Below are 128,029 nucleotides of genomic sequence, written 5' to 3'. Positions count from 1 at the left end.
GTTTCCAAATACGTTTCATAGTATCCTTGTCCTTTATGTTATCTATTAGATTTGACGTGTTTTACATCATTTTGTTATCGTGTTAAATGTTAAGTTTATTTACCCATGGCTTTGTTGTATGAATAATATGAGAACTGTTTGATAGCAAAGCCATAGGGTGTGCCTACTACAAGTTTATCTCCTGGTTATAAACAATTTTCAGGTCTTATATGTTGATGCATTTTGATTTTCCTTTTTTTTGGGGGGGGGGGGGGGCATTTTACTTTCTTCCATATTTTGCAGTATTTAGTTATCTGATATACATGATTGGGAATTTCATTTTAATTGGACAGATACTTGAGACCTGTCATAACCAGATTAAACCTGATATCATTTGCCTTAAGATTAACTTTAATTTAACTATAAAAGGAATATCTGTATAAATGATTACTAGCAGTTGCTGACATGCCAGCTCAAGACCTAAATTAAACTGTTTGAAAGATTATGTCTTCTCCATATGACAATCAAGCGCAGTCCCTTCCGTTTGAAGTTGAGCATTATACCATCATAAACTATATTAGAATTTCATAACCTGTGTTACATGTATTATGCCATCAACTGGTTTTTTTTAGAATAAATGTGTTTATTTTCAATGCAAAAACTCTATGACAATGATGAGTGATTCAATTCTAAACTCAAAAAATGTCATCGTTTATGTTTATGACCTCATAACAGTATCGTAACTAATTTAAATTCCTTTTTAATAAGCCTGTTTTAAGGTTTGAATAGCTTTTGTTGTGAAGGTGGCCATTTTTGTGCTTTGTTCACAATATTACCATAGAAGATTAGATATGAAATACTTAAACATATAAGATGTCTTCCTGTTGATTTATATCTACGAATGATGTCCTTGTACCGCTGATAAAACTTTTTCTGTAACGAAAAAGGGAAGTATGCTAGATACACTTACTGGAAATGTGACGATATGATTGAAACTTTAAATTTTCTTTTATATAACATATATGTACGTTTCGACGATAAAGTGTATCGTTAGGTAGTATGTAATCCTCTGGGGCCTAATTGCGCCCCTTTAATAGAAGATTTATTCCTGGATTGCTATGAATCTTTTTTCTCAGAACTCAGTAAAGACACATCATTGTTACATTTGGTTGATACATCTCATATTACCTACCGTAAGCTGGATGATATTTTTTTCGTGAAATGATAAAAAGTTTTCTTAACATACTTCCGAAATATCTTCCAAAAAATACTTTTACTAAATCTAACATAGACAGCAGCAGTTTTAGATATTTCAATTTCTAAAGGGAAACTCCATACTAAATGTTACAACAAAAGACACAATTTTTTGTATTCTAAATTGTAAGGTTTCCTTTTTTAGACGGCGATGTGACTTTGGCGCCATTATATCGTGTTTATATATCCCACTTCGTTCGGTTTGCCTGTGTGTGTAGTAATTTCATAGATTAATCACTGCACTGTCCACTGGTAAATTATTAAGTCAGACATTTCGTTACCATAAATTACTTAAAACGTTTACTACTTTCTTTCATAGATTTAATTAGTAAATGTGACTGAAAAGTCATTAAAAAGGGTATTTCACATCCTAAATTTTACGGTAATATTGTACTTAAAGTTTTATCTTGCACTAACTGTATATTTTTATTGTTGATATTCACCCCATATGTACCAAGTGTTAGATTAGTCTTATTGATATTAAAGAAATTTCTTGGTATTGCTAAACGGAAGATTTTATACATGTTCCAGACAATATGAGTATTTGGACGATACGCATACGGTCTGGACTGTATGCGTATACTTGGTCCGACCATACGCGTACAGTCGGACCATATGAGTATAATCCTACAGTCCGGTACGAGTTGGTTCATCAATGTGTTTGGATCAGTATGGGTTAATTTTAGGCGAAAAAAATCTTTTATTGACGTTTACAAATTAATATTATTATAATTAGATGAAAAAATTGAACATTTAAATTTATCAATTGAAATTAAGTATTTATTTAATTGCAAAATGAATCTCGACACTTGCTGACACAAGGAATGTCAGATGCTTTATATGCAAAACTTGCATGACAGTTTAAAAAAAAAACATGCATCTTAAACCAATAAAATCATCAACCTTACACAACAATCGGGGAAGATCGTAACAATAACTGGTATTATAAGAGTAACAAAGAACGCTATTTCTTTAAATCATGCATTTGTTTTCTACAAGATTTTATTATTCTTTTTACTTATCTTATTTTCATACTTTTTTTCTGTCCAGTATTTTTGTCGGTTTTTTGTAGCAAAGTTCCTAAATATTCTTCAAAAAAAATCTTCCAACATAATGACTACTTCCAATATCTTCAATTTCAATGAGTGAAAGTTAATTCCATGTAATTTGCTAAATACAGGATATTAACAGACATATCTTTTTAAATAATTAAAATATTATTTTTTGTTTACTCTACAATTTATCTTTTTACGTTGATTCGAGCTTTCAGTTATCTTGATCTGTAATATATATTCGAGTCTAATCAGTAAACTTGACCAACTTCTTAAAATAAGTATGACGTACGGTCTTACTAATTTTAAGTTTTAAAAAAGAACGCATAAGGTCTATATACTCATAAGGTCTTGAACATACACACAGAAGAAGAAGTATACTTAACAACAACATATTGTTTTCATTTAACTGAGTATGACGAAAGTTTTTTTTAAACGTACTGATTTTCTAAAAATTGTTTAACATTTCACAGTAGTATTATACTTTAACTGTGTTTAAACCTATTTAGATTGAGTTAAACCTTGCAATTGATATTTTACAATGTGTCTAACTATGTTGTGATGCTATACTATTGTTTCAGAAAAGGGAGACGGTTTGGTGACATTAAAACGTTGAATCCCGCTGCAAATGTTTGCACCTGTCCTAAGTCAGAAATCTTATGTACAATAGTTGTCGTATGTTTATGTAGTTCATACGTGTTTCTCGTTGTCCGTTTTGATATAGATTAGACCGTTGTTTTTCTCGTTTGAATGGTTTTACACTTATTACTAGTAATTCTTGTAGCCTTTTATAGCTTGCTGTTCGGTGTGAGCAAAGACTCAATGTTGAAGGCCGTTCCTTGACCTATAATGGTTTACTTTTATAAATTGTTACTTGGATGGAGAGTTGGCTCATTGGCACTCATACAACATCTTCCTATATCTATATATGGGTAACTTTTAAACCTGACTTGTTTAATTTGAGTGGTAAAAAAATTGTTAGGCAATTTTATCACTTATTGTTTTGAAATATTGAAGCCTGCAAGACGTCCGGTTTTTATTAAGTATGACTTATCAGAAAAAAAACATTAAAATTAAAATATTGAAATAACATTACAAAGAGAAAAAAAAATTAACGATCAAAACTAGTCTAAAACCATTCGGAATAATGGGACTTCATTAGTTTTAACGTTGTACTTTATTACGCCTTTGTAATTTTTTAGCTTTGGACGGCATTGATGAGTCTGTAGTAAATGAAACGGGCATCTGGCTTAAATAATTGTCATCCGGTATCTATGGAGAGATTATTATACATATAGATTCTATATGACTGTCCTTATCCGTCACTTTTGTTTTGTATAAACCAAATACTTAATAGTGATGTTAACTAAACCATACATGTATTTTGCAAATTCAGTCGCATTTTTTGTTTAAACGAGAACTGGTTTTTTTTTTTTTTAATTCTAAGACCCCTCTTCCTGAAATGAACTTCGGAATACAACTACTAGGTGTTGTACCAACCCACAACATGTACTTGTTTTGTCAAATGAGAAATAAAATGCAAACATATAAATTGACTAGATGTTTTTCAAAGTCCTGCCAATTTCCTGACAATTAATTTTTGCTGATTAAATTAACATTTCATCGGTATGTGGTGTGGTCATTCATGTTTCAAGATCAAGTATAAACTTATATAACAACCCTCTTCTGAAGAAGTGTGACAAATAAGGAGATACAGTTCTATCTGTGACATTATCTTATTGATGGTGGCCATAAAAACTATGTTCACCATGATGGCTCTATTAGTCAAGGGTAAAGGAAAATTATGATTGCCTTTAAGTGATAAAATTAAATAGCTTACAGGTAAAATATCTCTGGTAAAATAAATGTGTTAGTCTAATTCAATTGCTGTGATAATGACAAAAATATATCAAAAAATGAAATAATTAACTAATTGAAAACATGGCTACATAAAATTCTAAAGACCGTGCAAGGGCTGTATAGCCAGTCAAGGTAGTTAAAAACTTCCATTTTATGTACATAATATTTTCAAAAAATGTCTCATACCTCAGTTTATATATATCAAAGCTTATTACTTTAACTGTTTGGTTTGTTTTCTGTGATATCCATTTGACGTAGCTCGGTAGTTATACATCCCGTCCATCGCCGCGATATAGCCTTTTTGTGCTAATGCGGTGTAAAGCAACCAACAATCAATCAATACATCCCGTCCATGTGTTTGTTTTATCTTTCATTTCTGCAGGAGTGTTTTGTATATGCCACTTTTGGTGTTTCTTTGGTTCTTATAAAGTGACTCTGTACTTTAAAAGATTCCGTCATTATCTTATTGTTCTATTATATGTCATTATGGTATTGTTCTTTTATAAATTTGAAAATATTTTGAACGACAAACAACAAAATTAATTTACTCGCGTAGTGGTATTACCATATATGGATTCTTAAAAGTTTTCAAGAACTTCTGAACAATTTTAAATCTCGGTCTGTTTACATAACTTTTGATTTTTTAACCCTGTATACCACCATTCCCTATGTGAAATTATAATTTTTTTTAAATAAATATTGACCGACAAAATGTCTTCCTATTTGACTTTTAGATTTTTTGACGTCCGATACGCGAAGCAATGAATGGGTTTTTTTTATTTGATAGATTATTTTGTGCTTTTTTGTGAATGATTGTTTGTTCTGGAGATTATCACACATTGGTGACTGCTGTACCCATATTTTGACTATTTTACCTAGTATTATGTTTGTTTTGTTCACGCATCGTTGTAAATATAGCGGAATTAGATATGACTGTCATTCAAGTGAGATGTTTAGCGCTATAAAACAAGGTTCAATTCGACATTTTCTACATTTGAAAATTCCTATACCAAATTGTGAATATGACGGTTGTTGTCCATTCGTTTGATGTGTTTTGTCATTTAATGTTGCCATTTGATTAGAGACTTACCTATTGAATTTTCCTCGGTTAACAGTATTTTTGTCATTTTAATTTTTCCAGGAATTTCATGAAATCATTTATATTTCTAAATTATGGTCACAAATTCTTAACTTACTGAAGCATTTGAGTTTTTTCTTTTTTTTCTGTAAATTCCGTTTTAATCTAGAGCTTGATTTTACTTCATGTTGAAAAAACATTTACTTTATTTTTCCATAATAAATGGACTTTAATTTTTATATTTCTAAATTATGGTCACAAATTCTTAACTTACTGAAGCATTTGAGTTTTTTTCATTTTTTTCTGTAAATTCCGTTTTAATCTAGAGCTTGATTTTACTTCATGTTGAAAAAACATTTACTTTATTTTTCCATAATAAATGGACTTTAATTTTTCTGGAGAAAATGTTGGCATTTAAATGTAGCAAATTAGCAAACTTACTATACATATCCTTGATTTACAACTTATTCAAAATACTAGACAATATATACAAATAATTTCTTTTCATAAGATTTACTTTTAATGTTTAGAGATTATGTAATTTTTAATTGAGCATTTTAAGTAAAGGTTTTATGAAATGCTGATGCTGTACTATTTTTTATTTGAAAGAAAATGACCAAAAAAATGTGTTTTTCAAGCAATCATAATTGTACATTTTATACAACTTTGTTATCAAACTTTTAAACAAGAACATTAGAATCACATGTAAAAAGATTAAAAAAATTAATGCATGTAGTTGATTTCCAACCTTTTAAAATGAAGAAATAAAAAGAATCCATTTCAATCTTTAAACAAAACTTGTTACATGTAGACAATTTCAATGGGACAATAAACAATTTACCTGTGCAGGTAAAATACTGATGCAGGATATCATTTACACACTTTTTTAATAAATAGATACAAATAAACGAATCTCCCCAGGTAGCCTAATTAGCTTGACCACCAGTCCATGATTTATGACCGCAATAAATGTCCAACATCCCAGGTTTTATTACCCCCAACAAATGGTCATCATTGGATGTTGACCATAGTAGATGTTGTTCAAAGTTAACCTATCAATATTATGAGTAAGATATAATCAGCTTTTCATTTTCTTATAATTTTTGTTTTGTTTTAGTGTATCCATGTGTCGAACCAAGGACATAACGTTCGTAGACTCCAACTCTGGTGATTCTACATATCTCTTTGGGCTATATACCACTATAACGATATTCTGTTCATTGCTGCACAAGTTCAATAAACCTCTCATTAATAATAGAATTATCCCAGCCTTCATACATGAATAAAATTATCATGTTTATATAATCTCTTCCTTCTGTGATAGCTCTGTGAAATAACAGCTATGTACATCGTTAAAATGTGTCGGCACTAATGCTGATATATAAGAAAAATCCTAGAGACACAAAAAACAGAATTAGATAAAAAACAAAAAACAAAAAAAAACTTATAGTTAGATGATGGTAATCAATTAATTGAGATCTTAGTTGTTTTCTTACTTTTGAATCTTAGCAGAAAATGATGTAGTTTGATTGTCAACGAGAGAAAAAATACGTGGATGTCAACACTGCGGAACGATATATATCAGAGGCAGCAACGCATACCCACTACATCATATATAAGGATTTTAGGGTAACAACTCATCATCAAATTCTTTTGTTTTATGTTTTTTTTGTAGATCTTGAAAAGAAAAGACGACAGATATAAAACGATGTAAGTATTGTAAAAAAGAATAAATGACATGTCATATTTGGTGAAATTAAGTATGATATTATACTTTCATTATATCAGTTGGGAGATGAAGAACCAGCAAGTTTCTCCATTTCATAACTGGTAAGATTTTAGCATCATTCATGTAACATTTTGGGTCAACTGGTAGAGTTAAAATATCAATTGTTCAGCCTCCTGCTTCCCAGACAGTTGGTTTAAATGTAAACGGGAATCCACAGTTTGCATCCTGGGTAACTGAGAAATTTGTAAACAGGAAATATTTGGAATAAACAAGTATCAGTTAAAGAAAATATATATCAAGTGTCCTGGCTTTTTTTTTTGGGGGGGGGGGGGGCATTAACTACTCTTTATTTCTTTTCTTATATTGTTATGAAAGTTGTTTTTATCGTTTGTTGTATGGCAACAGTTTTGTCTTTTTCCTTCGAATAAGCGCATATTATCTTCACTTGTTCGTTCACTACTTTGTACTTGTTCTCATGTTTTTGATCTGATCGTCACTGATGAGTCTTATGAAGACGAAACGCGCGTCTGGCGTATTGAATTATCCGCCTGGTACCTTTGATACCTATTTGCACACAAGCTTACAAAAACATTTTCAATATTGATTGTATTTAATGATTCTCAACCATAATAATAACGTCAGCATAAGATGCATTCATTTATATATAATACCACCGTATACGTTTTTGCATTCAATTGACGATGTAAGTAAGTAAACCATTAAAAAGTCCAAATCAATAGATGTTCAGCAAATACTAACAGGATTTATTTAGATTAGAATAAGTTGTATAAGTGGCAACAAGTCACAATGTTTAAAGTAAATTAAATAATCATATGTCAATGTTCAGCCTTCGGTAGATTTGTTTTAACATGTTCGTGGGCGTTAAATATACATTGACCTAGGACAGTAGTGTAACAGAACATAAACAGAGACTGTAAAAACGTTGTAATTAGCTTATCTAAGACGATCGGTATGAGTACAAATACTCATACTACTGTGAAAACAATAATATGAATAGCAATAACGAACATAAAAGTAATGAATTCATTGTACTACTTGAGCGCATACATTTTTTGTGAGAGAAAAAATGAGGACAAAAGTTTTCTAGTCTTATCAAATGGTCCAATGAAAATTTGATTACAGCTATAATTGTTAGAACCCAAATTAAGCATTATTCAGAAGTTTAATTTCATTAATACTATGTGACTGTGTTTCATATATAAATTATTTTATACAGCTTAAGTATACCTCAAGATAACTGACTTTAAAGGAAATTGATAAAACAACATTACTTGTAATATTTATACTAAAACTATACACAAAGTCAACCAAAACAGAATCCATTTCCGATCCCTTGTGTGACATTTTTTCGGTTTTGGACGGTGATACCTCTTGGTGGTTGTATTGTTCTTGATTTTTATCAACTTAAATACAATCCATTCAATTTGTGATTTCGTTATCAATAATTACCTGAATTGTGTATTTTGAATTACTCGAAAGACACTAAAATAACTGTAACTGTAAACTTATTAGTAATTGGATATCATATTATCATTGTTATTTTGTTTGAAATAGAAATAGTAAATAAAGACACAATCAATATCTAAATATTGGTATTCCAAAATGTAGAATCACAAAAATACTGAACTGAATTGCAAAAATAAAAGCTCAAACACATCATACAAATGAACAACAACTGTCATATTCCTGACTCGGTACAGGCATTTTCTTATGTAGAAATGATGGTTTGAATCTTGTTTTATAGATGGCTTAACCTCTCACCTGTATGTCAGTCGCATTAAAGTTCATTATATTGAAACGATGCGTGAACAAAACAAACAGACCCTGAAGTATGTTGAAGGCCGTACGGTAATCCTATAGTTGTTAATTGCTGTGGGTTTTTTTGTCTCTTGTGGAGAGTTGTCTCATTGGCAATCATACCATATCTTCTTCTTTTATATAATAGGTAAAAATGTCAAAAATAGGGGTACAGTAGTCAACAATGTGTCCTAATCTTAATCACAATAAAAACAAACAAATATTCAACAAAGAAGCACAAAAATTCATACAGCATAGTAAACAACCTCATTCAGTGCTTACCTTTTTCGTATTTTATTCACCTTTGTTAAATGTTTACATTATTTCTGGCGTAGAATCGCGTGTTTGACGTCAGAATGTAAACGTCACACAGATAGAAATATAAAATAATTTTGTATCAAAGTATGAAAAAATATAATAGAACAATAACACAATGGCGGGAAATTTACGTACAGATCTAGAGCCACATCATATGTATCAAAGAAATATAAAAAGTCACCCGGCCAAAGCACATTAGCAAAACGATGTGTATTGCTCAGTCTTTACGTTTCTTTGTACATGTATTCTATTGCTCACTGTTTATTTTTTATTCTCAATGTTCCAGTCTTTTCTAATTTTTGATGTTCTGCTAGCATCTTTGGTGTTAAAAATCTAAATTAACGTTTTTCGTAAAAACAAATTTTTAACAAGATATCTGAAAGTTACTGCTTTCAGTCACTAGAGTGATTTATTGTCCATACTACATAAAACAATGTCCACATCACATTTTTGGAAAGCTAAGGAAAATGTAAATATTCATTTGACGACATATATGTTTCGAAGACGTAACCACAAGCACATCTTCCATTTCCTAATGTGAACTACCAGATAAGTCACGTTTTTTACTTACACGAGCAACACGACTGCACATATGGAGCAGTATCTACCCACCCTTTAAAGGCGCATAAGGTTAACTCAACCAATGTAAAAACAGTTACATGAACTGTACTTGTTATGGTGTATAATAACCTCAAATAGTTGTGGTTTTTTATGTCACCTGAAATAAATTTGTAAGCCTTAGATTAGATAAGTACAAGGATATTCAATCAAATGCAATTGGAAACTTCCAATGTTTTATTTAAAGTAAGGATACATTGTTTGAAGAAACTTGTAAAGTTCCGAATTATAGGCAGTGTTGTGTGGTTGTATAAATATTCGCTTACATTTCAGAACAATGACGTCGATTAGGATTTAATCAAGAAAGGTTGAAAATATAATGATGCAAGAAAACATAATTGGTAAGACTAATCACACATTCAAAGATTATCCAAAGTTATTATAGGGTGAAACCATTGTCTGAAGACACCGATCGTTAGATGAAAAGTCTTTTAACTGATAAAATTCACATTTTTAGGGATTTCAAAAATAAAGAAAACAAAATACAAGTCATGTTTTCCTGGTCATTCGTTTTTAAGCTTTAAAACATTCTGAGTTCAGAACATGTTACACTTATAAATGGATGAAAGTATTTTATTCTTCCCGTGCATATCTTTATTCATGTTTAGTAAAAAGTCAAAGTTGTAAACTTTTGTAAACTTTAAACTTTTTTGTTGATCAAGTGTAAGGAAAGACTTAGAGATCAATAACGATATAATGCACTTGTATAATACAATTTTCAACGTAAATCAATAATAAACATTTCATTTGAACCTTAGCAGGTAATGAGGCTGTTATGATGTGCGGTAGGCAAGATATAGACGATGCAAGGCAAGACATTTATGTTTACCAAAGTATGATTATTTTCAATTGGAGATTGTTGAAAGAAAATATCGAGCCAAAAGAAATCATAGATGTCTTAATTTCGAATGAATTTGTGGAAAATGATTTATGGGATTGGATTAAAAATGATTCACGGCGGTCTCAAATGAATTCAATTCTGACCGAAATTGTTAGAAATATTCAGACATCGGAAAAATTCGAAAATTTAAAGCCATTGTGGTTAGAGTTAACAACCGCATCGAGTTGAAGACACCAAGTTTTGACAGTAGTCCAGTCGATAGTAAGAATTTTCATTCTTTTTCATTAGTTAATAGATTTGTCTTGTAAATTCCTTCAATATGAATATAAGAAAATCCTATTCTTTACTATCCAGGAGTTGAGCATTAGGTTTAAAACTAAACAATTATTATGTTAATCAGATCGAAGGATACATCGAGAAATGTAATGTCAACAAGTAATGTTATTGGAAATGTATTAAAACATTGTTTGTCTATGTAATACATTCGGTTGTGTTGCCGCAATGTATAATTGATTGGTTTTTCATTTTAAAATAAACGACAAGTAAATTTCCACTGGAAGGAAAAACAAGATATATGAATGCAATCCATACCAAACAAACTAATTGTCTATTTAAATTTTCCTTCTAAAGTAAACGATGTTATTATGTAAGGAATGTTTTTTTTTATTTCATTTGGAAACGAGCATATACTGTATAGCTGAGTATCTTGATAATAATCAAAACATCATATCAGGCATCTTTTTTAAGATAATGCGAACTATATTACTATTTTGTTTTATTTTTGCATAACTGGAATAAGTTTTCTCTTTATTGTATTCTATATAAGACACAATCAAATATAGAAAAATTGAAATAAAATAAAAACACAAAAATAATATAATTTTCTAATCCATCTTTTTCAAGGAAATGTTTAAGCATTTAAAGAGGCACACGCTTTTGTTTTGTTCAATCATTAACGAAGGTGATAAAGTGAAATTATAACAATTGCAGCCAGTATGGTTCAGTTTTTGTCAAAATTACCTAAGAAAAATCGATGATGAATTATTCAATTCGTGTGAATAATTCGACCTCATTGAATCCGTATTCATGTGAATTTTAATTTAGCCTCTAATTAGGTAGGGATTTATTACGCATAATTTATGCGTGTTCAGTTATTAAAAGAAAAGACTGTCGACATTGAAAGTGAAACAAAGGTGTATCATTTAATTGATTCAGTCAGCTAAATATCATTCAGAAACAGGTAAAATAAGTAATTAGCTGTTTGTTTTAACCTATAACATGAAATCAAACATACATAGTAAATCACATTGCACGAGATTACTATCAATTTATATTTAAGTTTATTTTTATGTCAAGTTATGTGACCGTCGGTAGTTTTGGGAGGTCATGTTGAAAGTTAATAAGATGGCCTCTACACTTAAATATACACGAACTTCCGATATATGTTATGTAGTATATGCATTGTTTATCGTATATTTAGGACTAAATTTAATTTGATATGTGTTTAAGTATTTCATATATGGAATGTGAGAATTTGAGTCAAATCGGTGAAATGATCTTGACATCTAGTGCCCCACTAAGGTTGTCTGGCGTCTATCTAATTAGTGTAGCACATCCTATTGTAATGAAGGCAAATCACGAAGATTTTTCGGACACAACTATTTCATTTTGGTGCTATTTTCTTTTCTTACTTTTGTACAATACCGCTGCTGATCCACTTTAGTCTCCGAGAATATCGCCAGCGCATTATTCAGTTCTGCAGTACTGGCATGTTTCAAAATAAACCTTTCTTAAATTCTATATATATATTTATAAATTTATAAGAAAACTAGATTACAAAATACAAAAAACAATAACGATCCAAAGCAAGATACGCTTTGTTGCCTCCATACCTGAATTGTCACCTATTTTATCCAACTATGTGAAAATAGAAAAATGACAAAACACTACTGTATTGTTTTTCATACAAACCCACTCCGCCCCCCCCCCCCACCCCCCCTCCCCCCCCCCCATTGAACAAAACAAAATGTGCTCAGTAGGAGGTTTGCAGGAGGTTTGTCATTTAATGTCAATTCTTCGAACACTTATGAGGCGAAATGAATCCAGAAACAGAACAATCAAGTAGATGGACTCTTAATTATTTAGAGTGTATGAGTAATCCACGAATTTAAATGTTCAACGAAGTACACATCCCATAACATATGTCAACGTAAATCAAAGTATTTTCATTTCAACACATATTGGTATTCACGAAAATAATTTAATCCACATGAACCTCTCAGTCGAAACGAAATATGATCAAATGCAGTTGATAAAAAGTAGGAATTTTTTTTTTATATCATAATATATTTTTTGGAATTTTTGCGATCAGTTTGATATCTTTTTTTGTTATTTGTTTTGTTTCTTTATTGACTAAAATAGATTGCCTTTGCCTCTTTTAATTCATTAAGATTAATTTCTTAATTATTTGTCTGCTTGCTCAATTTACAGGAAGAATAGTGCATTATTTGAAAGTAAACAAAAAAAGAGTAGCAAAAGAGATGTATCCTAAAGATTATATTGACACGTTTTTGGAATTGTTCATCCTTTCGCTGGATGATCATGAAGGGCTCCGAAAAATTGAAAATGTCAGGCACAAAATGGCAGAAACCTTTTGGGAAAGAATAATGGAGCCAAGTAATGTAGATAAAGGATCAACGGCAAGATTGATTGATATTTTGCGAACAGATGAAAACCACATATTGAAGTATTTGTCTCAACCAATGGAGAGTGTTTTACAAAATGGAACTTTCAACCTTATTGGTATTTATATATATAAAGAAAAAATAAAATCGAAGATGCAATTCAAATGTTTCAAACAACTTATAACACAAAAAATCTTACAATATCAGTTCTACAAGTTATAACTTTATATCAATCAATAACATTGATGAACAGATGAACATAGTTAATAAGATCTTAGTCTTAGGAATTTGAAAGTTTCTCGGCAGCATTAAATTTTCCCGAATATAACTGTTCAAACGAAGTACAGAGACTCGATATTATATTGTTAATGTCATAAGCAGCATTTTACACATTAATCATTTCGGATACTGCAAAACAGAATTCGCAAGTCCTTGAAAAAGTTAGTATTAATACCAATTCATAACCAACTTACAAATTAGTATTTCAGATTGATATACTGATTTTTTTTTTTTTCATTTCTTAATTTATTTATATAGGTGATATAGATTTACAAGGGCTTATTGATATGAGAGATGGTTTTCGAAATTCTATTACCTGCCATTGGACATATTTGAAGGATAACTTCAATCCTTTTTACATAATGGATGATTTACTCAATAATGGATTGATAGATGACGATAGAGAAGAAATTATCAGAGAGAAGCCAAGACGAGAACAAGTTGATTCAACACTTCGAAATATAGTGAGAAGAATTGACCGACGGGAGATGTTTTTGAAACTGATATCAGTTTTAAAGAAAGAGGACAGTTTCATAGCAGACAAATTGCAGGAGAAAACAACAGATGAACCGCTTCGCATATGGTCAAAGGATATCCCCTGTGATATATTTTTTTAAGAATATACAAATTCATAATTTATAAATTTATTCAGGAATTGCTGATCAAAAGTGTGTTGTTCTAATTAACTTTCGAGTTTCGTTGTCGACTTAAACCAATCTTCACCTAAAAAAAACACATCATTACACACTTTAAAAATGAACTAGCTGTTGGATCGTTTTTTGTTTGTTTGTTTGACATTTTCATTTGTTAATTTAATTTTGTCTTTACAGCTGTGTAAAGATTTGGTGTATTGTGTTTTTCTTTCAAAATCAATCTCTCATCCAGGGTTGTTCTTTACAATTGCGTTGTTAAGTTGTCCAAGTTCTAATGAAAACATAAATCGGCGAATGTGAGTACGAGACGACGATCATTTAATAGTAGTATACTTTCGAGGAAATTTGATGAAAAAAGGACTGTATTATATAAAAAAAAATCTATTATAAATATAATAAGATGTGGTATAAGTGCCAATGAGACAACTCTCAATCCATGTAACAATTTGTAAAAGTAAACATCGCGGGTATTTCTCGCTGTATTGTAGAACTATTGATGGTCTTCGAATGCTGAATGGTCTTTGGTTGGGTTATTTATTCTTTGACACATTCCCCATTTCTATTCTCAATTTCATTATAGGTCAAAGTACGACCTTCAACTTGTTTTAAAATAACACTTGATAATTTTGAAAATTCTGTTATATTCTAAAATTAGATCGTGACTTTCGGAAAACTATTAATATTTTTTTTACAGTACAGTATATAAGTCATATAATGCATATTTTAAAATTTTTATTGTCCCACGGTCGGTCCATCATTTGATCAACTCTTACACCAATTCGATCTATTATATGACTAGAAAACCTTAAAATATGCATTATCTATAACAGAAAACGATTTTTAATTGTAGATGCAAAGGCTCAATTGGAGTTCTTTAAATCTGACATTATGGAAGAATTTTATCCGAAAGATATTGATACGTTTCTTGAACGTCACATTATCGATGTTGATGACCACGAAAGTATTTGTGAAGCTGGAAATGGTCCAAAAAAAATGGCGGAGTTTTTTTATGATACAATTTCAGAAATTAAATTCATCGAAAAGGGATCTTTTGATTGTTTAATACACTGTTTGGAAACCAATGAATCACACAAGAAAATAAGACAAAAGCTGGCAAAAGCATTGATGTCATCGCATAAACCAGAACAAGGTAAGAATTCCCCAAATTTATTTCTATGTATTAATCAACATTAAGAGCTTTCAGTCCGCATTTTGAACTAAACTATTTCAAAGTGTTCTTATCCCGGGCATAAAAACAATGCCGTATTTGGCAAAACCTTTTCAACTTTTGATCTTCAATGCTGTACAACTTTGTACTTTTTTCAATTTCGATCTTTTATATCTGGGCGTTATGTATTCGGGTTTAGTTTTCTGTAATTAGTTAATACTTTAGTTTCATTATGTATATCTCTTTCATATTCATTTGATAAAATTTACTGTTTGCAATAGCATGAATTGTTCTATATAATAAGAATGTTCTTATCCCGGGCATACAAACAATGCCGTATTTGGCAAAACCTTTTCAACTTTTGATCTTCAGTGCTGTACAACTTTGTACTTTTTTCACTTTCGATCTTTTATATCTGGGCGTCACTATTGAGTCTTGTGTGGACTAGACGCGTTTTTTTGGCGTATTGAATTTTAAACCTGATGCTTTTTGTTATCTATTAATCATGCTTTTCTTTGTCTAATATGGTCTCCTTTTTATTTGTATTGTAGTCCTGTAATATTATGTTGTCATTTCAATGTTATATTTAACTTTGCCATTAAAGTGCGAGGTTTGGCATGCCATAAAACCAGGTTCAACCCACCACTTTTATTCCCCTTTAAAAGTGTCCTGTACCAAGTCAGGAAGATGGCCATTGTTATTATATTGTTCGTTTCTGTGTGTGTTGCATTTTAACGTTGAGTCGTTTGTGTTTTCTCTTATTTTTTAGATAAGACGTGGCACGGTACTTGTCTATCCCAAATTCATGTATTTGGTTTTGATGTTATATTTGTTATTCTCGTGGTGTTTTGTCTGTTGCTTGGTCCGTTTCTGTGTGTGTTGCGTTTCGGAGTTGTGTCGTTGTTCTCTTATATTTAATGCGTTTCCCTCGGTTTTAGTTTGTTACCCCGATTTTGTTTTTTGTCCATGGATTTATGAGTTTTGAACAGCGGTATACTACTGTTGCCTTTATTCATTGAATGCGGTTCGTTAACATTTATGTTAAGAAAAACTAAGAAATAGAAAATCGCGAAAACGAAAATCTAAAATTTTAAACCCAATGTATTTACCATGTTTACCGGGAAAAACGATGTTTAGACTATTACAGACGGTAAAATATGAAATAATGAGTACACTGGTATACGATGTACATAGCATACATGGCAAAGAACATCTGTGAATATGTGATTTCTTCATTTCTGCAATATATACAGACAATAAAACATTTCACCTGACAATCCTCTTTTTGTCACATGTTATGTGATGTAATGTGCATGTAAGGTTGTCATTTTGGCGATATATTTAACATTGTCGAAAGTGCGAGGTTGAACTAGTCACAAAACCAGTTTAAACCAATCAATGTCCTGTACCAAGTTAAGAAAATGGCAGTTGTTGTAATCTTATAGTTTGTTTCTATGCATTGTCGTTTGTTTTTGTTGCACTTCAGTGTTCTGTTATTACGTTGTTTTTTCTCTTATAGTTGATTGGTTTCCCCGGATTAACACGAATTTATGAAAAAAGAATATGTGGTACGATTGTCAATGAGACAACTGTCTACAAGAGACCAAAATGACACAGACATTAACGACTATAGGTCACCGTACTACAACCTTCAACAATGACCAAAGCCCATACCGCATAGTCAGCTATAAAAGGCCCCGAAATGACAATGTAAAACAATTCAAACGAGTAAATTAACGACCTTATTTATGAATAAAAAACAAACGAAAAACAAATATGTAACACATTAACAAACGACAACCACTGAATTACAGGCTCCTGACTTGGGACAGGCACGTACAAACATTATGTGGTGGGGTTTAACATGTTAGCGAAATCTCAACCCTCCCCTAACCTGGGATAGTGGTATAACAGTACAACATAAACAATAAAAATCAGTTGAAAAAGGCTAATCTCATCAGATGGACAAAAATACAAGTGGACGTGGCCGGGTACTTGTACATTCCAACAACAAAAGGACACTTGGAACGATCTGAGAGTATTGTGTTCCTCAATCGATTTATGACTTTTGAACAGCGATTTACTTATGTTGCCTTTATTTATTACATTCTGAAGCGTACAAAACATCTTTGAATGACTTTATCGCAACTTACACATACGGTAAGTTCCACTAAGTGAACACTTAGACATATGTGCCAATACAATTTTTCCCGTTCTACAAATGTCGTCGCGATAATGAGGAATATAGAGAAGTTATGGAGAAGCGCTTTATTAAGACATTCAAAGCAAACCTAAATTACAAAAGAGGGACAAAAGATACCATAAACACGAACCACTAAAGAATAAACAACACGAACCACAAAAGAATAAACAACACGAACAAATGCGTAAAGAAAGACCGCAATTCACAACAATAACGTAACGTCACACTACCCGTTGGTAACGTTACTAGGTTCAATAGCTTGAAGTCCCGTGAACGATAAAACGTTAGAACAATGATACTAATATTTCATTTGCTACTTACCTGATTTTTCGTTTTTATGAATATACGAATATGTACACGACTTATATAAAAAAAATATTGATACATTTGTAAATATATTACAATAGATAATTCAGCTGATCTGTAAGAATTCCGTCTGCATGCATTATATATATTGTACTGTGTTACGACACTAGATTGAAACTGACGAGAAAGGTAACATCCGGCCATCGAAAGTCTAATCCTTTTAGAACCTAGGTGGTCGAGTGGTCTAGCGCGTCGGGCATAGTTAAGGCAATTTTGTGCATCGATCTCTCAGTAGTATCATTAGTTGAATCCCGGCGAGGGAAAAAAATATTTGCGAAAGTAAATTTACATATTTATCATTGTTTGGCTGATGTTTAAACGAATTATATATATATTGTGTCTTTTGTATATTAGTATACAATAGTTCATGATTTGGGTTTTTCACATATGTTAAATAATCATCAACATGGAATCTTTTTAATTTGTAGCATTCAACAGAACAACAATTACAGCAACTGCTACCGATGGGGATATTTACACAGACAATACACGTGCGTTATTTAAAAAAAAAGTATTCATAGTTTCACGATTTTAAACATGTCAACGGATGATATCTCAGTTGTAATGTTAATTCGTCATTTGACATATCATCCAATTTTATTCATTTCATGACAATATATAAATATGGCTTTAAGTTTAAAACTGGAATGGGATCCCAGTTACAGGAAATCAGTCCAGTAACCCTTGATGAAGTCCTTAAATAAATCTACCATCTTTAAAATGGGATATTTTTAACCGAGATGAAAACTGTGTTAAGAAACTTAAAAGTGTAGTATATCTAAAGGGTATTCATTAAACTTTCAACTTATGAATTTTTTTTTTTTTTTTTTTTTTTTTAAATAATAACTTTATTGCACTTTTCTTTGCTGTTGTTACAAATTACTCGACCTACAGCAGTTGGCAGATTATCCCTGTAAATTAGTCACTGGATAACCAGGGAATTTATGCAGTGAATTCATATTTATAGATATTTTGTTAGTTTTACAGTTCATGGTTATTACAAACATTTTACAAACTGTATTGTTTCATGATTACGGAAAGTGTATAGTTTTGTCCGGTTTTGTTTCTAAAGATTAAAACTTTATGATCATTGACCTTTAACCTTATTGATGAAAACCGTTGAAGCTGGTTGATCAATTGTGCGGATTAATTTATACGTTTTATTGATACTCACGAACAACTTAAACTTAAGTTAAAAATTATATGTGGTAAGTTTCGACATTGTAAATGGAAATTCATTTGATTAAGTGATAAAGTGTGTAATAAATGCGTTTTGAGACAAAATTCTGTACATTTTCACGAAGCATGCTGTTTCGGTTTATTACCACGTGTTCAGATATATTGTCAACTTTTGCTTCACAAATTTTATACATGAAAATATATTAAATCTAGCTATTCATGATCATATGTATCTTTTTACATCATTTAAAAATTTGCTGTTTTTAGCATTAATATATTTGTTAATTTCGTATGTGTTTAAAAATTCATTTCTAAAAACTGTATAAGCGTCTATGCCTTTTTGTTTATAATTTGATATATGAGTACTTTTATGAACTGAATATATTAAGACAGTTAGGAAGAGATTTATATCATTATACATAGGATCATGTATTTTATAGCCCAGTACTAAAGTTTTAAAATTAAAAATATGTGACCCAATTTTGATTTTGCTTACAAGTACATATATTTTCTTCCAAAATTCATGAAAGAATTGACATTTGAGAAAAAAGTGTTCGTAATCTTCAGTCAAGTTACACAAGTCACACATACTTGTTTCTTGTATGTGCCATTGTAGTAATAATTGTTTACATGGGAGGATGTAATGAAGTAATTTCCATCTTAACATTTTATATTTGTTATTTATTAAATAGGTAAAAGTAAATTGAAGCACATTATTTATTGGAGTGATTGATTCTAGATTGAAGATGTTTTTTTTCCATTTGGAAAATCCTAGTGGTCTCTCATCATTTTTGTTATTTAAATGGTTGTATATATCTTTGGATGACATATTTTCAATTAATTTTGATTTTTTGTTAACAGTCAAGGACAAGTTTAATTTTGTTTTTATAGAAGTTTTCAAAGATTTGTCAGATGTTAATGTACTAACCCATTCTTTTGGAATACAATTTTTCAATTTTAAAAGTTCGGAGATCCAATTAGTTTTTGAGGTTAGTTTCTCCAATATAACTTTTTGTGATATGTGACCTTTTTGATCAATTATATCGTTAATGAAAATAATACCATCTTTTATCCAATTTAGATAAACTAAACATTTTCCTTTAAATTTTATGTTTTTATTACCCCACAACATTTGTTGCCTAATATTTCTAAAATTTATGATAGGTGTATTACTTGATAGTGTATTATTTGCTTCGTACCAGCTCTTTAACATGTTCAAGTAAAATGAGGGTAGTATATTACTTAAATTAGGTAATGATTTTATGTTGTCAGGCATCATATGAAATATAAGGTTGTTTTTACCAAATTTATTGAAATAATATGTTGGAATGACTTTCCAATTAGCAAATTCTTTTGCGGTTAATCGTTTAACCCATGAAATTTGTAATGCATTCAAAAAGTAATCAATGTCTGTCATTTTTAGACCTCCATTTGTGTAATCTTTGGTAAGTGTTGAACGTTTTACCTTTTCTTGTTTATTATTCCATATAAAATTGTATATGAGTTTTTTAAAATCTCTTATGTATATTTGGGGTATTGAAACCACCGAAGCTAAAAAAGTAAGATTAGGTAAAATAAGCGACTTAACAACTGTTATTCGACCTATCATTGTTAAATTTCTTTTTTTCCAATCAAGTATTAATTTTTTTGACTGTTTCATTGTTTTTTTCAATATTTAATTTGTCACATTCACCTTTATTTAATCCAAAGTAAACACCTAGACTTTTAATTGGTTCCTTGCTCCAGTGTATATTTTCATTTTTTTCTTTACAATGTTTAAGTCTACCCAACCATATACCTTCTGTTTTAGATTTATTCAGTTTTAAACCAGAAAGCGTTCCAAATATTTCTATTAGGTTCAATGCTTGGTGAATTTAATTTTTAGAATTGAGAAAGAGAGTTGTATCATCCGCTAATTGGGAAATTTTTAGACTATGTGTTTTTTCATCAAGTGAAAAATTTAAAGTGTTTCTGAAATGTATATGGTGGATGATTTTCTGATTAAATTATATAAATCTTATTTTTGATTTTAAGCAGAAAATTAATAAAATGACCCTAGTAACACTCAAAACGTTGTTGATCTCTAAAGCCTCGGATAGCACGAACGGACGACTAACGGATAACTTTTTTTCAATCCGTTCATGTCCGTTAGACGTCCGTTCCTATCCGTTAGACGTCCGTACATGGCCGTTAAGCGTACGTTTTATCCGTCGACGTCCGTTACGTCCGGTGGAAAATTTTGAGCATGTTCAAAACTTTGAACGGACGTCCAACGGATAAAATGTCCGTTTGTCGTCCGTTTTGTACGATACTCGTCCGTTTCGTTTCCGTTTTGTATCTGTTACGTGTCCGTTATACATCCGTTGGAGGTCTGAAAGATAAATTCACCAACGGACTTCTACCGGACATTTAACGAATAAAACGGATGAGAAACGGACTTCTACCGGACGTATAACGGATAAAACGAATGATTAACGGATCGCGTCAGAAATGCCAAGTATTGGTAATTCAGATTTCTTAAGGTTCATGAATTCTTATTATTCATAATCGATCTAAGAGTAAGGACACGTCTTCACAATCAAGCAGTTCTTATTCAGGCCAGACACTGCCCTTTGGTGGAATTTTGAAGATCAAACCAAAACCAGTTACACAGAAACATTTTGAATATTTATGCGATTTACATGTATTTTTATTGACGTCTTTGATTTTTTCCGTATATCTTGTTCATCCGTTTTATCCGGTACTCTTCCGTTAGGTATCCGTTTTATGCGTTTCTTTTCCGTTGGATGTACGTTCGACATCCGTTCTGTCCGGTACGTGTCCGTTTCTCGTACGTTGCATATCCGGTGTGTGTCCGTTATGCATCCGTTACACGTCCGTTTTATTCGGTCAGTACATGAACGGACTCCCAACGGATAACAATTTTGTCAACGGACAACTTTTATTTTCATCCGTTAGGCGTCCGTTCGTGCTATCCGGTAAGGTGTGACCGAGGCTTTAAATGGAAGTCATAAACCTCTCGGAATTTTTCAAGAAAACATGAAGGGGTCTACTAGTAGAATAAAGAAACTGAAATTTTGCAGTATAATATGTGATTATAAAGCATTTTTACTATTTTTTAAATTGCATGCGTCCAATGCGCTTTTCCTTCATTTATCTTTCCCAAGATCGCTCCAAGCTAAATATTTCAAAGACAAGGATATATCAAAACGCAATCAATGTAAGAACTATATTATTCAAAATGATTTTTTTAATGAAAGCGAAGTTAATCATTTGGTTAACGATAGCTAAAGAAAATGAAACCTAAATTTCTAAATCATTTCTAAATTAATAAACGAACAAATTAAGAGAGGTTTGTTATAAATACTGTTAATACAGAAGTTTTGACTACTGAACTGATGATATCCTTGAGGACTGAAAGTCCACCAGCAGCGAGTTCAATCCAGCTTTGAAAAGCACGAAAATTGCACTTAACTAATTTTGTTCCTCTAAATCGAGTTTCTGGATATACTTCCATCAGTAACGCTCAAATCAAAAAACTTGTAATTTTTATGTTAGCGGTTGATATATGTTTGGTAACTAGAAAATTCAGACTTTACAAATAATAACGAATACTATGTTTTTGAATTGAAATTTTTTTATTACGGTTATCAATATTATATAACTCAAATATGATTTTTTTTAAAGATAACACGTTGGTATTTTTTAACCTATGAATCTTTTCTGGCTTTTCAGATTTCCTTTTTTGTGAAATTCGGTTAATGCCTAGTATTGATTTAGCTAACCATGGTTTATTTTTTCCTTAGCTTATTTTTTTTTTTTCATTTATTGTCTAAAAGAAATGCACCACGACATAACTGTGTACTAGGGTGTAAAGTACCCTTTTTGGTGCTTCAATCGGTTTTTTTTAGAAGCCTTTTAATCTATTTTGCGTGATGCAGGTGTTAATTGGACGTACACGTTTTATTCTATGTCAAACGGCTTTGTTTAGATCATAAAATCACATCACTTTTCTGATCAAAGCGTTATTTTATGTTCTGTGTTCTCTCAGCTATTTGATCAATCCTTCTTCAAGTTTATTGACATGACGACGTAAACAACAATGCAATTCGCAGGTGACAGTTTTTCAATTGAAATAAAAAATCCACAAAAGCGCACAAACTACAACATGATTTTAACTCAGGATCTCGAACCCGACACTTCAGAACCTGGATAGGACCAGCCTATTAAAATATTTTGAGGTACTTTTTTAATGCCGCATGACATCGGACCAGAAAAAATCTGAGTGGAGCAGCAGACCCACATGAGGTAATCTATTTGAGTGTATATGAATTAGGTTAAGAAACTTAGGAGTATGACAACGAATAATTCAAGTGTATCATGTTAACGGTCCATTACACGGTAATCAATAATCATGAAAAGAAAAAAACAAGAAGAAAAACGTAGTTTGCTGATAGTTTACCTCTACTGGAATCTTGTTAATATATCAAATTTTCCAATACACTTCAAACGGATTTATTATTATTGAATAACGATATATCTGCATTTTGACAGACGACAAAGTGTTAACCCGTGCAGTTGCATTTTTGTGTATCACTAGTTTATGTTGTTTATAATTTATCGTTGTCGGTAAACTCATCCGGCATGGAAAGAAATATGAACCGTTAACGTTTACACTCTGACTGAACTTTGTTGATTCTTGTACTATAATGGTACGTTTTCTCGTGCAAATCGGGAGCGGCCGTAAAGGTTAAAAATTTAAAGCATATCTAGATCATGTACTCTGGTTAAAATTTACTGTAAAATGTTGCCTTTAATTGCATATGGAAGATTTTTTTCCAAATTTTAACTACTTGTTGCATAATTGTTTGCTTAATTAGTTAGTTTTGTATCTACAGATTTGTATGTTAAGCGAAGTCGTAAGAAAATATTGAATTAGAAATTTTTTGTTTATTCCTTGAACGGTTGTTAATTCTAGTAAAATGACTGAAAGAAAAATTTCTGCGGTAATTGGTAAAATCATCCGCATTAGATAATATTTGTAGAACAGTTAACTTTTTATACTTATGATTTTAATTAAACAAATATAATACAAATGCTTTTTTCTGCATAACGATTCGTCCAAATTTAAGTAAGGCATACGGAAATTGATCCGGAAATGAACGTCCAGTATTGCGCATGCTGATTAATCCATATTAGGGCTAATTTGATCGTGTCATTTAATAACATTTTGAATAATACGTACGTTGAGATACGTTTTCCCAATATCAAGACAGAAAAGGCAGAAAAGTTATATATCCAGTTACAATATTTCAACTTTCCTCAAACGTTATTGCAATTTGGTATACATTTGAGAAAAAAAACTTGTTTCTAACATTCAATAAGAGATACGTTGGTATTCAGTTTAGTATATTAGCTTTTATCGTATACAAGATTCAGAGAAATCCCTCTCGAAGCTTTATTTGAAAAAGATTCAGACCAGAAGCAGATTTACAGCTTCTCCGCAGTAGTGGTGCCATACAATCCGTAAATACAAACTAATTTCTGAAAAGCTTAACCAAGGAATTGGTCGTCGGCAATCCGAAATTAAGTGATAAATATGGTATTGATATGCATTGTTTTGACTTGTTGTGACTGGATGGTGTTAACTTACATTTCACAGATAGTTAGGTTGTGTATCATTATGCTATCTATCGACGAAATGACACGCTCTGTGTGATTGAACCAGCGAAAAGAACATCAACAAATCTTTCTACAAGGCCAAAGATGTTCCGTTTAGGGTATCAATTTTTAAGGGGAAATATAAATCATTGGACGGTTTTCTTTCAACGAGTTTCCTGTTAATTTTTTTTTCATTTCTGTAAGGGTCTGTTTGACTTTACGTAGACGAAATATTTCGATTTGAACTTTCACATGTTGACAACACGGTTTATGGAATTACACAAAAGCAATAGATGCTCATCTTTACAGCCTAATTTACAGTGTGTTGATATTTTTTCTGTTTATTCTTACAATTATAGTTTTATTACAATGTTTTGCAATTATATTTTGTAGACTGGGCTGGCTTAAGAATGTGAAGAGATGTAATAAGGAATATTCTGGCATAACACAGGCGTTTCTTTTCACATGTTGCAGTACTTATGTTTATGTTGTGTTATTATACGACAAAATATTATGAACCTACATTTCACTCGTTTTAGTGTAAAACCCGTACATAGTGTGACGTAACGCTCTTACTTATTAAACTGACAGGAATGATAAATGAAGTACTTATTGTAATAAAAGATCCATTGTTGACGAATTTAATTTTTATTCAAACGTGATATATATGTTCACAGTGGGCAACATAGATCGATAATATCATTCGAGTCATCCCTCGTGTTATAAATTGATATACTTGCTATCTGTACAAAATATTATAGACCTAAAAAATTAATCTCAGAAACTATGGGAATAAAACGTTGCTTCTATTTGTAACAATTATATGTATGCCATGATCTACGTTATGCTTTTATTGCACTAAGTATATATATATGAGTGATTACATATTTAAAAAATAAGGTAAAATGTAGTTAAATTTCGTTATGTGTATGTTTATGTTATATGAGACTGTATTTGCTTATAACGAATGCGTCTCTACTTAACATAAGGTGTTATGCACAGAACCTTAACAGGTTATATGTATTTTTCAAAGCAATATCTGCACTGCAATAATCAAATTGAACAGTTGTTTTTCTAGTTTTCTCTATGAACTAAAATGAGTTTGTGTTAAAATTAATGTTTTGCAGGGATTTTAACTGAGGGGGAATTGGTTTTAAAGTTTGATGACGAGGAAACAGAAACCAAAGAAATATTGGAAATTGAGACCTTGAGAGTAGGAAAATCATCTGAATACCAATATAGAGAGATTGATGGTCTTAAATTGACTGTCACAGATGCAAAGAAATCGTCCGTTCTTGTGGATTTGAAATCTACCGGTGGGAATGTTAAATATATCGTAGAAAAGGGCATTGCTAACGGAGATTTGACTAGCTTTATCAGAAAACTTTTGGATAATGAAAACATTAAGATGCATATGTCACCAAAAACAAAATATAAAGTCTCAGTCATCATACGCTCAAAGAACGAACAATTGAAAGAATCATCAGGTATAAATTTATTTTAGTTGTTTCCGTTTATCAACGCTATGTTGGTTTATTTCCTTGTACATTTCACAAGTTACATGTTACTTGTTGATTAAACATCCAGACATAGAGATACATAGGATTATACGTAGCTAGTAATTTTGTACCTTGACCATTTTGCATTTACACCATTGTACACCGAATATTTGCATTGCATACAGTATCGGTCAACTTCATTAACCAGGTCATACCTCAAGACTAAAATATGTTTACACTGGTATCATATATTTGTAAATCGTTGACATTTTGTCCGACAGACGATAATTGAAAATTTGAAATAAAATGTTTTATACAGAAAAGAAAAGATCCTTCAAACAGTTCTAATTTAAGTTTAAAATGTTTTGTTGGTACTAATGTAAGCAAAATACAACAAACTCAGGTACAAAATTGCATACATATAAATATTCCATGGTGTATGAAATTGTGAGTGCTAAAAGGTTAACTTGTAGCATTTTAATCTATTGTAATAAAAATTCAATATATCTAATAAAGTTTGTAGATTTAGCTAACAAAGTCTCTTTATTTGTATAAAGTAACATTCGTTTATAGTGGAAAATTGTTTTAACGTTAAATAAGCTACAATTAAAAATTGCTTGCTAGTCCCTCTCTGTGATTTATATTAGATAACTGAGGTAAATTACCCTATCAATCTTTCTTAAAGGGGAGATAAATGATTCATCTTTAATTTAAAGTCTTTATTCAAAAATGATGAACGGTTCTTTATATTGGTATGTTATCATTTTAAACGTTTCAAATTTATGAAATTATATTCGTACATCAATGTTTTGATACACCAATAACAAAAACTGAAATTTATTGAATTGATACATCTAGTAAGTATTCAAAATTATATCAGAAACCTATTCTTAATTATAAAATAATGCACCTGTTAAAGAAAGACTATACTCGAATACATTTTTTCAAATCGGCACATAATACAAAGGAATGTCACTCTTGCATACAAATGGCACATCAATATAATTAATTAACTGTGCATTCGTGCTCAACCTTCGATTCTGAATTCTAAATTATAAATATAACCAAACGTTGTTAATCTATAGGATAGAAAAGACGAATGAAAGCTAACCCACTGTTAAAAATATGTCGTTGAAATTTTTTAAAACTTCCTAAGAACAATGCTCCAGCCACTTGACTTTCAGAGCTCTTAATAAACGTGTTTACACAATATTTTAATAAAGTATTAAAGATTATTTCCTTTTTCAAAGTGTAAGACGCAATAAAAATCGTATGCTTGCATCATCTTACCTAAATACAGATTTAATTATGTCCTGAACATTTCGACATTTGTTTGTTTATTTTTGAAAATATCGGTTTGTAATAAATCACAAGTACATATTAAGATCCGACTAAATACCGATATCCCGATATCGTCAGCTAAATATGCTAGGTTAGGATATAAGAACTATTAGTTTTCTATATACTTAAGTACCTTTGTATCTAAGAAAAATAACACAACTACAAACTTAAGTTTGTTTACTAGCTCGCTGATTATATATAGATGTTGCACTCATGATTTTCTTGTCGTCATTCGAATCATCGGCCAGTGGGTTTTAATTGTATTCTTGTCCTACTCTCCAACCATGTTCAATCGAATCAGCCAATTTAACTTTTTTTTGACGATAAGCTAAACGTTCTATACCTTCACTAGTTCTCTGCTTAGCATGAGCGGACTTGTCATCTTAAGGATCCAAACAGGTTTCTGCTTCTTTGAATGTCGCGTTCATCTTCTTGTTGAACTTGGACTGGTTTTCACAGTTCTTTTTCTGGAATGTGTAGGTATCTGCCGTTAGAATTTCACTTTGAAGTTTACCCATCTACACCTCTGAACGCTCTTTTTTTGTGGTTGCCGAATGCCGGCATAATTGATGTGAAAATCTCAATTAGCTTACTTAAAAAATCATTTTGAAACTTTTCAATTACCTCTCCAACTATCTTTTCAATGTTAGTTTTATTGTCCATAGGATCCATTTTGAAGAACTTGCACTCAGAAAAAAATTGAGATACACAGTACGAAAACAAGGCTAGAAGTAATACTCATATAACTACCTATTTACAATTACAATTTAAAGAATCATACGCCTCGGAAATACCATACCTCGAAGACAATAAATTCTCGTTTTACAGGCGTGACGTGGGAATTATCTATTTAAAATTATTAAGTACGTTTCTGTTTTATTCGAAATTTGTAATTTTCATATTTTTAAATTGTCCAATTTGATATAAATACAGATTGTGCATCCATGCTTGCATTACAGTGATCTTACACGTTTTGTTCTACCTCTGTTTTAAGGAGTTTTTTTGGAATCGGGTGTTTTTTTCCTAATGATACACTTTCTGGTCTTCACTTTAAACTTTTTCAACCTCAGGCCAGACAATTTTAGGAAAACTGAATAATTTACCAAATTTGTAATAACATAAGCAACACGACGGGTGTCACATGTGGAGCAGGATCTGCTTAGCTTTCCGGAGCACCTGAGATCACCCCCAGTTTTTGGTTGGGCTCGGGTAAGTCTTGAGTTTTCTATGTGGTGTCTTCTGTACTATTATTTGTCTGTTTGTCTTTTTTATTTTTGGCCTTGGCGTTATCAGTTTATTTCCGATCTATGAGTTTGACTGTCCTTCTGGTATCTTTCATTCCTCTGTTATTCCAATACATGTCAGGTGTTCTTAATCAGTATTAAAAAGGTACTTAAAACTAATTAAAAAGAAGATTCATAACATTATTTTTTAAGTTACCACACTTATTAGATTCTGATTCTTTTCGTAACTTTAAAAGAATAAGTCACATCCTAAAATAATGTATATTTTTGCAGGCACTGTTGCAATGAAGAAAACTCGAGATATCCCTAAAATGCGTATCATACAAGCAAATAGAGTACTTTTAGAGGAAGAATATGATCCACTACCGTTGGTTAACGCTTTCTGCGACAGAAATGTCAGACAATACAAGAGCGTTGGTAGCCTCTCTGCTGAGAAAGCGGCATACGTTAAGCAACAATTTATGGGAATCAAAGCAATAGAAGACAGACGGAAACGTGTTCAGCAATTCCTTAATATTGCAGAAGACAACATTGAAGCAGATCAACTTTGGAATTTTATCAAAGATACAGCAAATGCTTTTGTAGTGAAGAAAATGGAAGAGGCTCGGCTGAGTAGAAGCTTAGGTAAAGTACATTAGGTTGAATGGTCTTTAAGTTAAAGGAATCCATCGTTGATGGAAACCGTTAGTTAAATATATCTCAGCAAAACATTTCTAAAGGTCATACTTTATTACCAAAAGAATGGTTGCATAAATAGCAAAATATATAACTACAATCCCAAGGTGCTGAGTTCACCTTTTCATGTATAATACATAATCTATATAAGATATATCAATTGTGGTATATATAAATAAGAAAATGTGGTAGGAGTGCTAATGAGATAACTCTCCATTAAAGTCACAATGAAACATCAATAAACAATTATGTCATAGAGCCTTGGTTATCAGCCTATATATATAGCTAAAACTTTGAACGAATAAGTTTAGTCTTTGATAAAATATAAATACAATATTAATAAAACAAAATGTTGTAGCAACAGTGTCAAATAGCTACTCTAACCTGGGACAAAATGGTACACAAGTAAATTTAAAGATAATAATTCTGTTGTTAGGAGTACGGAAACATTTTTTACAAAACTTATTTCATTTGATGTTCACAGACCGAGAGCAGAAGTGAAAACTTATCGTCATATTGAATACTTATCAGAGGTAATCTCAAAGTATAAATACCTAAACTTGTTTTCCTCCAAACACATTTTTTTAAGCAACTGATTATTCGAAAATGAAAGCATTGTAATGAATAAGTTAGTAATAAACTAATATAACTCTTCCTTTTATAACTTAAATGTAATTACCTATTAAGCACAATTACTACTATGTGTGTGTTTCAGGGGGAGTGTGTTTGTGTGTGTGTTTGTGTGTTCACTTGAACGATTGTGACATTTTTCATAAATATACAATGTTGATTTCCATTCCGTCTCTACCTTAAAGATGTACTTAAGTGAGGTTTTGGAATAAGTGTCAATTGTTCGGACTCCTTGGTGTTCCTCCATACGATACAAAATAAAATATTTTGCCCCCTTACACCTATTTTATCTTTTTAGAATAAAATTTATAGCTCAGAAAAGGTCATTTGACAAATTTTGATTTTAGAACTAAATAATACCAATACAAATACATGTATAAGGTAAAAGTCCAAATCAGCCTTTTCCCGCCATATTTTATTAATCAAATATCTGTAAAAGGAGCTCCATGACCTATCAATATTTTTAGCTTATTTTGATCCTTAACTAATACTCTTCCGGATTAAAGTATCAATTCTTGATTTATTTAATTTTACTTTAGATCACCTAATTACATCCTTAAGTCAAGAATTGCTGTCTTCTTTTCCTTGCTATATAGCTAATATTATAAACGGTTAAAACGAAAACTGTTTAATAAAAGAGTTATTATCATTTAACGATAACATACTGGTGTTGAGTACATAAGGGTAATATGTTAAAGTTTAGTTTGGGAGCGACATCGGACATAGACCCCTGGAGATTATTCAGTATCAGACCGTAAAAGTCATCAAAGTTTTAAAACGTCAAGGACAAACGAACTATTTACCACTCTGTGTACAGCTGGCCAATGACGACAAACTTACACCAGTGACATTCATCATAGAGTCAAGATGTATACCATGAAGTCTAAAATTTGAAGAAAAAAAAACATTGATAAATCACGCAATTTATCTTTTTTTTTATGTTTATACATGCGTTCGATGACATTACTAAACGAAACTTCTACGGCATATTTTGTAATGAACTTATCTTGAAATAGGAATAAAATGGCAATTAATCTCAAAAATCGATTTTGGACTTTTACAATTTTTGGCATTTCCTATCTTATAGGATAATATATTTTGTGTTTTTTTTTTTCATGATTTCATTTGCAACCCATTTGAATTTAATTTCTTAAAGCAATGACACACATATTAGTTTTGATTGATTATTATTACCTGCATTGAATATCCGATGCACTTGAAACATCTAAACTTCTATATCCTGCACTTTTAGTTAATTGCAATCTGACAATATTACAAGTTTGGCAATACTTGAGACTAAGACAATTACTGGTTTATTTGACTGTGACTACGACATGAATGCATAACTTGAAATATCATCCACATCGGCACAAGATATCTCTCTTTTATCAGGAGTCATGCAGTTGCGATATTTTTCATTAAAAAACTGTCTTGTTTTTATATCTGGACCATATTACATTACCACCCTCATCATCAACATCGCATTACAAACTTGGCCATTTATCTATCATTTAAAGTACATATTCTTATAATGTTCTTTAGCTTTTTGTGTATTTTGCTTATAGAGATTGATTTAAATGAAACTTTTTATCTACACCGTTCAGAATGATTTGACTTTTCAGAAGCACATGGAGTAAGATTATCAGCCAGATGTCCAGGAAATGGCCTCGTTTTTAAAGGAACATATGAATTTTGGATTACTGAAAAAGGTATGAATTATCTTTCTTAGTTCTGAATACTGTTTTTCATTTCACACCTTCATAGTTCTTATATAATTTTCATATCTATAAAATTTGAATATGATAGGTTCGAAACTATGTAACCTATGCAAACAATAGTTCAATGTTACTGTGTAATATTCATGTGCGACACTGATAAATGAATCCCTTGTTCAAAGAAAAGCAATATTGGTAGAACAAATTACATTGTTTGGTCAGAGAGTTTAGGATAAAACACATTTTATCTCTGAAATAAACTCACTAATCTATATATAAACTTCAGATAGCAACACTCAGTTAAGTACAAAAAATATGTATTTAGACAAAAAAAAAATGAATCAATTGCTTCGGTATATGAATATACAAGTTATAAAGTTTGTTTTTCTTCTTATTTTACCAAGCAAACAATTTTCTTAAAACAATTTAGAATCATCACGGATTATTATATAGTTTTATCGCGCATATTTTGCATAAACCCTTTGTTTTGATACTTGTATTTCAATCTCATAAAAGGAGTACAGGGTTGTTCGGTATATAAATATGGAAGCATCGCCGTACGATAGATAAGGTTTTACCTGTATTGTTCAGCCATAATTTATCTATTGTGACGGATTATGTTATAAATTTCGCGTTCTTTATATGCTCCAGCCAAATAGATAGCTAACAAAATACAATACACAAGAAACTAGGTATATGCATTTCAGTCGTAATCGATTAAGATAATTATAAAATGTATTCCATACTATTAGTTTACATACTGCATTGAATTGTAGTTGTTGAAGTGCATTGTTATGATATTAGCATGCGTAGCAAAACCAGCTATATGTAACTGTTTTAGTAATAACACATTAAATATTTTATGCGTCCTAAGCATATCTGGTTTCATATTTAAAACTAGATTTGCTAGTGTGGTTCTTATTTCAACTTTTTAAACATGTTGAATTATTGATGATTGAACTCAATAATAGTTGATAGTACTTTATGGGTAAAATCTGTTGTTTTTTCCTTTTTATTAGTTCTCGAATGTATCCACATTTCACTATTACAATAACATCTTTATGGTTTGTTTGTGTTTTTTTTTTATTACAGACGTAAAATCTCCACTTCAATCATTGATTGTAGAGGAAAGGAAGAAAAAAGGTAAATCGTACTTTTATTCATTCTATGATTATCGTAATTTGTGAAAATGAGTCCTTGAAAAATTACTATTTGAAATTGCATATTTATGTCTAATTAAAAGAGCACATTACTTTTTCGTTATGTAATTGCTAAACTTAAAATTCATCAGATTTGTGTATGATGGTGTAATAATGGCCAAATGCATACACAATACCAATGGTTTTCATCTCATGGTCGCTGATAAATCCTATGGACACAAAAATCTTATATGCGTTAAACTCAATTAAAAACACAAATGCGACTTTTGTAGAAGCATTTTTGTTTTTCAAAGTATGCAAACTATTTACATATCGTTTGTCCTTTGGTCATGGTATTCGGTGAATGTTTAAAATTTACAAATCCCCTTTGTTATTATCCTTTTTCAAAACCATGCCAGTATAAAAAAAATATTCATATTAAAGATCTGATTAGTAGTGTTAAAAAGTTACTTTTATACCTTGAAATAAAAACTAAAACTGAACTCGGAGGAAAATTTCAAAAATGAAAAGCCCTAATCAAATAGCTCAATCAAAAGCTCAAACAGATCAAACGAATTGAAAACAAATGTCATATTCCTGACTTCGTACAGTAATTTTTTTAAAGAAGCAATAAACAGTTAGGAAAAAGAAAAAAACATTACCATGATAAATTTTATCATTCCCTTTCTCTTGCTTTCCTACAAATTAAGCCTACTATTTGTGTCATATATGCACATATGTTTGTAATCAGTATCTTCCAATTTGTTGATTTCTTATAGTTAAAGTGGTTAAAAAAAATGTTTGGTGTATCCATGATAACAATCTACATTTAATTGCTACAAAATTTGCAAAAAGGGGGTAAAGATGTGATATATTTTCCAAAAAAATGTCGAAAACTAGAATTTCAATCCCTTGGAGACATACATTTTCTGAAACTTTTTACATATATCTGTCCAGAGACCAAATCAAAATCATGCCTTTCGTCTCACTCTTTGTGTTTATTGATTAAATTATTACAGTTTTACAAGTTAGTTTCACCAGATTTTATACTTTATTGCAGATCAAGAAAACAGATATTCAGAAGGTATAAGTAAAATTAAGACGACAACACAGTATCATATAACACAGTTTTATATAAATAAACAAGCAGAGAAACATTGGTTTTTCATCTATTTTTTCTTTGATGCGATAAAAATATAAACAGATTCTTGTTACAAAATATTATGCTAAATTAATCAATACATTAATAAGTCAGTATGGAGATTTCATCATTATTGAGCAACCTGAAGCTGAATTTGGCATGTTCTATAACCTGTATATATAGAAATCCAGTGTGGAGTTGCCCGTGTAAAACCGAAATATATAAATCAAGGAACGGACAGTTATTAAATTTTCTAAATTTTATTTATTTAAAATAAGTTCGTTTGGTTAAATTTTGGCAGTATATTTCGAAAATTCTTGATTATATCTAGAGAAAAAATATTATCAAAATAATGGGTCTTTACTGCGTTTGGGCATAAACTGTGATACATAACAGTACAAAAATAAATCTTCTATTTTAATAGCGCATCTAGTGCCAATTAGATAACCTACAATTTGTCGATAAATTTGTTGCCGAAACGTTCATAAATATTATCAGGGTAAAAATTAACAGCTTCAATCACCTCATCACACCTCCAATAAGTATATCTAGCATGTTTACCTTTCTCATTAGAGAAGAAGGCTTTAAATGAGTTGCAGCAAATATATTCGCATTCAGATTTACCAAACGACCATCTAATTACATAGGATTTATTTTGTGTGAAAGTGTAGTGTAAAGAGTCGAAAAGTTAAAACTGTTTTATTACAATAATTTATGAAAAATTCTTTGGTAGTGGTTAATGAACTTGTTAAAAACTCTGAACGATTAGTTGTAGAATACTTACTAGAGGCCGAGATGAAACGATAATCACCAGCCTAGTAGTCAACACTTCGGTGTTGACATGAATATCAATAATTTGGTCATTTTTAATTTCCCGTTTACAAAACTTTCAATTTTTTGAAAAACTAAGGATTTTCGTACTACCAGACATAGATTACCTTAGCCGTATTTGGCACAACCTTTTGGAATTTTGGATCCTCAATGCTCTTCAACTTTGTACTTGTTTGGCTTTATAAATATTTTGATATGAGCGTCACTGATGAGTCTTATGTAGACGAAATGCGCGTCTGGCGTACAAAATTATAATCCTGGTACCTTTGATAACTATTTACACCACTGGGTCGATGCCACTGCTGGTGGACGTTTCGTCCCCGAGGGTATCAAAAGCCCAGTAGTCAACACTTCGGTGTTGAAATGAATATCAATAATGTGGTCATTTTTATAAATTTCCCGTTTACAAAACTTTCAATTTTTTGAAAAACTAAGGATTTTCTTACTACCAGACATAGATTACCTTAGCCGTATTTGGCACAACCTTTTGGAATTTTGGATCCTCAATGCTCTTCAACTTTGTACTTGTTTGGCTTTATAAATATTTTAATATGAGCGTCACTGATGATTCTTATGTAGACGAAACGCGCGTCTGGCGTACTAAATTATAATCCTGGTACCTTTGATAACTATTTTCAGTTTTTTTGTGTAGTTTATGTAACCAATGCATAGAAGAGACCTTCACATTTTCAGAAGAAGCCTAAAGCTGCGATGTGGTTATGATATGTTTGTTTACTATATGACTCTCTGTAAAGCGCACGGACTTGAATATAGATGAATTGAACATGTCATTCTTACACATTTGTGGCTACTTTATCGGCCGGTACAAACACGCTTTGAAAGTTCTTCAAGTTAATTTCTTATTCTGGAAATAGGCTTTCATTTATTTCTGAATTATTTTCAAAATATAATATTTTATTACCTACAAATTATCCTTATCTAGTTTGTAAGCCGTCATGATGTAAAAACGACTAATCAAATAACTCAACTTTATATATAACTAAAATAGGACAATTGTGTTGATAAAAAATTTACACCATTCCATTTGTTTTCAACATAATAAATATCATCAATAACTAACACGTTCCGGGTCGGATCCGATACTGATATCAATAGTATATGTCTTCTTCTCTCAGGAAATTCCATCGTTGTCGAAGCAGTCAATCGGATATTAAAACACATTTCTTAATTTTAATCATATTTAAAGTTAAAATAAAACATAAAAAACTGAAATACTAAAAAAAAAAAGGGTATCTGCGTTCATTCATAAAATATTATTTGCAATAAAATTTCCAAAATGCAAACCCCGCAATTGAATACTATTTACATCTAGTGCAAGGGAATATAAATCCAGATATAAATAAGGCAAAAGTCACGGAGCCACGTGTTCTAGTAACATTGAATCCTATTTTTTGTGACTATCAGTAACGTTGAATTAACCAGAAGTCATTACTGATCTCAGTTATTTCATAAAAGATACGACAGAATATACATATTTTTCGGAATCGGTACAAGAAAACGATTTTCTGACGTCGAGAGAGACTTTTTCATCATGAAATGATATTACTATCTTGCACAGATGTTTCCTGATCGATTTACAAAAATTCATTGATGGAAAGACGACCTACAAATGGTTTATTATTGCATTATTTTTCTTATTTCTCTTAAGGAGTTATTGCCCTTTGTAGTCAATTTTTAAAAATTTTGTAAATTTAACAAAATATTTTTTAAAGTTATCTTGATCATGAAAATAAAATAAAATATTAGACATTGTGGTGACGTCAGCCTATTCATTTGCCGTGGATTCTTTTTCTAGAATCAACGCTTCTTGATTCTGTCAGTGAAATGAGCTCACCAAAATATATATCATTGTTTCCTTTGTAACAATAAAAAAATGTTGCCTAATTTGAAACTGAAAAAAAGTTGGACAAGGTGTATTTGCACCAATTTAAATAAAGAAAGAACTCTGACTAAAAAGTGCTGTATAATTTCTGTTTCAATTATTAATACTAGAAGTCATCTATGAAGTTGGATGCATGTAGTAAGTTTGAAGTTCAACTAAAACTATTCAGTATTCAGCGATACAAAGCCAAAATTAAGAGCCTGTGTCGCTCACCTTGGTCTATGTGCATATTAAACAAAGGACACAGATGGATTCATGACAAAAAACTTTTTTTAGGTGATGGTGATGTGTTTGTAGATCTTACTTTACTGAACATTTTTGCTTCTTACAATTATCGCAATTTATAATAAACTTGGCCCATTAGTTACAGAGGAAAATATTTTGTTAAATTTACAAAATTATTAAAAATTGACTACAAAGGGCAATAACTCCTTAAGGGGTCAACTGACCTTTTTGGTCATGTTTGACTTATTTGTGGATCTTACTTTGCTGAACATTATTGCTGTTTACAGTTTATCTCTATCTATAATAATATTCAAGATAAAAACCAAAAACAGCAAAATTTCCTTAAAAATTTCCAATTCAGGGGCAGCAACCCAACAACCAGTTGTCGGATTCATCTGAAAATTTCAGGGCAGATAGATCTTGACTTGCAAAAGAATTTAACCCCATTCTGAATTGCTCTTAAAGCTTTGGTTTCAGAGTTATAAGCCAAAATCTACATTTTACCCCTATATTCTATTTTTAGCCATGGCTGCCATCTTTGTTGGTTGGCAAGGTCACCGCACACATTTTTTAAACTGGATATCTCAATGATGATTATGGTCAAGTATGGTTAAATTTGGAAGAGTAGTTTTAGAGAAGATTTTTGTAAAAGATTAGAAAAAAAATAGGAAAAATTGGTAAAAAGTTATCAAAGGTACCAGGATTATAATTTAGTACGCCAGACGCGCGTTTCGTCTACATAACAAATGACTAAATGGTAAAAAATGACTTTAAAGTGCAATAACTCCTTTAGGGGTCAACTGACCATTTTTTACTTATTTGTAGATCTTGCTTTGCAGAACATTATTGCTGTTTGCAGTTTATCTCAATCTATAATAATATTCAAGATTATAGCCAAAAACCGCATCATTTCCTTAAAATTGCCAATTCAGGGGCAGCAACCAAAAAACCGGTTATCAGATTCGTTTGAAAATTTCAGGGCAGATAGATCTTGACCTGATAAACAATCCACCCCCATGTCAGATTTGCTCTAAATGCTTTGGTTTTTGAGTTATAAGCCAAAAACTACATTTTACCGGTATGTTCTATTTTTAGCCATGGCGGCCATCTAGGTTGGTTGGCCGAGTCACGCCACACATTTTTTAAACTAGATACCCCAATGATGATTGTGGCCGAGTTTGGTTTAATTTGGCTCAGTAGTTTCAGAGGAGAAAATTTTTGTAAAAGCTAACGACAAACGACGACAACGGACAAAGGACAAAGGACGCAAAGTGAGGAGAAAAGCTCACTTGGCCCTTCGGGCTAGGTGAGCTAAGATTGACCGATGAAATAAAATAAAGTGAGTATTATGTCAAACAGACAAAAATCTAATGAGGGATAAATATACCAAAGGGTATCTATGGTTCTTACATCAAGGGCCGTAGCCATAGAACCTCCATACCTTAAGGTAAGTTGAAGATGGTCCCTATTCTATAGACAGACCTACATATTGGTTCCCCGAATATTTACATAATTGGGGATTGAGTCAAAAAAGGAACTTAGGCTTGGAGAGGATGAATGCTTTCAAATTTGAAGTAATAGGTGTACCTTTCCCCTCTTGACTGAAAAAGCAGGGAATAGGGTAAATGTCAAGGGTAGGGAAAAGTTGTATTTTTTCACTGTTATATTTCCCCCTTGCTTATCCTGATGATAAGCACACTGGTTAAGAAACTATCAATTTTGAGATGGGTCTTGCCTAGAAAGATTATAAAGGTTTAAGTAGGGTTTTTGCTTATCCTGGCTTTGTCTTCCTAAGCACGTGAACAGACAAAGCCAGCTTATGTTTTCAGTGGAGGATCCAGAACTTATTATAAGCGTGGGAGGGGGTGACTGACAGCCATAAGAGGGATCCCGCTACAGTCCTGCTTCAGTGCTTTCCTGTATATTCAACCATTTTTTCCCGCGAAAGGGGGCCCCTGGATCCGCCTATGGTTTCATATAAAGAAAAAGATAAGGAGATGTGTTATGAGTACCAAATAGGCAAGAATCTACCAAAGTTCAGATGAACTGGATGTTTTTAAAATTATAGGCAACATATCGGCATTCAACAATGAGAAAACCTAAGACCCTATAGTCCGCTATATAAGGCCACGATATAAAATGATGGGATATATTATTTCTGTGTATTTTGTGCTGTTTCTAGATTCTTGTTTCTTGGTATGCATAGTAAATGATGACCCCTGTGCGGTTTTCTTACTTTTTGTAACATCCGGCAATACTGATTATTTATTATTAATTATTTATTATTGATACGTAATACCACAAGATTGACCTTACAAGCTGAAAAAAGAAATCATTCCTATGCATAATTTTCAATGCAAGGTAAATAAAAAAGTTTGTCTCAGAAAAAATCCGTTTATCTTATTTTGCATGTTATTGTAGATATTGCCCGTATTATGCCAAAAACTGGTTTTAGGATAATAGTGTTTATTTTTTATGAAAAGACCCTATAAGTGAGTCAACATTAAAACCAAGATATGCCATCTTTAATTACCTGACATAAGAATCGTAACTATATCCCTTCTAAATAAGTATGTTTAAACGTGTTGTTTGCTTTTGATGTGAATGACGATATTTTTGTGCTTTGTAAAGAATATAACCATAAAAGATTTTATATGCAATACCTGAGAGAATAAGATGTCTGTATGTTGATTTATATTTACAAATGATGTCCGTATGTCAATTATAAAAGTTCGTTAATGTTTTGACTAGTTTGTGATATCGAAAACCCTTGTGTACTTATTTGTCAGTAATACACATATTTCTTTCGCTAAAATCTAATACGTTGTTACATACACGAGCGAATTGTACAAGTTGATATATAAACACCGTCAGATGGTGACAAGGGATAACTAATAATAGGCAATGAAAAATCTTTTATTTCATCATACATTTTGGTATTTAGCTTCCCTTTAATGATATAGATGTCAAGATCCAGGAAAGGGCTAGGTTCATTGTTAATATTAATATCATATTAAGTTATTCAACAGCATAAATATCTTTAGTGTACATACTGAAGTCGTCGTTATTGAGAGTCAATATATCACCAAAATATTTAAAGTATTATTAAATTTTTATATCAGATCTTGATTCGAAAGGTCTTTGCTGATTTTAGTCATAGATTGGAACTCATAACAATACAGAAAAAGGTCGGCAATAAGTGATTTACAGTTAGTCAAATTGTTAATCCGATGACTTGACGATATACGGAATCTCAACCGCGAACAAAATGGTATCTAGTTAAAATTCATAGGCAGTTATAGTATCAAAGCATGTCCAATAGACAAAGTTCTTTTGTTTGTTGTTACTAAAAAATAATTTAGAACAGTTTGAACATATATATTCGCATTCTGACTTTATAAATAAGAATATGAGGCAAAGTAGTGTATAGGGTAATAAAATCAGAATTATAAACAGATTTAAAAGCACCAATATAGGCATGCAAATTATCCGATACTTCCAACGAATTTCAACACTTCTTAGGTAATTAATTCCACTATTTTAAAATCCTTATTTGAACAATTAATATCCAGGTGTTATGTTGTACAATATGTACTAGTAAGTAGGAAAGACAGTTTAGTAATGCAACTTTTGCTAGAAAATAAATCTATATCTGTAAATTGTTTTGTGCAGCTTCGAAATCCAGTCTATAGTTGGAACTATCATTGCATTTGGTTTTGCTTCTTAAGAAGTAGAAAACTTTTATGTTTGTTACAGATATCATTTTCTAAAAAACGAGCCAGTTGGTTTTTTGTAGACAAAACGCGTGTCTGGCATATATATAAAAATTAAGTCCTGGTATCTATGATGAGTTTATTTCGAATGTTAGTGAATTCGTGATTTCCTTTTGCAGAACCTCAATATGAAATTTACGTCAAACAATAATGACATTATTAACAGCTTTATCAGCCGGGACAAAAACAAATATCTTGGCGAGTTCTTTTAGTTTATGTTGGATACAAAAAATAGGTTTATTAGGGTTATGGTTAAGAGTAAAATGTTCTTTAAAATGTTGTATACGTATTTCAACTACTATGTTCATGACTGAATTAAAAAAAAAGGCAAAAGATTTCTTGCCAGATTTTTCTCGTTTTATCAATCTGAAGCAGTAGGTTTGGAATGAATTGTGCATGATATTACGACACTTATTCAAATTAATAATTGACTTGGCGACATTTAGGTCCTCTACTGAGGAATGATTTCAACTCTCGGTCACGAACGATGATATGGTCTTCTGTTATAACATTTGAACTGGGGCCATAAATTCAATCGAAATTACTACAATTATATGACGTAGGTGCATTGTCACTGATATTCACATCTTTACACACTTGGGTATAATCAAACATATATTTCCAGGAAGATTTTTTAAAAACATAACATATAAGAGGGAGTTCAATCCGCCAATAATTACAAAATGAAAATCTTTATTGACAAAGGAGTAGGTTCAGTAAGACCCTTTTTTGGCCCCAAAATATAGCAGTTTTACAAAATTGTGAAAATGTAATCTTTTAGCTATTCAGTGGAAAGAAGAAGGCTTCTGCTACAGAAATATGGGCTGTTTTTTTACAATACAATGCACATATATAGGGTACTAGAATCATTAAGTCATGCTAAATTACTGAAATCTTCAGAATTTGCTCGTTTTAGTAATATTTTAGACGGTTTCCGTCATAAATGAAAGTGGCCGCATTCGTGTTCATTCATAATATTGAAATGTAAGTTGTATTAGATGCTAATACATAACATATATAAAGGTTGAGGATGAACACGGATGCGGCCACTTTCATTTTTAACAAAAACCATCTGAAAAGTGACATTTTTTGGCATATCTGATAGATTTTTATATCTAAGCTTGAATCGGAGCGTTTTAAATGATTACATCAGTTAAAATCTTTCACATAAACTAATTAAATCAATTGAAATAGACACTTAAGTGTTTAAAAAGTGTCCAAAATCTTTCGTTAGATGAAACTGAAATTTGAGGCCAAAATCGGCCCTTACCGGACCTACTCCTTTGATTTTGATAAAATGTTTTTGTGACCTTCAAGGCGATCAATTTTGGGAAACAGATTAAAAAACAATTTGTCATTATAATCTAAACGATTTCATACATAGTGCTGTAATATGTAATTGTTTTGCAATCCTGTATGGGAATTTCTCGTTGTTGAATGCCGTACGGTGGAATACAGTTGTTAACTTCTGAATCATTTGGTCTTTGATGGATGATTATCTCAATGGCAATTATACCAGATTTTCTTGTTTTTATATAAATATGAACAAATTTGTTTTACAGATATCTGACAGAGAAAGGCTAATTTCAAAACAATATATCACTTCAGAAATACAACTAACACTGAACTAGTAATTTTACATTGTGTAAATAAATTTCTATCGTTGTTTTGTATATCTTTTTTTTTTGTAGACGGTATTAAAAGACGGAAACAACGAAAAGGTAATACAGTTATGATCATATATTATACTCTAAGGATATTCGTTCTTTACACATGTAGTATTTGTTTTTTTCTATGAAAGCAAGTGTTAAGCAAATGATATAATCATTTTTTTTTAATTAACAGTATCCAGTTGTAAAGACTGTAAACAAGATGATTTAGTTGTGTAATCAATTTAAATCAGACAAACTTTGTTTTTAAAGTTGCATTTTATATGGGCAAAAGAGACTACTTCAGCTTTACTTTTAACAATCATTCGTCAAAGAACTTCCTGAGAAGAAAATATATAGTAAAACGGCATCGTTCGATATCCAATTGAATTTAGATATATTTATAGAATTTGTGGTAAATCAAAATGTTATTTGTTATATGTTAACCATCATAGGAACTTCTCAAACTACTAGACAATAGTATATTCTTTGATAAATGAAAATAGCATAATTCACTAGTTAATTTAAAGTTTGATGTCAACGGTCGCTTTGATCTAAACAAAATCTAATAAAAAGCTCCGATACGACCAAAGATGTCGAACCCTAAATCGTTGGAGCAAGTATGGCCACTACATTCATTTCAAATACATCTTTATATTACATCCATTGAATGGTTGTTGTGTGCTGATACATGTTTTATTAGTTGTTACTTGTATTTGCTTTGAGCAAGCTGTTAGTAACTGCAGGTACACTCAGATCTGTACTCAGTGTTTGACTACAACTTGTTGTTGTAGGGATGTATAAATACCGTTCCCCGTATCTATGTTTTTCTTATTTGTGATCATGCGTTAAGCCTGAACTGATTTTGAAAGTGTGTTCATATGTTGAGTATTTACATCACTGTCCTAGGTTAAAAGAGGGTTATGCGCTTGATTACTTGCCTGTTCAAAGTTAGAAGCCTGTAAATCAGAAAATGTCGTTTGCTGTTGTATATCATACTTGCATTTCGTTCATTATACTTTTTACTTAGTCCAGGCGATTAGTTTTCTCGTTTGTATTGTTTTACATATATCATATCGGGGCTTTTTGTAACAAACTATGCAGTATGGATTTTTTTTATTGTTAAGGCACAATGATCACCTATAGTGATTGGTTTATGTGTCATTTTGTCCCTTTTAGAGAAATGTCTCAATAGCAATTACATTCCATCTTCTTATTGTTATATTGATACGGCTCTAAAAGTTTGAAATTTGACTTTCAACTTTCATTATCCAATATCAAAAATCTTAATAGACGGTTCAGACCTACCACGAAAACCTTTCACACAACTACAAAAACCTGAAAATAAATAAAAAATGTAATTCATCATTAATGCATCTTCTTGGTGTATTTAGATTTTGGATATTGGACCATGATAGCTTCACTTTCAAACTTTTCAGTTCTTAGTCTTTAAAAAAATCTTTTATACGTACCTTTTTTCAAAATATCTAATAATGAACAGGGAGTTTTAAACTATATTTTAACATCCTTTTGTCTCTACAAATAGAATTTACAATCCAAAATTTGTGATACTATCAAAGAAACCTTTTCCGTGTAAATCGTCGTTACCTGTTTGTATTATAAGTGTGAAAAAATATATTTTGATAGTCCATAAAAATTTAAGGTTAATGCAACTTAAAGTTCGCTCATGTTTGGGCATTTTCTTTGTTCACTTCGAAAATGTTCTCACATATTTTCACGTATTAGGTTTTTGTGAAGGTATATGAATAAAATATATGTTTACAATATTTTTAATAATCATGGTTCTATAAACAAAATAGGAAATATGTTAATATTTCAATTTTTGCGAACCATTCTATCATTTAAGATATTAATTACCTTAACATTAAATCTATAACACTAAAATAACGAGGTCTAATTTGTCAGCCGTCATGGGGTAAAAACGACAAATCAAAGAATTGAACTTTATATATAGCTAATATAGGAGAATGGTGTTGATTAAAAATTACACCACTCCAGGCTCTTTTTTCAATAATTAACAAGTTCCGGGTCAAATCCGATACCGATACCAATTGTATATTCACCTGTTACCTGTACCTTATCTGTACGTTCCGAATCTGACAGGCGCACCACCAAACGGTGTATTTAGGATTTGCTATAAACACGGGTCATAAACACAGGGTTGACACTAAAAAATTCTATCACTGTCGCATTGTTTCCTATTGTAGTTTATCAATCAGTATGACTTTAAAAGATGACAATACGAATACTATAAATCTAGACTTAAAATAAGGCGTATAGGTACATTTTCCAATTTGTTAACCGGCATGACGCAAAACAACGAAACAAAGAATTCAACTAATATTGGACAATGCTATTGATAAATAATTACTCCTTTCCAGGCCCTTTTGTTTTTCAAATTGTTAAAATTTCCAATAATTTATAAGTTCCCGGTCGACAGTTTCAAATCGAAAGATTTTGAAAGTAGAGAAAACTGTGCATCTTATAATCAGCGTGACTTTATCAAATTACAAAATCAATACTAAATATCCTGGCTTAATAGTTATCAAAGATACCCCGATTATAATTTAGTACGCCAGACGCGCGTTTCGTCTACATAAGACTCATCAGTGACGCTCATATCAAAATATTTATAAAGCCAAACAAGTACAAAGTTGAAGAGCATTGAATAAGGCTTACATATAGTTATATAGTTTAATTCAATCACAGACCAGCGATTTCACGGGTGTGTTCTAGTATCATATAATTTATCAAATGGTTAAGGATTTATAGATTCCACCACTGTGACAAGTGTGTTACTATATTTCTCCCCCTCGAAAAAGTAATTTTTTAATGTTTACAGCGCGAGAGAGCTTGCCGAGCTTTTTAAACAATTAAAGCTTAACTTTTGAGAGTGGAAAAATCTGTTTCTTTATTGATTTTTTGTTCTTTAACATTTGCAGAAATTTCTTTATATGAGACGTCATCAGGCATGACAGTCTTTTTTCCTGACGTCACATTCGGAGTTTCAGAAAACAACCAACACAAGTTGACGTCATCATTATTTTTTTTTACCAATCTTTTGCTGAATACAGATATTTCACTCAGTTGGAAAGCAGGTCACGGTTTGACCCCAAGTCTATCAGCAACAATGGAGTCACGTGACCGTGAAAATTCAGTTAAACTACGGACGAGACAAACCTCATTTTAACTCACTAAATACAACTGTCGTAATAAAAATCAATGAATCCAAATAACCTTGAATATACAAAGTTTTCACTCGTCAAAAATTACAGATCAAATCAAAGTTCTTCGTTCTTATTTTATCTTCAAACTTGAAGTTTTTGTGGAAATTGTCAATTCTCCCGATCGAAAATCTAAATATTTTCGAGGAAACTAAAATGATTGGCTGAATTTAAATTTAATAAAGCATCTCATTAAGACAAGCACTCAATATGAATATCTTCAATACGAATCAATGGTTTTTTTGTCGATTTGTGATGTTGGTTATCCCCCCCTTAATATCACCAGTCAAAAATAAAAACCCAGAAAAGAAGTTTACTTTACAAATATCAGAAAGAAAATACACGAAATTGGATGTGCAACTATGTTATAATAACATAAAGAGGGTGATACTTCCTTACTTTTCAGGGAAGGATTAGATGTAAAAATTAAAAGACTCAAAAATAGTACAAAACACAGAAATGTGGATAATGGCACCTACATATAGAAACCAGCTAAGTGATATTGATATAAATTACCCCTGGCTGATAAAGTAGACTTTGCTATTTTTATATTGGTAGAAAAGTAAGATTTTTGGGGGAAATATTTCTGAATGTGTAATGCAATAAAAAATATTTATTACAATTTGAATAATCTTTCTGAAAATGAAAATAAGAAATAGTAGGTCTACAGATCATTTATATTTTATATTCTATAAAGAGGGACCAAGAGTCTCCATAAATTTCTTCAAAGTAATAGACCATTTAAACTCAAGCCAATGTTTCTTAGTTGAACAGTGCAATACTGCCTACAATATATCCAACAGAAAAAGGATAAATTTACCAAAAATATTGACAGAAATTTTGTAAAAAAAAATGCTTAAATTAATAAGTGAAAGTGATACAATTTTGAATTTTTAAATCATTTTTATTGTAAAATTCAACTATTATATTTTAATTAAGCAGAAATAGTCTTTGTCTAATTTCTCAGTCAATTCATTTTTTAGCATAGCCTGATTTTAATTAATATACTTTGTAGATTTTATTAATTCTATCCATGAAAAGTGAAATATTATACTGTAGTAAAACATGTACAGTTACATTTTTTAAATGTATATCTTTGTCAATTTTTTATTTATTCTACTATTAAACTATTACATGTAATATACTATCCTATTTGTAATTTCCATTCTATTTAAGGTGGCTCTTGGGTACAAAAATTTCAGTAAAAAATTAAACCTCTATTTTTTCATTACAAATTTTATTTATTACACTAATAGTTATTGCTTTATGATATGGTACAAAAATCAACCCAAAAAATCGATTCGGTTTGGCCCCAGATAACTTTTAAAATGTTTATATAATTGAAAAGCTCCAAATTATCTCCCTTTGGAGCAAAAAGGCTATTTTGTGGCATTAAATTTGAAATACCTTTTTTAACTCATCAGTGACCTATATCTTATATTAATCTTTTCAAATAAGCTGTTCATAAACTAAATAAATGAAAAAATTTAAGCGATTTCTGTTATAAAGTCATTTTTTATTTCGATATTACCTCTTTTTCTCCTATTGGTTCAACAGAAGAAAAAAGGAAAACAAAAAATGTATCCTTCTTCCGGAGGCAGATTGTGAGCTTAAATGGACGGTGACCCCATTTTTTTAATTCATTTTTCTTTTCAGTATATGATAAATAAAATTGAGAATGGAAATGGGGAATGTGTCAAAGAGACAACAACCCGACCAATTAAAAAACAACAGCAGAGGGTCACCAACAGGTCTTCAACGTAGCGAGAAATTCCCGCACCCGGAGGCGTCCTTCAGCGTTCATTTATAAAAAAATATAGCGGAAATCCTATATTAGAAAAACATTTTGATTTATACCAGGAGCCTCCTTAAAGTACATTTTGTGCATGTGGGAGGATTATGTATTTACAAAAATGTAACAAAAGCACTTCAGGAAAGTATTAAATTTTCATACCCTGGTCACACTGAGATGGTTAAATTCTGTTAAGTCCTACTAACCTATTAGATAGGAACATAGTTATTATCCTTTGATTTTACTTTGTTTACAATAACATTAACGGTACCAATTTTCTTGCACCAGATGCACATTTCGACAATACATGTCTCTTCAGTGATGCTTGTGGCCAAAATATTTGAAATCCAAATCTTATATAAAAGATGAAGAGGTATAATCCAAAAGGTCCAAAATGTAAAGCCAAATCCGTGAAAGGAATCAGAGCTTTGCATGAGGGAGATACATATATAGACTCTAGTGTGAACTTTACATACCTTGCCATTTTTGTTCATACACCTTTTAAAAAAAATATCCAATAAAAAGGAAGTACATTTTGTATTTAAAGAGGTGGAAATTACATGTAAACTGTAAAAAAAACTTTTGGTCATGAATGGACCAGCTGGAAAAAGGTTAAAAATTAGTATGTCTGAAGCTGTCAAGAGAATTTAACACCCACTGTACATGCAATGTACATGTTGTACATGCAATGTACATGTAGGTACAATTTTAAAAAAATTCATTTATTGTCTTTAACATGTTAAAGAAATGCACTCGGCACTAAATAACTGTGCTGATCAGTTAACAGCAATATGATGAACAGAGGCCTAATAAGCTTTTAAAATAAATAAAAAATAATCATTTTATGACAAGACCGATTTTGCTGTTAGGTAGTAAAAGTTTTGTTTATTCTCTCATGAAGGTCCTGTAGGATGAAATACATTAAAGGAGGATCAGGAAAAGTTTAAAAGAATAGATCATAATAATAGATGCATGTTATATGCACAATACATTTGTAAATAAAGAAAATAGACATATAAACAATGAAGAATAACGGGGTGTTAAATTATAAGAAATAAAGAAAAAAAAAGTTTAATAGAGATAAATGGTATAAAAAATTAGATAAGAAAGAAATGAAGGACACTCCATCCAGACCTTTATGCATCAGTAAGAAAGTTAGTTTTGTGAAATGATTCATTTTTAAAAAATAATTTAAACAGTCTAGACGGGAAATGTTCTAAATTTTAAGTGTGCATGCTTAACAAAATCACCAGCATTCGCAATCAAATATTCTACGTTTACAACAAGAAAATTGTGTTTTCATATTCCAACAGCTGTTTTGCCAGACAAACTGGGGCCGTCCCACATCTCAGAGTAATCTCAGACTAAAATTATATTAATCTCCTACTGTCATGACCTTTTTCTCCCAGAAACCCAAATGATCCGACCCTTATGCAGATGACCTATACACACCTGAACTCTTACGTCCACAAATTTTCAAATCAATTACATAAATGATAGAAGTACCATGAGCTATGCATATGCATTGCCTATGGTTACATGTATATTTCAGCCTTAAAAAGAGGGGGCATTGTTTTGTTGTTCGCCACGGATATTGTTTTGAAATTACTTCGGAATCCTCTAATTTTAAGCTAACAAATTATTTTCAGGGGTCGTGAATCGCTCTTTGGGCATTTATATTCAATTCATTAGTACTTACTTACAATGTATCAGTTTTCCCACTTTTCATGATTTGTTTACATCCATTTTTCGCATATTTGCCGTACATTTTCTAACGTAAGACAAGGGTGAAATTGCGTCAAAAGCTACCAAAATGAAGATCGTTATCTATAATTTCGATCTGCATTACAGTATTTATGAAAAGCAGTTCACGTGTTCGATTATTATGAGTTATTCTCTCTTCAGTCTTCTCCGACATCAAGAACATGCCCCATATTTTTAGAACGGAAGTACTATTTCGACAATGACAATTGTTGCATTAACCTTTAATAATTTTGGAAATTGCGGTTAATAGTTATTTAAGTCATTCTCAATGTATTTTAATAAAAAAAAAACAATTTTATGATAAAATTTTATTGTTATAGCAAATTACGACAATGTACATGACTTACGATATCAATGCGCAAATTTATGCGCAGAAGGCGCGAAAATTTAAACACCCGATCTACCTTAATTCAACATTTGCTGTTTATTAGAATGTTTGATTACTACCTGGGCTTTTACTTTTGTCATGATGGAATCTGTAAAATATACGCGACTGATAACTAGTACATTTAGTAGACGACTCTTATTTGCCTGTTAACGACCTTTCAGTATATCATATCTTTGTTATGCTTGTGCTCTTTAAAAACAAATTTTGATTTATTTTTTTCAGAGAGAAAGTTGAATGAAGACGTTGAATTTTGGAAAACTGTCAGAAATGATACGTTGCCGAACCTACGTAAATTAAAAGAAGAATTGATCAATGCAAATGAAAAAATTAGGACAGCAAAATTAACAGGAAGCGTTTCAATTGTAACATTAATTGGTGGTGCTTTGTTGTCGGTATTTACGGGAGGTGCTTCCTGGGCAGGCGCGCTTGCAACTGTAGCTATTACGGGTGGAGTTGCAGGGGTCACAGTATTGTTGATCGAAACATATGTTGAAAAGGGTGTTCTTAAAAGATCTCAAGAAGGTATAGACAACGATAAGGAAGCGACTATAAACCTCCTTAGACGAGTTAGAGCATACTCAGGAACAGAAAGCATTCCGTTTGCTGACCAGTTATACCATATTCAACTGGAAAGTATTGACAACCTAGCTAGAGATCCAATAGGAATATTCCTAAATAGGTTAATTGACGTACAAAGTGCCTCCCTTATTAATGCAATTGCAAGGATAACAGAAATTATCGAAAAACTAGAAATGGAACTTCAAGAGGTACGTGTGAAATTGAACACATCTTAATTTCAGATTTATTGTATACACTGTGGCTTTTCAGAATACTGTGGAATCATTAATTGTCATGGGTACCAATTTTTAGTTTTATCATCGTGATGTTTCTTTTTTATGGAAGCATTTGCTTAGCAAATTTCATTTGTGCGATTTCATTTTAATTACGAAATTAGCAGGAAAATGTAATTATTCATATCATTATATTTTATTTATTCTTTTATCTATTTTTAGGTTGAAAAAGTTCAAGAACTGCACTCATGGCTTGTTTAAAACAAAACATTAGCATATATTCCAGACAATTCTCGAGAAGCCAGGTAGACTGTGTATTTTTCTTGTACTTGTATTGTCAATATTATTTCAAAGTTTATTCAAGAATTAACGCTATTACTTAAAATACATTTCTCAAAATTATACCCCCCACCAAAAAAAAACATTTACAAAATGTACAAATATTTATAAAAATTGTTTTCATATACAGGTTTTTATAATATATGTTAAACATACTGATGATTTAGATACCATTTTCTATATATTAATAACACTTTTACATAAAAGTTTCAAATGAATTAATTGTAAATCTATTTTCTTATTGGTGTTTTTTTTTTTCTTTAACTAATTTTTCAATCAAAGTTTATTGTTTTATTCATTATGTGTTCATAAATATACTTTAAAAAGCGTCGTTTACTAAGATCTGTTGGATTTTTACCAAAAGATCTTAACAGCAGATGACTTTACTTCTGGATCTTAAAAATACATAGTCTAAGTAACAATCTGTTTTGTTTGTGCAGTTTATCTAGATTAATTGGTGTTCGATCTGTAAAAATGATAAATTGTCCTTCAACAACATGCTTAAATAGATTGTTTTAATGCTTTGTGAAACTTTTGGAATTTCAATTTGTTAATCAATCAGACATTTATCTTAGGTGACTTATGTCTATAATTACAGATAATCAAATTTAAGTAGACCTCATCAAGAAAATAAATTTATGTTTAATCAAAAGCATTTGGTTGAGAACATCGGGTTAAGTCATTCCAGATTAAATGTTTGTGAATTCATCAAATATAAAAAAGGGTTGAATTTAACTCAAAAGTTAAATGACTTCGAATCCCTATTTCTGTGTAATGCCCTTTACACTGCTCTTCAGCTTTATACCTTATTTGGCATTTTAACGTTTATATTCTGAACGTTACGATATATGCATCTGGCGTACAAAATTATAAGCCTTGTAGGGTTTTTTTCTTTACGTAATTGTATATATGTATATACTAAAGTTGTACACATTTTTAGCTCACCTGGACCAAAGGGCCAAGTGAGCTTTTCCCATCACTTGGCGTCCGGCGTCCGTCGTCGTCGTCGTCGTCCGTCTTCCGTCGTCGTCGTTAACTTTTACAAAAATCTTCTCCTCTGAAACTACTGAGCCAAATTTATCAAACTTGGCCACATTCATCATTGGGGTATCTAGTTTAAAAAATGTGTGGCGTGACCCGGCCAACCAACCAAAATGCCCGCCATGGCTAAAAATAGAACATAGGGGTAAAATGCAGTTTTTGGCTTATAACTCAAAAACCAAAGCATTTAGAGCAAATCTGACACGGGATAGAATTGTTTATCAGGTCAAGATCTATCTGCCTTGAAATTTTCCAATGAATCGGACAACTCGTTGTTAGGTTGCTGCCCCCGAATTGGTAATTTTAAGGAAATTTTGCTGTTTTTGGTTATTATCTTGAATATTATTATAGATAGAGATAAATTGTAAATAGCAATAATGTTCAGCAAAGTAAGATTTACAAATAAGTCAACATGACCAAAATGGTCAGTTGACCTCTTTAGGAGTTATTGCCCTTTATAGTCAATTTTTAACCCATTTTTCGTAAATCTTAGGAATCTTTTAGAAAAATCTTCTCCTCTGAAACTACTTGGCCAAATTAAACCAAACATGGCCACAATCATCATTGGGGTATTTAGTTTAAAAATGTGTGACGTGACTCGGCCAACCAACCAAGATGGCCGCCATGGCTAAAAATAGGACATAGGGGTAAAATGCAGTTTATGGCTTATAACTCAAAAACCAAAGCATTTAGAGCAAATTTGACAGCAGATGAAATTGTTTATTAGGTGAAGATCTGTCTGCCCTAAAATTTTAAGATGAATCTGATAATTGATTGTTAGATTGCTGCCCCTGAATTGTTAATTTTAAGGAAATTTTGCCGTTTTTTTGTTATTATTTTAATATTATTATAGTTAGAGATAAACTGTAAACAGTAATAATGTACAGCAAAGTAAGACCTACAAATAAGTTAACGTGACCAAAATGGTCAATTGACCCCCTAAGGAGTTATTGCCCTTTATAGTCAATTTTTAACAATTTTCATAAAATTTGTAAATTTTCACTAGCATTTTCACTGAAACTACTGGGCCAAGTTCATTAAAGATTGAGATAATTGTAAGCAGCAAGAATGTTTAGTAAAGAAAGATCTACAAACACATCACCATCACCAAAACACAATGTTGTCATGTGTCCTTTGTTTAATATTCACATACACCAAGGTGAGCGACACAGGCTCTTTAGAGTCTCTAGTTTTATTTTCTATTCATTTGCAATTTCTTCTACAAGTATTAGCACTTTGATAAGTATCCATGTATGCGTGAAAAAAAGTAAACTCACAAAAATACTGAGCTCCGAGGAAAATTCCAAACTTTGCTTATCCAAACGTTATTCATGAAAGAGTTTTACAGGTTTTGTAAGCAATTGACAAAAAGAATGAAAAAAAAAATGGAAACTTGTTGGAACTTTTACAATGGTTAAGTGGATAGTTTTATCTTGATGGTAGATAGATCGATAAACTGACCATGATAACAGGTGCATTTTTACCTGAAAGTAAAATAAATAATATACATGTCCAAATTTAGTTAAAAATATATATTTTATGTACTACTGAATTTATTTTATATTTTCATAAATGATGGCACGGTTTTTCTAATGTAATTTTGAAAAAAAAGCCACCAAAAGCAATTGATGTTCATCCAATTTAGGAGACAGAAATGGAGAAAGATTTAACTTAGCGATAGACTTATCAATCCATGAAGTGACCACATATGTCCAGAAGATTACATTATGATTTGTGTTTGGTATTTTAATTAATGTTTTTCTAAAACATATTCCTACAATATAAAGCCAAGTCATAAATGATTTAGATGCATATCAAAGATTACTAGATAAGCATGTTTTAATTCTGTCAAAATACTTTTATACGAATCATAGAAATATTATTATGATATTCGCCTACATACTAAGAGTGCATTTCTTTCTAACACAAACGATGCAAACGGCTAAGCGCGCATATGTTTTGATCATATGTTTTTTAACATACGTTTGCAAGGTTTGCATAAACTTTGACAAACTATGCACTCGCTAAAAATGCGTCTACAGTGTGTCGTTCATCGTTTGTTAGAATAAACGCTACATATAATCAGTGCATTTGTCAGTTTTATTTATTCATATATATTATATAACCTGGTGAGTGTGTTTTCAAACTGAAATGTTGATTAAAAATTGGGAACTCCTTGTTTCTGTATAGCAGCAATCAAAAACTTTTAGATCAATTATACTCGGTTTCTCTACCTTTTCATCTCATTTACTGATTTACCCTTGAAATGGAGGAACTCGTCACATCGTTTAGGTTTCGTTTCTGATTCTGACTACAATGTCTACATTCAATACAAATAATTCGCCTTAAAGTCCGTTTAGAATAATCAGCTGCGATGATGATATCCGTAAGGACTAACAGTTCATCAAAAACTTATTCGAATTCAGCATCATTAAATCATAAGACAATCAAACCTTCTTGTTTGGTTTCTAAAATTTAAAAAAATGAAATCTTTCGATAAAATTTTTGTTGTTGACGGGTATGAACCAATATACTTTGGTAGAACGTCGGTTGAGTACATTATCTTTTGCTTTCCTTTATTGTTGTTAAACAATTATCCTTTGTTTATTGTCTAAGGTTTGATCCTTAGTTTCACAACCTTTTCCAAGTGGAGTTTCGCGTGAAAAGTTAAAACCAATCATTAAAGGTTTAAGGCTTGTAAGAGATATTTTGTTATGTATTGTTATCAATGTTTTCCAAAAAGAATGTTGTAAAAATTTTAAAACTTGTCATGCATCTATTGAAATGTTTGCAATGTGTTTTCTTTCTTATGTTCTTATTTATTACAGTAACTTATGATTCAGCTGTTTTTCCTTAATGCTGTTTTATTGAATATATAGAAGCTTTGCATTATTTTATATTGTGACATCATAATTACTATTAACACATGATCTAACGAGTATACAACATCGGAAAAGGGACATAACTTTTAAAACGATTGATTATGTTTTTTAATGATATCTGCAAACCAGAATTATAATATTTTTTCATGATATGTTTCATTTAGAAGCTATAAGAATGCATCTATAAAAAATGAGGCACACAAAAGACCTTTAATAGTTGTGTCCCTTAACCTACTTAAATGATGTTTTGAATGTCAAATCCTTATATTTTATCGTTATCATCCAATCAAATACCAGCTACGTATATTTGTTTATGCTACTGTCCGCTCGAGTTCTATGAATCTTTTTTTTTAAATATATCAGGAAAATTATTTTGTTTACTTTTCGATTTATCTCTTTCTATACAGAATTCATTTTAAAATGTTCGTTCAAATCATAATATAAAAGTTGCCTTTGGTGTCGCATAGTGATAATATATTGACAAAGAGAAACAAATAGTTATTGAAGTAAGTAATTTACCATGATCTGTTTCTATTCACATTTTTAAAAATACGATTTTGAAATAAAAAGGTTTTAATCGTGGAACAATGAGTAATGTTGATTACAAATGAACGACTGTTCTGGTCATAACATGTAAAGAATTGTCTGTAAAATAAATATTGACTTTTACGACCTATCGGGAAATTTTGTTTTAATAGATAATAAAAAAAATACAAAAATTGGCTTAATTTGTATAACAGTAAGAAAAAGATGGATTATGCTATTTATTTACAATACATAAAATTGGGATTTTTGATAAATTATTTTAGAATACACATAGAACTCAAACGGACGAAAATGTCAAAGTAAAAGAACATGTTCATCAGAAAAAGGGTGCTTTATCTATCCACTGACTCAAAAATGGATAAAATATAAATAGAAGGTTCTTAAAATTAAAATAATTTTCACAAGTCGTCTGCTGATTATCAGCCATTACATAATGTCTAAATATAGTCAATACGCGTTTTTGAACGGTCGTTTATTTCGCAGTTCGAAGTCAACCTGCAATCATCGGCATTTCCCGGCTTAAACTTTTTTTCTTTTTAATAAACCTTGCAGTCATATTATAATTTCAAAAACTGCTTTTATTTTGACAGAAAGAAATAAAATAAAATAAATCATTAATTTACTTAATTAGCTTTTGAGTAACTCTGGTTACCAAAAAAAAATGTTCGCTTTCTTTTTTTAGAGAATGAACCGTTTAGTTATCGTGGACACCCTTCCATGACATTTGTATTTGGATGATAACAGTACATTGTATGTTTTACAGTTTATTCATCACTAGTATAACATTTGATTCTATGCTTAATATATAAAGTATATCTGAAATTAGTAGTGACTTTGTTCTACATTAGCCAAATACCACATCAAAGAATGCATGCAACTAATTTTCTGTGGGCATTTTTATTTGTAATCATATGACAACAATCGGCTTATAGGGGTCTGAGCTTTAAATCGGAATCAACTCATCAAAATATACCAGACTTAAAACGTGTAACGCCAAAAATGCAGCTCGTTTACATAAAAGAGGGGCAAAAGATACCAGAGGAACAATAAAACTAATAATTCGAAATTAAACTGACAACGTCATGGCTAATAATGAAAAAGACAAACAGACAAAAAATAATACACACGATACAACATAAAAGACTAAAGACTGACTAACACGAACCCCACCAAAAACTGGGGGAGATCTCATGTGCTCTGGAAGGGTAAGCAGATCCTGCTCAACATGTGGCACCCGTACATACGATTCACAAGCTGTGTTCAAATCAAACAGTTGGAATGTCAAATCAAATACGAAATTGGTGAGCATTTAAAGTTTTTTAAGTTTTTATTATATACGACTATGGCAATCTATGCTTAAGAGTAGAAACCATCAGAGTTTCCAGTACTTTAAAAACATATTTCATAAAGAGTAAATCGTTGGCTTAAATTGTCAATACTAATTTCCTGGTTACAATTTAACTTCAAATAAAACATTTGAATACAAAGAAAAAACTGTAAGCAGGTCAATTATAAACAAAGTTTCGGGTTCAATCAATGAATACAATTAGCTTCTATGGAGATTTGTTATCCTTTCACAAGAAAAAGAAAACTGAACTGTTGACATAGTCGTAAAAGCAATACAGTTGAGAGGACATTACAATCTGTGAAAGATGTTAACTCATGATAACATTATTTCAACTTCGTTCAAGACAGAAATATATATATATATTAGTTTTGCAACTTTAAAAAAGGTATAAAACAAAAGTACTGAGCTCCAACATAAATTCTATATGGAAAGTACCTTAACAATAATAATTATTGGCAAAATCAAAAGCTCAAAAACAACAAACGAATGGAAAACAACTGTCATAATTATTCCTGACTTGGTCCAGATTATTAACAAATACGGTAGAACCATTTAAAAGGATATTAAGCGTTACACATTCGTCATGTCAAGATTGAGAACAGAATAAAAGAACACAAACAAAAATTAAAAAGAACACGTTTAATAATTTCATGCGTCTGAAGCGCTTTTCTGGATTTACCTTTATCAGGAACGCTCAAAGCCAAACATTTATAAAATCCAAAAATGTATAAGTACCGAAACCGTTGAAGAGCTATATGTCAAAAATACCTAAAATAAATAGCCAAATTCATCTAAAATAGCATCAGATCAGAAGAGGAAAGAAAACAGATACAGATAATCATGATATTGAATTCGAAGATTATTCCTTGACAAATCATCTCTGCATCCTTCCACATTGAGGTAGATTTAAACCTTTATCAAGCAGTTGTTATCAAATAGTCCGTTCCTATGTATGTTGGCGTTTGTTTTTGTTGTTCCGTTGTTTTCCTCTTGTAATTGGCGTGTTTCACTCGGTTTTAGTTTGTGACCCTGATTGGTTTTTGCTTCATCGAGTTGTGACTATTGAACAGCGGTATACTACTGTTGCCTTTATTTCATATAAGTTTCATACAAACGAAAGAACGGAAAGAATGACGATAACGCTGGTGTGAAGACGAACAAACACAAACCAGTATATAACTCCTCCTTTCGGAGCGGGTATAACTCATTAAAGTGTCAAGGAGGAATAAGAATTAGTTACGGATCAAACGAAATATAAGCTATTTAAGAAACTCTTGACTTGTATAATACAAACAGATGAAAGTCTCCGTACCAGAGTTAATTACTATTAGACAGTCATTACACAAGAATTCCGTTTTTTCCCTATAACTAGGTACTGAACAAGTACTGCTGCATTTCATTGATAATTTAACACATAGATATCTGAAATATTAACGCTACTCATCAAAAGGAATTTCATCCCTTATCACTATATATATGTACAAATATGGACACAGATCAATGTGGAAAGTAATAGTACAAATGCAAGTCATACCGGTAGGACTTTGTGATTTTCATTCCGAAGTTTGCACTATATGCATGATAAATAGTAGCATTTGTGCATGCTCTGGTTGGATTTTTTTCTCATTGGATTCTGTGTTAAAATGTTTTCGTTGGTAACAGTCATTTTGGTTTTCAGATTGGCACCAAAAGGTCTTGATTAATAGATGATCAACATTGTATCATTTATCTCAGATTTTTTTTTTAGTTATCTGTCTGCATCATCAATATGGTTTTATGTTAAATGATGTTCCCAGTAGTGTCCATCTTAGTTTTGATAGATAAGTATAAAAAGCCAAAATTAGAATAGGATCAATCTTCATGGGTTTGTGCATCATCTGATTTTAATATGCGAGATTGTTTGTTATAAACTTTCTGTAGGTTTTCCCATGCTGTTCTATTATGATGCAACACCATGGTGGTCTTTTATATTTATTTGCTTTAACAAAAAGGAAACTAAGAAATTATAAGTATAGTAGAATATATTATCTGGGTCATTTTCAAAAAATGTCGAATTTTCAGTGCACCCATGCTAAAATTTTTATTTCTAATGGAAATTTCAGTTGTAATGGTTTAAATGAAAGCTTGTCGGATTTGTGATTCAGAACATTAATAATAAACACACCGTACATCTATTGTGATAAGATTAAACTGCATTTAAGTCAGATTTTGGGGGTATTTGTGTGCGTACAGTGTCATAAAAACACATTTCAAATGATTTTTTTGATTTTCTGATCGCCTTGATATCTGCAAAAGGGACTTTTTAAGAACGTTAATTATTACTCTAACGAAAAATCGTAGCTTCTTATCATTGTATGTAACAGATTATCTACAAACTAAATTCAGTCAGCGTACGGGAGGTTCATGTCTATCCTGTTACCGCTACTGAAATCAGTCGTTAAATTATTCTCCCTATGAATATTGAATCAGTCAGTGTTGATTTCAAAAGTGCAAGGTAATCTTTACATTTAAAACGCCTTGTTTCTTGAACGACAGTGTAGAGAAAAGAAATTTCAAGACAGTTAGTGCAAAAAATAGAGTGTACTTTTTTTCGTGTCTATGCTGTTACCAACAATTTTGATTAATTACTCCAATAGTATGCTTGTAAAAAGTGCAATAACGTGTTGGAAACCAAATTCACAATAGAAAACCATAATCACTTCACCAAGGGGAGTAGTTATTTCACAACAGCAATCAAAAACGAAGAAATTTGTCTATCCTGTTATGTCTATCCTGTTACTATGGTTGCTATGGTTACAGTAACAGGATAGACAATTGTAGACAAAAACGTCGTTAATTTTTTTATCTTAACATATAGGTGCAAAACGAATGAAATATTTCATTGTTTGAACTCATCTTAAGGTCATAACGTCTTAATCTTCCCAATTAAGCATTTGCAGGTGCAATACGGATATCGGTAACAGGATAGACAAAAAGGTAACAGGATAGACTTTTATATAGTGATATATCAGAAATGTACGTTCCTGTTACCAACGAAATAAAGAGAAAAGTAAACTAACTTATGAAGGATTTACTTGATGTTGGGTTTATTTGAAAGGGTGAAAAAATGCCGAACAATATAAATTGCTATCTTAGACTTGCATTACTGGTGGTAATTTTTGCAACCTTTGAAAACCAATTTTTAGAGGTATTTTTCAGTACAACCTAGAAAATTGGCAAATAATCTATTATTTTACATAATGAATATATATAGAAGTTTATTATCTTGAATACCATCTAATTGGCTATGTAAAACAAGCTTAACATTTTATCTAAACCTTTTCTTAATAACCCAAAATTTCTTTTGAAAATGGTAACAGGATAGACAAAATATTGTACCACCGATCAAAAAATGTTTCAAGATATTCTTGTATGAGATTACTAAGATTGCATCTTTTAATATGTTGCTCTTAAAGTACTGTTTGTTTTGATTTGCTTATATATGTAGAGGGTTGTTTGAATAATTAACTTTTAATAAATTTTTCACTTTCAAAATTCGACATTTTTTTTAAATGACCCATCTATAGTGCAAGACACTGTTTAAATATTGAATAGATATAGGAAGATGTGGTATGAGTGCCAATGAGACAACTCTCCACCCAAATAACAATTTATAAAAGTAACCATGTACGGCATTCAACATGGAGCCTTGGCTAACACCGAAAACAACAAGCTATAAAGGGCACCAAAATTACAAGTGTAAAACCATTCAAACGGGAAAACCAACTGTCTGATCTATATACAAAAAAAAATGAGAAACGAGAATTACGAATACATTACATAAACAAACGACAACTACTGTACATCAGATTCCTGACTTAGGACAGGTGCAAACATTTGCAGCGGGATTAAACGTTTTAATGGTACCAAACCTTCTCGCTTTTTCTGAAACAATAGTATAGTATAAGATTAAGATTGTTTCTGATAAAAACCATGTGTATGTATTTCTCAAAAGGTTCTATGTTAAACTCTGTTCCATGGTATTTTTCAAATCATTTATGGTTCTATATACGATGACTGTTTCTTGGTGTCAACTGTTTTTATTTGGATTGGCACCTCTGAATCCCACAATGCCAAGCTCTTTCTTGACAAATCTGTGCAATTTCAGGCACTTTTTGGGCCCCATCAGCCATTTATAGTTTATAATCAACTTCAAAATCTCAAACATTGTGAAGTTTCTTCCAATGAACATTAGGACTGTCAAAATGTGCCTCCAATTGGAAAATTCTGTTTTGCAGAAGATTTTAACATAACAAAATTTGACAGGACAGGTTTACCGGATTTGATGGTGTAAACAGCCAAAATCAGTTAAATGGAACCAATACCACATAAACGAGTCCAGCGCATATCGTTGATGCTTTAGATCAAATAACAAACTAGTTGGTCTAACAACGGTGTGTATTCTTATAAAATAAAAAAATTACAAAAAAGTCCTCAAATTATGTGATATTCTGATGACAGACTAAAAAGTTATGATATTTTGAAGTTTGAAGGCCAACTCAAAACGCTGTGTCCAAAAGCGGTTGCAAAAAAGGACATTGCATTTTACGAAGCAAAGTATGATCGATAACGGTACAATTTGCGCGCTGTTTACCTTTCTACAGTTACAGAATCAAATAAAAATAGCAAGGTACGTGTATAAATTAAAATTCCATCAAAAATAGTTTTTTATCGAATGTCCAGTCATTTTATGTGAACTACGTTACGGACATGTAGAATTCATGTCTACCATCAAATATTGCCGAGAACATTTGTCTTAAAAGAACGAAATAATAGCCATATACCCTTTTAAAAACAGGTGTATCATTTAATTTGTAATATAGATATGTGTCTATATATAAACAAACTTATTTGAACATTTTTTTCTTTATTTATTTAAGAATGTGAACTACGTTACGTCAATATTTCATAATAAGGTATTCACAAGACATAAAACTAACACAGTATTTAAACAATACCATAATCCTTATAAAAAATATGTATGGTTGACATTGTTCAAGGCAATTATTCATGTAAAAAATCGTGTTCCATCATAAAATGTGAAATACGTGATGTGAACTTCGTTACCATGGCAAAACTAAATCTTTCTTTTAACCTTGTGTTTGGTGCAAAAATCTTTCCTTTATTCATAACTCAAAACCGGAAACTGTAGCAGACGAATTTTGTGCTTCGGGAAAATGCAAAAACACACTATTAAACAAAAGTGTATGAACTTTCTGAGGTAGGTAAATATTAAAAATGACATAAATAAGTCATAATTTTGACATGAAAGATTCAAACACTATTATAGGGGATAAAAAATATGTCGAACTTACATGCATTAAAAATCAAAGCACTGAAAGTTCTGTAAGGTGATGGTTCATATTCATTTATCGAGAAAACGTAATTCACACTTCTTGTAACGTAATTCACATAAAATAAGTAAGGATATTCAGCGATTTTATTTATGAGATAATGTTATTGTAATGAAACAGGAGTATCGAAATAAAAGAAACAACGGTTTTGCTATTCCCATGCATTGAAAACACAATTGTTTACACACAATGATTAATAAAATAGGGTGCATATGCAAGTCCAATACCGCGACATGTAGAAGGAGGAGAGTCATTACAAGCACAACCGCCAATAGTGTTTGAGCAGAGCTACCAAAAGGACACGTTTGCGGCGAGTGTATATGACAATGTTTGGTACATTTGTAAGGTGCTTGATTTTGATAACAATGATAATGAATATCTATTAGCATTTATGACCAAGAGCAATCCTGTATCCCACACCATGAAGTGGCCAACAAGACCTGAAGAACTGTGGGTTACAGAGACAGACATCGTTTGTCAGGTCAAAAACCCGGCTCCAGTAGGCAGAAAACCTGTCAGGATGTACAAATTATTACCGGATGATGTAAAAAAAAAATAGAAAGTCTACTATAAAAACAAACATTCCATGTGCTTTATTCATTAAATTGTGGTAACGTAATTCACAAAAAGTGAATGTTGATGATTATCTGTTCATTTATGAATGCTAAATTAAGTGTAATATCGACCATTTATCAAATTTATCCTTAAATACATTGAGATATTTGGCGTTTTTGCTGAATTTGTTACTATTTTGTCTAAATGAATTTGAGTGAATTACGTTACCACTGACTCATGAATATTGTTTCTGTGCATTTGTCGTATAATATAGATAATATATATGTTAAATGGTTTAAATTTTCAAATTCTATCTTATACGTTATGAATTTCATATTTTGATTGTTGATATAAAGTTTGTTTCTTGAATTTTGTTGATTAAATCAAATTAGAATACTATTTGTTTATTCATATATGATACTGTAAAACCAGAACACATTCCAGACACCCACCATTCATTATATATTCATAAAACAAAGAATCAAACTTCATAATATATTGCTATACATATATATATATATACTTCATTTATGTCAAACATTGCATTTTAAAAACATTTTAGTATTCGTGTGAATTACGTTACCTGATTGATGCTTTTCCAAGTTTCATACAAACGAAAGAACGGAAAGAATGACGATAACGCGGATGGAAAGACGAATAAACATAAACCAGTATATAACTCCTTCTTTCGAAGCGGGGTATAACTCATTAAAGTGTCAATGAGGAATAGCAATTAGTTACGGATTAAAAGAAAAATAAGCTATTTAGGAAACTCTTGACTTGTATAATACAAACAGATGAAAGTCTCTGTACCAGAGTTAATTACTACTAGAGAGTCATTACACAAGAATTCCGTTTTTTCCCTATAACTAGGTACTGAACAAGTACTGCTGCATTTCATTGATAATTTAACACATAGATATCTGAAATATTAACGCTAATCATCAAGAGGAATTTCATCCCTTATCATTATATGTACAATTAAGTATGGACACAGATCAATGTGGAAAGTAATACTGAGTACAAATGCAAGTAGGACTTTGTGATTTTCATTCCGAAGTTTGCACTATATGCATCATAAATAGTAGCATTTGTGCATGCTTTGTTTGTTGGAATATTTATATCATTTGATTCTGTGTAAAAATGTTTTCGTTGGTAATAGTGATTTTTGGTTTACAGATTGGCATCAAAAGGTCTCAATTAGTATATGATCAACCTTGTATGATTTATCAGATTTTGTTTTTACGTTATCTGTCTGAATTATCAATATGGTTTTATGTTAAATGATGTTCCCAATAGTGTCCATCTCAGTTTTAATAAATAAGTATAAAAAGCCAAAATTAAAATAGATTCAATCTTCGTGGGTTTGTCCATCATCTGATTTTAATATGCGATACTGTTTGTTATAATTTTATGTATGTTTTTCCCAATGCGGTTCTATTATGATGCAACATTGTGATCTTTAATATGTATTTGCTTTAACAAAAAGGAAACTATAAGAATAGTAGCATATATTATCTATAGTGCAAGACACTGAGTTAATATTGGAGCTTGTTTCTGAGAAAAACCACGTGTATGTAGTTCTCAAACGGTTCTATGAAACTAAACGTTGTTCCATGGTATTTCTAAAATGGTTCTATACACGATAAACTATGTTTCTTGCTCTTTTTATTTGGATTGGCACTTCTAAATCCCACAATGCCAAGTGCTTCCCTGACAAATCTGTGCAATTGCAGGCACAATTTTGGCTCCATCAGCCTTTTAAAGTTCCTCATCAAATTCAAAACCTCAAACAATGTGAAGTTTCTTCCAATGAACATTATAGGACTGTCAAAATTTGCCTCCAATTGGAAAATTATGTTGTGCAGAAGATTATAACATAACAAAATGTGTGAGGTTTACTGGATGATGGAGTCAAATCAATGACAACACCGCACACAACAGCCGAGTATTGTGACATTTAAGTGTAATCTTTGTAATAAGGAACGGTACAATTAGACTGTCCCACAATTAGGTTGGCCTTTTGTGTACCTAAGACAGGTGAATGAAGTCAAATTAGGAGCGCTGCACGAGATGAAACATGATAGGTTGTAATGGTACAATATATTTTTTTATTTATGCAGTGTGTACATATACAATATAAATTTTAAAACCTATTGAAATATTTTCTAGAGAATTATTCGAAAAGACTTCTAACATTTCATAGTTTTGTGTAAAATTACAGTGGCCATGGACAATGATGGATAACATAAACAAGATCCGTTGGAAGTTGGTCACGAATTTTTGATACTATTTGGCTTCAATTTTTAAAACAGAATAATGAAGTTCTAACACCACACATAACTGTTTTATCCAAGTTTTAATTATAAAAAGTGGTATCTATATTTAGAAAATGTTAGTATTGTCGCCTATGGCAGAATAAATAGTACCGTTTTCCCTGTACATGAAGAGAGGAGAAGAGGACTGGTGGGTAAAAGAAAGATAACTCCACTACTTCAGTTGTTATTGCTAACATCTAAATTTAGTGGGAATTTATATGCATAGATGATAAAAGGTTATCTCTAGCAAAACAGAATTTGCACTTAACCATGTCCCTAATTTGATATCATAGTATAAATAAAAGACCTAATGTCCATCCATCTAAAAAAAAATGCTGGCATATATTTATGTGCTTTCTTAAACTTAAAAGTTTACTCAGACAATTAATGCAATTTAGAATGGATATGGAAAATGTGTCAAAAAGACAACAGCCCGACCAAATAACAGTCGAAGGCTACCAATAGGTCTTCAATGCAGCAAGCAAATCCTGCATCCGGAGTGCTTCTCATGGCCCCTAAGCAAAAAATGATACTTGTTCAGTGATAATGGACGACTTACTAATAGTACGGCGGCTTTGTGAAAAATTGTGCACATCCTGCTACAAGCATCAAATTTGGCATAGACCTTCCTCAACTATTACTCCTTGATTTCAGATAGGGAGGCATTTGAAAAAAATGTCTCACTTCCAGTAAAATACAAAATGGCGGACATCATACTTAAATCAGCCCAATATCGAAGGCTAGTATGTGAATAGGTGTTATTATCATGCTACTATCATGCTACTATCATAATATTTAGTACAAACCTTTGTTTTTTACTACTTTTGGATATATTCTATAGATAGATGTCTTTAAAAATCCTACATCCGGTAAAATCCAACATGGCTATTTTTTTAGGGAGGGTAATTGAAGTGTGTTTTAACGTAATGCTACTATCATTACATTATGCAGGAACCTTTCCTTAGTGCTACTCATGAACACAATGTATAAGACGAATATCTTTAACACCCTTACTTCCGGTAATATAAAAAAAATGGCGGACATAGAAATATCGATTTATTATTTAAATATTCAACTTTTTTCAGCATGTAAAGAAAATGTTGTTTTTTGTGCTGCTCATTAAACTTTTGGCTTTAAGTTATCCCCAAAACCACTTATTCTATTCTGTTGTAAATGTTTAAATACAAAGTTGACACTTCCGGTAAAAAATATGGCGTAAATTTCAAAGGTAAGTCCTCAATCCATATCTTCGATGTAGTGTTTTTTCGATAGATTGATTAAAACAAAATAAAATCACTAAATTACTAAAACATTTTTGAAATTACTACTATTTGGTATTGTTTCTTACATCCATAATGTACAACCTCCTGATAAGTCTTAAAGATGAAGAGGCCTCACAAAGAGTTGTTCAAAAAGGTTCCCATGGATCATATTTGTTCATTCGCCATTCATAAGCGTCTGGACTAGTTAGCATATGAACCAATTCCAAAATTATTACTCATTCACACCCGCTATGGTACTTTGCACGCTTTACATGCTGTAAAAGACTAGACCGAGTAGTGGGAATAGCCCCAATTAGTCTTACCGCTTCTAAAAAACACATGTTTTCTTGCTTTGTTAACCCCATCTGATAAGTTTTTTCGATGTTACAACAAAACAACATATCGCTTTATCAATGACATTATCAAATCCATATCTGGTGATGTTGACTGGTCAATTATCATTTTAAATGTTAAAGTCACATCTTCATCCGAGTCACCAACACAGTTCCCTTTTCAGCAAAGTGTAAACTCTCAATGCCTAGTGCATTTGAAAGGTCGTGGATAGATATGTATCTAAAGCTTTTCCCACTTTCAAATGCAAACTAAAGTTTGTCTGTCCCTTTGTCACGGAATAGCGAAACAGTAATGACATCAGTATCGACTGTTCGAGTTATGACTCAGTTAAGTTTGTGATCCACTGCATCAGACACATTCATTTTGATTCTACTGTCAGTCTCTTCATGTAAACATGGTGCTAAACTTGAAACATCAAGTGGCGGATAACACTGAACATCCTGAGCATTTGTTGTTACAACTACCATTTCCTCAAAATTTTATTGAGCAAGCTGCTGTGAATGAAAATTAAAAAGTTCTTTCTTATTGTCGTCATCTCTCACAAAAATTTGCCAATTTTGAGGAATTTGTTTTGACCCTGGATTCGTCTGTGTATTCCCTTTCCCCTAACGGTAGCTCTTGCGTCTCGTGGCAGCCTACAAACTACCAGTATATGTACGCATCCGAGACTACATCCACTGTTGTTACAGTTTCAGGGTGTTTCCTTTCGAGTTTGCTGATTGAGTATTATGTCTTTACTTTAATAAAATACCTTTAATAAAATACCTTGACACTTTAACAAGAGTGAATGTAGTCTTGAATGAGTATGGTAGTTGTAGCAACAAATGCTCAGGATGTTCAGTGTTATCAACCACGTGATGTATTTCAAGTTTAGCACTAAGTTCACATTACGAGGCTGACACAAGAATCATGGTGCATGTGTCTAATGCAGTGAAACACGAATTTGATTAGAACAGTCTTCCCAAAGACAATCCATAGTTCGTCTACCCCTATGTCACGGATTACCGAAACAGTACTTATGATGCTGACATAGGGGTAGACGAACTATGGATTGTCTTTGGGAAGGCAAAACACTTTGGATTAATATCTATCAATGGCCTGTCAAATGCACTTGGCAATGCGTGATCACAAACACGTATTGTGATCCATGCCTTTACCGGTTGTGATACGGTTCTCTGTTGGCTTGAAAATGGAAAAATACTGCGTGGGAGACATTGATAGCATTTGAAGATGTGACTTTAACATAAAGAATGATGATTGATCAGCCTAAATCAACGGGGTTTTACTGTAGGATCGCACAAACTAACATGGTTAACGAAGCAAGAAAATAACTATTTGCACAAAGGGGGAGGCTAATTGAGGTTGTTTCCTCAACTTGGTCTAGTCTTTTTCAGCATGTAAAACGTTCAATAAACTCAAGCAGGTGTTTAGGGGACGAGCTTTGAATTGGCTCTTATGATAGCCAGTCCAGGCGCTAATGAATGGCGAAGGGACAAAGAAGGTCCCTTTTAAAAAAAAAACTCTTTCTGAGGCCTCATCCTTTTGTTAGACGTTTGTACATTGTGGATGTAAAAAGGGATGCCACAGTCGTTGTTATGGGGAAAATCGGGTCCCCCCGGGGATAACTTAAAGCCAAAAGTTTAATGAGCAGCACAAAAAACAACATTTTCTTTACATGTTGAAAAAAGTTGAATATTTAAATAATAAATCTATATTTCTATGTCCGCCATTTTTTTATATTACCGGAAGTAAGGTTTTTAAAGATATACGTCTTACACATTGTGTCTATGAGAAGCACTAAAGAAAGGTTCCTGCATAATGTAATGATAGTAGCAATACGTTAAATCACACTTCAATAACCCTCCCTAAAAAATAAGCTTATTTTAGTACAATGTCAGCCAAGTTGGATTTTACCGGAAGTAGGGGTTATAAAGACATCTAACCTATATAATATATCCAAAAGTAGTAAAAAACAAAGATGGTACTGAATGTTATGATAGTAGCATGATAATAACACCTATTCACATACTAGCCTTCGATATTGGGCTGATTTGAGTATGATGTTCGCCATTTTGAATGTTACCGGAAGTGGAACATTTTTTTCAAATGCCTCCCTATCTGAAATCAAAGAGTAATAGTTGAGGAATGTCTATGCCAAATTTGATGCTTGTAGCAGGATGTGCACAATTCGTCTGATATATGCTTGTAGCCGCCGGACTATAAACTCCGTTACATATTAAAGGAACTAAAATAAAAAAAATCATACAAGACTAACGGCCAGACTTTGGACAGGCGCAAAAATGCGGCGGGGTTAAACATGTTTTGGAGACCTCACCCCTTATACCTCTAGCCAATGTAGAAAAGACAAACAGACAACAATACGCACAATAAAACTCAGTCCTCAGTCAAAATACTTCTTTCAGGTCAATATATCCTTGTATCATCATCATGCAAAGGCTATATCTGTATAATATAACTGCATAGCAATAGCAATACAGATATATAGTTATGGTATTTTTTTATTTATTTTTTTTATAACAAAAACAATGATAAGAACAGTAATCAAACATCTTATCAAAGTGTTAATTGATAACTTTGTAGAACAAGTTTTTTTAAACGATTAATAAGCTTACATGAAACATGCCTAAATCTACAGTCTCTGAAAAAAAAATCGACGCAAAAATTCGGATGGTTTATCCCATATTCAATAAGTGTTCTAAAACCAAACCTATAAAAGAATCTATAAAAGGTTTAATTTTTTTGCGGTTAACACCATTTAATAGTGAAATCTATAAGGTCACCACATGCAGACAATAGAACCTGACTTCCACGAATATCAATCAACCAATCAAACAAACAAACTAGTATACAGACACTGCCATAAGTTGTGACTAAGGGAATTTCATCTTGCAAAATTTGGAAAATTAACAATCAAAGGGAACGAAAAAAAAATTCCTGTCTGTACTTAATTTTAGAATAAATTTAGTGAAATATCTAAATCTAAGAAAGGGCAGTTATTGCTATTTATATCATATGAAAATAAGATGTGGCATGATTTCCATTGAGACAAATCGCCACTGTATATATAGAGAAACGAAATAAACAATTCCCAATTTCAATTCTCAACTTCAACTGACTATTTATCATCGTACATCCTTCAACAATAAGCCAAACTGCATAACACGCTACTTAAAGGCCGCGAAAGGACTTATTATGACGGTATGTTGAGAATTTTAATTTTGTTATGATTTAACTGGGGAAAAAATGGAAAGATGTGTGTTGTTGAATTTGACTATTGAATGCAATTTAAACGGATCTTTACTAATGTTGACCGTAAGCTATATTCATAACTTCAAAACATACTAGCTATTAATTAAACGCAATTGATTCCCATAGGAATACCTACAGGCGCGGATCCAGAAGGGGGGGGGTCCGGGGGTTGGAACCCCCCCTTTTTTTGGGACGATCAATGCATTTGAATGGGGACATGTAATTGGAACCCCTCCCCTTTTGTCCTGGGTTGGGAACCCCGCTTTTTAAAATGGCTGGATCCGCCCCTGACCTACAACCTGTCGCCAAACTGTATAACTGAAACGTACACATATATGTTATCACATATGTAATCACTTTTGAGTAGACAATTTAATCTAGTCTTCTGATTAAGCTTTCAGTCACTATATCTGACAAATTCGCATTTTCCTTTACTAAAGAGAGCTTTTATATATTAGTTGCACCAAATCCAATTTTTCTAATGTTCATTTGATAAAGTAGGAAAATTTTGGTTTAGAAGATTGAGTGGTTCATGCATGCGTAAAAAGTCGAAAAGTCAAACCTGTCAAGTGAATTTGAAAAATCATCAACAGCATGAAATTAATCTAAAATAACGCATTTGTTGCTTCTCCAGAAATAATTATAAATTTTATTTTCACATATAAATTATGCTTTTTAAAGAAGTTAACTATAATTAATTAATTTAGTATACTTTAAACTATTTGATGGTATTAAGCGGCCTACTTGAAAGTGTGAGGAAATAAATTTTACTTTAATTTTGGTAAAACGGACAATCCATAATTTGAGAATATTTTACATTAAAGCGACTTTAAATTAAAGTTGTAAAGAATTGATTAAATTCATTTGGCAAATATACTTAATAAAGTTAGTTACGTTATAACGGTCACTATAGATAAATGTTGTTAAAGGTCAATATTACATGTGAAACCTCAAGCTAAGTCAAACACTTTACAAGTTTGTTATGCAACTTTTCTTCGGTCAAATCGAATACACAGATAAATCAATTGATATATGTATTGAATCTTATCCAGTTACGAATTATTAAATAATACATCAAACAAAATATGTGATGTCCATGTATATTAAATAGCGGTCAGTTGGGTGTTTCCAACAACAAAAATGTGAGGAGAAAAGAAGGAAATTTATTAAGAAATTATTATAAGCTTTTAGCAAAAGTATTAAACAAATAACTTAAATGGGCCTCAGTTTATTGCTAACGAAAGTACTATATAAACCTGTTTCGCCCAACACTAGGCACTTCGGTGTTGCGGCAGATTAAAATATAGAAACTTCATTTCTATTATTCACAGGTTAGTTGAACTATTTTTCGTTAAGTTTTAAGCAGTAAACTGAGTACTCGATAAAGATAAATTATTTTTATATTATTATTTATTCAAAAGCAAAGTTAATTCAAATTATTAAATTACTTGGTTTGAATGTTTATGCAAAGTTGTGTCAATATCAGATAAACAATTAATACAATATTTAATTAAATAAACTAGAACATAAATTATCTTTCTATTATCAAGTTTAAATGGACAACTTATTTACATAATTTAGGATGTTAACCTCATAAGGTCAACCGCTTATTTATATACATATTATGGAAACTTCTTCAATTATTCTTTATCTATATTTGTTATGTTTGTATATATATTATTATGTATTGTTAATTGTAATACATGACTTCGGTGTTGCGGCATATTAAAATATAGAAACTTCATTTCTATTATTCACAGCCAAAACGTCCCACCCAAAGCCAAACTACGGCAGAGTTACAGGTCCGTCTTAATAACTACGAGACAGTAAAATAAGTCCTGATAATTTTGGTGGAGGCCCGAAAGTCCCGAAATTTTAAGCAAAAGAAACAATCAAGATGTCCACTCCTGTCAACTACAAAAACAGAGATACGATGAACGACTATCTTCTAAGGAGTAAGAGAACTGATTTGTCAAAAATGCCAGTAACACCGGTGGCATCAACGATACCGACATCCATTAACAACCCTAGTCCGTTATCGGCGGCAAAAACAACAATTGAAAATGAAGCTTCAGGGGGGACTACACCTGCCAAAGGCACGTCCCTGACTGATAAGAACCGTACCTTGACGGAAAGGTTATTTCAGCCGTTGGCACAGCCGCCAAGCCAGTCCACGCCTGACCAAGCGCTTATGCGGCAGCAACAAGAGGACCCGGAGAAGCAGCAGTTGCAGTTGCAAGTTCAAAACTTGGAACGACAGCTTCAACTGCAAAAGCAGCTTAACCAGTTGCAACCGGTACAACCACAGGCGTCCCAGCCTGAAACAAGGGGATCAAAACACATGGGAAACGTGTCCCTGCAGAAGTTCGAAGGAGGAGACCAAAATCCAATCAAATTTTGGAGTCTCTTTATTCAATACTGCACATTGTACAGGTTCACGGAGAGCGAAATAGTTGGCATGTTTCCGCTGCATGTGTCAAACACTGTGCAAGACTGGTTCTATTCGCTGGAGGAAGGCGTTCGCAGAAACCTGCAGCGTCTGAAGGAGGCGTTTTTGGAACGATTCCAGAGACGGAACCTCGAATACAGCCTCCAGCATATAAAACAACACCAATCTGAATCAGTCAATGACTACATAAACAGAATTCTGGCGCAAACTTCCGACAGCAACGTGCCAGAAGCTATCCTGGTGAGCATGCTAGTTGGAGGATTGAGGCCAGATCTAGCAGCAATAGTTATGCCTCAGGTACCAAAAACTCATCAACAGTTTTTGGCTGCAGCCTCGATTGCGGAGAAGACGGTCCAGATGACGACGGCAAAACCTATCGAAAATCTAACTTTGCAGGTAGCCAACATAGCCAGTATGGAGGACAGACTGTCGGCCATGTTGACGGACAAACTCAGCAGCAGCGTCGCCGAAATGTCAGCCATACAGGCCCACAACAACAACCAGTCTAATGGACCGTACCAAAGGCAAAATTACCAACAACGACCAAAAACTACTTTCCAGCAACGGAACTACCAACGTCCACAGAGCTCATCTTGTCAAGGATGTGGTAGGTACTGTTTGAATAGACAATCATGCCCTGCACAAAATTCAATTTGTCGGTTTTGTAAAGTTAAGGGTCATTTTGAACAAGTGTGTAGAAAAGCTAAGAGGTACAATCAATATCCACAAAATCAATACTCGCCACATCAAAATCAACAAAATAATTATGCTCAAAATCAGTATCCTCAAAATCAAAATCCTCATAGATAGGAATTCGCGCCTGTCCAAGGTTTTCCCAAGGATAGGCACAATGGAAAGTCGGTTAAAATCAACTTAACGACAATATTACATAAAAACACAACTCGCGTTTTAGTAAATAGTATACCAACAAAAGCTTTGGTTGACACCGGTGCAGACATATCATGCATATCACAATCATTTTTAAATAAGATTTTCATGAGTAAACCAAATTTAAAGAAAACACATGTATATTCAGTTTTAGGTATAGGACAACAAAAATTAAGGGTGCTAGGAAAAGTATTTTTGACTATTAAGATAAAAGACAAATGTTTTGATTTTGATTTTCATGTCATTGACACTTTACCACATTCACTCATCATAGGTGTAGACTTTTTAGAGACAAACAATGTAACTATTAATTTATCTAGAAAATCTATGGAAATATCAGATAAATGTGCTAAAATTTGTTCACTTGAGACTAATTCAGGTTTAGCTCGATGTTTTAAATCTTGTGCATTGCCTGCCAATTCCGAGATAGTTCTACCAGTGCATGTGTCAAGAAGAATCCAAGGTGAGCAAGTTCTATTAGAACCCAATCCAAATCTTGAAAAGAAGCAGCTAATGGGTGCACGATGCATAGTTACAGTCAACAAAGGTAAGTCAGTATTTAGAATCATTAATCCAACAAATAAAACCGTACACTTACCAAGACGCTATGTACTTGCAAATGCAATTAACGTAGATGCACAATATATGCAGACTTTAGATAATGCCAATGTTAAAAGCATAAACACAATAGAGACAAAGCCGAAAAACACAAACAGAGACAATTTAGAATTCGATTTATCGAAAGCAGAGTTGACGTCACAACAAAAATCGCAACTTCGGACGTTCCTTAATGAAAACAAGAATGTTTTTGCTACGAACTTGAAAGAATTAGGCCAAGCTACATCGTTTAAGCATAAGATCGAAACACACGATTCACATCCGGTGAAAATGCCATTTTATCGACAACCACCACACTTACAAAGAGAAATAGATAGACAAGTCCAAGAAATGTTAGATAACAACATTATTGTGCCTTCAACATCTGACTGGTTTTCTCCAGTACTCCTAGTGCGCAAGCGCGATGGGTCATATCGATTCGCAATCGATTATCGTAAGGTCAATAAGCAAACAAAATCGATTTACTTTTCATTACCCAGGCTTGAGTGTGTCTTTGATGCGATAGGCGCTGCCAAAGCAACCATGTTCTCAGTACTCGATTTAGCTTCCGGGTATTGGCAAATTCCAATGGATCCAGAAACGAGACACAAAGCAGCTTTCATAACACAATCAGGAATTTATGAATGGCTAAGACTACCATTTGGTTTATCAAATTCTCCTGCGTCTTTTTCAATGGTTATGGCGCAAGTTTTAAGGGGAATCAACTGGAAATTTGTCCTATGTTATGTCGACGATATCCTAGTTTTCAGCGAAAATTTTGAAACTCATCTAGATCATTTACAGCAACTTTTCAACTGTCTCTCAAAAGCCAATTTAACATTAAAACCATCCAAATGTAGTTTTGCAGTTACAGAGGTTAAATATCTCGGTCATGTCATCTCCAAAGAAGGTGTCAAAGTGGACCCAGAGAAAACTTCTGCAGTTGCAACATTTCCTGAACCGAAAACGCAAAAAGACGTACGTAGTTTCTTAGGTATGTGCAATTACTATAGAAAATTCGTTCAATCATACTCAAAAATCACTACACCTTTAACGGAATTATTGAAAAAGGATGTTCAATTTCGTTGGACACCGCAATGTCAAATCGCATTTAACGATCTAAAGACAAGACTTACATCATCACCAATTCTCGCATATGCCGACATGAACAAACCTTTTGAAATCATATGCGATGCATCAGATTATGCAATAGGACATATGTTGGTACAAAAAGACGACCAAAATAGATCAAGAGTAATAGCATACGGAGGAAGATCGTTAGGTGCAGCAGAGAGAAAATACCACACAACCGAAAAAGAATGTTTAGCTATTGTCAACGCAATCAAAAACCATGACACCTATCTGTCAAACAATCGATTTATAATACATACCGATCATCAAGCCCTTTGTTGGCTCCAAAACACAAAACATAAATCGGGAAGACTCTTAAGATGGGCAATGGCGTTACAACATTATACATTTGATATTAAGCATATTAAGGGAAAAGACAACACATGTGCTGATGCATTAAGCAGGCGAACATACCCAGAAACACATCCAGATCAAGATCAGATGGAAGATGGTCCAAAATCAGCAGACATTTTCACACTTGATAACACAAAAGAAGAAATAACAGAGGTACATTTCTATTATGACCACGATCCAGATACAGTCATAGCAGCCGTACAAGACGATAACTCGACAGTGCAAGTCGAACAGCAGGATGATATAGGTACGTTACAACGCACATGTCCTGACTTTGAAGACATATTTGCATACTTGAATGATGGAACTCTCCCAGAAAATAACAAATTAGCACGTAAAGTCAACATAGAATCTCAACAATATAGTATATTGAATGGCATTCTATATCATTGGTACCAACGACGAACAAAGAAACCAGAAGAACAAGCAAGACAACATCAACAATTAGCACTTCCAAAAGTACTAAGGGATGATGCATTACTAGCTTATCATGATAGTCAAAGCGGTGGCGCACATTTAGCAACAAAAAGAGTTTACGAAGCACTTAAACTAAAGTACTATTGGCCAAAAATGCACCAACAAGTAGATGATTATGTTAGATCATGTGACCGATGTCAAAGGATAAAAACTAGAAATCAAAATCATAAAGCACCACTAACACCTATGCCTATAGCCGACTCATTTGAAAGATGGCACATAGACATTTTAGAGCTCACACAAACAAAAGACGGAGATAGGTACGTGTTACTTGTCGTTGATAGTTTTACCAGATGGTGTGAAGCTTTCGCGCTAAAAACACAAGACGCCAACGCCATAGCAAAAGTTTTATATGCAGAAATATTTTGTAGATTTGGTTGTCCAAAAATTTTGCTAAGTGATAGGGGAGCCGCTTTCATGTCGAAACTTGTCAGCGCGCTTAGTGAAATTTTTCATGTTAAACGTCACTACACTTCTTCATATCACCCACAAACAAACTCAACAGTCGAAAGACAAAATTCTACATTAGCCCAATGTTTAAGAGCATATTGTAGCAAAGATCATAACAATTGGCCAAAATTACTACCAGGAATTATGATGGCTTTTAGAATGTCACCAGCAACAGAATCAACTGAATACTCACCATATTATCTACTGTTTGGTAAAGAGATGAATTTGCCATTCGATGTAGATGTACAACCAAAAGATAACATGGGCAAAGAGGCAAAAGAACATATTCAGGAGGTAATCGAAAAATTAAAAATAGCAAAAGAAATAGCTACAGACAATGTTAATCGTCGCCAAGAAAAGAATAAACAGCATTATGACAAAAAGGCAAAGGAACCAGATTTTAGGGTTGGACAAAAAGTTTTAATTCGAGTTTACAAAATCCCCCCAGGACTTTCTCGTAAGTTACAAGACAAATCAGACGGACCTTATTTGATAACACAATTGGGACCAAATCACACATATCGTTTAATGAATTGCAACACACGCAAAGTAATGAAATCGTTGATCAATGCTCAACATTTACGTATTTATCACGACCCACGTATATTTAGACGTCAAGATGACATAATCGTCACACCACAGAACAATGATGAAAAAAACGATGATCATCAACCAAATGCAGATAACGCACAAACGGTTAACAATGAAGTTGACAAAGAAATAGTAGACGAAACAACGTATGAAGTTGAATGTCTACTTGGAAAGAAAACAATGAATGGAGTTGTTCATTACAAATGCAAATGGAAAGACGGATCAACTCCAACCTGGGAACCAATCGATAACATAGCGGAAAATCTTCTCGAAGATTATCATATTAAGTTTACTCAACAAGGTAAACGACGCAAACGAAAAGGTAATCAGAATTATCGTTATTTCAATCAATCCCAGGATTAAAACAAATCTTACGAAGGTAAGTGTCATAATTGCCTCTAAAGCCTTGATGGCAGACTAATGCAGGTAAGTGCAGAACAGTATAGAACATTTACGATTAACATGTGCACTTGGTTGGATTCGATTGGTTCATAAGCGATGTCGTGAATTTTATTTGGCATATATTTTTTTTTTCTCAAAGTTCATTTTTCAAAATTCAGTGTCTGTCAATTATTTAAGTGTCTGATCAACACTTATGTGACTAGCACTATTTTTTTTTTCTTTTTATAGGAAATGTAACCAGTCGATTTAGCCTAATGTTAATGTTTATCGTTATGGTCATACTACCACTCAGCATCGTCGGAGGACACATGACAGTGCAGGCAATCAATGCAGAAGAAGATATACACCGACTAAATTATGGTGTACTTTTTCAAAAACAACCATCATTATATTTATCACGTGAATATTGGCTTCACACTTTTGAAGTAGAATTACCTAGTAATATTTCAATTCAAAGCATACCTTCATGCACTGCTGCTGTATCAACTTGTTATTTATTTAACTCAATCATTTTTCATGTTAATGTATTAAAGGAAAACACAATGACATTTACTCATCGAACACTTATGGAAATTTTTGACATGGTTCCAGAAACAAATTTGAACCCACAAAAACGTAAATCTCGTGCTTTATTGCCTTTCATTGGTTCATTAAGTAAAAGTTTCTTTGGAACAGCAACCATGGACGATGTCAACCTTTTGGCTAACCACATAAATAAATTGATAAAAAGAGATAGACAAATGAGTCATGCTTTGGAACAACATGGTTCACACATTTCTTCTTTTATGAAAGTAGTAAGTCATAGATTTGACAAGTTAAAGGAAGGCATGAATCTAAATCATATATTGGCCAATCAAATCTTGTCTTCAAATAAACAATTTGAAATATTGATGGCAAATCTGTCCATGGTAGCATTCGAACAAATCAGTAAAGCTAACGAAATTCAAGTTCAATTAGTAAATACTCTTTCTTCTATTCAGTCTCTCATAAATGGTAAAATCACACCTCATTTAATTCCAGAACATGTTTTGAAAAAGACAATAAACGGTATCCTTGATATCTTGCAGAGAGATTATCCTAAATTTCATTTACTTCAAAACAAACCATCTATGTACTATCAGAATGCAAAATTTTTTTTTACAAGGCATCATTCAAGGTTATATATCACAATGAAATTTCCAATTTCATCATTTTCATCAGCTTTAACATTGTACCAGATTTTGTCGTTTCCTCATCCTATCAGTCAAAAGAATACAACAAAAGCTTCTCAAATACTTGATTTACCAACTTATGTTGCAATAACGGCTAATCATCGTCATTATACAACTTTTAATTACGAAACCTTGTACAATTGTGAATTTGATAGGTACATCACATGTGATGTTTCGTTACCCATTCAAACTATTAAAACGTCAAGTTGTATTTTTGCATTGCTACATGATAACAAATCAGTAATTTTTGACCAATGTAATTTCAGATTGTTACCAGAATTGACAAAACCAAATATTTTTGAATTATCACCAGCATCAATTTTATTGACAAATGCTAAAGAGGTAACTTTGAAATGCCCCAATAAAACATCAACATTACCAGGATGTCAATTTTGCATTCAAAATATTCCTTGTAGTTGTACTCTACAAACTTCTACAATAACATATCATCCTCGTTTGGTAAATTGTCAGGAAAAGTTACCAGAAAGTACAAGATTATATCCAATAAACTTAGCATTATTACATGCATTTTTTGGTTTTGATAAGGTAAAATCTTATTTTGGCAATACATATTTCAAAACTGCAATAAATATATCGATTCCAAATTTTAAATTTTACAATCATAAGTTCAATTCAATTTTAGCGTCAGATATTAAAGACCACTTAAATTTGAAGAAAATTGCTAAATCAGCTAAAAAGGATGAAACTATTTTTCAAAATTTAGCAGAACCTTTACTCGATGGTCAAATAACACTTGATTCGAATTGGCCAGACACTAACGGTTATTTAGCAATAGCATCAATAACTATAGGAGGAATTTCTTTTATAGGTTTTGTTTATATGTTTTTACAATTCAGGTCGTTGAGAACTTCACTTTTGATTTTACAACAAGTTTATAATGTACATTCAAAGTCAACAGTACCATCTTTTCTTTTTGAAGCAGTCACACAAACAACTACACAATCATTTTTAGACTCAGCTATTTTAAAAGAATTTACTTGGGTACATGGATCTTTAATAGTAGGAGTTTTAATTTTAATACTTTTAATTTGTGTTTTAGTTTGCCTATTCAAACATAAATCTCATAACACAACTATAATGTTAGAAATTACTTCAGGAGGATCATGTGCTACAATTCCAGTTACATCATTTCCATTGTGTCCTTCTTATTGGGATATTCAACCCCCGGTCACTATTCAAAACGTTCAGATTTGTAATTTCCCATTTGGAAAACTTTCAGTTGAGTGGCCAGGATTCAAAGTTATAAATAAATTGACAAAACAAAGCTTAACAGTTAAAACATGTTTCAAAGTTGGTTTGTTTAATTATTTCAAAATAAGGCGAATAATCAACCAACCATATTGTGCTTACATATTGATTGTACATCAAGGATTAGCTACACCTTTACAAGAAAATCAAGAACCTTTAATTCCCAAAATTCCACAGTATCAAGAATTTCAAAACAATCTGTATCCAAATTTAGAACCTTATTTATAGGCAGTCAAGCAAGGCATGACGTTTAAAAATAAACAGTATCTATTCATGTCTAATGTATATAGTTGTGTGTGTTTAATTAATTTGTTTATATATGTCTAATATCTACTAGTTTTATTTTGATAGCTTGTGTTTAACTACCGTTATCGTTGCCAAAAGGATGTTACATAACATTTTACGATATTTCATTATCGGATTCCAGATAATCCTATGTGCGGACATTTAATATTCATTTCAGTCGTGACTTCGAACCAGTGTGGACATTTAATATGTGAACAATAAATATAGTGAAACTTGGACAATAATTTTACCGAAAGTGAACAATATCTCATGTATATATACTTATTTTATATCATGCATTTTATTACAGAAGTGTTGTTGTGAGCTTTGAGGACAAAGCAAATTTTTAAGAAGAGGGTAATTGTGAGGAAATAAATTTTACTTTAATTTTGGTAAAACGGACAATCCATAATTTGAGAATATTTTACATTAAAGCGACTTTAAATTAAAGTTGTAAAGAATTGATTAAATTCATTTGGCAAATATACTTAATAAAGTTAGTTACGTTATAACGGTCACTATAGATAAATGTTGTTAAAGGTCAATATTACATGTGAAACCTCAAGCTAAGTCAAACACTTTACAAGTTTGTTATGCAACTTTTCTTCGGTCAAATCGAATACACAGATAAATCAATTGATATATGTATTGAATCTTATCCAGTTACGAATTATTAAATAATACATCAAACAAAATATGTGATGTCCATGTATATTAAATAGCGGTCAGTTGGGTGTTTCCAACAACAAAAATGTGAGGAGAAAAGAAGGAAATTTATTAAGAAATTATTATAAGCTTTAAGCAAAAGTATTAAACAAATAACTTAAATGGGCCTCAGTTTATTGCTAACGAAAGTACTATATAAACCTGTTTCGCCCAACACTAGGCACTTCGGTGTTGCGGCAGATTAAAATATAGAAACTTCATTTCTATTATTCACAGGTTAGTTGAACTATTTTTCGTTAAGTTTTAAGCAGTAAACTGAGTACTCGATAAAGATAAATTATTTTTATATTATTATTTATTCAAAAGCAAAGTTAATTCAAATTATTAAATTACTTGGTTTGAATGTTTATGCAAAGTTGTGTCAATATCAGATAAACAATTAATACAATATTTAATTAAATAAACTAGAACATAAATTATCTTTCTATTATCAAGTTTAAATGGACAACTTATTTACATAATTTAGGATGTTAACCTCATAAGGTCAACCGCTTATTTATATACATATTATGGAAACTTCTTCAATTATTCTTTATCTATATTTGTTATGTTTGTATATATATTATTATGTATTGTTAATTGTAATACATGACTTCGGTGTTGCGGCATATTAAAATATAGAAACTTCATTTCTATTATTCACAGCCAAAACGTCCCACCCAAAGCCAAACTACGGCAGAGTTACAGGTCCGTCTTAATAACTACGAGACAGTAAAATAAGTCCTGATAAAAGCACCGGAAGATTAGGCCGAGATTCAACGATATCTAACGGATGCTTTAGGTATCACATATACAGTACTGACTTTCATATAGTCAAAGGATTTTTGTGGAGAGCATGGACCTAAATGTATAGAAGAATATATATAACTTCTTTAGTTCTCACTTTAAATAATAACTTCTGTGGAGTATTTACGGCAACCCCAACTTTTTGTTAGACAACTAATGTTTTATATGTTTGAAATATCGTTGGAATCCCCCATCTTTTTATGACTGGCATGAGATATAATCCCCATTTAATTGTTTTTAGCTAGGTCTGCATTTGCGGTTCGAACACAATCCGCCGATTGCGAGTACCTGAAGATGTATTTGTTAACATATTCTAGAAATGGGCATATAAGGGGAGCGGATTTAGGGAGACCGGGGCCCCAATCCCCGCTATGGAGCTTCATGTATGATACAGAAACGTTCTATCTCCCCCTTTTTCAAAATTTTCGGAGATCTTTCAAGAATCTTTAAATATTGTATGCCACGGCATGATTGTTCTTGTTGTTTCAGTGGCGGATCCATAAATTTTCTTAACGATGGTCCCATTGACTGCCCTAAGAGAGGTCCCGCTCCAGTTATACCCTTTTTGAACAGGGTAGACACAGTAAATTTCTTTTGGAAAAACGAGTATGTCTCCTCTGAAAAAAAGGAGGTAGAAGATGAATATCATTTTGCTTTAACATGTCAATTTTTAGAAATATGTAGCCTTGCAGAAACGTTTTTAGGAAAGTAGACAGTACAGTTCCATATTTTACCAAAACGTCTTATGAGGAAAAATTTACATTTAATGAGTATGACATATATATAACTAAAATTACTGTCAAGGGAGTTAATGATTTATATGTTTTAAGAAACAGCCTAGCCGATACTGAAGCAAAACTAGTTTATGTAACAAAAGTTATGACTATATCTTATATTTTTCTTATAGTATTTATTATGTTATATTTTATAACAATTGCATTATGAATATTATACTTGTATTTTCAAATTTGCAAAATTATAACCTTCTCCAAAACATCTATAAATATAGTCTTATAGATTTGTCTTGGTAACAAACCAACAAAGCTATTTGATTTGCTTTAGTGATTCCCTTTATAATCAACCATATTTTTCCACAAGCACTCCCCCTCCCCCACCCCTAGATCCGCCTATGGTTTGGAGTGGCTAGCATTTTATAAATTGACTGTGCATGTGTTTTCCTAAATTTTGGTACGATGTACATCCAGTTTTCAAATTTATGAGGTATATGGAAGCAGTTTAGATGCTGTTTTTGTTAAAAAAAAAATATATCACGTTTCGTTTGTCCTATATTGTATATAGGCCCCGCCACACTTTGGTTATAGTTCAAGTAACAAGATAAATGACGCTAGTTATGTTTTAGAAGTAATGTCACAGGAAAAGGAGTGCGAAAAAGCACTAATTCTGTTTTGAGAGGGTGGTAAAGGAGGTACTGAACACAGAAACACTTGAAATAAAAATCGCAAAAACCCAGCACGAAAAATAAAAATCGGGAAAACGAAGCACGAGAAATAAAATCTAAAATATTAAGGAAATAAGCACCAGAAGTTATTACTCAGCCGTTCTTGGAGATCATGTAGTCATTATTAATGGACATGAAGACCATGAAGCGTCTGCTACTTGAATCTGATTTGAAAAAAAATTAAAATTATTCATAGTAATTTGACGAACTTTATAACATAGCATACATATATAATAAAAAGTAGAATAGTTACAATGAATATACAACAATTTCTATTAGATTACACAAGTTTCAGAAGGTATTAAAACACACTGCCTTTGAATTAGTTATTATCAAGTTACTTTTAAATCAAATGCGGAACAATGAAGCACGACGGCCACGAGAAATTAAGAGCACCGACACGAAACACGGAAAATAAATAAGGGGGAACACGAAGCACGTGCATCGAACCAAACACTAGAAAACTTGAAATAAAACATCAAAACACGAAAACACGTGAAATAAAACGGCTGAAAACGTTGCACGAAAATAACCCTTTACCACCCTATTTTGACCTTACAATATATCGATTAAAAGTTAACAAACCTTTTTTTATTATTTTTTTTATTAACAATCATATATATTTTCACATCTTCTTATTTTTATATCATACATAAATCAAGGATTTGTATAGTTACTATGCAAATCCTTGAGAAAATCAGGAACCGACGTATATGTTAGATCAGAGACATATAATACACAGTCTCTGGTTAGATATACTGTTCCCAGATAAAATGAATTAGAAATAAGGTATACAATTTCTTGTTATTATTCATGTGCTGTACACATGCACTTACTATAACATCACCCAATTCAAACGAATGGAAAGTTTCCGTAAATTTAGTTAAACGCAATTATTTTTTTCAAACTTATTTACCCCTTTTCGAGCCCCCCCCCCTGACATTACTACATGACCCCTCCCACTTTAATAGAACTATTGTTATTGTATAATCTGATTGGTTGACACACATTCATGAGCTGTTCGTGTAAGTCTGCATAAATAATGTGTGTATAATAGTTTTATTTACACATTTATAATAACACGAGAAGATAAAGCAGTGAGTTGGAATTAAACAAAGAGTGACAGGATCTCTGATTCTTGTAAAAGGTTTGTAAATCCATATTTTGAATGATAGATTTTGATATTACAACAGATAATTGATCATAATTAATAAATCAATAAATATTAAATGCATTTCGGTTAATTGTAACTAAGTTTATAACAGTATACTGTGCTTTTGGTAATGATAGCTGCGCAACCGAACGTAGCTCAGGTCCGTATGATATTTTTTTTTGACAATTTGTTGACTATGGTCCGCACAGAAAGACACACGCATAGTCCAAATAATTATGACGAGGCGTCAAAGAAAAAAAATATAATAGCCTTTCAAGACGTCATAAATTAATTATTTGGACTAACCTGGTCCGCACAAATCGGAAAACAAATTGGACTTAGAGCGCACAGGGAAACCCTTTTATTAGAGTAATGGTACCGCTGGTATAATATTGATTGCTTATTGCCCTTTTTGCGTATTCATGATAACATACTTTTCATTTTCTTTGTGTTATATTCCGTTGTTCATAAACCCAATTTATATAAAAGGCATGTCTATACAAAATGTGTGTGTATTTTATCTTGTGAATTTATCTGATATGAACAATAGAGGAACAATAGACATAGACCATAAAGGTTTAAAACTGAGTGGACAGTCAATGATAGTATCATATGTAATTCAGATTTATTAATTTTTTTCAATCATATGCACTGATGAAATAAAAAAATCCCATCAAATTCCTTAATATATGCATTTAACTTTTAACATGTTTAAGCCTGGCCTTTACATACATGTATCTTTGAAAATAAACAAAAACTAAACTTTTCCAACAGCACAGGTTTGTCTGCACTCAAGAGTATTAGTATTTTTCAAAGTGTAAACACGCCCATCTTTGTTCATTGTTACCTATATTATATATCATGTACAACTGGATGAACTGGTCTAAACATCAACCCAACAATGTTAGATCTGTAAATTTGCTTTCTATCATGTATATGCACAAGACGAACAGAACCTTCAATATATTTCTGGAAATGTCTTATAATAAAATATCTATACTATAGAATGAAACCTGGTATCTGTTTCTTAAAATGAGGGGGAAATAATCTGTCAAAAGAGGTTCCTGTGGTCATTGTGGTAGCTAAAGTTGCTCACAAATATAAAAAAAGAAAAGAGATGGGTTAGGATTGCCATTGAGACCAATGAATTATATGATTAATATCCACCAGTATTCATACATTTGAAACATTTTCAGTTTTTGTGTTGTTTAAATGAATTGATTTAAAGCTCAATCATGTCTATAGGACTTACATTTTTGGTTATCTAAATTTCCTCTATACACTCGAAAAAAAAGCTTTTGAACTTTGAACTCTTTGAAGGGTTTTAAAGAATTTGTCATGATCACATGAAGAGAAAACAAAATTTGGTTAGGACCATCCAGAACTGGTTTTAATGAGTTTTGTTACACCATTATATCATTGATCTAAAGTTTTACTTTGCTAATTTACTTCCTACATACATGTATATATATGATATATCATTCACAGAAAAAGGTATATTAATTTATTTTTTTTAAATATTGTCCTGTCACATGATTGCATTTTTTGTTCTCTTTTCCTTGTTTTTAGGATGATTATAAAATAAAAAGGGAAGTAAAATACATAAAAGAAACATTGAATATAAAACATGATTTGTGGTAAAGCTAGCTATATTTGAAACTAAAGGAATGATGATGGAATAATGTTGAAATACTGAGTTTACAGGCAATTTTAAAAAGCATTGATCATTGCATGAAAATTGTTATTAGAAACCAAAGTATTTTTTTTTTATGTTTTCTCCCAACAAAGAGAGGAAAAAAATGATGTAACCTCAATGGTACAAACAGACCCTACAGGGTCAGGGGAAATCAATAATTATTTTTGCATGGCATAAATTCAGCAGCGTGAAATTAAGTGACCTACTCAAGGGTATTACCATGCTAACCTGTCAAAATCAAGCTGATTTCCAACTGTATATTGATGTTCTACAGACTCGGTGTGTGTTTTGTTCTGGTTGATTTGGGAGACTTGTAGGGGAACCATGCATGCTTCAGTAAATTCTCTATATCAACCAAATTTTTTACCCCAAAAAGGGGGGGGGGGGGGGCAGTCACCCTGGACCCCCTTTCCCCTATAAAATTTGCCTCTAATTTTAAATGGTACTCCAGGGTCTCTTTGTGTAGACGAAATTCATGTCTGGTGTACAAAATCATAAGCCTGATATCTTTGATTAGTGTTTTTTTTTGTAGACATAGTAAATTAAAGTTCATTTTAAGATAACATACAGTAACTGTTGATTTAATTGATTTGAAGTCAGTTTGTTTGATTAATCTTCCTCTCATATGTTCTTCCCCTTAATAAATCAATTTGTTTGTACATTTTTTGTCATGGTTTCAATTAAAGTGGTAGTTGGGGAACAGATTTCATTTTGCTTATCACGATTACCTAATCTTTTTTTACTAAAGTAGCGATAAAACTTAGATGCAGTGCAATTCATTTAGAATTTTGAGGATCTTCTCTACTCAAGAGAATTGTACCGATTCATACTGAATTAAGTCATTTCCCCCAGGCATTTGCTCATGGTTTGTTCATGATAGGGTTGTTGGAATTTTGGTGGAGTCACTTTTATCAATCTAGATCTAGAGTTATGCCCTCCATTCTCTAACTTAAGTTTGCCTCAACCAAATATTATGAAACTTATACATAATACTAATTATCACAAAAATCAAGTACAAATATGGGTGACTTCTCTTTTACCATTCTTCAGCTATGTCCCTTTATAACTTTATATGATACATGTATGTAAGCGGGGGGGGGGGGGGGGGGGGGCTTCATCTGTGACCCACTGACACATTCCCCATTTATTTATATCATCATTTAACCGACAATCTTCTTACATTTAAATGACAATTCCTTTTACCCTTAAAATAATTGACTCTGATGTTATCATGATTATAGATTTCTAATAATTCAAATAGAAAATCCAATATTTTAAAGTGTTCATTTGTGAACACATGCTGGGTCAATTATACAGAACAATGGTACTATGAAGTGTTGATTATTGATTTAGCCATATGTCAACTATAATATAGACAATGCAAATGATATGTCTGTATTCCTGAGCTCAGTTTCCTATTATTACTGTTTAATCTTTATGGAAATGAATGGGGATCTAATGAAATAGGAAATGTCATATCGAATCAGCCTCCACTTCAGCGGTTAAATTATCCAAGTTTTTATATGCATTTATTTTTTGTATGGGAATTTACCATATATGTATTATATGTCACTGTCCCAAGTCATGAGTCTGTGATTTAATGATTGCCCTTGGTTGTTGTCTGTCAAATTTGTTATTCAATTATTGTTTTGTTATAAATTAGGTCATTACTTTATTTTGGTTTGACTTGTTTTATATCAAATTTTGACATAAAATCAATAATTTTAAGAAGCTTAAATAAAATTGAGAATGGAAGCTTAGTCTAATGCATTGCTTACCAAGATTGTATCTTGTAGATCCATTGTGTATTTAATTGTGAAATTTTGAAGCTTAGTTTTTAAAGCTATATAGAAAATAACATATACTATACTTCATGTACTTATTGAACTTGTTGGACAGTTGTGAAAACTAAGTGATACTTTTCATTTTTACGGAAAATTTGTTGTTTGCAGCATGACAATGCTTAGGTTTAAGTTTTATTTTTTTTTTAATTTTTATTTTCAGAATGAAGTTTCAGGTCGTTTTGGTTGCAGTAGTGCTGGTTGCTGTTGTTGCAGGCAAGAAAGGTAAGAAAGTTTTCAGTGTATAAACATGTTCTGCCTTTTACCTTTTGGTATACTAATTTTTGAAAATTTTCAAAACTAAACTTTAAAAGAAAATGAGACAACTCTCAACAAGAAACCAAATGACACAGAAATTTAAACAGCTATATGTCTTCAACAATGAGCAAAGCCCAGCATACCTCATAGCTAGAATAATAGGCTCTGAAATCACAAATGAAAAAACAATTTTAACATGACTAATGACCTTAAATTACTGTTAAAAAAATGAACATAAAACAATATGTAACACGTACAGCAACAAACGACAACCACTGAATTACAAGCTCCTGACTTAGGACAGGCACATACATACAGAATGTGGTTAAACATGTTAATTAGGGATCCCAAACCTCCCCTAACATGGGACAGTGGTGTGACAGCTAGTACTACAAATGAAAGTTCTTTTTTCAACAACAAAAAAAGCAGGGAAAACTTCTATAACTAGAAGAAAGTATACTGAAAAAATATGGAAAAAATAATATTGATTTTCAAAAGATTAACATATTTCACATGTATGATGCATGTATCAGAGGTTCAGAATTATGATGAATGATAATTAATAAAAGTTAATCATGTTTAATTTAAAAAAAAAAAAAGGAACGCATCCAAAATGGACTGGCAGATAACATAGAATTCTTATGAGCTGCACCCCGGGTAACGCCTCAAAAAGGTTGAAATAGTTTTCTCTGTGGAATAGTATTAAACATTTAACTATAACTCCTTCGAATTTGACTAACAATCTACATACATATGTATTTATAGGATGTAAGTACGACAAGGGACAGTGGGGACCATGTGATCAATTAACCAATGAAATGAAGAGAACTATGACACTCAGAGAGGCCAAGGAGGGCTGTGAGGCTACCATGGAACAAACAAGGGAATGTAAACAGAAAAGAGCAAGTAAGTAAATGTTAATTTGACAGTCCCTATAGCATGTATAGACTAAAAAATCTGGCAAAATTGGATTTGTCGTCTACTAAAATGACATACATGTATAACCACTATCATGAATATTTCTTGAATTTATACAGCAACCAAACTACAAAAAACTAAAGACATCTTAAGGTAAAAAAAGAACTTAGGACATGAAGGAGGTATAATTGCCCCTTCAAGAGACAACTATCAACAACAGTTCAAAGAATGAGCATGAAAACAACTAATCTATTTGTTTATTTATTGTAGATTGTAAATACACTAAAGGTAGCTGGGGGGAATGTGATACTACAACAAACATGAGGTCAAGGAGCATGACCTTACGCAGAGGTGACCCAGAGTGTGCTCAAACATCAACACAGACTATCTCATGCGAGAAGTATGATCAGATCTACAAAATGAAGGATGAAAAGAAGAAAGCAAGAGAACTGATGAAAGCTGAAAAAAGGCTCATTAAAGACATGCAGAAGAAACTGAAAGAATTACACAAAAGTAAGTTCATTGTATATAAAACTGAGAATGGAAACCGGGAATGTCATGAATGTGTCAAAGAGACAACAACACAATGAAAGAGCAGAAAACATGTACATGTATTGCATGGAGAGTTGTCTCATTGGCACTCATACCACATCTTCATATATCTATGCACATGCACCCTATTGCAATACACATCAATAATCATCATTGATCAATTTAAACTTTTTTGCAATGATTATGTCATGTATAGAAACTTAGAATAGGTAAATTTCCCCTTAAATGCATCTATTTTTAGCTTGTTTTTACTTCTTTTACTTGCTCTTATTTTACAAGCCAGTACCAGAAAGTTTTATCATAGAGAAGGTTATACCTGTTGAAAAATTATATACTCCATAGTCAAAAGTCAGTAATATGAAAATAGTCGATTATAACCTGTTTATGGATCCCATAGAAATATTGTGTACCATGCAGAACAAATTTAATAAAATCAAACCATGAAAATCAGAAAGAAAAGGAAAACAAAGAATACAAACACTTTTATGTATAAAAAAGAAGATGTGGTATGATTGCCAATGAGACAACTCTCCACAAGAGATCAAATGGCACAGAAATTAACAACTATATGTCACCATACAGCCTTCAACAATGAGCAAAGCACATACTGCATAGTCAGCTATAAAAGGCCCCGAAAAGACAATGTAAAACAATTCAAACAGGAAAACTTACAGCCTAATTTATGTACAAAAGATGAACGAAAAACAAATATGTAACACATAAACAAACGTCAACCACTGATTTACAGGCTCATGACTTGGGACAGGCACATACATACATATTTTGCAGGTGTTAAACACCAAATAATCAATCAAATTGTTCTATTTTTATCTTTATTATTTTTACTGCTTCAGTGGGATGTACATATACTGAAGAGGTCAGCGAATGTAACCAGGAAACACAGAAAGTGCGTAAAACCTTCACATTCTCAGGTGATACCAATACCTGTGTAATGGATCCCGTAGAAATCTCATGTACCATGCAGGACAAATTTAATAAAATCAAACAAAGGAAAGAGCAATTAAAATCAGAAAGGAAAAACAAAAAAGACAGAAAAAACAAAAAAGACAAAAAAAGGAATCATAAAAGAGGAGGAAGACAAGGTTAGATGAACAAATGTATTTTGGGGATAGTTGACAAAATCGTGAATTTTCTTAGCAAAAAAAATCTGTATATAAATTATTGGATATTCTTTTCCAATTTTCTTTCAAATTGTCAGCACACAACACGATCTAGTATTTAAGATCATATGAAAGCTTCTTAAATTATAAGCAATGACAACAATACTTAATTGGTACCTGAATTGAAGCAATCTGTAGAAGGATGTTTTTATTTTCCTAAGAAAATTCACAATTTTGAGTGGTTGTAAATTGATATACTCACTTTTTCTGAAATACACTTTAAAAAGAGTGAGTGTTTCAGTTTTGTTAGTTGTTTCTAGTTGCATCATTTTTATTTTTAGTAGATGTTTTTTTCTATTCTTGTTACATTGTACATAGCGTAGCAATTTTTAATTAACATTATACGAAGGGTTTTTCAGTAATATAACAATTTGCAAAATTGCAAACACACATCTGTTTTTTTAAAATGACTTTATTTTCTAGAGTTTTTGAACATTTATTGAAATATTTTGTAATTTGTACATTAATTTGATAAAATGAACAACTGAAAAATCCTAAGATAAAATATTTTGATAGAAAAAGTTCTGGTAAATGAAAATAAATTAAAATTTTCTGAATTTAAATTTTTTTTTACAAGTATGTGTTAATGTCATTTTTTTGGTACATTTATTTATACATTAATGTTATACAATCTATACTTAATTTTAAAAATCTTTTTTATCAATTTTTTATATTAAAAATCACGAAAATATGTAATCCACCGATTTTTCTTTGTATTCCTCACTTTTGAGGCATTTCCATCAATTACCATAGAAACACACCTTGTTCTTTTATGCATAAAATGACATCAGATTTAAAAATGACTCCCTGGGACAAATAAGATCATAAAGTCTCCATAATTGTCATACTGCCATTAATTTTAACAGTATTAGGTTGTATTTCATCTAGTCAAAATTGCTCTGATGTGTCTGACCTTTTGTAAAAACTGGCAGGGCCCATCATGGTGCAGCAAATGTATACTTCTCCTGAAAGAAGGTGTTTAACAACTTTTACTATCCATAAGGTCTTACAGGGTTGGAGAAAATATATTTAAACTATTTTATGAAGTTTAAAATGTGTTCCATTAAAATAAGGGTTGAAGTTATATCATACGTTTTAATTAAAAGGAAAATTTCATGGCAGTAAAAATTTAATATTAATTGACTGGTTTAACAATTGATTACCATTGTGTTATGCATGGCTATGGCTAATGCATGACTTAGTCGGAGACTAGATCAAATAAATAAAGATCATATTGAGCTTAAATCAAGTCCTGCTGTTTTTTTAAACATGCGTTATTTTGATTTTGATGATTAATTTAGGTAGTTATTTTTAAGAAGAAATATGCACACACTTTTCCTCCCAAGTGTGTAATAAAATGTGTCAAAATTTTTATCATCGTTCAGATCTTCGTAAAACTTTTAAGAATACTACCTTCATTGAGCCTCAGTTACTTTATTGACTGGTTCCTTGTTCTGAATTTATTTTCTATGTTTACATCTATTAAAAAAAAATTACCAGTCAAATTTGAAAAAAAATTGTTTCATTGCAAGACTCATTACAAATACCTTAAGGCTAATGAAAAAGGACTTACAATGTTATGAATTTTTGTAAAACACCTCAGCCTTCAGAAGGAACGGTATTGCATGGGAAATTTTAAGGCCCTTGAAGCATTGAAAAATCTAAATCTTAAAACAATCTGAGATACAAGATGGCTGCTTTAATATCTGGTAGACTTCACTTTAAGCCTTTTTTTATTTTTTAACTTGGAAATCAAACAATCATATAGTGTATAATTACATCTTTTCATCAACACATACATGTCAGTTTTTATAACTTGTATAATTGCTGTTGTTATATATCGTTATATCATATTTGTTACATGTAAACATTGTATGAATTGTTTATTAAATCAGTCAATAAAGTAACTCATTTTTATTATAGTTTTGTTATGCATCAGCCATAAAAAATAATTATATAAGTTCCAGGTTTTCCATATCTGACTGTCAATTTGTCCTCTTTAGGTAACCTTAGGACTGTTTCATATAAACATACACGGGACCCAGGGAAGGCAACATAAATTTGCCACTATGGGTGGATGCGAAATATTGTGTTGAACAGGATAAAAATTATATAGGACTCTACATTGCTTCTATGGGTGATCACTCAGTTTTCAAAGTGCCTTCCCTAGGTACAATGTATGTTTTAATGGAACAGCCCTTATTTCAATTTTTGCATTACTATCCTCAAATGTTAATTCAGAAAACAGCTTCAGACATCACATACCATATTGATAAAGTATGATTTTCATTTGCAAAGCTAAAAATATTAAAACATTTTCTTAGGGAAAATTGTTTGGTATTCATACTAGCAAAAGTAAATAAAATACCTGCCTTTCAGATAATAATGAAAATCTAGGAACTATTTGTTATGGCTTTTACTGTTAGAATAGAATAGATTATTTTGTTTATTAATACTTACGGGTACACACAAAGTGATTCTACGAAAAACCACTCTTGCTATAGTGTTGAGTGAATAATCACTGTGAAACAGGGTGATTGAAGCCAAGTAAATAGAAAAACAAACAGTTGAAATATGTAATTTACAGAGAGAAGTCTGAAAATCACCTACAATTTTTAAAATCATCAGCAGGAGTGAATTTTAAGTGAAATACCCTGTAGAACTTAGATAGGATACAGCAATCCAATGTGTTCACTAACTCCATGTCAGGAGAAAGATTCTGCACAATTACTGGTTCCCAACAATCTACAGTTGTGAGGTCTATTTGCTTAAAAGATGTCATTCAACAATCGTTTTTTTTTTCTATGTAATATGATCACAGTGACACAATGCAAGGAACTAAGAGTAAAGTGTCCAAATTTGAAAGGTGCCTTAGGTTGTCAAAATAGCATACTAATTATTTTCAAATCTTATAAATCAATAAGGAAGACAAATAAAGGCAACAAACAAAAAATGAGTTGAGGGAATGACATGAACAGATGAACTAAACTAGAAATGGGGATACATCAGCTGCTGTGTGAATCCTCATTCAGTCAAAACATTATTTGAAAAAATGCCTAGTATTAAACTCCAAGGTTAGTTTGAAAATAGGGGAGGTCCACAAAATGTGACCATCAAATACTCCATTGTATATCAACCAAAGGGGCCTTGGTGGCCGAGTGGTCTAAGAAGTTACTACTGTAATCACTAGCCAGTCAAAACTGAAGTTGGGAGTTTGAAACCCATAAGTGTAGGTGCACTCGACTCCAATCTTAATTGACTAGGATTGTCAGTTTTCCTATGGTAGGTCGGTGGTTTTCTCTTGGAACTCTGGCACTCCTGGCCGCCATGAAATAGCTTAAATGCAGTGCTTTAAGTGGCGTTAAAACACCAAAAAATCCATCAATATATCAACCAAAAGGACAAATGTAAACCATCTGTCATCTCCTCACTTTGTAAAATTGGGAATAGGACACTGTCATGACTAATGGTAAAATTACATACCGGTATATGTATAAATGGACTTCTGGTATTCAGCTGGTATTTGAAGATCAAATATTGTGAAAAATTGTCTTTAAAACTTTTAGTTGTTGCAAGAAAAAAAAATTCCAGAAGGAAATTTTGAAAAAAATAGATTGTTTCTCAAACAAAAACAAAAAAACTCATATTTGTAAAATTAAAATATGTATATCTTCTTCATGTATGAACTTGAAACAAATAGTTTGTTCTTGTTTAAAGTTAATTTGACATCAGTAAAGTGGTTTTAAGTGGAAATCTGTCTGCCAACAACAAAGTTTTTTCAAGAATAATTAAGTTTTCTGAAGAATTTACATACATTCTAGACAAATGTTTTCCTACTATAAGGATTTCCGTCTAATGATATTTAAGCATAAACAGTATACCGACTGATTTGTTTCAATTTCAAGTTGTATCGGTATGCAAAATTTTAACAAAAACCTAAAACATTAACAATTTTACTATTTCTTGACCTTACAGAAGAAGATCAAGATGTTTTATTTCAATTAAATGGGCTCACAATATAATAAGGCGACAACAAAAAGAAACAAAAAATAGTCTACATACAAAGATCAGAAAAAGCAGTTTGAACAATGAAATGTTGCAACACGGAAACATTTTTCAGGAAATAAGATGAAAAAATATAATAACGATGCCCTAAAGGTATTGAACCTCTGGCAATTTACTGTATTTTCCAAAAATTGTGCACGGTTTTTTATTTACAAAGCAGCATTTTTATGCAGCATTTCTGAAATCAAGATACATATATTATAGCAGTATTTCCATTATTTACCAATGGTTATAATAAATGCAAACAAAAATGTCATATACAATGATGTACTAGATATTAAAAGATGAGATAGTTGTCCCAGTCATGCACGTTACGTAACTTATTCTGTGTCATATTTTTTCTAATTTAGTACATCGGCAATAGTGTTGGTGCATTAAGTGCAGTATTTGATCCAAATTATAAGTGCAAATTTTAAAGTTACCATGTATGATCTTTTATTTGTCCTACTTTATGTCAGACTGTTGATTTAATCACTTTGTGACTGGTAGGACTTTCCAAATGCTAATTCTAAAAATAGTTTTTTTGTGGTAGACATATAAAAGGGCAAATAAAATCATGATGTAATTTGGTTCTGGTCTTTTAAAATACTTGAATGCAAATATAAAGAATAATGGACAAGATATGTGAAGAATATAGAGAATACCGATCCAAGAGAAAAATTTATCTACAAAGTTCAAAGAACTAAAAAATTAAGGACTCCAACTCGACCCTCATCAAAAACCAAACATTAAAATACTTCCCCTGTGTGTTATCTTTCAGTCCACAATCAAGTTTATAAATGAGACATTATAATGATGCCACAAATTTAACTGTGTAAGAAAAAACTTAACTATGAAATCCTAAAAGGCCATTGTTTTTATCTATACAAAAGAAATATACTAAAACTCCCATTTTATTTTAGATATCTATATTCTATACTATACCTTGTGTAATACTTGATCATGAATAGGAATAAAATCAATTTAATCACAATTGTATTTTGGTTGCTGATAATTCACCATTTTAAATTATGCAGATGAATTGCTATGCAATATGGGTTTTGCTCATTGTTCAAGGCCCTACAGTGACCTATAGTTGCTAACCTTCTATGTCATCTGATCTAGGGTGGAAAGTTGTCTCATTGGCAATCATACCACATGCTCTTATTTTTGTAGCCACCAAATATACATGTAGTTCATATAATCATGAATGATGATAAATGAGTGCCAAAATTACAGTCACATTTGGTATTTGTATAAGAAATGTTTAGTGGTTTATAGAATAGTTCAGTGTTAAATTATTGTAACCTGGATTTTAAAAAACACACACAACTATAAATCAATTTTTATCTTGCTGAGTGCTGTACATTCAGAAATGATTGTGTGTATATATTATTACGATTTTTGAAGAATGAACAAAAGCAATTTCAGGACAATCTGAATACATAATTGATGAACAAAAGCAATTTCAGGACAATCTGAATACAGAATCAATTATGTCGGAATGTGAGTTTGTATTACTGTGGCACTAACCCAGTTGCATCATTCCCATTAGTAAAAACCTCACTATAATTTCTGAATTTATAGTATTATAATGTTGAGCACTGCCAGGAGCCTGCATATACAATTTAGGGGGACTTGCCGGCCAAGTGGTCTAAAAAGTTTCTACTGTAATCATCAGCCAGTCAACACTGTGATTGTGAGTTCCATTCCCACTCATCCAAGTAAACTTGACTCCAATCTTTATTGACTGAGGATTGTCTGAGTTTTCCTTACAAAGGTCATGGTTTTCTCTAGGCACTCCGGCTTCCTCCACTAATAAAAACTGACCATCAGAAAATAGCTTAAAAGTGATGTTTTATAGTAACAATTGAAACACAGAAAAACAATTCAAATCATACTATACATTTTATCTGACATTATAGATGTTTTTGAGTGCAAATATGTACATTCAGGATGTTTGAACAAAAACACAAAGCAGTTGACTCAGGTATCCAAAATATCTACACTACAAGCCATGTGTGCTGTTGTCATCAGCTGGTTTGTACCAGTTTATAAATTTACTATAATAAAAGTTAAATTGATTTAAGTTTAAATAAAATTTTCCAACTCTGATGATCTTACCTAACAACAAAAACATCAGGCAAATCCATCGAAATTTTTAGTTAAGTGGTTGGCACAATGTTCAACTAATCATTTCTATTGGTTTTACAATTTTGTATGGTCATCGGTGGATCCAGGGGAGGGGTATTCAGGGGTTTTGAACCCCCTCATTTTGGACGATCAATGCATTTGAATGGGGACAAATAGTTGGAACCCCCCTTTTTGAAATGGAAGAGTCCGCTCCTGAAGGCTGTGGATCTTGTATTTAAAAGAAAAACTCCTGATTACAATAAATATTCATTGTATTTATATAAAATTATTTAATATAGAACCAATTTATCCCAATCAAATTTATACATACAGAAAAATATTGAATGCAAAAGTTTTTATTGTAAATACAGGACCTCCAATATTTTACTTGGGGGGTCTATATAAGATTCCAATTGAGTCATTTGAGTTTGAGATCACAGAGGAATTGGGGGGTCATTCACTGACATAACGTTTTCTTCTCTGATTTTAAGTCTAGTGCCAAATTTTAACTGGGATCACAAGATTTCTAATCTTGGAGGTCTATAAAAGATTTCAAGGCCCCTGAATTTGAGTTCTGAGAGGTAAAAGGTCATTCACCGACAAAAGTTTTCTCTAAATTGAAGTCTAGTAACTGTTAAGTGGCATGAAGGAAATACACAGAAGGCCAAGCGTGTATCAATATACTATGGAAAAGTACAGAATGTGATGTAAACAATATAACCAACATTATCATGGAAACTTTTAATTTAACTGTTTTCATATCTAGTTTTAAATGCGTAGACAATTTAAGCATTTTTGCAGATGAAGATTATGATCTTTTACATATGCATGTTGTGGGAATATTATTTCAATATTGTTCACATAATAATATTATGATGACCTTCACACTTATATTATGTCATTATCCTAAATTACGTAGATATCATTCATGGGTAATGTTTTCATTTGATCAGTTTAAGTGCATAATGGGTTCTTAACCTATGAACACCATGAAACTTTTACATTATGAGAATGAACAGTGGCGGATCCAGAACTTTTTGTAAAAGGGGGGGGCTCCAGTCACACGTCAGTGATACCCTATATAATCAACCTAAATCTTCCCACAAAAAGGGTGGGCGCGCCACCCAGGGCCCCCTGAATCTGCCTATGATGAAATGGAAAAAGGGGGAATTCCAAGCCACACACCCCCCCCCCCCAAAAAAAAAGAACACATCTTGTACTTGCCAATTCTATATTTATTAATATAGTCTGAGCTTTACCGCTACTCTACAGCTGCAGATGTCATGTTATTTAGTCTTGATGTATAATATTAAGTTTTCTCAACGGCAATCATACTCTATTTTCTTAATTTTTATATAAAGACACAGACATATATATAACCCAGTAAACATCCAATGAAATGATGACATGATTTATATTTGCAAAAAAGTGAATGATACAAAGAAATAGTCCTACTGCAAAATAATCAGTCTAGTCAGTGTTCAGTAGACCAATACACATATTAAATGTACATTTGTTTGGAAATTTTATGCTGTATTCACATCTTCATTAATAAATTGGTGAATATATCCAATTTCCTACCAATAGATGATACTGGCATTGACTGTCTTATTTTGATTACCCTGTGGCTGTTTAGATACTGTCATTCATACATTCTTTAATAGATGTTCTTATAACATGTATAATGAGAAATTACAGATAAGAATCAAGAACTTAATACATGTATTTTAATAACATGTATGACAACTAGGTTTTGAATGACATGGGTCCCATGTGGGAGTGAACATCAATAGGACAATAATCCAAGAGGGCCCTCATGGGGTTTTTGATTATGTGATTACTTGGCCGTTTTTTTAATGATTATTTGATTATTAAGCCAAATATTTCATGATTATTTGATTACCTAGGACTGTATTTTTAGTTTATGATTATTTGATTACTAAAGATAAGCAAATATTTAATGATTATGTGATTATATTGGCAAAAAAATGGTGATTATGTGATTATTAGGACCCCCCCCCCATGAGGGGCCTCATCCAACAGGACAATGCAATAATTGATACTGGTACTGGTATTAAAAGTCAACAATAATTTTGTTCACAAGGGAAACATGTGAAAATGATTTATTATAATTACATAATATCTGCCTATCAAAAAATGGTACCAAATTCACAATTCAAAATGGGACAGTAACCCAACAGGAAAACCAAATGAATACTGATAAAAATCTTAACACAATATTAAACAACAGTACTGTGCAAAACATGTGAAAAATTGTCTTGTCCTCGTCACCAAATTAAGTTGGTGTAGTAAATAGGACAGTGACCACAACACAACAACAAACACAAATGAGTTCTAGAGGTCATTACACAATCTTCGACAATAGGAAACAAGGGAAACATGTGAAAAAGTTGTATCTGCCTTGGCACCAAATTCAACAAGGGACTTTATAACACTAAATGTGATTACTAATAGCTTATATAGCTGACAAGGTTTATTATATATGACAGACTATGACATTTACATGTGGTGGACTTTGTTATACAAGTTTTATGAGTAGTGGACACATACTCCCTTTATATTTCTCATGACCTTTTGAATGGCAAAAAGTAAATAGGGGAACAGGAAAAAAATATGAAGACCTTAGTTAAAAAATCATGTAATGATATGATTCATGATGAATTTGCCATTATACACAGACAACAAAAACAAATTAAGATCATTTGTAAAAAGATATAAACAATTAATCATTATAAACAAATATATATATAGATGGCCAAATCTAATAATTTATTTCTCAAGTCTTTTATGATGTTCACCCTGATTACTGTTGTTTATTTGGGGAACTTTTTTTTTTAATTTCATAAATAGACTGTAAATCATAAATCAGGGGAGAACAATATGATGTATAAATTTCATGAATACTAGTTTTCTGTCTGAGTACATGTTGTTGTTTTGCACTGAAATAACCCTACATTCTTCTTTGGTGATATTTACATGCAGATAATTAATATAATTCTTGCTTAAAGTTAGCTAGATCATGAGAACCTGAATTTCATTTCCTTTTAAATAGCAATCTGTCAAAATTTTTATGTATTCCTATGTATGATTTTGCCATGACATACGTAAATAACATGGAAGATTTTCATTTGTAATTCTTTTGATTGAATGTCTAAACTGTTCTTAAACATGAATGTATAGTGGTCAGAATTTGTACAAAACTTAAAAAAATTAAAAAAAGGAAGATTTTTTTTAAATACTGAAATGTGTACTTCCTTACAAAAGTTTTGAAAATAATTATTTATGATTTCTATTTTTAGGGAAATAGCTGTTAGGAAACAAATAAAATTCTTTGCATGAAAAAAAATTATATGGCTATTATATATAGGAAAAACTACTCTAAATTTCAATATAAGTGTAGGTATAACAATTTCTCAGTAATAAACATATGTCTTTAAAACATTTTATATAGTTCTATAATTAATACATTAAAAAACTGCAAGTTTAGAAAATTGTTCAGTATTAAAGATTCCATATAAATTGGACCTCAAATTAGTTTTTTTAAAAAGATTAAAAAAAGAATTGTTTTTTGTATATGTAAGTATAGGGGAATTTCAGATGACCTACAGACTTAAGTTGCATATTGATGTTAGATTAGTCATTACTGTTGACATCATTTACTGCCCTTTTGATGGAATTGTACTTGACTTTTTTATGCAAATATTTAATTATATTGATTGATATCGACAGTAATAATCCTATGATGTCAGAGGCAGATTAAGAGGGACCTAGGGAGTCCAGCCCTCCCCCCCCCTTTTTTGTGGACAATTTTTAGTTGATAATATAAGGAATCACTGAAGTCTGACAGAAGCAGGCCCCTCTTATGCAGTCTAGTTAAATTTTAAATTTCATACTTTGTAAATTTAGTCATTTGACATGGGTAATTAAGTTTTGTAAATGAACATGATCATGTAAAAGACACTGTCATTATACCATTAATAAATTCACTAAATCTTTTAAATTATGACACATGTCAAGAAATAATAAAATTACAAGGTTCAAAGAGTAATAAGTTTGAACCAGTTATAACTGGTTCAATATCTGGTTTAGTCTGGCCCATGATGTTTTACACAAATTATTTTAACATACCTCTGGGGTTTGGTCTCAAGTGTGTGATCACCTGTCAATCATTTTCCTTTAAAGGGGTGCCAGTTAGGTTATTGTGATGTATAATATATATAATTTATGTTTAAAGAGAGTTGTAAATTTCCACAAAACATTCAGGGAACATTAATCCAAAGTTCAACCATGATATATGAAACTTAAGGAGGGTTTACATTACTTAAACTTATTTTTCAATGGAAGGATTTTTTTCACTTATTATACAAAAAAGAAGATGCGGTATGATTGCCAATGAGACAACTATCCACAAAAGACCAAAATGATACAAACATTAACAACTATAGGTCACCGTACGGCCTTCAACAATGAGCAAAGCCCATACCGCATAGTCAGCTATAAAAGGCCCCGATAAGATAATGTAAAACAATTCAAACGAGAAAACTAACGAGAAAACTAACGGCCTTATGTATGTAAAAGAATGTACGTCATGTAGAAATAGATAGATTAAAGATTAAGATTTAAACATTTGAACCAATTCTCAGAAATATATGAACATCACCATGAAAGTCATATTGTATACTGTATCAGTTGCTGATCACTTATTTTTAAAAGAGTTATGTCCCTTGGAAAAATAATTGAAATGGAGAATATGCATTATTAGCACTCTTTTCTGTGTACAATTCTTGCCAGGTTTTTATGAAATTTATATTATAGATTTATATCATCAAGTTCTCAGACAAATTTAAAAATTGGTGCAGATCAATAATAAAAAATTAAAAGAGTTATGTCCCTTGAAAATATTGATTTATATGGAAAATTGCAGTTTTGTTAATTGCTATTATATTTAATGTGTGCTAGTAATCGACCTTATGCAAGTGCATATATGCATGTACATGTATGCATAAGCCTTTGATTAATTACAGAACATTAACATACGAAATGAAAAATGAATTTTTGTCTGCTTTGTTGAGGGATCTTTTACATAACAATTAAATTTTTAAAGTTTCAGACCTTCCATAGACATTGTATCAACCCAAAATTTCTTTACAGCGCTGTCTTGATTTTATTTGCCTATTATTCTATTATTCTATTTGTCCCAGCTCATGTGCACAATTCTTGCCAGAATTTTAGGAAACATGAATCATAGGTTTACATCAGCCAAATATAGTCTATGACACTTTAAAGAAAATAAGTGCTCTTCAAATATTTTTAACAGTTATGCCCCTTGGAAAAATCAATTACAACAGAAATGGTATTGTATTTGCTCAAATGCCCTTACAATTTTCTAAGATATTAATAAATTGTATTAAAGAACCAAAACAGTAATTCTTTTAGTTATTGCCCTAATGGATAGATAAAGTAATTGTGCAAGACAGGGGACCTTGGAACTCTGTTCTTTTATGAAGATTGTAACCTACATCTCATCCTAACCAAATTTAATATTGAAGAAGTAATAAAGATAGAATTAAGTGAATCTAGGCTACTGAAGAATCATTGGTTTGTAACATACTAGATTATTGATGAAGTTAAGTAGAAAAATGTTGTAATAGCTTAAGAAATCTTTTAAATTATCTCTTTTGCTCTACTGAAAAATAACTTGGTATTAGATGTATTTCCAATATGCAATAATGCCAGTTAAATATGTCAATATACTGAAATGCAATATTCTTCTTACAGCCTGAGGGATTAGCTTGTACTTGAATAGGGTTGTGTGTAGAGGAGGGTAGAAATGAATTTATATTGAAATTGCAGATTTTCAACTTTTTGGGACGGGGCCATTCGTGTTGCTTTGAGCCTTTGACACATGTATATAGTTTTGACAGACTTTAAAAATGGTAGCCAACAAATAGTATATATGATGTGGAGAATGAGTATATAATCTTTATACTTTAATTAGCCCTTGAAAGTAACTAAGGAAAAAAGTGGAAAAGGGGGAGGGCAGTATATGATGCTTGAAGATAAAGGTAAATTTCTTAATTATGGCCCTGCAACAAAGTTGTTGATGCCATATAGTGTTACCCTTGTCTGTCATTCCGTCATTCCGTAATTCTGTCATTCCGTAATTTCTTCATTCTGTCATTCCGCAACAAACCATTATACAGAGTTTTTTTCTAAATGCCTTCAGATATTGGGCTGATTTTTGGTATGTGAGTTAACTATGATGAGTTACAGATCAAGTTTAAGTTTCATGCAGCTCTACTAATTTTTACCGAAATTACGGGCTTTGGACTTTCATGAATTGTTGAAAATCACAGTTATAAGGACTTTTTTTCTTAACACTTTCAGATATTGGGATGTGATTTTTGGTATGTGAGTTATACTCATGATGAGTTACAGATCAAGTTAAAGTTTCATACAGCACTGCAAATTTTTGCCAAAATTAAAGGGTTTACAACTTTTGAAATTTGTTGAAAATCACAGTTATACGGATATTTTTCTATACACCTCCAGATTTTGAGCTGATGTGAGACTATAATCATATTTGTGTCCACATGTGTCATTGAAATTGCTGATTTTTCAACTTTTTGAGATGGGGCCATTTGTGTCGCTTTTTGACACATCTAGTTTTTCTTATGATTATTGAAACTTATTTTTAAGTTTTGCTGATAGTAATTTTGTCATCAAGTTAAAATTGAGATATTGAGCACTGCAAAGCTCTTTTTAGCTCACCTGGCCTTAAAGGCCAAGTGAGCTTTTCTCATCACTTGGCGTCCGTCGTTCGTCATCGTCGTCCAACCAACCAAGGTGGCCGCCATGGCTAAAAATAGAACATAGGGGTAAAATGTAGATTTTGGCTTATAACTCTGAAACCAAAGCATGTAGAGCTAATCTGATACGGGTTAAATTAATTTTGTTAATTAAGTCAAGATCTATCTGCCCTGAAATTTTCAGACGAATCGGACAACCGGTTGTTGGGTTGCTGCCCCTGAATTGGCATTTTAAAGGAAATTTTGCCGTTTTTATTTCCCATTTATGGGCATTATGTTTTCTGGTCTGTGCGTCCTTCCGTCTGTCCGTTCGTCCATTCGTCTGTCCATCCGTTTGTCCCACTTCAGGTTAAAGTTTTTGGTCAAGGTAGTTTTTGATGAAGTTGAAGTCCAATCAATTTGAAACTTAGTAAACATGTTCCCTATGATATGATCTTTCTCATTTTAATGCCAAATTAGAGATTTTATCCCATTTTCATGGTCCACTTAACATAGAAAATGATAGTGCAGATGGGGCATCCGTGTACTTGGGACACATTCTTGTTGGTTATTATATTGAATATTATTATAGATAGAGATAAACTGTAAACAGCAATAATGTTCAGCAAAGTAAGATCTACAAATCAGTTAACATGACCAAAATCGTCAGTTGACCCCTTAGGCAGTTATTGCCCTTTACAGTAAATTTTAAACAATTTTCATAGATTTTGTAAATTTTTGTAAATTTTATCAAAATATTTTCCTCTGTAACTAATGGGCCTAGTTCATTATAGATAGAGATAATAGTAAGTAGCAAGAATGTTTAGTAAAGTAAGATCTACACACATCACCATCACCAAAACACAATTTTGTCATTTAAATCCATCTGTGTCATTTGTTTTAATATGCACATAGATCAAGGTAGGCTCTATTAAGAGCCTCTATAGTTGTCATTTATTATTATTTGTCAAATATTACCTCCTCCAAACAGTTGTAATCCAGTGGTTTATATATAGATATTTAATATCCACATCTTGATATGGTTACTGAAAAAGGATATGCTATCAATTATAAAGATAAGGGGAACTTTTCACGTTTTTGACCTGATATTTGAAGAAATCATGATAAACTTAGGATATCTAATTACTTTTGATAACATCATGATGATATAATTATACTTTATCAAATTTAAAAAAAAAACTAGTTTCATGCAGAAAATGTTTGAAAGAAAAATGTGCGGTTAATTTTAAAATTGTGTCCTTAATAAATAAAGTCACTACAGTTTCAGGATTGTGGATCATGAGGTGAAATGAAATTTTGGTCACCAAGGGGAGATAATTTGAATTTCTACATTTTTAATATTAAAGCTAATTATTATAATTACTGTTGGCCTTTTTAGCTAAAAAGTAAAAATGGATAATGTAACAAAATCATTATTCTTGTAACAATAGTGTGCGATTTTGCAATCTAAATCAAATGAGATTTGAAGTTTAAAAATCAAAACTATTTGATATAATTTGAAAATTAGTTTGGCAGTAAAATATCATTATATTGAGGAGAAATTTACTACCAAGCAAAGTCAATTGATGTCATGTAGTGTATGTTGCACAGGTATGATCACGCGACATAATATATATATATATATATATATATATATATATATATATATATATATCAGGAAATTCAAATATTATGATAATTAAGTAATTTGATTAATTTTCCTTTATCATTCAGTCTCCTCATGAAACAATTCCCAGCTTTTGGAGTTGATGCTCTACAATTTGTTAAAATGGTGCTGTATTATACTACTAGGTATAACCAAGTTTTGGAACAAATAAAACAGCTTAACTGAAACTCGTCTGCTTTGTTTTCTGGCTCAGGGAATGGTTTTAAAGAAGTTTTTGGTGATAGCATTTAGTAGCAGATACTACCAGTAGGCTACATTTCTTTTGAAAATTACTTATCCACCTCATCTGAATGTATGGGCCAATCAATTTTACTTGCATCACAACCCCTTTAATTGAATTTCTTGATGGACATTTGGTTAAAATTCATTGTAGATAAGAATGTCATCTATAACATGTATAATACAAAAACAATATTCATGTTCAGTTAATTCTACTTGATGATGGTATCATCTAAGATTTATATATGGGGAAAAACAAATTAAAATTTATACATCATCAATAAGAATCACTCTGTATCAATATTGATATGGAATTGACAAGAACAAATAGTGGGATTAGAAAAGGATTATAGTACACAGAGGTGCCATCTGGGGATTTCTAGAATCTGGTGGTTCTTTAAGGTCTGTGTGTTTTAATTTGCTAATTATATCAATGCAGCAAACTAATGACAAATCTTCCTATATCTATTGACAATAGATTAAGGGCGGATCCAGCCATTTTTAAAAGTGTGTTTCCAACCCAGGATAAAGGGGGGTTCCAACTATTTATGTCCCCATTCAAAGGCATTGGTCGTTAAAAAGGGGGGTCCAACCCCTGGACCCCCCCCCCTTTTTGGTCAGTTTAGATCCACCACTGAGATTGAATGGTCAATTCATCAGCCACTGATAGACTGGTCCCACTTGATTTAGAATCTAATATCAGTATAAGTAACACTGATCTGCTCACAATTTGATACATACACTTTACAAACAGTAAACCAGTGTACTGAGGCATAGCCAAAACTTATCAAGATAAGGTATAATTGAAATTCACAATTATTTGTTTGCCCCTTTTTTATCAAGGTTTGCCCTCATTGTTAAAGATGAATTGAGAAAGGAAATGGGGAATATGTCAAAGAAACAATGAACCCTACCAAAGTGCAGACAACAGCTGAAGGCCGATATTGGGTCATCAACCCAGGGAGAAAATCCCACGTCTGAAGATGGTCCTCAGCTGGAAACTGAACTTTATGCTGTGAGCATTTCTGACCCAGGAACAATGCACTTAATTCAAATGATTTAAAACTTAAGGAAATATTATTTACAAATAACACAATAAAAACAAAAGTGACCTTGTTGCTCAGGTCACCTTGCATGTCATCCAATCCATGAACCCAAACAATTAATACAATATATAAGCTATAAGTCTTCATTGATAAATAATCTTACCAATTAGAAAAAAAGACTGATAAATATTGGCCTCAAGACTGCAAATTCAATAGCCATGCATAATAAAAGAATTCGGTTCCAACCAAATTTCCATCAGTTTTTATGTATTCTAAAATATTCCAACCTTTAAATTCACAAATGTAATTTGAAAAAGAAAAAAAATTATACCCTGTATTAGATACAGATTTCTGCAAATTATCTTTTATTCAAATATTTTCTTTGGAAAGTTCTATTGCTTTAGACATTATAAGAATATGTATAAATGAATATCTCTAGGACATGATTGGTAAATTATTGACAAAAACCTGACTGCCGGCCTCTGGAATTGATTTATATTACAGGACTCAATTTCTGATGGGATGTCTAAGGTTTCTCTGTAATAACCATCATAAATCAGAAACTATTGACCTCAATCTTGTTCCACACTGCATGTACATTCCCTTTATATAGATATAAGAAGATGTTAGTATGAGTGCCAATGAGACAGCTCTCCATCCAAGTCACAATTATTAAAAGTAAACCCTATAATAATTGTCAAAGTTAAGGTCTTCAACACGAGGCCAGTAAAATTGGCTCACACTGAACAGCAAGCTATTAGGGCCCCTTAAAAATCACTAGTTTAAATCCATTCAAACAGGAAAACCAACGTTGTAATCTGTATAAAAAACGAGAAAAAAGACACACTTATAAACTACATCAATAAGTGACTGAACATCAGAATCCTGACTTGAAGTGCAAACAATTTTATATAAGTACAACTAACTGCCTTATACAAGAAGCTGCTGTAAAAAGGAGAAATTGTTTAGAAAGGCATCAAAACTTCATGTTATTACTGTAAATTAAGCACTGAATTTGTGCATTTGTTAGGGTTGAATCCACATAAAGGGTCTACTGGATCATGAACAAGGGATATTAAACAATGTTTTAATTATCAATGCAGTACCTATCCATGCAAGATTTTTAGAAATGGACTAAGAGGTCCATAGACAATTAGAGGGTAAGACAATCATTCCTCAGAAAATCATGAGGGGCCTTGTTTTCTTATCCCTCAATCTGTTACCTTGGTTCTGCCCTATAAATCACTCTGCCTTAAGGATCTGCCCTTATATACTGCTTCCAGACTAAATAATAAGGCCTGAGTGAAAAGTCCTGAATTACAGATCTATTTAAAAGTTCCTTTACAATATGAACAATCATTTCTAAAAACAGGACCCTTAGTCTAAAACTTTGTGAATATTAAGTTAGCTAAAGACTTCCTAATTAAGATCTACTCAGATCATATATTAGATACACCATCTATGGAAAAACTCATGCATGGTGGCTTGTACTACCAGATGAGGATCCAAGAATTTGAAAAAAGGGTGCTTCGCACAGTGTAACTTATTTACATCAAGATATTATATTAATGCCTAATGATAGATTTGAATTAACCATGAGAAGAGGAGCAATTTGACCTTATAATGTTCAGGATAAATGTGATAAATGCAGGATATCCAATTATTATGAATTTAATGTCATCCATAGGTGGATCCAGGGGAAAATTGGGTTGATTATATAGGGAATCACTGAAGCATGACTGGAGAGCCCCCCCCCCCCCCCCCCCCCTTTAGGTCAATGAGCGGGCTCCCCTTTTTGAAATAATTTTTGAAAAGTTCTTGATACCCCACTGACATCTCAATTAAATAATTTACTAAAATCAATCTTGTATTTATTATCCAATACTAAAATTATAGAACCCCATTATGTTACATAAAAATAAATATAAAATCATTTACTGAATTGCCTAAGATATATAATGGCTAAAGAATTTTATCATTGATGTAGAAGTTGTATTGTCTTATTTTTTTCACTTCTGCATCTGTGTGGTGAGACTCCACATTGATATAACACAAGCTCTGATTCATACAACTTAATTAACTGTAAAGAGTTCTTCATTCACATCTAATGACTTGAGGAGAAAAATATAAAACCCCAATACACTGATAATGTATTGTACAAATGAGAGAGATATTACTTCTGAAGGAGAAAGCATTTATTGCTACTAACATGACCAAGGCTAGACCATTTACATTAATAGTTAATTACCATTAGGTTATAGAATAGAAGAAATTACATTTACAAGGCCAGACCAAATGTTTATGCAATAAAATGCAATCTTGTTAAAAATTGAATTTCCAGTTGTCAATTTTTTATACTTGGTGACTTATGTTGTCAGGGCAGACAGCAAACATACAACTGAGCCAAAAATATTAGTGGATATTTAATTTTAATTAGATTAAATGACTTGATGCTATACAAATATTGTGTAGGATATATATTGCATCTGAAGAAGAAAGCAATCTTAAGAGGGTGGTAATGGTGGTACCTTCATGAAGAATAACAGTAAAAATTCTTGCCAAATGACGTTAACGGTAATTTTTGGTGCCAGACGATAAATATGCACTTTCTTTTAAATAAATAATTGAATAATTTTGAAGAATCAAGTTAAATTATGTCACAAAATAAAAGTAACGATAATTATTTAAGACCTCTGACGAATCTCAATATTAAAGCATATTTTGATGAATCATGGTAAAATATTTTAATCAATTTGACGCTAACTGTTGAGTAGCCGAAAATGCCCCTTTGATGCCTGATAGTAAAGGGCATTACTACCCTCTTTTAATAGGGTTACTGAGACCTTATAAATTGTTAATAAGAAGAGTACTTATATGCAGAGACATCATATTGTATTATAATTTCTGTTATATATGTCAATAGAAGAAATTACGTTTCTAGACCAAAATGTAAATGTGGTATTATGCAGAGGTTTAAGACTTATATTCCTTGTGTGGGCAACAAAGGCTTTGAGTAGTCTAGACTTTTTTAATAATTAATTTTTAGAATCAGAAGAGTACTTAAACCATGCTAAGTGTTTCTACAGAAGAAATCAACTACTTAGGCCAGACCAATAAGAAAATGCAGTATTAAATTATACAAATGGGCTATGGATATTCCATCCAAAGAGTAGACTTGGCTATATATATAGTCCAATAATTAAATATTTTGTCTAGAGAAGAATATAATAAACACCACAAAAACTTATCTAGGACCACCCCCCTGTTGAGAGTTCTGGATGTGACCACTGCAGTATCATAATCTAATATAGTTATCAAATGCAGTGGCGGATCCAGAACTTTTCCTTATGGGGGGGCACGCTCCAGTCATGCTTCAATGATTCCCTATGTAATCAACCAAATTTCCCCCCCCCCACCCTGGATCCGCCTATGAAATGCATACATGATCATCTACAAACTTGGCAAAATACAATGCATGCTTGTGTGATAGTTAAATGTCAGGTACTTGTTGTCCCAGCTTTTTTGTGACCTTAAATTATACTGCCATTGAAGTTTTGTTCAAAAACAACTAGGGCCAATTGATTTTTGTAGATGAAATGTGTATTGTTTTTATTTTGTATAATTGGTTTTTCTGATGTGTGTTTTGTAATGTCAATATAAGTCGATGAATACTTTATGATATCTGTAATCAGCTTTTCATGGACCCGTTGCTGCATCAGAGTAAACAAAAACTCAGAATACTTGAAATTCTTATACTAATAGGAATATACATAAATTGATGAATATTTATTGTATTCTGGGGAAAATTTTCTCATGGGAGATCAAAGATAAATATTCCAGATGAAAAATCAATACAAGATAACCATATCTCTTGTAGAGTTACTAAAGTGCATACTTCATACCTAGTAATCATATATACTTGCTTATGTAATATTGATGCTAAATGGCAGTTGGTAAAAAGAGGAGTGTCTTGAAATTTGGAGCCACATTTTCAAAAATATATGTATGGTTTATTGGATCACATACTGTTAATGGCTGTCACAATCTGGGATTATAATATTTGAGCGTGACAGTCATTGAGAGTAAATCATCATCTAACTCTTCTAAAAATTGCAGCAAAACACATTTTAATTATACATTACAGGGAGGGGGCAGAAGGGTAATGCAATACATTGATGAGACAGCAACTCCCCCTCTTTTATTACTGTAAATTCAGATATTATTGCGAGATTTTAATTAATGTGAATAATGCGACTGGATGAGTGTCACAATAAGATGAACTCGTATTCTGATATCGGATATATGTACCGGTATCTGCTCCGGTATCTGCTTTTAATAAATAAATAATTTCTGAATTTACAGTATGTTAAAAATACACTTTATAAACGAAAGAAATTCTGGTACCAGTGGTATCTAGTTTTTACAAGTATATTTATCAACTATACCACCACTTAAAGGGTAACTTATGTTAATGGTTCTTCAAAATATGACACAATAGAAAACAATTGTTGATTGCACCCAGAGTACTACAAAGCTTTCATAAAATATGTCAAGATGTTGACCCCAAACAAAAACTTACTTGAAATACTTGAAAATTACTAAGGAATGAATTAAGTGATGGTGTTTTAAGTGTATTTTTACATTGCTATGATATTAGATCTGATTTGTTTAAGTAACTTAAAGTCCTTCACTCTATCTGATACAACGCAGCTTTGCATAAAGTTTCCACCACATATTAATATATGCTATCGTGCGCCCTCCCAACTCAGGAGCTTTTATCCTTTGTTAGTTTTGTATGGTAATTTTAAATTTTAGTTCGTTTTTATGTTTTGAATTTTAGTATTTCATCCATTTTCACTGAACTAGTACACATTTTGATTTAGGGATTTAGGGGCGAGATGATGACCACCTCTGGGTGCAGGATTTTCATGCTGCGTTAAAAACCCATTGGTGGCCTTTTGGCTGACATTTAGTACTCTGGTCGGGTTGTTGTCTCTTTGCCATTTGATTCCCCCTTTCCATTCTAAATTTTATGTCTATATATCTATTTAAAATTTTAGTTTGGATTAAATCCAGTCTCAACATCAGCTCCATATATTTATAAATACCTGGATTAAATCCAGTCTCAACATCCGCTCCATATATTTATAAATACCTAACGAAATAATAATTTAAAGAACAATTGAAAGCTGATTTCCCAAGGCAGTTGTATAAATCATTTGGCAATTTGACAATGAACAGAATGGTAATACTTTATTTTGACAAATAATAACATAAAAAAACAGACTTGAGAATTCTATGTCTATTTTATTATGGAATAAGTTGCAAAAGATATGATTGATGAGAATTGGTCATTTTTTTTCTGAAATTGGATTTTTCAATTGGTGGTGCATGTAGTATTTTTCAATTTCAATAAGTCAGGAACCCAAAGATTTCAAAGGCTTTATAGTGTTGGCAAACTGTTTGATACAGTTTACTACAGGATCATATATATATATGGAACTATTAAAATTGTTATCTTTAAAATTGTCTCTCTTTTTTTCATTATACAAATAGTGTTTGGTTCTCAAACCAGTGACAGATCCAGGGGGAGGGTTCTGGGGGTTGAAACCCCCTTTTTTTTGGACGATCAATGCATTTGAATGGGGACGTACATATAGTTGGAACCCCTCCTTTGTCCTGGGTTGGGACCCCCCTTTTTTTAAAATAGCTGGATCCACCCCTGCAAACTGTATGTTAGTGATAATGACACTTTTTTAAATTTGTGCATACATTAAAGTCAGCTTTTCTGGATTTTAATACCTTCATTAAGATTGCGAGAGAATGCCTATAAACCCAAACATTTGAAAACCAGTAATGTTTACATGTTTTAGAAGACAATATTACCAGATTTATGATAAAGGATAGAATGTTTGAAAAAGATGTTAAATGATATTTGCTTTTATCTGATTTTCATTGGAGTTCATCGATCATCATTAAAAAAAAAAAATAAAAAAATTTAAAAACACATTTTAGAATTTTGTTTTGGGAATCTGTGATGATGATGCTTTCAATTGAAAAGTCAGCTGTGCAGTGATTTTTTTCCAAAATCAAAATCAAAATAGTACAGTTTTTAGCAAAATTATCTGTATGATTATTATGAAATTTAAAGAGCATAATTATGCAGCCAGATTATGTTTGAAGTTGATTTTATACAAACTGGACCCCCCCTTTTTTTATTTAAAGTCTGCGCTATATGTGATTTATTGTATACTCCTTTTTGTTTAACTGTGTGACTCAAGATCTATTATATTTTGAAAACATTTGCAATACCAATGTTAAATTTTCCTGGCTTTTTTTCTTTTTTAGATAAATGTAAATATGAAGTTGGTCCGTGGAGTGAATGTGATATCACCACGGATACCATAAAGATGACTATGACCTTGAAATCAGGAGAAATGAAAGAATGTCCTTCAACAAAAATATTAACCAAGAAGTGTAAAAAACGTTAGTAAACTATCATGTAAGCATGTCCATTTGTGGGTAAAATTAAAGTTTCTATAACATTTCTATTAGCAACTGAAGATCGTAGAAATGATTAAAGCATAATTAACAGCATAACAAAGTCTTGAAGACATAAAATTTGTTTCTTAAGTAAAGAGGTGACAGTCAGTATAACAAGTTGAATTTTGCTGACAATAAGGTTCAAAACATGGGGACTAAAGGGAAATAACTCTTATTCAATTTGCTTTAAACTAAAAACTATGAATTGAAAAAAAATATTTACTATTATAAACTTTTCATTTTTTGGAAAGATTAGAACTTGTTCTAAATCTTTACTTAGGCACCAGCCTCCCTAACAACAGGACAGGTTAGCTACTGTTACTTGATGTATTCACACTGAAATATAGTTCCCTATGGTTCTGATGTATGTGCACATAATACACATATAAACTGAAAAAAACTGGGTATATTATTGGAGCAGTTCATTCCAGAATTATGTCATTAAGGTGTGTTGATGTGCAGGCTTTTAAAAAACATTTTGATTAGGTAACTGGGTATTGATTCAACTAGTATGATTGACAACTGTCATTATCACTAAACAATCAGAGACAAGGTGAACCTTTAATTACAATGCCCCACCTCCTAAACTGCCAATCAAATTGACCACATTACCTATCAACCTCAGTCTTACATAATTATACAGACCACTCAATATAATTCTTAATACACAAGTATTTGACCTCATAATTAAATACACAAATGTGTATATTAGATGTTTGATATTTATAAGGATGATAGATTTATTTATTGCCAATTACTTTTGATCTACATTACATAAAGTGATTCTGTAAATTATATCTGAAAGATAAATGATTAATGGATTAACAAGATCTTAAAAAAAATGAAATATGAATAAATAAAAGGTATTCAAGTAAGGCCTATATTTTACTTGATGAATTTCCAATAATCATCTGTAATTAATCAACAATTAAATTAGTACACTTTTTTTATCAGGAATTGGCTTGAAACAGTTTAAAACTTTTAAAACTTTTAATTATAACAAACCATTGTTTATTAGTTTATTTCCCATCAATCATTATGTCCATTTTAGTCATTTGAATTTTTATTAGAAGTGAATATATATTTTTGCAATCAAGAAAGAATCCACATTTCAATAAGATAAGTTTTTTAATTGGTTTACGTTGAAAAAGTACATTTTCAAAGCCCTGTGTTGAAAAATACTTTAAAAATTGATCAAAAGGCACTCTAAAACTTTTAATCTTCAATGCCCTATAACCTCTGTTTCAACTTACAAAATGCCCCATAACAACATTTTTCAATTTTTTTTGTTGACACTTTAAAGTTTAAAGCTGTTGGTCCAGATTTATGTCTTGCAAGGATAGTTGGTAACATTTACTAGAAGAATTTTTGCTTTTTTCTGTTTTTTTGAAACATGTTCAGAACTGGCAACATAATTTCGAAAAGATATAAACTGCAGTTTAAATAAAATTGTGCAAATTAAGAGACCCATATTATTTAATTTGAGCTCATTTTATCCTCATACTGGAAAAGCAAGTTTCCTTCTAAAGACCTGCTGTAAATGCAATTTTCAGCAATAGTGCTTTATAAATGTTCATTTTTCCCCACCATACCTTAATATGAAATTATTCAAAATACTCTTCTAATCTTTCCATGAGTGATTTCCATCACTTTGATTTTTTTAACAATTTCTAAGGTAAGTTAAATTGAAATTGGCAAAAGTGAAATGTAAACCAACAGAGGGGAGGGGGGATTAAAATAATGCAGTTGAAGCCTGACATTGGGTATTTTAAATGAAATGATTTTTATATGTTTTGTTACAGCTTGTAAATACACAACAGGAAAGTATGGACCGTGTGTAAATGGAATTACAGAGAGGGTTGATAAATTAAAGAAAAAAAGCAGCGATATTTGTGAACCAGTACGAACATTGACCAAAAAATGTCGTGGACGGAATAAAATAAAGAAAATAAAAGGTAAAAAGAATATAAATTTATCAAAGGAAGGATTGTAAATTTTAGATTCACTCACTGCATTAATTTGTTCACAGTTACAAGAGTTTTATTCTGATAAAACTGGTAAAAATGTTACTCTTTTTTTATATATGTCTTATTTTCTTCTGTGGGAACCATTAAACAGGGTCAAGACTTTTCTCTGTGTCCACACTTATTTCTACTTAGAGAATTATAGATAAATGAGGTTTTTTGTTTACTTCCATAAATTTTGGGAATTATTTCTAAATAATGAATACACATATATACCAATAAATTTCAAATGAAATTATTTTATGCATAATTTTGAAAAAAGTTTTTCTAAAATAAACCAATTATATATAAAAATATAAACTAGAGAATGTTAAAACTTTAGTTATCATGGGAATTGTGTCAATAACATACTGTGTTTTTATCTGATTGAAGTGTTACAAAACTTCCAATTTTAGATTTGTACCTGAAATAAAAACAGAACCTTCATAAAAATGTAGATGATGGAAGATTTTTGATGAGAAATCACCATTTGATCTGATAATATTCTGGTATACGATAGTTTTTCAAATCAATGTTATCATATTATGTCATGACCTATAAGGAAATAATTCATCGGAAACTAAACGATGTGGATTGATGGATGATGTTTTGTGACAGCTTGATCTAATATTGCTATATTTCATTCAAAACTCTTCAGAATATCTTTTTTGATTGATATAAACATAATTAATTTTAAGAGATTTGTTTTATGAGGCAATCGCAGGGTTGTTATTTTTTATGGAGATTTGGATATGGGGGTTGTTCATTTCATGTTATAAATAGGTAGGCCAGCTGAGGGATTTTCTCCCTGTGTTGAAGACCCATTGATGGCCTTTGGGTGTTGGCCGTTGGCTGCTCTTATGTCGGGTTGTTGTCTAGACCCCATTTCCATTTCCATTTTTTTATTTCCCTATTCTTGATATTTTTTGTTCATTCAATATTTTCTATTCTTTATTAATCTGAGAACTGCCTTATTTTCTTTTTTCTTTATTTGATTGACCTAGCTAGCTGTTTTTCACTATTCGTTTTTTCTTTGTGCCATTTTCTGTAGATTATAGACCCAATGTATTAACTATTCTGTAAACCCCATTCAGAACCTTTTTTTTTCTTTTGTTTCCTTTCATCTATTTCTAATGCACAGTTTTTGGCTTTGTTTACTGATCAAGCAGTAGGCAATTAATGATTGAGTTTAGTTTAGGCCTACATAGTGAATGAATTAAAAAAAAAAACAGGCAATTGAAAGATAGTCCCATAAGATATACTTTAGGTGATAAATATAGATGGCATATATGAATCATGTTCATTTTTATATAATAACTTATCAGATTCAAGTATTTTTCAAAGATGCAATTATAAAAATAACTGTTAAAAATACATCTGATATAATTGTCAAATTTAAATAAACTATAATAATGATAGATAATAATGTAACAGTTCAGTTCTTTTTTTTTTAATAAATACTAGGGTATGTTGGTTTTTTTTAATCAATATTCAAAGTAAATAAAAACAGTTGGGAGCTAGATGTCTCAGTTGCATCATTAAGACATATATCAAATCATGTGGGTTTTCAAACATCTTGTAAGGGGAGATAATTAACGTTTGATATTTGAAACATTTGACCAAGTCAAATAATTAAAAGTTATCCCTGTGACAAGGACGCGGTGTGTCAGTGTAAGATCACCCCGATGGCCGGAGGCCAGACCCGGTGATCTAACAATGACACACCAAGTCCGAATGGGATATAACTATTTTACATCCCAGCTGTTTTAGATTAGACGGAAAACCATTTACAATTCATAAAATCTAGTTTAGAATTCCACATAACCATTATAATATACTTTATATATAATTACTATATGATGTATACCCTTAATGACCCTCAAACACGATGAGTATAGATATTAAATAATGTCAACTCGCCCCACTTGCCAACCGGCCCACACTATATCGCCACTTTATAAAAAAAATCGCCCCACTCTTGTTTACTGACTCGCCCTACTTTTGAAAAAGTGTAAAATCAAATTGAACAATCAGTCTGAAAACTCAATTATTCATGTTATTAACGAAGAAGGTTTAAACCCCACTGAATAAAGATTTGACGACTCGCCCCACTTATAAAAAGATCTTGCTTCCTTTAAGTATGTCAAATTACTATCAATTCGTACCCAGTCGTTCTGGTGTAGTGGTATGTACCGCAGTCTTCATGCTGAGTGGCAGCCCTGGCAACCCAGGCTTGTAAAATTGCTCTCAGGCCTGTAAAATTCATATCTACAGGCCAACAGAATCTAACTAAAAAATGTCAAAAATTGAACTCCGGGCCTGTATATTTTTAACAGTTCATCGTGAAGACTGTACCCTGACTTGATATGCTAAAAGTCTTGAGTTCGAATCCAAGCATATACACTGGATTTTTTCTACGTGAATTTTGATAGATAGTCTTTTCCGTATAATTAATTATAAGTTTTATAGTGGATTTGACATTCCCGCCAAAATGTTACAGAACAAAGGAAAGCATGCATAACACAGAAACTCAAACTGGGGTGATCTGGTAGGGGTGATCCGGCTCAGATCACCCCTGTTAGAACAAAGGAGCTGGGATGTAATTTCAAGGAAAGGGTAAAAGATTGGGACATTTATATTTATTGGGGTATCATTTTATTGGAGTTCAATAAAGCTGGCATATGAGAGGATGAATTGTTTTTTTCCTGTTATTCTGATCTTTTCTTGAAGTTTTATTACCTCATTATTTTCTACTCTTTATTTTTTTACCTAGTTTTCTCCATTCTTTATTTTTTTTTTTGGCCTTTTTTCTGCACATTTTGCCTATTATTCTGTTATCACATATTTTATTCCAAATGTGGTCTTGTACATTTAGTTAACACAGCATATTTAAAAATTTGGTGGAGTATGCAAAAAGTAGTTTTTATTTTTCAGAAGAATTCTAAATTCATAAAAACATTGACAATAACTGAACTAAATGATTGTCCGTCACTATTAATGACTTTCCTTAACCTCTACTTGACGAATAATCTATTTATATTTTTTCTTTGTATGTAAAGACCTAAAGGCACTTCACCTTTTACGTACTCTAAAATCATCTTGACAAAACCAGAACTATCTTGAACAATGCAGAAATAATAGAAAATTAATCATTTACTATTTGGTAATTAAGTACAATTAAGTACGTCCTTCATAGAATAATAATTTTATGAATAATTATTACAAGAATTATTAATAAATTCATAAAATGAAAATCAAAACTTGTCTAGAAATATGATTATTATTGACTTAAAATTCACAACTAATAGAGTCATTTATTGTCTTCGGTTAGCATTTTTTATCATTATATCAAAAACTGACAGATTATATAATAAATGGATGGTTTTAAACCTCAATTTTATTGTCAAAAGATCATATCTGATCGACTTAAACAATGATAAGTATGTAACAGGAACAAAAGAATGACAAATCTCTTTGTATGAAAAGTATTGTGGAAGTAATAAAAATGTTTTCAATAATTGAATCATATAATTTTATTTCACATGCCAATTATATCATGGATGTATTGCCATCTCTTGGTTTCAGTCATAGTCATCTATGTATATTCAAGAAAATCTTCTTCTGAGAAACCAATCAACTAAACTTGAACTGAAAGATCCAAGTTATGAACGTTTGTTACGCCCCTCTGCGGTGGAGGGGGCATTTAGTTAAACCCTTGTCTGTCAGTTTTCCTTTTTCTAATCTTAGTTTGCTTCAGCTAAATGTTATTAATCATTTTAATTATACACAATGTTTAATATCACCAAACATAGTTCAAGTTCAAATAAGGGTAGCTTCACTGTCATCATCCTTCAGTTATGTCCCTTCTTAAATGGAAAAATGCTACAGTTGTCATTTCACACTATATTTTTAGTTTGCCTCAACTCTAAATGTTATAAAACTAATACTTGAAGCTAAATATCACCAAACACAGATCAAGTTCCAGTATCATAAGGGTTTTGTCACTTTCACTGTTCTTGAGTTATGTCCCTTTATAAATATAGAATTTGCTAAATTTGTCATGCCTGCAGTCTTTAATTGTAGTCACTTGTCTTAACTCCAAAAGTTATGTAACTACATTTAATGCTTATTACAACCTTACACACATCAAGTTACAATATAGCTGTTGTTAATACGCTGTTCTCGATTTATAATATGGAAAAAATTGCTAAATTTGCTGGTTCCGCAATTGAACTTTAGTTTGCTCGGATAAAATGCTTAAAATACAGCGAAGTTGAGCGAACCACAGATCAAGCTTGGGTTTAGGTTGTGTAACTGACATCATTCTCAAGTTATGTTCCTTCAGAAAGGAAGAATAGCTGCATTTTTGGTTTATTTACAAGCGGGGGCATCTGTGTCCCATAAAACAACATTTTTATTTTATTTTGCTTTGGTTCCTGTCTGCAATCAATATGTATGTGACCTAAACATAGATTATAGGGTTAAATGTATTAATTATTTACCCCTTAAAGATACAGAAAATCAAATAGCAACAACAAGATTCATCTTCTATCCATTACCATGCGTGTAGCTATGTTTACGTCAAAACGCCCAGGCGTACACTTGAATTTGGTAAAAAAAAATATTTTCATCTAAATAGAAATAAAAGAATTGGTTAACAGTACATCAAACTTCTAAGTCTTTCTTCAATTGCTTGTAATTGCAAATAACAGTGACGTAAATTAGTATTAAATATTTGTTCATTTTCTGACGTAAATTCTATAGTACTCTGACTTTCCTTCTTTTTTTTTTTTTAGAAATTCATTATAAGCTAAGATTCGATATGTGGTTTGAAATTTTTGTCGCGAAAGCGAGACATTTCGATCCTAAATTTCATCGGCGGTGCCAATATAATTTATAAATATATACTCTACATTTAGGTTCATTAATGTGGTCAAATTTTTTAAGATATCAATAACTTTGTCAAACATTCGTACAATTTTACGGTAGCTGGACAAAAACTGTTAATGGTCAAACGAGTATCCAGAGCATAGTGACGAAATTATATATGATGAGTTTTCCTGTATTTTATGGATTTTTCAGTTTTATACTGACAAGCGGACTGATCTTTGAGCAATTTAATTCAGATCATCTGGCCACCGTTTAATAACATATTGCACAGAGTGGCAAGCTTTCAAATGCTTTCTTTCATTGAAATAGATACGACTTCGACAGAGAGGACATGGTACATATTGTCCATATATCACATGTATTAACAACACTATGTACACAAATAAAAAAAAATATTAGAAGACAAAACCAGTAAAACATATTAAACAAAACTATCTGTCATAGTGATATATGAGGGTCTGGATTGGGGGAAAACAGGGAGTTTGGGGGTGGGTTGTCATATTTTTTTTATGTTCTGTCATTCTTTTGGTCATTCTTAACTCTTCGGCGAGAAATTTATGCTTATTCTTAAAGTTATGTGTCCCTTTTGAATTTGCCACTGCACTATACAAATGAAATCATTTATCAATTTTGATTAATATCTGATTGAAACCAACCACAAAATAATATAAATATTTCTATCTATTTGTGATAAATTGGATATAAGGGATACAATATCAGTAGATCAGCTGACATAGGGTGACATGTTGTTATTGTACGATTCTTTTTTTTCTTATTTTTTTAAATCCACACCTTCTTTCGAGGGCTTAGTTATTGGAATTATTTAAATGGACCAGTTTTGATGAAACTATAACATAATGTTAACCACCATGTGTAGTTGTGCACCTGACTTTGGAATTACAAAATGTCTGTCATTGCCGTGGAAAGTGACAGCCAAAATAAGAAAAATATAAATACATTTCAAATTATCTGAAACTTCTTTGATATTAAGAGACCCATGTACACTTTAACATGATACATTTTTATTTCAGATGGGGGAGGGAAATTTTCATACAAGATTCCAGACAGAACATAATTGTTAAATTAATTCTACAGACATTAAATATTATATGATGGCATATTATTTTGGGGAGCACAATATGCAGCAGTTAAGTTTGACTTTGAAATTTTTGAAATGGCGACCTTTGCCATGGAAACTAAAAAAAAATATTTAAAAAATCAAGGTTTGTCACGCTTGTTTCGAGCAACATTGATGTGACTTTTGTAAGACGAAACATGCGTCTGGCGCAAGTACACAATTTCAAACCTGGTACCTGGTTAATTTACATGATAAGTTTATAAACCTCCATATTTTGTCATGAAATTGTGCAAAAATTAATATTCCACACCAAGAAAAAATAACTAATGAAAATATTTGATTCTCGATAACTTTTAAACTTCCGGATTCTTCTCCAACGCTAATCCACTACCAGCAGGTTATTTGGCCTGGACCCGCTTGTGCATTCAGGCCCCTCACCGAGGTTTTGGCGTACACGTAAAATTGACCTAGCTACGCCACTGATTACCACCAAAATAATTAGATAACTTGTAGAAGTAATTGCCCTTGAACCAAGATTTTTGGCAGTTCTTCATGTTTTTTGCAAACTATCTCAAAAATGCCATACCAGATACAGGTTACGTAAGTAGAAACAGCCTAAATGACAAAGAAGAACTACATGTAGCATCTACTAAAATGCTAATAAGATTGAAACCAATAAAGGAGTTATTGCCCTTAAATGAAAGATAGTTGACTAATTTTTAGCTCACCTGGCCAATATAGGAGTTATTGCCCTTGAATGTCAGCTTATCACTAACTTTCAAGTTTTCCCCTTTTATTTTTGAAAACTATCAAGATGAATAGAAACTGTAAAGAGCAAAGATTTTATGCAATCATAGATCTGCAAAAACGTTTGTTAGACGCAAAATATTGGATGACACATTACAGGAGTTATTGCCCTTAATACTGATTATATCAAAAGAGAGGTAAAATTATATTTAAACAGCAAAAATTATCATTAGTACAACTTTTGTTTTTTACATTTGAGCTCAATAATTCATAGACTTAATTGTTACAGAGCCTTGGTTTTAATTTTGGGAAAAAGGAATTATAATGACCTCTGTTTATATTGCAGGAGAATGTATTTATGACAAAGGATCTTGGGAAAACTGTGATCCTGTCACGAATAAAAGAGCAAAGGTCAAATCATTGAAATCTGGAAACCCTAAAAAATGTAAAGCTGAGAAAAAAGTTTATAGATCTTGTGTAAGAGCTAATGGACAAGGTATGATATATTTAGTTTGCTTTGTTACATCTTTATTATTAAGTAAATAATAAAAAAACATACAATGACAATTTAATGAATATTACTGCAAGCCTCATTTTATAAATTTATGTGATTTCTGCATTTAGACGTCGCATAGCACCATCCATTTTGATTGAATTTGTATACTCTTTCATACTTTTTGTGCTCCATTATGGGCATTATGTTTTCTAGTCTGTGGGTCTGTCTGTCTGTTCATTCGTTTGTCTGTTCTTCTGTCCATTTGTCCATCTGTCCTGCTTCAGGTTAAATTTTTTGGTCCAAGTAGTTTTTGATGAAGTTGAAGTCCAATCAACTTAAAACTTAGTACACATGTTTCTTATGATATGATCTTTCTAATTTTAATGCCAAATTAGAGATTTATCCCATTTTCACGGTCCACTGAACATTGAAAATGATAATGCAGATGGGGCAATCATGTACTTAGGACACATTCTTGTTTTCATTACTTTTCCATTCTTTAGTTTATTCAAGATAAAGACAAATATAGAAAAAAAGGAGATGGTGTATGATTGCCACTGAAACAACTCTTCACAAGACACCAAATCTTTAAGTGTTTGTAAAACTTTGTATATATATGAGCTGCTAAGTGTTAAACTTTATCTTCTATAAAAGCAGATGAAAGATTTCAAATTTTATTTTTTAGGGTACATCAAATGTATAGGACTTGGAGTTATAAAATTATTATGGTTCTTTTTTATGTCTTTCAGATCGTTGCTTTTTTGGTGTTTGGGGAGACTGGTCAGATTGTCAGAATGGCGTACAGAAGAAACAAAGACAAGTAGTACAAGGTGGAGTTGATTGTCAGAAGCGAGCAGTAAAGACACGACCATGTTCATGATTAAACACTATAAAATCATAATCATGTTCATGATTAAACACAATAAAATCATAATCATTTTCATGAATAAACACTTTATAAACATTGTCAGGTTCATGATTAAATTCCATATAACAATAATCCGTTATAACACAGTAAAATAAGTCGCATTATCATGATTTTTTTTCACATTTAAAAAACATAATTAACATAACCATGCATATTCATGTGTAACTTTTTTTGATGATTATGATCAAAAGCTTTTAAAATCTAGACTGAGATTCTGTCATTTCTCAAGGAAGTCATTGAGCCAAAAATTAGGGGGAGGGGCTTTTTCCAGGAGCAAAACTGCTGCCTCTCGGCCCTGACCATTTATTCATGGATTATCAAGTTGACTTTGAACTTTTCAATGGTTTACATGATAAAGAAGTGTCAATTTTGAGTTAAGCATTTTCAATATTCTATCAAATTACAGATATCCAAGACATAACTCTGTGTCCTCTGTGTCAACGGTTTATTGAAAATTAAAACCAGTTATGTAAAATCTGTCAAGATAACTAAATCTGTACATGTTTTTTAACCGCAAAGCACTGTCATGACCATGATTAAGAGAATATATTTATATTCGAGTATGTGTTTTATTGATTTTGTTAGACAATCAATGTTTTGTATATACATTAATGACTATTATATGGTTTTGGGCTGATATTTTGTAAATAATATTTATTTATTCATGATTCAGTATTTTCCTTCACCTTTAATTTCTAAATACTTAAAAAAGTATTTTTATGATAGTTCAATTTTGAAAGCTTTTATTTTCCACTGCAAACAAGGACTTGTGCAATATCGTTTGCTTAACCAGGTATTTCTTGGAATTTTACTCTGCAGTATATGTGATAAAATTAAGGAAATGGATTATATTAAGCACTACAAAATTAAACTATGTGACAAAATGACATATATATATTTATCAATATTAGAATAAAAGGAAAATGATAAAAAGACAAAGATTTTGTTATGCTACCACCTTAATTTTACTTCTAGGGGATTTTATTTTATATATTTAAGTTTCAAAAAATTGATTTGCTTCAAAGATAAATTTTCATATTGAAATGTGTGCACTAAAATTTTCTATTTGATATATTTTATATGATCAATATTCAAAGTTTCTATTATTTTATAAACTATATGTATTAATGTTATTTTTCTATATATTATTTACATTCAATTGGTGGTTGTTGGAATTAATATAAACAATATTGACTTGCCTGTTCTCTTTTTGTGTATTCAGTGGTATATTTTAACCTACAATTGTACAGTCAAAGGGAAATAACTCAATTCATTATGCTGCAAAGTATTCCCATATACTATACACTGTTTAATTTGAAATTTGCTGTGCAAATATATGTACAACTTATTGCTATTTAGGCAATTTAGAGAAACAGTCACTTTATAGACAACTTCCTGTTGGGTCAACTCACTTCACTGTGATGCTTGAAAGGGTCATCAGTCCAGACAAAAGTGTTGCCTGTCCTGGAGGTAGAACATCCATGAAATTAAGGGATACCACCAATACATTAAAATCAAAGTGCAATATTTGTTTTACATAGAAAACTGTAATAACTAATCAATGGCCTTGCTCTTTCTGACATTTTTTTCGGGTAAAGCCCTAATGAGCTGAGGGAAATGAGTAATTACTTTAGAAAGTGAACATTTTGAAATTCAATTGATGGTTGACCCGGCTCCAAATATTTTTTACATAAATTCAAAGTAATATAACAATGCTTTGTTTGAAATGTTTTAATTGTTTTTGTTTTTGTTTAAAGTGTTTTAACATAGTTTAAATGTGGCAAGTTTAATACCACAAATCATTCGTTAAACAGGGACCCAGCTTTAACTGGTTTGTGACATCATGATAAAAGTGTGTAATTTCAGAACTTATGCTGATTGGAATAAATAGCAATTTAAGGTGTATTTAAATCAATTTTTCACTATTCTTAAATATCTTTGCTCACAAGCTTTAGGACTTTATTATTACTGATTACTGTAAAAGGCAATAAAAAATATAGACATACGATTATTGTTTATGTTCTGATATTATTGCTGATGATTTCAACACCCCATTATTTTGGAATATTTACTTATTGAACTATACTATTGAAGCAGGGCTTTAAGTTGTAGTACTTAATCCAATATGTATGCAAAAGTTGTTAGGTATTTTAGCAATCAATACAAAATTCTTGTAGATGTATTTACATGTGTATCTTATTCTGTATGTAATAATGTTTTAATAAGTGTATATTTCTTTAGTCATCTTACCAAATACATTTTGTTTCATATAGAAATAAAATAAATAAATTAATTATGTATTGTTTATTTTACAAAGCCAAATCAGAATTGATTCAAGATTTTTCCATTTTTATACCCTTGTCTAAATTTTGTCGGGACATAATATGTAATACAAATGTCCAGCATCAGTCCATCTGTCAGTCTGTCTGTCTGGCGTCTACATGTCGCACCAAAACTTGAGAACCACTTATCCAAATTTCGTCAAACTTAAATAGTTGTTTCTTATGATAGTCAAACCATCTGTATACTTTATGGTTAAAATAACATTTAAACTTTTTGAGTTACAGGACTTTATAACTAAAACAAAGGTGTGTTTTTTTCACATGTTGCAATGTATTTCAAAAACGATTTATGATTATTGCTTAAAACTTTACACACTTCTTAGTTATATTAATCGAAACTGACATCTATATTGCAAAAAATGTTCATACACCAAATACAGTTGACTATTGCAAACAGTATTAGAAAGTCAGATCAAATACAAAAATGTAACAACTGAACCATAACAATGAGGTCAAGGTCAGATGACTACAGCCAGTTTGACATGTATATGTTACAGGGAATTTTTGAAATCAGTGATTTTGTAAAATCACTGGAATTTCAGGGAATTTGTAAAATCACTGAACTGATTAGTGATTTTATAAAATCTTTATTTTAATATTAATTGAGCGGTTTTCATGCACAAAACAACTGACATACTGTAGAACAATGGCTCAGGCACAAATGTCTTGAAATCAAGAGCAAACATACACACAAAAGTTACTTCAAATAATTGAGGTAAAATTAAAGTGCAACATATGGAACCAGGGAAAATATGATAAACATTTTGGAATATTTTGTCAATGAGCCACAGAAAGAAGACACAACAAGCTCTTATCACTACCGTGTTTGAAAGAAAGTTACTGTTTATTATAGTTTTTCTGTATAATTACTGTAGAAAATAAAACCAATTACATCAATTTTTTTAAATCAAATATAAAAACTGAACATAAGGTTGATTGCTGTCATTACAGAAGAAAAAAATAATATGTAAGATATAAGAAATTGAGTGGGTTAGGGTATGAGATCCAGTGGCAAATATTACATGCATATCAGATCAAGAGCATCTTATTGCTGCATGAAAATTGATATAAAAAAAACAAATAAGTGTTGTATTATTAATTTGCTGCCTACAAAATAACATTTATATTCACAAAATAATAATAAAAAAAGACAACAGAAAATTTTGGTAATAATACTTTGTTTTTTACTTGCATGTTTATGAATAGGTTAATCTCACCAAGCAAAAATAAACAAAGTTTTTCCTACTTCGGTCATTTATCAGACACATGTATTATATCACAAAGTGATGGTATAACTTTGAATAAGTTTCTAAAATTTCTCAACTCTTTTAATCCAAATAAAGTAAATATTTTGTTGATAAATGAAGGTATGAAGTTCTTCAATGTGAAGATTTGAAAAAATTGTTAAAAACAATATTCATCAGATGAAGATGTTTTAAAATATTATGTATGTCTTGAAGACATGTATAGCATAGTTAAGAAAATTCACATATCAATAGCTTATAGTGGTAGGGATGTCACCCAAACTTGTCTTGCAAAAATAAGCAAATTCAGAGTGGTCTAAATACCCGTTTAAATGCCTTTTAGTCATTATCATTATACACAAGTTCTAGCTCATAGTGTTTATTAAACAAATATATTTCTAAATCATTAGTGATCATTCATTTGGTCTATCTTTATATTAAGAAAAACACATTTCTAATAGCATGTTATACTTTGTTGTAATCAGGGATTTTACAAAATCCCTAGCTCTATTTTCAGTGATTTTGTAAAATCCCTAACAATTTCAGGGATTTTACAAAACCACTGAAACTGTTAGTGATTTTACACAATCACTGATTAGTCCAGTGATTTTACAAAATCCCTGATTTTACAAATTCCCTGTAACATATACACCTTACAATCATTTCATACACCAAATATAGTAGATCTATAGCATGCAGTATTAGATCAGAAAAACAGACTAAAACACAAAAACTGAACTTTAACCACTGAACCATAAAAAGGAGGTATCTGAGATATGGGACTTGACCATGAGAGCTAAACCTTGTTCACTGATCCTTGAAATAAGGTCGAAGACTGTCTGAAGGCATGATGACCTTACAAGGTACGCACATACCAAATATCAATATCTTATTACTCATATAAATAAGCGAGATATTATAAAAAACAAAAATCTTAACTTTTTTCAAGTAGTCACTGAACCATGAAAATGAGTCGAGGACATATGACAGATGGACACTTCACTAACATAAGGCGTCTGTATGCAAGTATCATCGAAGTGTCCAGGTTTGAAACCTTCTGAAATATTAAGCTTTTTAAAAAAGTTAGCTAACGCCCCCAACATCAGATCACCATCCTAATGTCGAGCTTTCTTCGACAGACGTCGCAGGCTCAACAAGAAACGGCTATCTCGATTTATGAAGGTAGAGTACAAACACTAACAATAAATCAATCAATATGTATAAATGTTTATATCTCAAATTAACCCTAAATTTTTAATAATTTATGAAATAATTGCCACTGGATGTCAGGCTACAATCAATCCATCAAAATAACTTATGTTTGGTAGTTTTGCATGACATCATTAAGTTCAT

The 128,029-nt window shown here is 31.5% G+C and overlaps 5 protein-coding genes and 2 long non-coding RNA genes across 7 annotated transcripts; all 7 read left to right on the top strand.

Moving 5' to 3' along the window:
* The first annotated feature begins 9,977 nt into the window (after window positions 1-9,977).
* Window positions 9,978-14,094, top strand: LOC143048977 (uncharacterized). The gene is made up of 4 exons (XR_012969970.1): window positions 9,978-10,047; window positions 10,465-10,808; window positions 13,038-13,349; window positions 13,769-14,094. It is a non-coding gene; the product is annotated as an uncharacterized LOC143048977 (long non-coding RNA).
* Window positions 14,095-15,020: 926 nt separating this feature from the next.
* LOC143049871 (uncharacterized) lies at window positions 15,021-50,870 on the top strand. Its single transcript, XM_076223633.1, has 10 exons — window positions 15,021-15,313; window positions 18,329-18,391; window positions 25,868-26,227; window positions 29,098-29,448; window positions 31,752-31,838; window positions 32,937-32,987; window positions 34,044-34,067; window positions 42,548-42,577; window positions 49,917-50,461; window positions 50,708-50,870. The coding sequence occupies exons 1-10, from the start codon at window positions 15,052-15,054 to the stop codon at window positions 50,744-50,746; spliced, it is 1,812 nt and encodes a 603-aa protein (XP_076079748.1). The 5' UTR covers window positions 15,021-15,051; the 3' UTR covers window positions 50,747-50,870.
* Window positions 50,871-70,553: 19,683 nt separating this feature from the next.
* LOC143049870 (uncharacterized) lies at window positions 70,554-81,252 on the top strand. Its single transcript, XR_012970338.1, has 2 exons — window positions 70,554-71,124; window positions 79,964-81,252. It is a non-coding gene; the product is annotated as an uncharacterized LOC143049870 (long non-coding RNA).
* LOC143049869 (uncharacterized) lies at window positions 71,428-76,411 on the top strand. Its single transcript, XM_076223632.1, has one exon. The coding sequence runs from the start codon at window positions 71,691-71,693 to the stop codon at window positions 73,050-73,052; it is 1,362 nt and encodes a 453-aa protein (XP_076079747.1). The 5' UTR covers window positions 71,428-71,690; the 3' UTR covers window positions 73,053-76,411.
* LOC143049868 (uncharacterized) lies at window positions 77,099-81,252 on the top strand. Its single transcript, XM_076223631.1, has one exon. It carries the CDS (start codon window positions 77,387-77,389, stop codon window positions 79,838-79,840), a length of 2,454 nt encoding a protein of 817 aa, XP_076079746.1. The 5' UTR covers window positions 77,099-77,386; the 3' UTR covers window positions 79,841-81,252.
* A 2,591-nt stretch (window positions 81,253-83,843) lies between these two features.
* LOC143049867 (uncharacterized) lies at window positions 83,844-90,403 on the top strand. The gene is made up of 5 exons (XM_076223630.1): window positions 83,844-84,015; window positions 87,722-87,783; window positions 88,582-88,722; window positions 89,005-89,247; window positions 90,141-90,403. The coding sequence occupies exons 2-5, from the start codon at window positions 87,723-87,725 to the stop codon at window positions 90,392-90,394; spliced, it is 699 nt and encodes a 232-aa protein (XP_076079745.1). The 5' UTR covers window positions 83,844-84,015; window position 87,722; the 3' UTR covers window positions 90,395-90,403.
* Window positions 90,404-112,733: 22,330 nt separating this feature from the next.
* LOC143049866 (uncharacterized) lies at window positions 112,734-125,383 on the top strand. Its single transcript, XM_076223628.1, has 4 exons — window positions 112,734-112,891; window positions 114,751-114,903; window positions 122,013-122,162; window positions 122,912-125,383. Exons 1-4 carry the CDS (start codon window positions 112,816-112,818, stop codon window positions 123,040-123,042), a joined length of 510 nt encoding a protein of 169 aa, XP_076079743.1. The 5' UTR covers window positions 112,734-112,815; the 3' UTR covers window positions 123,043-125,383.
* The last annotated feature ends 2,646 nt before the right edge of the window (window positions 125,384-128,029 follow it).

Source organism: Mytilus galloprovincialis, chromosome 10 (assembly GCF_965363235.1).
Source record: "Mytilus galloprovincialis chromosome 10, xbMytGall1.hap1.1, whole genome shotgun sequence".
Classification (NCBI taxonomy): domain Eukaryota; kingdom Metazoa; phylum Mollusca; class Bivalvia; order Mytilida; family Mytilidae; genus Mytilus; species Mytilus galloprovincialis.
The sequence above is the reverse complement of the archived record's forward strand: the minus strand, read 5'-3'. Positions and strand labels throughout refer to the sequence as shown.

Excerpts from the sequence above, each read along its gene's own strand:
- LOC143049871 (XM_076223633.1), top strand. The coding sequence starts at position 15,052 with ATGGAAGAATTTTATCCGAAAGATATTGATACGTTTCTTGAACGTCAC. Across the intron at positions 15,314-18,328 it reads ATCGCATAAACCAGAACAAG|CATTCAACAGAACAACAATT; the intron begins GTAAGAATTCCC and ends TTTAATTTGTAG. Across the intron at positions 32,988-34,043 it reads AGAGGAAAGGAAGAAAAAAG|ATCAAGAAAACAGATATTCA; the intron begins GTAAATCGTACT and ends ACTTTATTGCAG.
- LOC143049869 (XM_076223632.1), top strand. The coding sequence starts at position 71,691 with ATGTCCACTCCTGTCAACTACAAAAACAGAGATACGATGAACGACTAT.
- LOC143049868 (XM_076223631.1), top strand. The coding sequence starts at position 77,387 with ATGTTAATGTTTATCGTTATGGTCATACTACCACTCAGCATCGTCGGA.
- LOC143049867 (XM_076223630.1), top strand. The coding sequence starts at position 87,723 with ATGAAGTTTCAGGTCGTTTTGGTTGCAGTAGTGCTGGTTGCTGTTGTT. Across the intron at positions 87,784-88,581 it reads TGTTGTTGCAGGCAAGAAAG|GATGTAAGTACGACAAGGGA; the intron begins GTAAGAAAGTTT and ends ATGTATTTATAG. Across the intron at positions 88,723-89,004 it reads ATGTAAACAGAAAAGAGCAA|ATTGTAAATACACTAAAGGT; the intron begins GTAAGTAAATGT and ends TATTTATTGTAG.
- LOC143049866 (XM_076223628.1), top strand. The coding sequence starts at position 112,816 with ATGACTATGACCTTGAAATCAGGAGAAATGAAAGAATGTCCTTCAACA. Across the intron at positions 112,892-114,750 it reads AACCAAGAAGTGTAAAAAAC|CTTGTAAATACACAACAGGA; the intron begins GTTAGTAAACTA and ends GTTTTGTTACAG. Across the intron at positions 122,163-122,911 it reads TGTAAGAGCTAATGGACAAG|ATCGTTGCTTTTTTGGTGTT; the intron begins GTATGATATATT and ends TATGTCTTTCAG.